We start from the raw sequence: 116,088 nt of genomic DNA, 5'->3' as shown, positions 1-116,088 counted from the left end.
CCATCTAGTGGCCAAACATAAAACCATCTGTATAATCTCCTACATATGGAATACCTGGCAAGCTGCCAAGCCACATTGCTGATGGTGCAGTGCTGCACTGGCTTCATCCACTCATCTCCAAACTAACAACAATAACCGGTTTGACTCCTGATTCATTAGAAAGGGTTTTGTATGGTGGCCCCTGAGGACAAAGCACACACAAGAGTGAATGCACAAACATCAATAAAAAAGCATGCTCCAAATCAAGAAATGCTACAAATACCATAATTCATACAAAAAGGGAAGACACATGAAACAAGAAAAATGCTACACAGCTAATTGCTACACCTGAAGTGCTCCAGGCTGCTAGGAGGATTTGGAGCGTGTTCTTCTTAATGTTTGTGCTTTCACTCTTATATATGCTTTGTCCTTAGGGGCCAACGTAGTTTGGGACTAAAGAACCAGGAAGAGAGTTCAAACAATTTTCCAGTTTGTGTTATTTTTTTTCTCACCCCCATTCTGCAAAGAGTGCTTCTGATTGGCTCTGACCCTGATATTCTAACCATCTCACTCCTCTTCTGCATTATGTCTATGACCACTTTAGAGCACACAGTTATGCTCCGTGCGCACTCTAGATTTTACAGTTTATGTCTATGACTGCTTCAAAGGGCATGTTTTCACTCCATGCAGGCTCTACATTGGATGGTTAAAGTCTCTAACCGCTTTAGAGTGCATAGTTCTGCTCCCTGAGTGCTCTAGATCAGACAGTTCACGTCTGACAGATACATTTCATACTAGTTTATTATCCATGTGGATGCCCAGGTACTTGAAAGAGTCCAACTTTTGTGTTGAGGGTGAGATGATGTTCATCACACCACTGTAAAAAAGTTCTGTATTTTAGACTTATACATCTGGTCCTGGACATCAGAGTTATTTAGCATAAGGGAAACAAAGTCTAGGGAAACACAACAAGGGAACTTTATATTAAAATTAAGATATCCACTTGATTTGATTAATTTGGATGGCTGGCACCTCTCTGTAGGTTCAGATAAACATTTGAATCCATTTTTGCACAAAACATGCAGAAATCAATGACTGTGGATTTTGTCCCCCATTACTTACATTGAAAGCACATTAGGAAGGGATCTTCTAATGGTCAGTGTGAACAGGAGGAATGATTACAGCGAGCTATTTCAATGTTCATTTTAGCACCTGATTGTTGTTTTAAGACTTGAAAAAAATGTGAAACATATACTTTAAGTAATATATGGGGTTATTAAGTGTTACATGCTGAACTAAAAATCAACAAACAATAGTCTGGCATAGGCCCTGGGATTCTCCAGGTGTTTAGTGACTATGTGCACTTTATACTAGTGATTACATCATCAGTTCCTCTGTGGTGTCTGTATGCAAATTGGTATGGGTCTAACTGTGGGCCTTCCTCAGACAGCAGGTTGCTCCCCATAATAATGCATAGACAACAACTATTTCTTGTCATATCAAAGTTAAATTCTTTTTTTTCCCTTTTTAATATTTAGCTCAACACTGATGTTAGCAGACAGGAATATCACATTCTCCATCATCTGTTGCTTCCCCCAAGGAACGGTCCCCAAGAGACTGGTCTGGTGGAGGCATAGCGTGGGCTCCCCGACGGGCAGGCATCTTAGCTGGCTGGTCAGGATGACACCGATGAAAATCAGCAATGAGGTTGGAGTCGACAATGAAACGAGCAGGAACCCAGGATCTCTCCTCTGGGCCATACCCCTCCCAGTCCACTAAGTACTGAAGGCCTCTCCCAGCGCATCAGGTGACGCACCGAGTAGACCGGACCCCCGTCAACAATGCGTGGAGGAGGTGGTGGCGGTGCTGCAGGGACCAAGGGACTGTCATGGACCGGCTTCACCTTGGAGACATGGAAGGTTGGATGGACGCGCATAGAGTGCGGGAGCTTCAACCGTACTGCAACGGGGTTGATGACCTTCTGTATAGTGAAGGGTCCAATGTGTTTGGGTGCCATCTTCCTGGATTCCACGTGGAGGGGCAGGTCTCGGGTGGAGAGCCACACTCGCTGACCCGCTTGGTAAGTAGGTGCAGGGGTGCGGCGGCGGTTGGCGGCGGCAGTGTAGCGGTCCACAGACCGAAGGAGGATGGAACGGGCCCGGAGCCAGGTTCTGCGGCAGCGGCGGATGAAGGCTTGGACAGACGGGCAGGAAACCTCCTTCTCCTGGGTGGGGAACAACGGTGGTTGATAGCCGTATGCACATTGGAAAGGAGAGAGGCCGGTGGCAGAGCAGATGAGGGAGTTGTGGGCATATTCTACCCACAACAGCTGTGAGGACCAGGAGGAGGGGTTCTGGGAGGCCATGCACCTCAGGGCCGTTTCCAACTCCTGGTTCATGTGCTCCGTTTGCCCATTGGTCTGAGGGTGGAAGCCGGAGGACAGACTGGCGGTGGCACCCAGGAGACTGCAGAACTCTCTCCAAAAAACAGAGGCAAATTGAGGCCCACGGTCTGACACCACATCGACAGGGAAGCCGTGAAGACGGAATATGTGGAGCAGGACCAACTGAGCAGTTCTCATGGCTGAAGGGAGCTTGGGCAGAGGCACGAAGTGGGCCATTTTACTGAAGCGGTCCACAATGGTCAGGATGACAGTATGGCCTTCAGAAGAGGGAAGGCCCGTCACAAAGTCCATGGAGATGTGGGACCACGGGCGGTGGGGAACAGGAAGAGGTTGCAGAAGTCCTGCTGGGGCCCGGCGGGAGGTCTTGTGTTGATTACAGACTGGGCAGGCTTTGACAAAGTCCTGGGTGTCCTCTTTCAAGCTGGGCCACCAGAAGTGCTGGAGGAGGGCATGCTGTGTCCGTCGAGCACCAGGGTGGCAGAAAGCTTGGAGGAGTGGGCCCACTGCAGCACCTCTGACCTCAAGGCTGGAGGGACGAACAAGCAGTTTGGCGGGCAGGAGCTGGGACCAGGCTGTCCCTCAGCCGCTGCTCTCACCCTCTCCTCGATGTCTCAGGTCACCGTAGCAATAAGACAAAGACCAGGGAACAGGCAGGCAGAACTCAGAATCAGGGACAGAAGGCTGGTGGGTTTACCGGGGCAGAGACGAGGATGGTCGAAGACAAGCTGATCAGGAGCCAGGAAGGCAGTCCAGGAAGGCAAGATGACTTAGCATAGTAGCATAGACAATCTGACAAAGAGGGAGTGGGCTGATGCAGCTTATATACTGGCTTGATTGGAGATGATGAGCAGGTGGGAGCGCCAGGTGAAAGTGGTTGAACTAATGAGGGGTGTGGCAGAGCAGAGAGTGAGACCAGATGATTGGATAATTCCCACAGCAACGGGTGAGGGGGAGAGCAGACTCTGACAAGTAACTACAGCTGCGTAATAAATGAAATGGAGAAAAAGGTACAATATTTTCCTTTAAAATGTAGTGAATTATAAGTACACAGTAGCATTAAAATGGAAAATCTAAAGTGAAGTACAAGTGCATTAAAACTGTACTTAAGAACGCTACAGTACTAAGTTACATTCTGCCACTGAATACCACTAATATCAAAAAACATAACAGATAGAGAACATTTAATACAAAAATAGTGAACTCGTATAATAATTATCTATTTCAATTATCTCTCTTAACTGCTGTACAGTGATTTACTCATTGACCATGTGGTGATTGTGATTACAGTTAAGTTCAGTTCACATCACAGTCTAAAGGACACCAGATATGACATATGACCTTAAAATTTCTTCTCTTCTTGAGGTAAACACTGAACTTCCAACTACTCCTTTTAATGTTATATTATACTGGAAGCTTGTAAGTGTTTAACTGGATGTAAAAGTATCATGGAAACAGGTGACCAGGGTCGAAGCAGCGTGACATCCAACATGAGTGAGTTTCATCCTGGATACCAGACTCCTCTGTGCTGTATAAATACTGACCAGGACAGTCGGCCTCAGCACACTGGCGACAGACTCCAGAAAGGTAAATCAACTCACAGACAACAACAGGGACATTTATTTATTCATCCAAAAATTTTAATGTATGAAAGTAAATAATAGTAACTGTATTGTTTAACTGTACTTTTTAAATTCCAATACCATAAATAGAAGTCAATGAATATAAATGGTGGAACAGCAGGTGACATATTGCCTGGTTGTGTGTATTTCCTCTTTACAACAAGCCATAAAGAGTTCAGATGTCTGAACTCCTCACCTGGTTCCTAAAGTTGAGAAGTAAACTAATCTTAGATGCTTGTAACCTTGAATCTAGAAACATAGATTACAGTTGTGCTTTTGTTATGGGTTTGTATTTTCTACCTTTTCATATATAGAGCTATTTCACTTATTTTGTGATCTTTGTATTTTGGCTTATTTGGTTTTATTGTTGTTTTGTTGAGCAATGTGATTTTAAATTGTAGTTTGTTTTGTTGTTGCTACTGTTGTATGGAACCCAGGAAGACTAGCAGCCACTTTGTGAAAGCTCCACTCCATTTTTTCCCTTCCCCTCATAGGTCATCCCCACTACTGAATTATAAATATAAGACCTATAATTATTGTGAAATAAATGATAACAACACCAAACTTCATACAAAGTTTGTATATAATGTACTGTATGTATATAGGGCTTTCTGCTGTATCCTACAAAAATGAGCTGCATTCAACCCCCACACCAGTGGCGGCTGGTGACTCAAAAAATTGGGGAGGACAGGAGAAAAACCAACATACCGCATCAAACTATATCATTGTCCCCCACCTGATGAAATCGGAGGGGTGGGGGGCAATTTTTTTATGCCAATCAAACAATTTGCTTTTAAAAATAAAAACCCCTGAGTGGTGTAAAGGCTGCTTCTTTAAAGACATTTAGCATATACATATTGTTTCTAAACAAAGAAGAGCTCATTTTAGCCATGGAGTGGTTCAGATGTGTAATTTTACCAACAAAGTGAAATTCAAATTCATAGTATTGTTCTATTGTGACAACAGATTTATCCTCTCATCAAAAACAGACAAGATATGACATGATTTACATGTGTTTCCTATGCATTTTTTCTTAATATACAGAAATATATAAAGTACCACAAAGCTTATAATGTGATACAGGAACAGATCAGTGCTGAATACTAGAAAAACTGAACACTAAAAACATTCAAAGATCTAAAAGTGTGGGTTCACATCAGAAAGTATTAATGCATGTATCAAATACATGACTTACACACTCCCATCTATGTGCACGACATACAAAACATAGTCTACAAAGCTGACATAATAACACTAGGGGTGCAACGGATCACAAAACTCATGTTTCGGATTGTATCACGGATTTGAGTTACGGATCGGATCATTTTTAGGATCAGCAAAAAAAAAAGGGGGAGACAAATAAAACTTGGTTTTCTATTTATTCTGTAACACACTTACAGCACGAAACACCAATGAACTTTTGCCCATGGTCTTAAATGAAAACATTCAAGACAAACAACATTTAAGATGTCCAATGTTTAAATAAAATACAATAAAATAAAATAAAATAAAATATATGAAATATTTAATGCTCAATTATTGCAATAGGAGGCATGATACCTTCCTCTTTTAAACATGGTAGTGTATGAAACAGCCTGTGTCCACATCATCAAAACTTGATGATAACTTTGATGAAAAAATGACTTGATGAAAAGCTTTGTGGTACTTTATATATTTCTGTATACTAAGAAAATACATAGGAAACACGTGTAAATCATGTCATATCTTGTCTGTTTTTCATGGGAACATAAATCTGTTGCCACAATAGAACAATGCTATATATTTGAATTTCACTTTGTTGGTAAAATCATACATCTGAACCACTCCATGGCTAAAATGAGCTCTTCTTTGTTTAGAAACAATATGTAGCTTATATGCTAAATGTCTTTAAAGAAGCAGCCTTTACACCACTCAGGGGTTTTTGTTTTTAAAAGCAAATTGTTTTATTGGCATATAAAATTGCCCCCCACCCCTCCGATTTCATCAGGTGGGGGACAATGATATAGTTTGATGCGGTTTGTTGTAAGATTCCATGTTGGTTTTCCTCCCATCCTCCTCAATTTTTTGAGTCACCAGCCCTAACTGTGGGCCTTCCTCAGACTGCAGGTTGCTCACCATAATTATTTCCATAAATTTTATCACCTCGCAGGTCAAAGCAACAGGTTTGATGCATAATAGCATCACAATAGCATATTTCTTTGTTTTTTTTAATATTCACCTCAACACTGATGTTAGCAGACAGGAATATAACTCAGCACTGAGGGAATGCTGAGTTATGCTGGTTGAAGAAAACAAACATAATGAGATGGCATATTGTTCACAAATCTAAATTAATTCAGTAATAACTTTTAAATAATAAAAAATGAATTAGTAATCGAGTCAAAACAGTTATTAGATTATATATTAAGCACAAGGATTCAAATAACAGCATACTGAATACAAGTACAACTGTATATGACACTTTCAACTCTTCAACAAACATCATTAGTGCAGTAAAGTAAAGTTACAAAGTGTTTGATGGGACAGCAGACAAAAAAACACATGCCAAAAACAACTGATACCATTTCTTATGAGTGAAGCTTCGCCTGCACTTTCCAGTCATCTGCTGTATTAGTGGGAGCTTGCAGCTTAAAACAATAAATATGTTTATTGTACATATTTATTGAAGCGATCATAGTGAACAAGAGCATTTTTACCTGAGCATAATTTCATTTTCAGCAGCCAGTACTCATAACAACATAATCAAAAACATGATTCCTCGCTGTCCAATGTGTTCAATTGCTAGAAACGTTAATAGAGCTTGATGCCTCACTTACTTTCTCTCTACTTCCTCATTACTTTTTACTTCCCTGCTTTTGCCCCTTCCCTTTTTTTCATTTTTTCTCTCCCCCTCTTGTTCTGACGACATGCTAAAACACTTTTTGCCCATCGTGCAACAACACAGGCAGGCCAGCAGATGATCTGTGGCCCCTTTCCTAGTGAAAACATATAAGACTATTTCCACAAGAGGACTTATATGAATTGAAATACAAATGCTGATGAGAAGGACAACAGTGATTTCTACTTTCAGGACCAGAATGATTGTTTGCAGGAACAACACTATATAATTAAGCAGCACCAGAACCATAGTTCCCACAATTCTTCGTTTTTCCTCAGAGGAGACCGAGATGGCAGCAGACAACGATTTGAGGGTCCCAGCCAGGAAGAAGATGAGCAGGGGGAAGGGGAGGAGGAGGAAGATGGTACATAAGATGGCTCTGATGAAAAAGGGGATTTTGGTAAAGAAAATAGGAATACCGGCAATAGAAAGAATCCAGACCACAACACAGACCACCACAGACGCCTTGATGCTCCGTCTGAAGTGGTACCACAGTGGCCAGACGATGATCAAATACCTGTAATACAATAAAGACAGAGAGATCATCCAGATATGATCAGATACAGTGTATTCAGACTTTGAGGACGTGTCTGACTCATATAAAGCCATAATGCTGGAAAGACAGATAGCTACCTTTCCATGGCGACACACACCATGAAGCCAACACTGGCTATTAGACCATAAGAATGCACCACGAGTTTGACAGTGAAGGCATTGTCATATGCCACAAAAATGATCATGCTGCATATCTGGATGAGGTCAGAGATGAGAAGGTTGATGACGAAGATGGGAGTAACATTATCATTTTGCACCTGAAATATAAAAACACTGGTAAATATTAACAAAGCAGTTGTAAACATGTTCTAAACTCCTCCTCTGGAACTATAGTTTTCCTTTCGTATTTTCATATTTATGGTGTTTCCACCCTCTTAGAAACAAATATGTCATGTTGTGGTATTACATGTGGCAAACTGGCCAATTAGTGTAAAAGTGAGAATGTATTGACATTTTGGTGAGATGCATCCCTCCCCAAATTTTTCGCAGTGTTGCCTGAGATTGCAGATTTTGACCAGGCTTCTTCAATCTACAATAAAACTAGACTGTATGAGAGACATATGAGTCACAAATACATAAACCTCAGTCATTATACACACCTGGGAATACAGAGAATAGATAGCCATTATGGTCAAAGGAAGGCTGATGATGATGACAACCACTGAGATGTAAAAGAAAAGCGTCCATAACGGCGTCCCAGCATCATTATTAGTGCTGTTAGGTGAGATGATGTTGCTAAAAAAATCTTCCATTCTTCAGGAGGATCAGACGTGTTACATGAGAGAGCAGGTCATCGAACTGCAGCAGGTTTCTAACCACTGCTGCTGCTGGGATGATGATTACTTCCTGGAAATGTAACTTTTTTTACTTTAAAACAAGATTCAAACAGTAATTGATTAATGCCCTTATTGCACTCCAACACCCAGATCAATTATCATTCATATTTTGCTTCAAATTGTCTTCTTTCTAACTTTCTTTATTCATAATAATGTATCTTTTTTGCTTCATACATCATATTTATACTCTGTTATTTGTTTTTACTTTACTTTACTTGTCAAAACTGTATTTAATGAAAGAGAGATAAAAACAAATGAAATGTAAATAGTGTCTGGTTAACTGCCGTATACCTATTGTTATCTATTGTTCTAGGCTGGCTGCATTCAGTTTGCATATTTGTTTGCATGAATGTTTGCTTTTCTTTTTTATGCACTAGATTGCACATAGATTGACACGACCAATATCTCTGTACTATTTTTTAATCATGTCAGCCTTTATATCACAGCATATTCATTTATTCGCTATCCTTGTTATAAATTCTATATGTTACAAATGTAAGAAAAGGTTTTTTATGTAATTGTTATGTGATTATATCTATCCACAGAGCAATGTTACCAATAACTCTACACTCATATGTTAATTTTAAAAAAAGAAATTTACCATAAAATTTTACCTTTGAAAGTTGCAGGACCTCAACCTGATTGAGTTCTGTATGCTGAAGTGTGATGCTGTGTTCTCTTCCTTCAAACCGACTACAGTATACACAGCGTGATGTGTGATGACTCACAGGAGCTTCCTGATTATCTACATCTCATTTAAGGGGGGTGGGGGGGGGGGGGTGGGGGTGGGGGGGGGGGGGGGGGGGGGGGTGGGGGGGGGGGGGGGGGGGGGGGGCGGCTTATGAATAGTACATCAGAACAACTGACTTAATCACAAAAAAACGTGTATTTTTTTAAGAAAACATCATCCATTATCACAAAATGACAATCTTCCAAGCTTGTATATCAGTGTGGTTTGAGGGTATTTTGTAAATTGTTTTAGATTTATGTGGCATTCAATGTCTTATAACTAATGTAATTATGAATTAATTATTTTAATGTTTAAATTGATGAATTCTCAAGATTGAATGTGCTGCTCATTTTCACTACAATTCTGCATGATACTGGTAGACATCATATGATTAAGAAGTACATTATAACATAAAACATTACACTGGAGTCATTCAGCAGCCTCTAAGAACAATGACGTGTTCAGTTGGATAAAAACCACCAATAGGGGTGGGGCCGAATACAAATCTGATATTTGGAAAAGCACAAATAGTAGGTTTTTATGAATATTTATTTTGTACAAATATTTTAAAAATGATTTGGTTTTTTTGGGGGGGAGGGGGGTAAAAAAAAACATGTCAAATAACAGCGCGCAGGTCAGTTACATCACTATCTCAGTCTCTCTCCTCTGTTCTACTGTGTTAAGTCTATTAGCAGATCTCAACAAGGGGAATCGCATCCAACTGCTGCATGACACACATTTCCTTATTTGGACATCACTCCCTTGAGTTGAAGGTGTTCCCCAGAGATAAACCTGAGCTACAGGTGCACTCAAGGGACTTTCCATAACCTGTTGTTCCCCTCACCTTTTCCCCAATGTTAGGTTGTAAAAAATAGGCAATAAATTAAAAATGTAAAGCAAGAATCACCTTTGATGTTCTTCCCTGCCTTACATGCTGTGCTGTCTCTGTATTATGGGTGTATAAATAGCTACAGGTCTGTCTAAACAGTGGCGCGGAGCTGAGCTTTAGTTCAGTAGTGAGTGCCTTAATAAATACAGATACAAATACAAATACGGGGCTCTCTACACATCCCTACAGTAGACCGTGGGGGCATGTGTGGGAACATCCACTGATCAATTATATATCTATACCTGCTTTTCCCTTGCTGGCACCTGGCAAGAGGCAGGACAGGTCACCAGTCTATCACAGCATTGATACATACAATCATTCACACGTACGGGGAATTAAGAGTCACAGTTAACCTACATGTCTGTTTGGAAACCCAGGCAGGCATAGGAAGAACATGGGTTTGAACCCTTGGTTTGAGGTGACTTAAGAGCACACAGTTTCACTCTTTATGCAGTCTAGATTGGATGGTTAATGTCTATGACAGCTTTAGAGCGTACTGTTCTGGTCCGTATTCCCTCTGCATTGGACGGTCCACAACTCTGAACGCTTTCAAGCACATGGTTTTGCTCCCTGATTACTCTAGATTGGAAAGTTTATGTCCATAACTGTTTTAGAGCACACAGTTCCGGTGCCTACTCGCTCTAGATTAGACAATTCATGTCTCTGACTGTTTTAAAAGGCAGGCATTCACTCCATGCAGGCTCTACATTGGATGGTTAAAGTTGCTAACTGCTTTAGAGTGCATAGTTCTGTTCCCTGAGTGCCCTAAATCAGACGGTTCACATCTCTGACAGAGACATTTCATACTAGTTTATTATCCACGTGGATACCCAAGTATTTGTAGGAGTCCAGCTGCACTATGGTATAGTCATGGATGACCACTGCTGAGTGATCACCAAGGGATTTTGGGTCAAACACCATCTTTTCTGTGGGGTTTTCTTGTTGAGGATGAGATGATGTTCGTCACACCACTGTAAAAGGTCATGTATTTTTGACTTGTACACCTGGTCCTGGACGTCAGAGTTATTTAGCATGAGGGAAACACTGTCTAGGGAAACACAACAAGGAAACTGTCTATTCAAATTAAGATATCAACTTGATTTGAATAATTGAAGCCAACACTGGCTATTAGACCATATAATGCAGCAAGACTTTGATAATGATGACCACAGAGTTTTTGACATACATGTATGCCACAAAAATGATCATGCTGCATGTCTGGATGAGGTCAAAGATGAAAAGGTTGATGACGAAGGTGAGAGTAACATTATCATTTTGCACTTAAAACATAAAAACATTGTTATATATAAACATAGCAGTGGTAAACATGTTCTAAAGTCCTCCTCTGGAACTATAGTTTTCCCTTTGTATTTTTAAATTTCCACTCAGGATTTTTAATTTAGACACAAATAACAAACCAATTGCTGTCAGAGTAATTCATGCTTTGCTCATTGAACTCTAATTGATGGTGTCTGACATATTAGATGTGGCAAACTGGCCAATTAATGTAAAAGTGAAAATGTATTGACATTTTGGTGAGATGCACCACTCCATAAATTTTAGACAGTGGTGCCCGAGATTGCAGATTTTGACCAGGCCATATCAAATCTACAATAACCCAGACTATACCAGAGACATATGGGTCACAAATACATAAATCTTAGTCAAGACATGCATCTGGGAATACATAGCATTGATGGCCATAACAGCTCTATAACAGCATCCCAGCATCATTATTAGTGCTGTTAGGTGAGGTGATGTTGCCAAAAAAAAACCTTTCATCCTTCAGGAGGATCAGACCTGTTACATAAAAGAGCAGGTCATTGAACTGCAGCAGGTTTCTAACCACTACTGCTGCTGGGATGATGATTACTTCCTTTTTTTTCCCTTTAACCAGGATTCAAACAGTATCAAGTCAGAAGATGTTGTATCTACAGTTTCTGCACTAACATGTAGAGCAAAATGTCAACTGTACTTACATATTGACTATGTATGACATACAATATCCTGCATGCATACAATGTATATAATTATGCATATAATATTGAATAACAAGTTAATATCTGGGAACAATATATAATAATTCAGAATAAATAATAGCCCAATATGTTTTAGAATGGAAACATTGATTCATGCCCTTATTGAAGACCCAGATCAATTATCATTCATATTTTGCCTCAAATTTTCTTCTTTTTAACTTTCTTTATTCATAATAATGGATCTTTTTTGTATCCCATCATATTTATACTCTGTTTTTTATTTTTACTCATAAACTTGTATTTATACTTGTCAAAACTGTTTTTAATGAAAGGGAGACAAAAACAAATGAAATGTAAATAGTGTCTGGTTGAACCGCTGTATATCTATTGTTAACTATTGTTCTAAGCTGGCTGCATCGTGTATCAATTTGCATATTTGTTTGCATGATTGTTTGGATTTCTATTTTTATAGACTTGTCTGCAGGAACACACATTTCACCTTTAGTATTTTCTAAATGTCAAAGGTGCCAAACCAGACGGGACCTTAAAAGTGATTAAAAGTATTTTAAAATCGATTCATCTTGCCCACTTTACTAACATGAACTTGCGCTAAATGGAAAGCTAGCTCTTAGGTAGGTGTAAATCATAAAATGTCACAGAACTCACTGATGGTAAAACAGCAGTTTTTCTGCTGCACAGCATCAATTTTTCATTAATTGCTTTAATTGTGCAACACAGTATTCCAGTAGACACCTAATTTATTGATATTTCAATATCAATCTAACATTACCTTATTACAATCTGCTACGATGCCAAGTGGCTCATGCCAGCTTACACATACCTGGTGCAACCCAGTGCAGAAATCTATGTTTTTACGGATATACCGTTAGCATTATCACTGATATCGGTCAGTGAAACTTCAGCACAATGCCTTACATTGTAGGAAGGAGCAGTTATCCAGATAGCTAGCTACTGGCTTCCATTCAGTCTCATATCCTTCAATCTGTAACATTATCTGAGTCTAGCAGCTATTGTAGCATCATTATCTAGCATTAATATTGCAACTTAACTAGCCGGCTACTACAAAGGAAATGTCTAACATTACACAAAAAATGGACGACATACCTCTAGATTGGGTTTTCTTTTCCTCTTCCTCTTTTTCTTCCTTTCACACCTGAAGGTTTGGACCTTTCTACCTACCCCCAGATAGTATCCTACCCCCCACTTTCAGTGCACCTGGTTCATGTGCAGGGCCGATGAAAAACTGAGGAACAAGGGTGCAAAGTGTATTTCTCAGGAACTCAGCAAAGAAAATGAGGAATGACACCCACTGGCAAATTTTTATTTATTTATTTATTTATTTTTCCTTTGAGAATAACCTTTAGCTGGCCCTGCCAATCTGCCTGTGATCTTGCCTGTATCATTAGGGGCAAATTCTCCTTGCTCTCTGTTGGTGAGGAAATAAAATCAATGAATCAATAAATACAAACACTGTTGATTTCTTCCTGTGTAGCCAACATTAAAACTATTTTGTTTCAGTAAATTTCTGCTGTCAGCCTGGTGAAGGCAGTTTGGCTGGCCGCTGTCCTCTTAGCTCCCCAGGAGTTGCTACTGACAGATGGCTGGTTCTGTGGACAGAGACGCTGAACACAGGTTGGAGTCGGTGCAGATAGAACGAGCTTATGTGCCACTCACTTTCTATGTGAATTCCCAGTTAAAGACTTAGGGTGAGCCACGCAGGACGCAACATAAGCAACTCATCTCACTCTGTCTGCAAGGAGCATCACTACCTGATTTGTTGACTGGGTATTAAGCACTTTAGCTAGAATGCAAGGTTAAACCAAAGATACAACCCTGTTCCATATCCCCTCCAATGTCAGAAACAGAAAGGGTACGCAACTCTCTGACTCATTTGGCAGAGCAGAGAGACAGAAGAAAAGTTGTCTTTACAGTAGAGACACAGCTTTCTGTCTCTGCATGACCAATAGGCACACATAGAGCCTGAGTGAGACACTGTAACAGAAGGAGAAAGTCCCAGCTTGGTGCCTGCAAGGTGCAGTCTGGAGTTCAGAAGTTTGAAGGAAATTATTGTATGAATATGTATAAATGCTTGTGTGAACCTCTGAAAGGTTAAAAATGTTTAGTGACAGTCATAGAAACCATGTTGTTTCATGCATCTGAACAGTATGTTCCTGTATGACAGAGAAACACAGAACATCTGTTCATGCTGAAGCATTTCCTGACGTATCTGTGCGGGTACAGCCACAGATAAAGTAGTCACAACAACTCCTAGAGGTTGGTGTGACAGAGATAAGGAAGTATTCACCACACTCTGCAGCAGCTCATATGTCTGTATTGAGTGTGAGTGTGCCATGCTCTGAGTGTTAAAGAAAGTGTGATGATACTGTATTGAGAATTTTTTTTTTCCTCATTAAAGTCAAGTCCAAGAGGTGAATTACCAAGACAGGAGCAGGACCACACTACAAACACTCCTCTTCCTGTCATATGTCTCTAAATGCCTTCCTGTCCTGCACATGTTAGCTCTTGTTTTCCTCTCTCTCCTATCATCTCAGAACCACAGAGGGAAAGCATTTGGGATTTAATGCAAAGGCTGCTCATCTACCTGCTACATAAGATGACCCCACCCCAGCTCAATCAGGTCTGAAAACCATGGCCTTACTGGCCAATGTGAGGCAACTAACAAAACTGTGTAATGACCTTCCCTGACCATCCATTGGTCAGGGAATGGATGGTCAGGGTTTGTGGAATCAGAGCAAGCGGCGTAAATGTGGCCTTGATAGTATATCCAGGCCCAAACTGCCTTAGACAGAAGTGATGCAAAGCATTCACCAAACTATCTATCCTCCATGGAGAGAAGTGTGCTGTTGGGTGTGTACGTCTTTAGAGCTTCATGTACATGCTTCCAACAGTATTATCTTGATTTTAAGGTTTAAGCTGCTCAGTATTTGACTCATGCAAAACATGTTATCAGATATTGCGGCAGAGGGTTAATACAGAGTTTGCTATATACATATATTGTATACTATATGTCTGTGTGAGCGTGCACATGCATTTTTGTGTGGATATACAGTATCATGCAAAAGTTAAAAGTAAACTAAAAGTAAAGTGAGGATGCTTTCAAAAATAATGCCATGAGTAGTTTTTATTTATCCGTTAACTTTATGCAAAGTTGAGTAATCAGAAGAAACCTAAAGTAAATCAATATCTGCTGTGAGCAGCTTTGCCTTTAAAACAGCAGCAGTTCTCCTCGGTTCACCTGCACACAGTGTTTCAGGTACTTGGCAGGTCGGTTGTTCCTGCATCTTGGAGAAGTTGCCAAAGTTGTCCTGTGGATTTAGGCGTCTCAGTTGCTTCATGTGATTCCAGACTATCTCCATGATGTTGAGATCAGGGCTCTGTGGGGGCCAAACCATCTGTTGCAGGACACCTTGTTCTTCTTGTTGCTGAACATAGTTCCGTATGACTCTGGCTTCATGTTTGGGGTAATTAGGTTTTTTGGCAACATAATTGAAAAAACTTATTTAATTAACATATCATTAAAAATGTTGATACTTAATGTATTTGCAAAAAGCTCAATTACAATGTTTTCCATATGTTTTCCCACAATATTAGCTCATAGCAACTAAAGCATGATGAACATTTTTTAATGGTTATGCAGTTGGTTTCCTTTGTTCATATATGGCAAAACAAATTAGAAATGGTTATGTAATATACAGTAATGTATGTACCCATATAACTAACACTTTACTTAAAGACTCCCTATTTAACATTTATAAGCAGTGTAACAAATATTAATAAATGGTTTATAACACACTATAATATCCTTATAAACATATGTAAGGACATTTTTAAGTGTTTATTAATGTACGATAATTGTCAGCAATTATTACTCTTCACCTAAACACAACAAATTAATTAATAAACGCTTATAGCTGTTTACAACTACATTATAGTGTGTTATAAACCATTTATTAAATGATTATGTTCTGCTTAGAAATGCTAAATAGGGACTTAAAGTATGTAATTTACAGGTCATGTCCATTATTTGACCATATCTCACTCTTTGTCTTTTTAGGGCAACATTCTGGAGATAAGCTTGGAAATGTTTTACTTTAGAAGTAAAAAGAGCAGTTAAACACTCCATTGGTTTAGATCTATCTCTCTCTTGGGATAAAGATGACTTTGCTGGAGGTTGCAGTGATCGGTGCCGGGGCTGTGTGCTGCCAAACACATCCTGACCCAGTTGAACAGCTTCACCCCTCCGGTGGTGTTCGAGCTCAATGGCACCATCGGCTGCACTTGGATTTACGATGACAGACACCTCAGATATGTTAATATGCATGAGTCTGCACATCACTTGGGAAATTTAATTCAGAGTTTTGCATATTTTTATTTTACATTTCAACAACATAGCCAATACAGTGCATTCCTGTATTCCTGTATTGTCTATGTTTGTCTACATTTCAGACTGTAACAGCATTTTGATTTCTTGACCCCTCTTCCAGGACCAATGTGCCCAAAGAGTTGTTGAAGTTTCCAGATTTCCCCTTTTACCTTCACCCACAAAGCTTCCTGTCGCATCAGGAGGTGCTCAAGTACCAGGGTCTAAAGTCTAATAAGAATTATAAATAAGGTGGATTCAAGGGAACATACCAACAGATTGTTTATCAGCTGAAGGGTTATAAAACTTAGATAAGTTATCTAGAAGTTATCTACAGTATGTAAAGATCAAGTGATGATATGATTATCACAGAATGGAATTTCCTCAATAAACTTCACACATCTGCTTCAACATGTGTATTTCAGTGTATGGATTCCATAGACTGTATAAAAATATGGACGTAGTTACCGTGACATCACTCCTTGGTTTCTGAAAAGCGGTTTTGAAGCTCAAAGTGAGCTGCTCCGGCCGTCGCCATCTTGGCAGTGCGTGACTCTGCCTAACTCCCGGCCAATCAAAAATGGGCAAAGAGGTAATATTTTGATTCTGATCAAGGATCAATTATTCAGAATTTTGAGAGAGTCAAACTCTTGACCACTGAGTTATGACCAGTTAAAATCATTTATTGCTGCAAAATGCATTTTAGTTTGGCGGTGTGGCTCTGCTCATGTGATGCTCTGGAAAAAAATCTGAGCAAGCTTAACACACACTGTCCCTCTGAGCTCACAACACACACACAACATTTAATCACCATGAACACGTATGAAAAACATTTTTATGTTTACATGGAAAAGCCTGTTGTGTGAGATACGTGGGTAAAGGGCATGATTGGAGGATGTAGGGAACATTTGACTATAAAATGACTTGTGTTCCTGCCTGAGGCTCCACTACTATATTGCCACCGCATTTAAATTTGAATAATTGGTGGCAATATATCCTCAAAAGAGTTATGGAAAACTGCCCTTACTATTAATTTCTCTCTCTCCAGGTCAGTCTGAGTCATGGTCTCCCTCGTTTTAACTGTCCTCTACTTTCCAGGATGCAACAAGGCCGCCCAATCGAGGCTGTCCAGGAGGATGGCAACATTTGTTTCCAAGTCACTAAACTCTACCAGCAGATGCACTGAAAAGCTGTGTCCCCATTTAATCCTACAAACTAACTAATCCAGTTTTGTTCATGTAGTGTGTTCACACTAAAGGTGACTAGATTCTGGTGATTGTAGCTTGTCTAATTTGACAATAATCAAAACATTGTCACAGACAGTGACATTTCATCTAGTGCATCAATCAGGTTATAGAGAAAGACACTGCTAAACAGTGACAAAAACAAATAAGCCTGCAACAAACCATAATGAAAAAGAGAATGTCATGTATGTCGTGTGTGAACTAGTTAATATATGACGTGTGTTTGTCCATTACCTCATTAATAATTCAGCTATCAATCATTATCAATTGAAACGGCGTCAATAGCTGTAGTACACGTTAATATGATCACAAATGGTCAAAAATGTCAATAAATGTTTCTGGAAAACTTCTATCTCGATTAGAAATTCCACCAAAGTCAACACCTAAATACAAAAAAGTGATGTCTGCAGCCATTCCCAACTCTCAACTGAATGCAATGCAGCCCCAATGTGTGCATGTCAAAGTCATTACAGGTGTAAGGGGATGTATTCTGTTACAGTATATGTGCTCCCGCTGTGAAGAACATTTTTGTAACATTGGTCCCCATCATTTTTCTAATTGTGTCACCATGACAACAATTAATATAGAATGAAAATTTGAAAAAACCTTCAATTAACAAACTTGAGCTTTCCTTACAACTTGCTAGTGGGAGGTTTAAATTTTAAGTCATATCTTAACTCTATGTTGAAATTAATTAATTTAATGAAGTTAATTAATTTACACATAGCTGTAAGGTCCATTAGACTGGGGAGAAGGGCATCAACTGATTCTTAATATTGACATTTTGAACAGAAATCCTCCATTATTCCTCCACCAGGTGTCATGTCATCTCCGTTTGTATTTTTTTTTTTAAGTTTTGAGCAATTGCTTATATTTAAATTAAATATAAAACCACTTTCAGGGACAGCCCTGTGGCCTAAAGGTTAAGGCGCATACCACATAACTGTATTATCCACGGTTCAACTCCTGGCTGTGGGACTCTTGTTGCATGTCATACGCCTATCTCTCTCTCCCTGTGTGTCCTGTCTCTCTCTACTGACTGTAAATAATGGCAAAATGCCAAAAAAAAAAAAATGGTTACAAACAAAAAAAACATTTTCAGATGAAAACTAACTATATTTTACCCTTTGATACAATGACCTGTTGTAGGACGGCTCAGGGGGCGAGGCTGACGTCCTGCTGTTTTGCACCGGGTACAACTTCAAGTATTCATTCCTGGATGCGGCTCAGCTGGGTCTGGAGATCATTAGCCATCTGATCACACCTCTGTACCGCTTCCTGATTCCCCCGGCCTTCCCCTCACTGTTCTTCATTGGCATCTGCAATCCCATCTGTCCCCACCCCAACTTCTATTGCCAGGTGAGCTGAAGGTGTCCACAGGTATTCAGTCTTAAAAACCTGCACTGTGTTGCAGATGTTGTCATTGCTCCTATGACTCTCTGCACCTACAAAGTTCAGCCAAGTTCTTCAAAGGTTCCTGAAAGGCAATCTGGGAGATACGAGAAGTTACTGAGGTAGAAAACTAATTGACAGAATGTTTTCAGAAAATACCTGCTGGACTGTGCACAGCAGCACCGACCGATGAGAACACACAAAGGAACCAAAGTTTAGTTATTCTTAAATCCACTCTTATCTCTGCAGAGCCGATTCACCATGACTATGTTGGACGGCTCTGTCACTTTACCATCTGAGGCCCAGATGGAGGAGGAGATCTGTGCAGAGATGCAACAGAAGGTGGAGCACGGAGTCCAGCAGAGCCACATGCTGAATTTGGACAAGGATCAGTGGTAGTACTGCCATTCCCTGGCTCGCATGGCCAGTTTCCTGGGATTTTCTGCCTCAACACCTAACTTTGAAAAAGGCCCAAGCCAATCAATTCCATTTTAACAATTCTAGTCAAAATGGGGAAAATGCAACTCTTAAAGAATTTATTGAGGAAGTTGTTCAACAGTAAGTTGATAACCTTACAGAAAAATAAATACATAATATTAGCCCTGTCACTTACAACTACATTTTTCTTAAACTCAAAGAAAATAAATCTCCATTAATCACATGTTCACCTCTTACTAGAACAATTTTTAACCATTAGAGTTTGTGCAAACACAGACTGCACATGGCTAATTTGCATAACATAACATGGGCTCATGGCTAATTTGCATATTAGGAGTAAGTAGGGGGGAGCAGGGTAAGATAAGCCAGTGAGTAAACTGACCCACCCCCTTATATCTAGGCAACTGTGCACATGTTTTGTCATGTGACCATAAATTCAGGAAGCACCCATCATGTCTAATTGTAATGGAAAGAAGCACATGAGAGAAGTGGTATGTCTTTTTTAACACAGAAAACAGTTTTTTGTTTGTTAAAGTAACTGTTTTGCATGTCAGGTATAATGACTGTTATGTCAAAGCAAATTTATCCAGGTTTAAAAATATGTATCACAGGCCTTTTTTTCCAAAAACTATGGGGTAAATCAAATAAGCAGATAATTACTGGTAACACTTTGGTTTGGTGTGAACATTAACATTAACATTAACATTAACATTAACATTAACATTAACATTAACATTGTGAAATTTTTCCACTTCAAAAAGTTGAATACATGAAGAATAATTATACAATTATTCAAATAATTAATAAAGAAAGTAGTCACAGATTGCATCCTACACCCATTTATTTCTGTAAAATATATGAAAACATAAAATACAGAGAATTTCTTGTGATCATAAGATTAATTGAAATTAAAATAAAGATTTTTTTAAAAGATTTAATTCATGTGGAATTTACGGACTGACTTAAAAGTTGATAAAAACAACCTTTTTAACCTTATGTGTCATGTACCTGTGTGTTAAATTCTGTTTTATATCATGTTCGAGAAATAATGTGAATTAATTACACTTTTAATTTGATTTCAAAACATGTTATAAAATACTGCATCATACTGCTGGACAACTAACAGAGCGAGAACTGAAGAAATCAGATTTATCCACTTTATTGTCAGTCATTGTATCCAAAGGTCAAACAATGAGACAGAAAGTAAACATACTGTAAATATCACACATCAAATATAAATACAAATGTCATTATTACAAAATAAAGATTTTTCTGTTTCCATGATGGATTGTAAAAGTGCTATTGATGCTCACTTTGATGTGTGGTCAAAATGGGGAAAATACAACTCTAAAAGGATTCTACTGCAGTGTTACAGATAGAATACACATTATAAGAGTAAAAAATAGAAAGTTTTCAATACAGATGTACAGCTTTTTTACAATCCTAGGTGCAAACAAAACAACTTCCAGGCTATGTATGAGGAATGATTTACAGTGTAAAAAGGTTAAGTTAAAAACACTGAGTCGATTCTGCACCTTCTTCAGTCATATTTATACTGTACATGCTGCAGGATGGGTCTGAAAAAGACTGTCCTATTCTTGAACAAGCCCCAAATTCTGTATCAGTCATGAATTTTCAGCTGCTTTGAACGTGTCTGTGAAAAGGATATTTTTCCCAGTGCATGTAAGGTTTGATGACAGATGATGTGTCCTGGATTTCAGTTCACCAAATGTGTCCTACAGATTTCCAAAACATCCAGTGTTTCCTTGCTTACATCCAGATATGTACACAGATCTGCAAAGAGGTGTTGCTGTTGCTGGAGAGGGATGGGTTATGGCTTTCTCTTCCTCTATCTCTTCTCTTTCTCTTCCTCTCCTCTACAGTGTATTCTCCTCCCAAGCTCGATTCAGTTTTTAATTTCTTCTTGTTCTGTAGCTTCATCTTTCAGCCTCATCCCATCCTCTCCATATCTGCTGCCAAACTCTGGTCCAGGGCTCGGCGGCAGCAGCTCCACATCCTTTGAGCTGCTTGTGCTGGCAGCTCTGGCGATCCTGGTGAGCGTCTGTTCGTATGGTGAGGGCAGGTAGACCATGAGGAACACGCCGTCCGTCACGTCCTGCTCTGAGCTGGAGCTGGGGAGCTGGTGCTGCTCCCTGCTGCGTCGGATGGATGACAGCAGCTCGCAGTTCCTCTCCGGGTCCTGCAGGTCCTCCAGGGCGATCACGTTGGCCAGTCCCAACTTGCCACTGAGGCTGAAGCCCCGCCTGCGGCGCCAGATCAGAAAACCGAGGGCGCTGAGGAAGAGGAGGAGGAAAGAGACCGTTGCTATGGTGATGTAGATGATGGATCCTGCGCTGATTATGGCCTCGCCTGAACTCTGGTGGGCCTGTTAAGTCAGATATAAAAAGAAAATATTATATTTTCCATTTCATTTCACATTTTACTCTTACAAAAGTTATTTTTGACACGTGTTTATGGGTGAACATAAAATTTGTGATTAAATGAATGAACATGGCATCATGAATAATGCCTTATTCACACAACTGCAAAAATACTTGAGATTTCCATACAAAAACAAATCTATAGATAAAACATGATCATCCTCCCAAAAGACAAACTGTAGGTCTCAGAAAAATATGGATATACTAATTGAAGTCTCAGAAATATTAATCTGCTGAATAAACCTGCAGCAGATGTTAATGTATCCAGTAGATCCAATAGAATAAAACATATGATCACATATTTTACACTTGTTCATTTAGGTAGTTTGTGTGTCGGTGTATTACAAGATTGTTTATGAAATTTCAAAATTTTATGTCTAAGTTCTTTGTCTAAAGTTTGATTGTTTCTGTTATGAATTTTCATTTTCACATCAGGCCAAAAAGACAACATGAAAATAAAAACTATTAAAATATGAAAACCATGTTTGCCTTCCTGAAACCTAAAATAATTGTTTTAATTCACATGTTAGTTTTCATGTTTGTGTAAATTAAATCAGGGCGATAAACCTGCTCGTTGTTAGAGAAAAGTATCAGAGAGTCAATGAGAAACACCGAAGCCTACAGTGAAAAAAAAATCTGAGAGCAAATCAACATTTATGAATCACATTGAGTAGAGAAGACTGGAGTCAGTTGGGTCTCAGATAACATCTGGCCAACAGAGGGTGCTCTCTGTCACAAACATCTGTTTTGCCTTTAACAAATGAATTAATCTGTTCCACCAAAACTGCAGCAGGTTAGAGCAACTACTAAATATAACCAACCATAAATATACTGTATATTTATGTTTAATTTAAATACATAATAAATATGAGCACTCAAAAAACCTCTGAAATTTTAATGAAGATTTTTTTTGTTTGTTATTTTGTTTTTTTGCATCAGGAGCCATCAGGAGGGGAAAATAAGAAGATGAAAATCTTCTTTTATACTTAAAAAGTACTTCATGTGTGGATAGTGAAAAGTCAACTGGTTACTGGTTTATTCTTGACATAGAAATTGGATTTTAATTCATTTAAAACTTCAAGTAATTTCAGACTTTTTTTTTCCACTTTACGTAATGGAGTAATTTCACATCATTGTATCAGTTAGTTAAGAAAGTGAGTTAAAAAAAACAAATCAGTGTGGAAAAAATCATCTTTACATATGAAACTTGTTCTAAAATAAATATAGATTTTGTTATGCAGTTCTGTTACAGTTTACTAAGAAATAATAGCCTTAAACATTTGAGCTTTTAAGTTGAAGAAACTTGAAGATTTCACTTTTTTACACTGCCATGATTACCCACGACATTCAACACAGTCAGATTACGACTTCATCTGGCATTCATCCTGCTTTTCACAAACCTTGTTATATCATGTCGTTGGCCAAATTCCAAAATACCATCATTTTCAGAACCAGTATATGCAGCCATGTGAACATGCAGGTCTGTATTAGTATCTTCTGGCAATTCAATTTTCACTATTTTTTAAACATTTTGATTAAATGATCAGTTGATTAATGATAAGAGAAGAACTGATTAATCGACATGAAATAAACTTACTGGTGCCAGTCTGTCAGTGGAGGGCAGAGCCGAGGGTCCAGGCGACCAGTCCAGAGAGTCCCGGCCTGCAGGTCCAAACTTCATCCAGCTGCTCTCCAGCAGGGACCGCATGATGGAGGGTACTGAAGCCCAGCCGGAGCCAGGGGCCACAGGGGCCGAGAGCGCTCAGAGGAGATACTGCGCACGTTGAGATGAGGAGGACGAGTCCGCTGACAGCTCAGAGGGACACTGACTGCAGGGCTGAAGTGATCAGACTGAAATAATGACTGTGAGGGGGAGGAGGGGGGGGAGGAATGAGGGCAGCAGACAGACAGTGTGTCCAGCGGAGACGAGAGACGTCACTGGTCCTGATGGGAGGATTTACAGCTGCTGGGAGTGGTCAGCAGCAGCACAATGAAGTGTGTGTGTGTGTAAAAGATGTGAGAATGGAGGAGTGTGTGACTCCTCTACAAAGCAAGAAAACACCAACAAATATTCCACTGTAAAAGTTATATGATTAGCTACCAAAAATCTCTTTTTACATTGTGATCTTGTAGCTCAGTTTTCAAACTGCCACTTTACTCTGATGTCCAAGTATACGAGCCTCTGTAACCCTCTGTTCTACTCCTTCCTACAAGCTTTAGAGTCATCAGGTTATTCTAGTATCTTACCTGGTTGTCACCTTCAACAACTAAAACAATCCATTTCTTTGCTTATTGGCATTTCAGTAGAGCAGATGAACCTTCTCTCTAACAGGGATTCCCTGCTGTCATCAGACTAATTACAATATAATACAGAAATGATGCTTATGGCATTTAAACATTGATTTTTAAATGTGCATATATGACTTATAGGCTCATTATAGCTCTCTTGCATAAAACAAAACCTTACATGCACATTGATGGCTATTAAAGCAGGTCTAATGCTGCATTCAAGTCATATAAAGTCATATTTTTAGCTTTTCTTTTACCAGAAAGTCTTAAACTGCAACATTGTTATCCTGTTTTTGTTTTTGTTTGACTGTTCTGTTACACTTTCTCTTGTATTTAAGCAGTTTTTACATTTTACTCTGTTTTACTGTTGTGAACTTGTTAACTCTTTATACTTTTTGTACTATACAAATAAAGACGGGATAGATGGCAGGTATGAGTTTCTTATTTAAAGATACTGTTACTTTTGGGAGCCTGGGGCAAGTAATTATTATCTACAAGAAACTTAAATCATGGTATTTACTGGATTTAAATAAGCTTCAACATATGAATATCACCAAATTTGTTGATCCAGTAGTTATTACTGCAACCTGCTGTGAATATATAGTTCCTCTGAAGTTCTCTGACGTCATTTTGAAGTGAACCATTTTTGTAGGTCGCAAAGATGACCGTCTGAGGTATTTAAACAGATTGTTGTCATAGATGTGAAGATATGAAATATAATGTACAACATGAGGACAAACATATGAGATAAACTGCTTTTATTGTACAACACACAGAGCAAACAGGCCTGCTGGAAAAAGCGTTTTGAAACATACAGCTGTTACACAAATGTAAGACAGAGCTCAGAGGAAAAGAGGGCAAAGCCAGAGCAAGTTAGAAACATCGTGAAGAAAGATTACAGGTGCTTTTCTTTCATATCAAAAGCAGGAAAAAATACACTTTTAGAAATCACAGTCACAATATTAGCTGAGCTGCTGATGTCGGTCTGGGCTGCGGTGCGTTCGTGGTCAGCGAAGGAAGCAAAACCGCCAAACTACCGACCTGACGGATGTACAGGACTTTCTGCAGGGATACTGAAGGATACGTCACACATTTTACAGTTGTGCCATTCCAAAAAACAGTCGCAGTCTCTCCTAGTTTTGAGTTTGTATCATTCAAGGGGTCTGTTTGCATTATATACATACAGTAGGAGTCTTCTTGTCTGAGCAACAAAAACATATGTACATGTAGGAAATTTAATGCATCTGGATAAAACAAAAAGGCCTTAATCCTTTTTAACATTGTCTGCTTTAAGTAGTGGAAACCACAACTCAAACAACCTAAGAGCAAAAAAAAACTAGTTCCACCTAACTGAAGAAAGATCAACAATCTTGACATTGTCAGTGGTTGGGTTCAAGTTCAGCAGGTGGAGCTCAAGATCCAGTTTTTCCAGTTAAGACAGATTAAACTAATTAAAGTGCAGTTTAATTGTTAATGGAACAGAACGTTATGAAGCCCAGAAATTTTCACAGAAGATATTTTGACATGTTGCAACTGCAAAAAAAAAAGACAAGTTATTGATATAATGAATGCTTTATTTTCAGGGTCCTGGCTCACTGTCACACTGTCATGGTTTACTGGTTTACTGGGAGTAACACCTGCTTTTATATTTTCTACTATGACAAAACATCTGCTGTGAAAATGGCCGTTCTGGGAAGATACAATTCAGTCCAATGCTATCTAAGCTAAATGCAGAAGTTACAGTTGTGCACTTAAGGTTTAAAGTAACCGAGTAGATCATAGATATGAGTACAAAACTTACAACTGTCATTGCTGAATAAACTAGTATAGATTACCATTTGTGGATCCAATTACTACCATTTCTTTTTTTTTAAATTTACTACATTGTTATACAGTTTAAAAGTAACCCTGTGGAGTTTCTGACCTCTAGTAGCTTCTACGCAGTGGTGTTTTTATAACACGGTGTGGCTGTAATGCACCAAAGCTATGCACTAGAAAAAGCAGTTAAGAATTGGACTGTAAGCTAGTAAATGTGCTCGAAAATAATGCAGCATTTAAAATACTTGTTCAAAAAAAGCGGCATTGCAAATGTTTTAAGAGGAAGGAAAAGCATTCAACATTTTTCTAGACCTAGTTTGTTTACAACAAAACCCCAAATTGTCCTTTATGTCCCACTGCTAATTAGCTAAGGTGCTATTTCAATACAATTCAGCAAAGACATCCTGAGCTGCAACAATTAGTCATTTAATTGATCACTAGACAGTTACTCAAGAATCACAGTAGTTGGGGATTAACAGATTCATTTTTTTAAGAAAGAAATGCCCAAATTATCTGCTTCCAGCTTCTCAAATGTGAATATTTTCTGATTTCAGGGCATCACCCTGGGCTGTGGGAAACAGTGTTGTGAAATTTTTTCACTGTTTTCTGACATTTTATAGATAAAACAACTAACCAATTAATCAAGAAAATAAGAAACAGATTAATTGATGATGAAAATAACTGTAACTTGCAGTCCTAAAGACATCCTGCAGTTTTGAGCGCAACATTTATCTTGATACTATAGAAGTGCACCCACACTCAAGAACAAATCAGCATTAAAAAGTAACAGGTGGAAACACCAATTACAGCGACATCCATCATGGCTGATAATAATCGGCACATCACAGACCAGGTCAGGAGCACCGGAGGACAATTAAACTAATGTACCGACCTTCTCACAGAAGGAGGACGATGAAATGAAACGGCAGAAATTTAACTAAAGGAGTAGTCTTTGTTCAGCAGAAAGCTCTCTGGCTCTCAAATGACTCAGATTTCCCAATTTGTGAAGTTTTTCTGCCTTCAGCAGCTCTACCTGACAGAGCTGTTTTGTCATAGATCCTCAGTAAGGTGCAGAAATACTCAAGAATACCAATAATTTTGAGCAAATTCTGCTTAATGTATGTGAAATACAAGTTTACATGGTCTTTTTTGTTTTGCATGAATTTCATCACCATCTTGGCTCTTGAAGCAAAATTTAAATCTTCCTCCATAAGAAAAAAAAAATCTTGGACATGGATCAAACTGAAGGATCTTGATTGTTAAGTCTAAATATGTCTGTTTGGTTGTCGTTAGTTGACTGCCTGGTTTCTCTGGTTCTATATGTTCTGATGCCGCCCTCCGACATGTGATCCTCCACTCTAGAAAACTGTGTCAGATGTCTGGGTCATGTATATATTTCTCCATCAGTGTCAACAGGACACCGCTGTGTTTTGCCTGGAGTCAAAGCTGCTTTCCTTTTACTCCCACGCTCTCAGACTGTTGTTTAGCTTTCCTGAAAACTAAACTTCACACATTTATTCATCACGACAACAAAGTGGCCAGACAAACAAACTGTCTGTCAGCTAACTGACCATGTCGCTCATTCATCAGATCTGTTCTCTGAATATTATTTAGTTTGGCATCTTAGATGTAAACCTTGTTAACCAAAGATTTTCCCCCCTTGCTAAGTAAGTTCTTTTTTTTCAAAATACATTAGCGATCTGTCTGAGCTCTGAGAAAAGCGAGTATATTAGGTCACTGCCTCTTCACTTAGTTCAGAGTCTCTATAATCCCTCAACTGCACAAAAGTGTGGATGATTTTACTGAGAATGAATAATAGAAATGCAATTACAGTTTCCCAGCACAAGGATAGAAGACAGAGCTGTCAAACTGGCAAATCAGAGCTTAAAATCTAACAAAGACTTTCTCATGAAATTGTTCTGGTGATGGAACACGTGACAGCGGACGGATTTGCTTCTCCTCTTTAGTACTGAGTTATACCCAAGTGCATCAAATCTGCTTAGAGTGCAGATGAAGTTTTGTGCCCGTGATGATCTTCAATGTGCCACAGTCACTACATTCATGAATCAATCTGGTCTTAATCTCAGCTCTCATATGTCAAATGTACATTAGTAGTAAAAACTCAGAAGTGCACACAAAAGATTTATCTCATCTTTGGAGTCAGCGTAAGAAATATCCATTATGTGAACGACGTCATGCTGTATAGACACACAAAACATCATCTGAGAGAATGAACGCATTGAAAAAAAAACAGGCGAAGTGGAAGCCGACACAAACTGTCGGTGGAGAATCGTTGCATGACACTGACACATTAGTCGACTACTTTTTTTTTTTTTTAGATGGAAACGCCATCATGGACTTAACACCAACTAAATCCTTCCCTTGCTGCTGCTGATCACACTGATGGCCGACAACATCTGTCCGCTCGCTGCTCGCCCTCAAACAGAAGGGAATAAGGACAGACAGGGACAGGTCAGGGACACTGGGAGGGGCTGAGGAGGACGGGAAAGCAGACAGGATGGGACAGAGACTAATGCTGCTTTTCACATTCTAGACAGTTGGAAATGACTACTTCCTGGGAGCAAAAGTGCAAAGGAGCGACACTATAAAATTAGGGAACTGGGATGAGAAGTTTCAGGGATACTGTTATTTGATATAACATCAATGTGGCAGCAAACATTGTAGGCTACATGTGATTTGATATATTTCTAACACAAAGAATATTAAAAACCTAAATACACTTTTTTTGAGTTAGTAATTATATGTGCAGTCTGCTTTCTTTAAGAGAAAACTGAGTAATATTGCCCTGCGGACTAAACACAATTTGGGGGAACCAGAGCACATTGTTAACCAAGGTAAGGACAATGATGTCTGTTGTACAGACATTTATTGGATGAACCCTACTGACTTTGGTGAACCCCCGACTTTCCTTTTAGTGCCACCATGAGGTTGACATTTGTGGTTTTTGATTTGTGAAATGTCTCAACAACTGTTGGATGCATCACCATGAAATGTGGCAAACACATTCATGTCGCCCTCATTTCTTTGCTTTATGACCAAATACCTGCAAGATAACATCAGCCTCAGTTGCATTTAGCAAATGTCAGCATGCTCACACAGTAAAATAAGATGGTGAATGTTAACTTTAATGTGCCAGTATACTTCATATCAGTTGTATGATGGTCAAATAACTTCCTCCCCCAACACCTTTCTCACAATTTCTGTAACTTGCGGAGGTGAGAAAGGAGCCAAGGTTGGAAGTGTGTGTCAGTGAACGAAGCAACAGAGAAAGTTGGAAAGAGAGAGCAACGAGTGCAAATGAAAGGGAAAAACCCTCGGCTGCTGACGAACCAAAGAAGAGTAAATCTTCTTTGGAGCTTCAGATGCCCCGCCCTGTCCGACCTGCCTGTCTGTCTGCCCTCAATATGGTCTGAGCTGGTGAAGTTAGCATCAGTTAAACACTCTCTTCTTTCATTCATAATCTGTCCTAAAATACACAGTGGCATGAATGGAGGTCAGTCCAGATTCAGCTCATTCTGCTGGTCGTTACAAACTAGAAACTGTAACTTTGTATGTGTTGTGATACAAAACAAAGGGTGTAATTACACTCACAGTTTATTTTCTTTGGTCTACATTGTACTTGATAACCTTACTTTCTTGTATCTTTAGTATTGTCCACGTGAGAACAGCAGCATTAGTTTAACAATTCAACCACAAAGGAAAAAGTGGAAGATTTCTGCTGATAGTTGAGATGCTTCTAAGGTCTTTGTATTGAAATATGAACAAATAAAAAGTAATTCTAGTGTTTTCCAGAGGCTACAATGTTCATTACATCCCATTAAAGTGTTGGACAAGACAAAAACATACTTATGATTTCGCCATTTTTAGAATATTATCAATAATAAAAATAAAAAATATATTATACTTTAATTGGCTCTAAGTGGTGCTTCAGGAAGGGGCTTTCATATCTAAAGGTTCATCGTCAGGGGAGCTGGAATGTGATCAGTAAATTTTATCAATCAACCCTGGTAGATTCTGATATTTCCTGTGTGCAGATGGTTTGATGGTGGTGCTAAAGGAAAAATCAGGGGGTCAAAAATATTAGAATTCATCCTCTGGACACTGAAAATATCCACAGCAAATGTCCTTAAGATATTTAGATAATTGATTTTTTGTCATAAGTCATTTACTGAGGACAGAATGCCAGATGTTCTCTTCTGAAATGTAACATTTTGCTGCTTTTCTGTTTTATAGAATTGTAAATTGAATATCTTTGCGTTCTGGACTTTTGGTGAGACAAAACAAGTTATTTGAAGATGTCTCCTTCAGCTCTGGGAAAGGTGAATGGGTATTTTCTGAGATTTTATTGACTAAAAGATCAATTAATTGATCAAAAGAGAAAACTAGTTGGAGCCTAATGTGTAACAGTTGTCTCTCAATTAAAGAAAGAAGGTGGATATTGAGTGACTTGGGATGAAGAATGGATTTAAAAAGGTGTTGTTGTGAACATGTGATGAATTTGAAACTGTTTAAACCCAGAGGCATAATTAACACCAACAGCCCCAGTGGGAATCACACCCCAAACACTGACAGTGTCAGTAGTGCCTTGCTTGTGTCAGTGTCAATGCTCAAAAAAAAGGCACTGTATCAGATACTGTATTACAAGCACATACTGCATCAAGTGAGAAGATAACAAGTGAAAAACAACTCTAAGAAAAATAGAATATGCTCAATAGCCTACAACACATTAAATATTTTAAATCATAAATAATTTACATAAATACATGTACATACATAAACTGCGAAATAGTAACATGTATAGTATATTATAGGCATTAAATGTTAAAATACACGCACTGTATGTGGCATTTGGTTAAAATAAATACTTGATTGCTCCATTTTGGTAAAACAGTCATTCCAGAAGGTTTAAAGAGTAAATAATAAACAAAGACATTCGGGTGTAAGTGAATAAAACGGCCACAGTATTTAAAGCTGGATATAGAAAACATTCACATACAATCAGAACAAATGCAAACACAGATTCTCATCAAAGTTCTCTTTTCCCTTTCAAAATAGCATCAACTATCCATCAGATGTAACATGGCATCACTCTGATTCTAAAGAAACACACACACACAAAAAATAACCCAAAAACAAATAAAACAGCAGGTGTTGTGATTAAAAACACAGAGACTGTATTTTTTTGATGCAAGTGATCTCCAAGATTCTTGTGGTTTGCTTTTGGCATCATCTTTGGTGTTCATCACTGGTTTATACACAACATTTCTCATAAATTACCTGTCAGTTCAAGATTGTGGCATACTAGAGTTCTCCTCCTTGCATTTCTTCCAACTTCCCCATGAAACAAGCCTCCAGAGAGTGTACAACGATAAAATCTCTTTAGTATCACATCGATTGATGATGAGATTGAATTAGTGATGTGAGAGGCAAAACAGAAAAATGTGCTATACAACAAGTTTACCCCAATTAAAAAAGGTTTCATTCTGATTGTAATTTATGTGAACCGACAGCTGAAAAATAGTGTTTCACTCCCCTCTTTGGATGAAAGTTTAAGGCCTTTACCATCACTGTTGGGTGTGGTCAGAAGTGTGTTTTGTTCCACCATAACCACACCCACCAGTGATGTCACAAGGTCCTGGAGTACACTCCTACATCATTGCAGCAAGATGAGACATTAAACCACTAAATAAAAGGTTCTTAGTGGGTGCTGAATTACTAATAAAGGTGAACAGATGGCATGATGGGTAGTTAAGTGCAACAGTTCCAGAGGAATTGCCTCAACAGTGCTCATCATATGGAGATATCACAGTGGTGAAAAAAACTTTATTTAAATTCATGGTTTCACTTTGTCATCTGTTGCCTGTCTATCACACCAAATCTGTTTGCATCATCATTGCATAATCAGTGATGATGACTTTAGTTTAAATCTGGTCTTGACATAATGATTTGGCCAGTAAACACTGTATAGTGAGGTGTTTGTGCTCTACCTTCCTGTCTTTGGTGGCTCAGAAACACTTCTTTGACAGATAAAATGTCTTCTGTTTTATTCCTGCTGACAACTTTAAATCTACTGTGTTTAATGTGTTGAAAGGAGACGACTTAATAACCAGAGTGGAATCTTCATGTCCGGCTGTCCAACTTCCTCTAACAACAAAACTGGTTTTAAATCCATATGCCAGACCATATAATATCTGATCCAGCGCAATGATAAATGTTGATTGTCACATGCTCATCAAGGACCACAGTAGTCCACATTTATCAAACTGTCAAGATAAATATTAGTTTAGAATTGGTTTTAGTGCCGGCATTAGGGCTGAGCAATATATCGATATTATATCAATATCGTGATATGAGACTAGATATCGTCTTAGATTGTGGATATCTTAATATCATGATATGGCATATGTGTTGTCTTTTCCTGGTTTTAAAGGCATTACAGGCTGTTCTAGTTGTTCTATTATTTGTCTTTACCCATTTAGTCATTATATTCACATTACTGATGATCATTTATCAAAAATCTCATTGTGTAAATACTGTGTGAAAGCATCAATAGTCATCCCTTCAATATTGTCACAATACTGATATCGAGATATTTGGTCAAAAATAATATGATATTTGATTTTGTCCATATCGCCCAGCACTTGCAAGGAATTGTTTTAATTTTACGGAGATCTGGGGAGGCAACTTCGTCCCTATTACATTAAATATTACAAATATTACAATTTTTACCTAACCCATTTGTTGTAAACCAAACTCTTGTTTCAGCTTTGACCTAACAAAGGGATTATAACTGACATTTTGTTTACGTGTACTCTCAGTATCACCACCAAATTGTTTTTTGGCAATATTGAAACATAATATAAGCAAGGAACTTAATTAATAAAAGGGATAATGGCCAAATAATAATAACGAACAATGAACTGACATGTGCACATTTATGTCTGCAGCCCAGTTAGAGCTGCGATAATTCAACATCATTTATCATTTACGTGGGAGCATGTTGTGGCAAATGACAATACTGTGATGATAATGATGAACAAAATCAGTTTAGTCTAAATCATATTTAAAAGCTCTGACACAATCAATGTGTGTGTGTGTTCTTTTGTGCACTTCCATGTAATTTTGTGTATGTGGAGATAAATGTAGGAACAAGAGGCAGAAAAGACTCATTCGCTATCAAATAACTTCCATCACACAAAGAATCCTTGACAAACCAGTGAAATCCTCCATTCTTCCCCCTACATCATTCATCAGCCAATTATATCTTCAAACCTGATGTCATGTGATGTCCACCAATCATAGTCCAGTCAGTATCCTACCTGCCACCAATCAATACGATAACATCAAAGGCTGCCAATCAGTCAAACCCTCCATCATTCCACCAATCTGTTCTATTGTGACATTATGATGTCACAGTGTGGCACACATCTCATCCTTCGCATCGCGCCATCCACCAACCAATCAACTCTTCGTCAATCAACTGCATACTGACATGATCGCACAATGGCGCCAAACAAGTCTACCCCACCAATCTAATCCCTCTTTCATCAGTTTACGTCCTTCACTGACCGACGTCCAACCGCACCTGTCGTCGATACTTCCGTGTTCTCTCGCAGCGATGTCACACGATGATGTCATAGAGTCTGCCGACACGGCCCAGCCACTCGCGCAGCGCCTGGCGGACTCGTGCGTCGGTCACGTGGCAGGAGAGCTGGCTGAGGCAGGGGTAGAGCGCCGGCTGGAGCGCCAGGAAGGAGGAATCTGACAGGAGGAGGACCTGATTGAGGAGAGTCAAGACCATGTTGGTCCACGCCTGCGGAGGGACAGGAAGACGATTTTAATAAGAGCGCTGAACACTGTTATTTTCTTACACGCACAAAGTTGCTTGACCATTTACATGCAAGCTCCTTTACAGTCATACCAGTCATTAATTTGGCGTTTTTAGACCAAAACCAATAAAGCTTTTGATCTTGATTGCACAGGTTTTGCACTGTCACCTGCAACTGGTTGTGATTTATTCAGTGGTTTCATGTGTTTTTAGGAGTATTTTTGGCTCATTTCTCGTTTTCTTGAGAGTAAATATGAACCACCTTGTATCTTGCTGCCACTGGACATTTAACAGGTCTCAGTCAGCAGTGTTGTATTTGACTTAGCTTCTGCGGTCATCAAATTTGCTTTAGTAACCATAACTTAAAACTAATTTACAACCAATTTGAATATTAAACCAAAACAAAAGGTTTGTTCAACCCAAACAAAGTCCTAAACCGACTTTAATGTTAATCCCTGCTTTAACATATAACCCAATTCCAATCTTAATCCTAAACAATATAACTTCTCTTTAGCCTAAATGTGTCATTTTAATCTAAAACACACCCCCTGAGGGAACATATAGTTAAAAACATGGAGATAGCAGAGATCACATGTGCACATCAGAGTTTGGGTCATTCAATGTCATTTTATCATATATGCCATGAAGATATACCTTATCAGACTCACACCTATGTTAGTATATATATTTGCAAACCTAAAATCTTAAACATTTAGCTGAGCTTTGATCAGATAAGCTGATTTAAAGTGACAAAAGTTGTAATAAATTGATTTTTATTCTATATGATTTCCCTATAATTTGAGTAAAATGTCTGTTTTTTATGTCAACATTCTTATCTGTAGGATTTGTTTGCTATTAATAGTAAAATTCAGTTCTAGTGTGTTCTACTCTAATCATCCACATGCTGCACCTGTATCTGAGCCTCCGAGTCCCTCAGCGAGATGCTGTGGGAGCTGATGGTGGATCCTGACCGTGGCCGTTTCTCCTGCCTGAGGACCTCTGGCCCTGCGCTGACTGAGTGCCTCAAGGGGGGGCCCTGCTGATCCACCAGCTGCTGGGGCCTCTGCGGGGGCCTCTGTTGATCCACTGGGCCCCTCCTCTCCCCGACGCCTCCTCCTGCTGCTGCTGCCCGGCCCTGCTCTTTCATGAACAGGTTGACGTGGCTCTGCTGCGGCTGCTGCTGCTGCTGTTTCCTACGTTTGTACTCCATCATCAGTTTGCTGATGGTTTTATCTGTCGCAATGGTGTACAGTTTGTTCCCGGCGCTTTCCCACCATTCCTTTCTCCTTCCTGGTCCAGTGCTGCTGGGAACTGAGCTTCCTGTGATGCCAGAGTCTCTCCTCTCTCCTGTGCGGAAGTGGTGGGGCAGACTGCCAGTGCAGCTGTGAAGAGAGAGAAAATGATTGACTTGATTTGACAGGTGACTTTACAGACTGAGTATTTGAGCTGTGGGCCTATGAGCTGATTTTACATCAGTTCACTTGGTCCTAAACAAAAACAAAATAAATTCTCATATACTCTATTTTTGGTTCACACCGACTTATCACAATGAAACCAAGAGTTGTAAACATGTGTTTCTTTCCTAAACAGGAGGAACACTTGGCGCAAGATTGTTTTCATTAAAGAGCAGAGGTGCTCCTTGCTGATTTTGTGTCAGATTCCTGTCAAATACAGCAACCTCCATAGCACATAACCAAAAGGATTTTAGCACTGATGGAAGGTTGGAAAGTTTACTGTAGAGCAGGATGATGAAAAAGTTAATGTTGTTCATCATAAATTCCAGGAGTTATGTGATTCTACTCTCCGATCCAACCGGACCTTAGTTAAGAGGATGGATATAAGGTCAGAATATTTATATTGTGATTGTTAACATTCAACATAGTCTGTAGCATCCTAGCTAGCTGCTCTGCAGGATTATGCGTTCAAATGAGTCACTCTTGTGTGTTTGGCCTTAGTGTCACACTGGATCTGTTCAGCCACAGTGCTGCTGTGGATTCAGAAACGTTTTGAAATCACTTTTTGGCGGCACCTGGAAGTCGCTCAGTGTCCTCTTGATCACATTCTTCATATATGTCATGAATCGATTATAATTTTGTCATGCTGTTTTCCATGCTGTATTTCTGTAATCCCTCCTCTACTGCCCTCTCTGAGGGTTTCTTCCATTTTTTTCCCCTGCTAAAGGTTTTTTAGGGAGTTTTTCCTTATTCAAAATCAATGGTCTAACTATAGAGGATGTTGTATTGCTGTACAGATTGTAAAGCCCCCTGAGGCGAATCTGTGATTTGTGATATTGGGCGATACAAATAACAATGACTTGACTTGAGTTCAATACACAAACTCTGTGTTTCATGCACACAGATGAGAAAATAGACTAAAATCCTGCAGTTACCCATGTAAAGCGTGAGTCAAGCTGTGTGGATAAAAACTGAGACCTGTGTGTTTTGTCAGATACACGAGATGGAATGAACAACCAAAACAAAATTGATATTTACTTATATTCATAGTGAACAATTGCACAAGCACTAGCTTGTTACATGGCAGGTGTAGGCAGCTGTATTTATCAAAATTAAAGAGCCTCAGTTCCAATCAAATGGTTAACTGATGCGTCTTGTGTAGACGGGGTGTTACATTTCAGTCATGTATTCAGTTTGGAGACCGCTTGTGGATAAACACAATACATTTTCCTCATCTAACGTGTGTGATGAATAAAGCCGGACCTGTATCCTGGGCTGGGTGTGGGTGTGTCTCCTGGTGACGCTGTGCTGATATCCGCTGTCTGACACCTGGACCCGCCTTCCTCTGAAGGCGTTCCCCTCGCCGAAAGCCCGCCTGCTGACGTCGGGGTGGAAGTCTCGGACTGGAAGAGAGGCAGGAAGAAGACATGATCTCCTCCTCCTCCTCCTGCTGCTCCTGCTCTCAGCAGATGCGTCTCCTCCAGCGTGCTCTCCAGATCCCGGTGCATCTGGATGTAGCTGTTGCACAGATCCATGCACAGCTTGTAGAGGCGTTTCACCAGCCAGGCCCAGTCAGCGCTGCCCAGAGGCTGCACGCTGAGCGACGGGTTCGGGGCTCGCCACTGATGACGCTTTTCACGGCCGCGAGGGGGGCTGACCTGCCGTAGAGGACATGGAGTAAAGTGGGTGATACATGAGGAATCCATCCTCCTTGTTATATTAGGAGGGGGAAAAGTTCAGGAATCCCTCTGAGGACTGTCCTCATTAAAATGGAATGAACTAAAGAGGAAATGAATAACAGAAGAGGGGAAAAGCCAGGAGGACTAATCCACACAAATCTTTTATAGTTGTTTTTAAGCTGTCTCCTGTGGTGTTTCTGCGATGCATTTTGAGGTCACAAGTCAATCAAAGAATGAATTTCTTGTTCTGCACCGTTTTCTTTGTGTGTTTAGCTATCACTGCTCATCATTACTACACGGTTCTTCTTCTTCATCCTCTTTTTATTTCGAATAAAAAGGGAAACAATGTTCAAACAAATTTGTGTCAAAGCTTTCTTTAACTGAGAATAAGTTGAATTTTGTTATTTAATCACATCTCATCAGCAACATATAAAAATATAATTTTTTATTTATGCGCTTGTTTTTACTGTAGAACAGAAGCTGTTTGTGTGTAAGTGTATCACCTGTGCTGTTTCTTCAAATATGTCTTCGTCCTCTGAGGAAGCAGAGCCGGGGTGAGAGGAGTCAGAGCTCCCCTCCTCTTCCTCGTACAAGATCCGCTTCACCTGAATTGAATGAAAGGTAACAATAGGAAAGAGTTTTTTTTTGATTGTGAATGAGCTGATGCATCCTCAGTGGTAGCTAAGATGTTGCTACATGGTTATCGCGACGTTGCTAGGTGGTTGCCAAGATGGTGCTATGTGATCGATTTATTAGGTGAATGCCAAGTGGTTGCTAAGATGTGCGGAATGATTGGGTAGAATGAGGAGAGAGTATTAGATAAAAATCTCAATAAATGACATTAGTTAATTTTAATGTATTATTATTGCGATACATTTGTTGCAAACATATAAAAATACCTTCTCTTAACTTCTTTCATTAAACCTACCGAAAACACAAAAGCAGAAGTAAAAAAAAACACAAGAACTAAACATTTATCAAATAAGAAACAGAAATAAAACTAGCAACTAAAAGCTGAAGATCACACATGTTTGAAGTCTTTTAGCCTTATTAAGTTGTTATGGCTAATGTGTTAACATTAGAATCATAAGTCCAATATGCACTTTTCTGTTAGCTCTGCTTTGGTCTTCAAATTCTGAGAAACATCTCTGTCTCTTTAGGTTTTTCACTAAAAACAGCAGCCTGCTGGAAACAAGGTTGATGAGAGCACTGAAACGCAACTAAGTTGTGAGCTGTAAAAGTAAAACAATACAGAAAAGACACTGTGGAGTGAACAGAGTGAAAGGCTTTGCAGAGCTGATAGGAACTGTAGAGTCAGGTGATAATTCTGTGTGGATTTGTCATTACAAGTGATCCCTTATACCCCCCCCAATTAAAGTAAAAGTGGAACTTATAACACAAAATGTCATTAAATGAAAAACTACTGAGAAGTTTTGCTGACTACCTGCTGTGCAGTCATGCTGTCGGCTTGGCTCAGTGTTGCACACAGCAGCGCCTGGAAGTACAAGTTGAAGCTCATGGCAGACTGACGGTAAAGGTTAGCTGCTCCGCAAACACCTGACACCTTCATCAGCAGGTACTTCAGGCCCGGCCGAGTGTCAAACTCCCGCGCTGTCCTGCAGAAGAAGAAGAAGAAGACACCAAAGAGCTGCGTGTGAAGAAGCCATCATCATTAGCAGGATCACAAAACCACACATCACTGCGTATATCATATATGACACACTGGTGCAGTAACCTGTAAGAGTCCAGCAGCAGATCCAGGATTATGGCTAAGTTAGTCATAGAGATGTAGCGTAGGAAGCCTGCAGATGGCCGGCTGGGGTCAGAGGTCACAGGCGTGACCTTCTCATGACCTTCAGGCTGCTTGACAAACTCCTCCAGCAGAATGTCGTAGAGGTTTTGGAGCAGGACCTGGTGGGACAGCAGGCTCACCACGATGGTCCGAAACGGGATCCTGCAGGATTTAGAAACCGGGATGACAGTCAAATCACAACCAGGTCATTCAGATTTTTATGATTATTCATATTTTAATAACTAAATGAATGAAAATATGAACAGAATGAATGACTGAGGCAGGGAAGGAGGGAAGCATAGGGAGAAAGGAGGAGAGCAGGATCACACATGCCAGACATAAAGTTTAGAATACCTGTTTCTGAGAAAGTGAACTCACAAAAGCAGATCTGTTAGTAATAAATGGGTCTTTTATAACCCTTTAATTATAATTTTCTAACTCTTTTAAGAAAACATCATTGGATCGACATGTGGAATTACTTTTCTTTGTAAAGTGCTGTCTCATTGGGCTGTTTGTCACATGTCTGACTGTGTGTGTACTGTATGCATGAATAAACACACAACCTGCTTTTCTAAAGAGGCATTTTGACGTGCTGACTTTTTTTTCTGGTTTAATCCCGAACCATTTGTTTGTCACAAAGCTCAGAGGATAATCTTTACAAAGGGAGCTCAAAAATGTTTAACAGAGTGAAAATTAAGTCTTTATTTTGTAGAACTATTGGTAAAATTTGCAGTATGTAGAACAGTACTGGAAGAACTCTTAGGGTCTCTTCCATTAAACTGATAAAGAAAGTTCACTTTCAAACAGACTAAAATATAGTTTTTTGGGTAAAAAGATAATTGATCCGCTACTATTCATACTATTATTAACTGTTGATCTCTGTCACCTACTTGAACAGAACTACACAGTTGGTTTAACATTAAACCCAGACTCCATACAGCGAACAACAGCGATCCAGAAGGAACATTTAAGCAGGACAAACATGTCAAAGCTACATTTCACTTGTCACATACACACACTCCACATTGTACACTGAGCAGTGTGTCGCACCGTCTCACCAAACAACACTCTGATTTTGCAGGAATGTGTATAGAGCTGCAAGATGTTTCATATTTTTATGGTTACTCTGACATGATTTTCCCACAGTAAACACATCACAAAAGGCTGCGATGTCTGAACATCGTAATCCTTTGATCTCCCTCTGGCACACTTTGTTACAGTCGTGAGTAAGTCCAATCACTAGTGCAGTGTCTCAAAATAGCCCTTTAACAAAACTGTTATGAAACATGTCCAAAGATATTAAGATCAAATCAAATCGTATCATTGTTGAAAAAGGCAGAAATACATGCAACAAGTTAGCATTTGAGCTAACTCAACTCTTCAATGTAGCTGTTGCGTCTGCAGCTGCTCACTAAAGGGTTTTACTATGAAAGAGCTGTGTTGAGTTAGCCTGGAATGCTAACTTATTGCTTATCATCACAACACATATCAAAGTCATAAAATACAATACTTTTATATATTCACTTTGTAACATATTTTCTCTGCATCTTGCAGCTCTACAGGTGAATGTTGTTAAATATGATGTCATTGAAATCAGCCTTACCCTATTTTCCTGTAAGCACAGCAGCAGAAAGACAAACAATAAAATGAGTTAATTTACTTGCATTTTTGCTTGCGATCATATTTTTTAATGTCTTGACATGAGATTGAATGTTGTCTTATTTCTTCTTCAGTTACTGAAAGAGGAAATATTTCTATGCCCCTTCTATACTTTTATTTTATTTCCATTTTAAAATAAGTCTTTAAAACTGTGGTAAACTGCCTCAATGTCACTGTTAGGAAAACACATGACAGACAACAGAAGCATCACATGTTGTCAGCAAATCTTGGCATGGAAGTAGGAAATAAGTTAGTGGCATAAGAAAGAAAAACATACCAGTATTTGAAATGTTTCACAGTCAGTTTTTCAAACACATTGTATTAAAAATAAATTTACCTTGTGAAAAATAAAACACATGAACTCTTCTTCTCTTCCTGAAACTAATCTTATCGATCGATTAATCTAAAACTTGAATCTAAAAGTACATTTATTAAATCTTAAATAAATATTTCTTCTTCACATTTATAATAACGGTCAGAGTTTATAGTAAAATATTTGGCTATTTTTTTTAATGACTCTGCAATTGATTCCCTATAAAATGCACTTAATAAGTCATATACAGTAATAAATAGCAGTCAGAGTCAAATGGCCTTTAAACACACAACACTCACAAGCACTGACAAACAACATTCACTGTTTGTGTTTATCTTGAAATCATCAGCAGAAGGAAAAAGGCCAGTAAGGAAATACCCACATGACTCTTGTTGGTTAGAGGTTTTGGTCAAGAGGGGGGGATGGAGTTTTAGTTTAGGTGTGAAGTTGAATGAAACCATGAATCACATGTGGACCAAACCATGCTTATGTGTGTGTGTATTTCTGTGTGTTCACCTTTTCTGAGTGTGTCCGTTTGACTGCTGGTCAGATGGCAGCTCGATAATGAGAACACAGGACTGAGCGTGCTCAAAGCCATCTTTGTTGTTGGGCGTCTTTGGAGAGCACTGGGTGTCCAACATGAAGACCTGGACCACAAAGAGGACACATCAACAGGCTCCAAGGGGCCAACAGCAGTAGTAAGAATAAGATGACCTTTTAAGTCTAATCTAAAAGTTAATTTAGTAAATCTAAACTTAATTCTAAAATCTTGACATTATATTCATAAGAAAGTTTGAGTTTATAGTAAATTATTTGGTTGTTTTTTTCAGCCTTGAATTTTTTGGGTTAGATTATATTATCTCTTTTAATTTGTCTTTTTATGTCCCTATAAAATGTCTGACTACTTCTAGTAGTAATATTATTCTTCATACTGCTGGGTGGGTAGTTTTTTGCATATTGAAGTTTTAGTTATACATTTAGGATATCTTTATTTTTTTTATTCTTCTCAATTAATATCTAAATTTATGATCTAGATCTTAAGTTGACCAGGATGTTCTCTTGAACAAAATCTCAACCTTTTTCAAGATGGCATTGATCAAAACTGCATCATAATTATGTTACATGGACGACAGCAGAGCAATAAAAACACAAAATCGTACTATCATTTTACTTACTATCAAACTGATTGATTTCATTTGCACAGCATTTTCTTTTTTAAAAAGAAGGGGAAAAAAGCTTCTTATTTTGCTTTATGGATACTGGACTTGACTATATAACCTGCTCTGCAACACATACAGTACACATACAGTAATACTGACCTGCTGAGCCATAGCTTTGATCCTCCAGTACTCTGCCTCAGCAGAGGGCGAATGGGACGGAGCAGCCACCTTCACCTCACAGGCATCACCAGAAAAACTGTCTGAACCACTATGAAAACATGCTAGAAGATTCTACAGAGAGAAAGAGAAAGAACGCTTTGAATCATTTTAACTTTTAGTAGTGTCATTAATGTGTTTTACCAAAGTAAGAGAGCAATCAAAGCTGGAACCCACATTAGAACTGCTAGTTTTAGAAGAATATTGCTGCCATCAAGGTTAAGAGTGACGATAAACTAGTAAAATTAGATGGAGGATATTATCACACAGCAAAGATCTAATGGAAATTTAACAATTAAACGAGAGATAAGGTTCCTCTAAAATGTAACTACACATCAGGGAGATACCATGTGGAGACTGCACCAACTGTGATTTTTTTCAGCTTGAGCTGCTTGTTTCTCTGTCTCTGTTACACATTGTCCTTCTCACTCTTTATTCTTATTCCGTCTTCCATATGTTTTTTGCCGCGTTTCAACTGCTGCATACTTTGTGCTATAAAAACCATTCAACTGTCAATCTGTGCAGCTCATTCAGCAGATGTGTGCTTGTATTTTTCTGAAATGTAACATATTTCAGCGATTTTATATAATTTTTTAAAACATTAAAATTTATAATGGCAGTCTATGGGACGAACCGTCCAACTGAGTTGGAACCTTGGTCACATTGACACTCAACTGCTCGGAAGTCCCTTATCCTACAGACACCATTCAAACTGTAAAATGTTCACAAAACTTTGAACTTTCAAAGTTATCAGATTGTTTAGTGATATCTTCTGTAGTTTTTCAGCAATTTAAGCCCAAAGTCAGGGGTTTGGCAGACTTTTTCAGGTCTCACCAGTGTGTCATGTGATCAGGCACAGTGGAGAGCACAGATATTTTTAGACCAGAATTTTTTTTCCGAACAGCTGTCACTTCCACAGTTTTAACTCCTCAAGCACATATCTTGCCTCGGTATGTTGCCACAAGCCTCCTCTCTCTCACAATGTAAATACGTTTCACATAGGACTTATAGTTTTTGAGATCTGAACCTTAACTGATAGAGAGTCCCTGCCATATTCTCATTGACTGCAATACAGTCTGCAGGATGTGTGTCTCCTCTCACTCCGGTTTCTTAAACTTACAGATTCTCTCTTCCTTCAAACACTTTTTACACATATTATTCATTCTCATGTTAAACTAGTCTTGCTTTCACTAATGATGTACAAATCTCTGGGCTTCAAGCTCTAGTTTGAGACAAATACATTTTCATCATCAAAATGGAGATTTTTGCCTTTCATTACTGGGAACGTCTGTTGGCTCAGTGGTTTAGAACACTGTTCTCATGATCAGCTACCCCTTAGATGACAAGGTTGTGTGTTCAATACCTGCTCACTGCAGTGCACTTCATAATATTGCTCTCATGTACAAAGTTGCTTCACATCCTCTATCATGTACCATAAGTCAATTCCTCTAAAATGTGGATTGATATGCTTGTTGAATACATCTTTTCGTGAGTTATAGAGTATGTCTGCATAGTCCAGTGGTTTAAGCTCATATCATATCTGAACTCCATTTAGATCCAAAGGTTGTGAGTTCAAGCCCTGCTTAGGGCAGAACTATGTAGAGTTGAAGGAGTCCAGGTGCTGTCAATCTGCTTAATGAGCTGAACTCCTTTTTTTGTCAAATTGATGCAATGGACAGACTAAACAGCAGAGTCTGGCCTGGCATTGCTGTCTGATTTGTTAGCTCAGTGCATAGCATGTCTGTCTCATAAACATGAGGGTGTAGGTTCAATTCCACCCATTGCTGATTTTAATCTTGGTAGATTTTTCAATAGTGTTCAGCCTCCAGTTATGCAATCTAAATTCACTTTCAGCAATCACACGCAATTTCTACAGAAATTGCATTTTCTAGTTTAATTTTCACCTCTTTAAACCTGCATTAACTGATTTTTTTGGCCGCTTGTTGTGGCAGCGGTAACAAGTAGTGAACACAAATCATAAGCTTTTAAGTTGATATGCTGAACTTGTTAGTAAACAGTTGCTTATTTCCACATCCAGCAGTTACGGAGCAACATTATCATTCATTTGGAGTCGTGTTTCCGTCCACTTGGTGGATGTAAGTCCAATATTCACTCTCTTTTAGCTCTGTTTTTACTCTCTACCAACTCCTGAGGGAAATATCTGGCTCTTTAGCTGCTAAATGCTCCACTATGTTCACCAGCTAGTCTACAGCACATTACACACTGTCATTTGATAAATTGTTATTATTAAAAGTATAGATTATAGCCACTTTAAAAAGGTACACATGCTGTGTGTTTGCAAAAATAGTGAAAGCTGCTGAATCCAGCAACTACATGAAACAAATGTATCTTTCCACCCAAATGTACGCTACATATGATATACTGTGCTTTAATACAGTCTACTGTATATACAGATGTATATATCGGATGTGACCTGATTGCATTGCCTATAAAAAAAATCAGCTTTTCTATAAATCCAGTCAAAGGTCGAGTGTTAATGTGTTTGAAAGCATAAGCTACATGTTTAAGGATTGGCGTCTGTATATTGCTGGCTCAAGTACTGCTTGTGTCCTACAAACACTGAGTTGTTTTTACTTTAGCGAAGAATTCTCAACATATTGGCTTTTTTAATATTATTACCATCAATTTACTTACAACCTGACTGAAAGAAGAGGAGATGAGTTCAACTGTAAAGCAGGACATCTCTGAAGAAGAGCACACATGATCAACCAAAAAAAAAAATATATATATATCTGGGCTTAACCTTCTCTGTCCCATGACTGCATTTTCACATCCAGAAATTAGAGAGTAGTCATATTGTCACGTGACTTTAAGGAACTACTATTATATTCTATTTTCAAGAACGTGGAGGGCAACTGCAAATGTATTTTAAAAGTAATGACACGATTTTTACTCAAAATGTATCAAAGAAAGATAAACAGTTTAATAAATCTCCAATGACCCCATATGCATATAAAACAACCCTGCTTCAAAACGTGAAAAACTCATAAATACAGGTAATTTTTAACAAACTGTAGAGAAAATAAATAATTGCAAAATGCTACCCAATCCCATTTTACTTTTAGAATAATGCAATATCATTTACGTATCTATGTAAATGTAAATTATGGAAAAACTGCCTCTCATACAGATCAACATGTAATTGCAGCTGTAACTTTCTGTAACATGCCAAAGGCTAACAGAGCTCTTATATAAAACACCCATGAGACCTAAATAAATACAATGTGCCACAAAAAACAATAACTTTACCCCAGACATGCAACACAGTCACAAAAGCTGTTACATAAACAAAATTACAGCTTGTCAGTCGACGTGGATAAGAGCATGTTAAGCTATACGTTGAGATGTTATATATTAAACTGAGAACAGAGTTTTAAGCCTTAAAAACTCCCAGATGCACCATAGAGATGAACACAAGAGTGTTTATGTGCACTGCTGTCTTGTAATCGCCTTTTTCTTATATGCAAGTTTACCATAAACTGCTTCATCGAGAACAAAAGAGAAGAGAAAGGCTTAAAAGAAGAGAGTGCAACATATTTGATCATTTTCACTTGATGCATTAATGCAAAACATTTAACTTTCACAAGCAATTGTAACTTTATGAGCTGAAATATCTCTATAACTATCGGATGGATCGTCATGTACAGACATTCATGTTCTCCAGAGGATGAATCCTAATGACTTTAGTGACTCCCTGACTTTTCCTCTAGCGCCACCGTGAGGTTGACATTTGTCGATTTAATCAGTAAGAATCTTGCACACATAAAGAAAATAAAAGTGCAAATGAGCAAAAGTCATTTGGTGCCTGTTAAACTCCTGAAATCATATTTTCTGGAAACAAAGAAAATCTGTCAGTGGCAGTAAGCTCCTCCTCCTCCTCCTCCTCATCATCATCTCTATCAAAAAACACACACACACACACACACACACACACACACACACACACACAGATGTGGCTCTAAGCTGTAAAGCTGCTTAGCTGCAGTCAGTCAGGCAGCTGCCACAGAATCGCAGGAACAGACAACGTCCACTGATAAAATGGCCTGGCGATGTCACCTCTACTGAACACACACACACACACACATGCACGCACGCATGCATGCACACACAGCAATGGTTAGCAGTTGCCGACTTGTGTAGCTGAAATGGAACAGCAGGGGTTGGATTCCCGCTGAGGCTGTACCTGCTAAATCTGTGATCACAGCCCTGAAACATCACATTCACACAGCGGGAACCATCATTAACAAATTAACACAAGCTTGTTCATTTCTCACATATCTGAGGAGGCTGGAAAACTGTCTCATATAAGCACAAATATCCAACTTCTGAAGATCACCCACCAGCAACAATTGTTTCCTTTCTTTAATGATTTTGCTTCATTCAGCTTTTTTTGGACATTTTTTAAAAATAATGTCAATCAACAAAACCCGACTACTTTCTGAACTCCCTACCTTATACAGTCAGTTACAAACTTTATTCAAACTTGAAACAAGTCACCACACTTTGAAGTTTAGCACTTTAGTTCAGATTTTAAACTTTTTGAGAGATCACAGCAAGTTTTCTGACTTTAGAGTTCAAACAGGTGACACTGCCTGTCAAAAGGACTCTCATCGATTTATTTTCTGCACACTTTGTGCTATTACTTTGATGTTGTACAGCAACAAAATATGAAAAAAAACATTCAAATAGTTTTTGCAAGGGAAAAGTACTGCATACAGAGACATTTTTATACAACTGTTTGTTGTCAGTAAGGCTGAGAATTGAACCTCAGTACTTTTTGGTGCTGACTGAAATCAGTCCGTAGCACAGGACATTGAAATCTTAATCATACTGACATACAAACTTAGGTATCATATCAGATGTAGTATTTTTAAAATTAAAAAAAAAGACCAAGCTTTAGTCACCTGACTTGGGTTTACAAAAGACATTAAAGCTTTAAAGCAGCATTTATGTCTTTCTCCTCCCAATTCAATCAGTTTAATCAACAGATGAGAGATGGAACAGAATAAAACCCGACACAGTGAGGAGACAAACTGGTGTTGCTCAGAGCAGCAGGACTCTGTTGGTGTGTGTGTGTGTGTGTGTGTGTGTGTGTGTGTGTGAGGTTACCTGGGGTTATCGAGCTTAATGTGTGAGTGTCAGCATGTTGACAGTATTAACAGCAAAGGCTTTTAGATTACTTCTGTCCTCACCAGAAGCTTCAGATTGGGGGATGGATTATGTGGTTTACTACAGTGGACTGGAGTGTGTGTGTGAGAGAGTTTCTATATGTGTATATTTGTTCATTTTGCTATCTATATTTTTCCACTGTCTGTTTACATGTTAGCTGCTGACATGTGACATGAGCTTGTAGAATATGCCATTTTATGTTTAAATACGAATCTGAGGCTGCACGCAACTGCTTGTGTGTGTGAGTGTGTGTGTGTGTGTGTGTGAGTGTGTGTGTACCTTGACAGGCTCTAATGTAGCAGAGAAAGCGTCCTGCAGAGCGCAACAGGCCAACCTCCACATTTCTTCTGTAAACACCGGACCAACCGTCACCAACACATACCTGCAGAGTGACATAGAGAACAGTAGAAAAAAGTAGAAAACAGCGGTTGTCAGACAAAAACCTTTGTAACCTTTTTAATGGGTGGTCACAGGAGGAAATAGAGTATTTGCGAGGACTATTTTTAGCGTTGGATAAATCCACATATGGTATTTTTGGCAGCAGGATGGTGTACATGGGATTGAGTCAAAATAAAATCCGTGTGTCATGTCACATGTCACCCGGTGCAGTGATGCGGCTCATTGACGTGTTTTTAATAGTTTTTGGACAACGGAGGTCAACGACACAGAGGAATAAAAATATCAGGCTTCGGATACACAGATAATACTTGTTAGTAGAATCAAATCATTATTGTTAAAATTTGGAAACCATAACAGAATTTTATTCTTCTCAGAATTTGCCCCCAGAATCCCAGACTTCTCGTACCTTTTCAAAAGAAAGAAACATCTCAAATATGAGCTGAATGATTTGTTGGATATTGAGAGAAAGATTCCTCAATTCACTATGTCTCCACATGGCTTTCACACTGATGAATAACTGCCAACTCCCAAAGAGAGAGAGTGTGTGTGTGTGTGTGTGTGTACGTGTGTCACCTGATGCAGGAGCAACCCACTCTGGAGATGGTCTCAGCAGGTTCAGACACACAGGCCACCAGTAGCTTGAACAGATCCTTCAACATCAGGTTGATCAAAGACTCGTAACCGATATCTGCAAGGAGGGGGAAGGCGGGAACACACAAACACACACACACACACACACACACACACACACACACACAGAGCAACAAGCACATGCAACAGAGATGGAGCGGCCACAATTTAATTTGAGTAGAGAGGACAGTGGAACAACAATAAGCCATCAGTCATGCTCTACTTCACCCTGATGCATGATTAAACATTGTACACGAGACAAACTATAACCTCAATAATCATCATCTTTACACAACTAGCGTTGCAACCTCTGGAAACCACAGCGTCCTTAATCAGGACGTCGACCCACTGACACCTGTTCCAGGTATGAAAGCCAACAAATGTGTGGAAAATGATGACTAAGATGATGTGAAATTATTCCTTCATCTGTCTTTTTACACCTGTATGAGACACGCTATTGTTAAAATATCTATATATTAGTTGTACACTACCGTCTCTCACCTGAATGTATGAAACTGTTGACGTGCTCCACCACCAGCTCGCAGCACAGACCAATGGCGTGTTTGAAGTTGGCTGCCGCCACATCCCAGTAGGAGTGGTCGCCATGGCTACGCTGCAGCCACAGTGACATCACAGGAAGCAGCAGCTGGATGACAGAGAAGATGGCGAACCCTGGACCTGGATGAAGAGACACAGTTAGACTGTATGTGTGTGTGTGTGCTCATTTAGACAAAGCGTAGTTATTTTTATAGAAAGTTTCCCCGCTGCACTGTTATAAAAATGGGGAACTGTGTAAAAAAAACAGATTTTGAGTCCTATTCAAGTATGAATATAGTAGTGTGTGTGTTACCTGGTACGGTGGTGACCTCTCTGAGCAGAGTGAAAAGCAGATCCAGAGTTGGAGGTTGATGTTGGCGAGGACAGTTTGAAACCGCTGCTGTCAGCTGCTCCAGCAACAAAATCCACACCTGGATCAGACCTGCAGGACAGAATTTAAATCAGGGTTAAAGAGAGACTAGAGAGGAGATCAGAGAAGATAAAAAGGAAACAGACAGCAAATAATTGATGTGGATTAAAGAGGAGAGAAAGAAAAGGGAAGGAAAAGAGACAAAGTCAGTCATTTGTCTTCACCGGTGTCATCATCAAACTCCTGCAGGACACAGTCCATCCCGTCCTCGCTGCTGATTGAGCGTTCCTGCGATCTCATTGGTAAGCTGGCGAGCCGTGCCCCGAGGAACACCGGCTTGGATGGCATCTTGTAGATCTTAGCCAGCAGCTGTCATTCAGTCAAGAAGACAAAAGAAATACTTTAGTGTGGGGGAAAATCTTCTGATAAACAGGATGTACTGTGATTTATGTTTCTAGCAGAAGCAACAGCCACCCTGGCTGAACAGACACAGGAAAGAGCAGTTAAATATCACTGACATTGTGTGATCGATTAAGAGTTTTAGTCTGTACTTTGGTTATTATGTTACTGAAGAGATTTCAGAGTAACACACACCTGCGAACATTTGCGGAGGTAGTCGAGTGCAGGCAGGCAGAGGTCAGTGGAGCTGTAACCCGACACATGGACACAGTCTCCAATCTCCTTATAGTCCACCTCTCCTGCAGGCAGACGAATAGACAGGCAGAAAAAAAAGTAATGAGGTAAAACAGCACTTACGCTAAACACTGAGCCTCTGCAGCGATAAATTCATGAATGGAAATGTATTTTTAAAAGTGTTGACTCTGCCGTAGGGGGGGTTTAAGGCTGTATTCAGACCAAATCAGGCGTTCCTGCAGGGTTGCGTGGAGGTGCTGTGTGGGGCTGTTTATTTGTAACCGCCGTGAAATAACCAGAAAATAACATTTTATTCCTCTCATTCACCGGCTTTCTCACCACCACTGCTCGCTCTCTTCATTCACTCTGCTCGACCGCCACTCTCTCTCTCTCCCTGAGCTCGCTTGAGCTCTCTCTCTCTCGTCTTTTTTTTTTTTTAAATGAGTCGGGAAGCCGTCATCAAAAGCCTAACTTCACTTTTTAATATTATCAAATGAAGAGAAATGTCCTCCCTTCTTCCTAGTAGCGTCTTTGCACTTCCTCTGATTAGATCACCACAGCGTGACGTCGGGTCGCGTTTCTCCAAAAGTTGATTCTGGTTCAACTTTCTTGCCGCAAACCGCTGCAGCGTCCCTACCGCCCCCGTCCCCCGCAGCCTAAACTCACTACCCCTAACTACCACTACTACTCACCACAACGCCTGATTTAATGTGAATTCAGCCTAAAACACCGACCACTAATGACATCTTCCCCCTCATTTCCTGTCACCTCTCAACTGTCAACTAATAAAAGCAAAAAATACTTATTACCAATAATAGCAAAATGGAGACAGAAACATTTTATATGTATCAAAAGCTAAGAAGTGATAACAATGTTTATAACAATACTGTATATGAATAGAAGGGGTTGATATTCTTTTTAAGGTGGTTCAAGCTTGTATTCCAGTTTTCTCAGTCTGCACTAAAATTTAAAAAAATTATCCACTAAAAGCCTCTTAGTTTGATGCAAATAAAAGTTCACAGATCTATCAAGTGTTAAACTGTAGAATCTATAACTGTTATGTAACAGAAAAAAATGATTCTGCAGAAATATTCTGACAGCTTGCAAGAAGAAAATAAGTGATTGTGTTTACACACACACATAAACCCCCTCCGCTCCTCTCTCGTATTAAAAAAGTGATGTAAACACAAACCGATCATTCATGCCATGAGCGTCTTAAATCAAACACCCAGTTTACCGCCTGATACCAGGAAAAATGAAATCCCTAAATGCTTGTAAACGTAATATCTCAAACCGAAAACAGAGCAAAACAAACCTAAGCCTTTGACGAACTTCATGAGGCACATGATGTAGTCGGTGGCAGCGTTGGCAAAAACCTGGATGTTGTCAGTGTTGATGAAAGCCTCAAAGACGTCAAAGACCGGAGCCTGGGACTTCCCTAGAGGAGAGGCGGGAAAGATGTAAGGAATGGAGGAAAGATGGAGGGCAGGAAAAAAAGAGATGAGGAAGAAGAGATAAAGGAGGAATGAATTTTCCTTCATTCAGTGAGAACTTTATGTATTTTTTTTTTTACTATCATGTGTTGGTAAATGTCAGACGTACCCATGGAGTATTCTCCCAGCAGGTAGTCTTTGGTGTCGCTCTTGCTGCTGTGGACGGTCCTCAGAGCGCTGAACAGAGGCCTCCATCCTGACAGGATCTGAGGAGAACACATCTCCACCAGTTCACCTATCGATGTTATCACCTGCGGGGAGGCGGCAGAGAACCCTTTAAAGGCTGTGTGGCAGAATAAAGGTGCTACATATAAAACTAGATTGATCTTAAATGATGATTTATTGACTTTAGAATAGATTTTTGGAACTATACCTGGTCCTGTACGTCCTCGTCACAGAGCTCCAGCTGCATGATGTGCTCAAAGGGCCTGAACAACGCCTCGTTAAAGTGGAAGTGTGGAAGCTCCGCCCAGCTCGTCAGCACCTCTGTCAGAACGTCGTGGATGAAGGAAACGGCCTTCTGGGATACATGGCGCTCTTTATGACACGCCGCCTAGGAGGAAAAGACTGAGCTTTAGCTACATTTTTTATATTTTTTTCATCTATTTATATAAACCTGTACATTCAAGGTATTTTGAGCTTATACTTTACAACTTCATATTTATTTTATCGCACCTTTCAAACATGAAATGCAGTTCAAGGTAATAAACAAGTCGCAGGTTGCAAACAAGCAATAAAATACAATAAAACTGAGTAAAAATGTGAAATAAAATATTTTGGTGAGATTCAATAAAATGAGCACAGCAATAAAAAAAATGTATCTTGAAAAATAACCTTCACACACAATACTTCATTAAATACAACTGCTGCTGTTTGAGCAGAAAGCAGAAGAAGACAAACTGCTGCTGGACTGTGCAGAAGAGAAACTTCATTTGCATAAAAGCCTGAGGTTCACAAACTGATTTGTTTGCAAGCACAAAATTTCATTTGCATGCAAGCAAATAGACAAACTGTTCAACTTGCAGTAGGTGGCTGCAATTTAAAAATAATAGTTTGTCGGACTATGTGATTCTTGGTAAGTGTTACACACTATTACAGCTGTATTATTCTTTCACAGATGTGTAGAGTTTTTTTGCATTTATTCTACTTCAGCTGGGATAATTGTGCCACTTCTCTGTGTGTTTTAATAACAGAAGCTATTTATTCATGAACTAAACATGAACAAGACATTTATAAGAGATTTTGAATCATCTGCACACAGTTTGTAGTAATACGATCAACGATAAATCCTTTAAGGTGGCGCCATGAGTGGCAGCCTTTTGCAGCGGGTCTCCTGATGTTTTTAAAGGAGGCTGAAGTTCCCTACCTCCACCAGGTGTGGCGCCACCACGCTCCAGGCCCTCATCATGTGGAGCAGAGGTCGGTTCTTGTTCCTGACGATCCGCAGCATGGCCTCGCCCAGACGGAAGAGATGGAGAGCGCTGCGCCGGTCCAGCGTCGACTTGGCTTCTCCTGCAGACACACAGATTTAATTCAAGTATTTATTTAATCTAATTTCATAAATGTGTAGTAATGTTCTCAGAACAAAAGAAAGACTGCACCTTTTTCTTCACTTCTTGAAGATACAAGGTGAAGATTAGAATTTGTGTTTATGTAAATTTAATCTTAGAATTATGATCACTTTAAGGAAAGTGTGATGACTTTGGTCACTTCACATCATCCCCTCTTTTGTTGTATCCCGCCATAACATCCTGTTTCAACAGTAAACATCAAGTTTTGAATAAAGTAATTAAGGTTTGTGCGCGTGTGTACCTGGCATTGCCAGTGAATAGTCTCCAGTCTCAGTAATGGAGTCAAACAGCTGACTCTGAGAAGCTTTCCTCAGCTGCTGCAGGAAACCAACCAGACCCACGAGATTCAGCTTGGTGGCTGCTTCTTCAAACAGCCTGGAACACACACACATACACACACACACACACACACACACACACACACACACACACACACACACACACGAGGAAGTGCTTTATTTCCATCATGTAACATCTGTAAAATCACCGATTGCAAGGCAGGTTTTCCTTGATGGGGAAAATGAAGTGAGGTGGAGTGAAATCCTTCCCTGGTTAACTTAACATTAAAAAAACCCACAGAGAGACAAAGTTTGGAGGTTAAAACGCAGCTACGTTGCAGTTTAAGCCAAGTTTTTTTTTTTTGTGGGACAGCCCTGTGCAGTTTGCAGAGGAGTATTTACTATGTTTTGGCACCACTTTCAGCTTGTAAATGTGTTCAGTCCATCTGTTCCAAAAGATCAGAGGGAACTTTTTTTTTTTTTTTTTTCTAATTCGCTCCCTAAAAGCAGCCCAGATATCTGGTTACATAAGAGATGATCCTTGGAATAAACACACACACACACACACACACATACACACTCCATATTTACTGCAGCAGTGTGTGTGTGTGTGTGTGTGTGTGTGTGTGTGTTGAGGCAGGGAATAAACTTTAATAAGTGTGGTACTGTTGGCACGCACACATACACACACACATATTTGTATTCTTATACTTCTATGCTTGTGAGGACCCTAAACCCCAACCTACAAAGATTAAAGATCACACACACACACACACACACACACACACACACTCACTCTGGTAGCTTTAGACTGCTGTTGCCATCTCGTGGCTGTTATAAAAAACCCTGGTGATATAAAGCTCAAGTATCAGTGAAATATGCTATCAAAACATAGATAAGATATTCATTTTACAATCATATAAAACACAGTAAAACAACAAATTCCCACAATTGAGAACCAGAGAATACTTTTCAGTCTTGATTTAATGATTATTATTATCAATTTTGAGTCAATCCATTATTCAGCTAATAATTTCAACATTTAATGTGTCTGTAAGGCAACAGTTTACAATACCAAACATTACATTTTTTTGCCAAACTAAATATTTGTTTCCATATATTAAAAATGTCATTTTAGTCAATAATGCAATAAAGAGTTTGATGTCAGGAATTTGTAAAGGGGTTAAAATAATGATGATCATTAATCTGTGATACTATTATGATATGTATGACGGTGATATCTCGCTATGTCCTACCTGTCAGCCTGTGTTGACAGCGTACACACGGCCTTTGCAGCGCTGGTTCCGGTCATCAGGCTGCCGCTCCTCAGGTCCAGGCCTCGGCCTCCTCTTCCGTTCTCCCTCAGCAGCTCCTGGATGGACAGAGGCTGGATGACAGGCTGACTCAGGCCCATCTCCGAGGCCTCCGGGCTGGGCTCGCAGCTCAGCTCCAGCCCCAGGTCTACGCCGGCCAACTGCTGGCTCTGCTGGGTGATGGTGGTCAGTGAGGATGGCTGAGAGGAGCCGTCGCTGAAGTGGGTGTGCTCCAGTGAACTGATGTACTCCGTTACCCTGAAACAGATTTTCACTTTTAAAGCAGTGGAAACAAGTAATGAACACAACGCTGACAATTCATCGCTGGTTTTGGTCTTTTCATGGGATTTGTTAACAGTAAGAAAAATATAGAAGATCATCAATCCTATGAGCAACACATAAGCTGATAATTAATCTAGCATTATAATGCAGTATATCTATACGTGTGTGTGTGTATGTACCTAAAGACATGCGGCCAGCACTCGTGGTTGTGGCTGCCCATCTCCAGCCCCACATTCAGGATGGCGTCCATACACAACACGTGAGCCGTGTGCAGACGAACTCCCTGAGGACGACTGATCTGCTCCAGACGCTGCTCGACACGCTGCTTCACTGAACACACACAAACAGAAACAAACCCAGACATGAACATGAACGAAAAATTGACAGAAGTCTGAAAATTATTAAAAAAAACTAACAGAAAGACATGAAACACTTTTCAGATATGTTATACAACTACACAATTGGTCAGTAATCACAAAAACTGGCTCATAATGGGCAAAATTACATCTAACTGAGCTTGAAATCAGTCATATCTCAATACAGAATATGCTTTCAAAAATGGGGGCGGAAAAAGACTCAAGCTTCCTAAAGTTGCCATTAGATGTCACTAAAGAGCCATAAACCTTACAGATTCTGATTCATACTTAAGAAGCGTAATAAACAGATAAACAAATCTGTGTGACAAGACGTGGGCTGCATTAAAGACTTACAGAGACTGATAAAACCTTAAAGGATATGATAAATATGGTGCAATCATTTCAACTTTTCTTTTTATTGTGTGTTCTTTGTTATCTTTGCTCTTTATTCTTTAGTCGATTTTTGGCGTCTTTCTACTTCTGTACTGATGAACATACAAACTTCATTTAAACGTCAAAACATACATCTTCAAGAAATGTATGCTATTACTGTTTATTACTCTTTATTCTAACATGTATTAAAGTATTAAAATTTATAATGGCAGTCGTTGGGAGGAATTGTCGAACCGAGTTGGAACCTTTGTCTGCTCGGACATCCTTTATTCTACAGACTCCATTCAAACTTTAAACTGCTCACAAAACTTTGAATTTTCGGTTATCATATTGTGTTGTGATACCTTTTGTACTTTTGGAGCAATTTAAGTCTAAAATGAGAGCTTTTACAGCAGTTTTCAGATCTCATCAGTGTGTCATGTGATCAGGCATTGTCTGATCAGCCACAAGCCTCCTGTCTTTCAAAATGGAAATATATTTCCCATAGCAGTTACAGGTTTTGAGATCTAAGCCTTAAAGTTATACTATGCAGAATCTGTCAGTTGGTCTTTGTAAACACAGCATTCAAAGTTGGACTCTCCTCCCTGGAGGAGAGGAGAGGGAGCAGCAGAGGCGAGAACGAAGCCATGAATCAGAAAACTAAAACGGTATTTTCTGATTGTTTCATGGAGGTTACAGTCTGAAGCACAAATAAACACGCCCACAGCACTGACGGATTTTGTGTGAATGCAGAGCTTCATCCTGTCCGCTGTGGTCTTTCTGCTCTGTGTGTGTGTGTGTAGCTCAGCCACGCCCTCGTTCAAACAGACACACACACCTGCAGCTCTTTATACATACATGACATTTAACCTGGTCGATACACTACAAGTCCTGACCTCTGTGCGCTATTATTGGCTGAGGGCTACACACCGAAGGTTGACGCCCAGAAGCTTCCCGGACACAGCAAAATAATGAGAAAACACAGGCAGAGGGCAGAGTCTCTGTAGATAAATACACCGCCACACATTTCTGAGTCAAGTGATGATTGAGAGGGATTAGTTCTGTATGTACATTGTTTTTTAGGAAAAAAAGCATCTTCACGCTCTCACTGACTGCAGTACAATCCGCAGGCTGTCAGTCTCCTTTAACTCCCGTTTCTTAAACTTACAAATTCTCTCTTCCTTCAAATACTTTGCACACGTTATACATCCTCACGTTCTGCACGTCCTCCTGCCACTAATGCCACACAAATTTCTGACCTAGAAGATTTGTTTTAGGCAAATCAATTATTACTTAACAAAATGTGAATTTGCTATTTGTGTTTTTCCCTGCTGGTTCTGTGGTTAAGCCCTGGCAACGGTCAGCTTTCCCTGTTAGATTACAAGGTTCTGGGTGTGATACCGGCTCATGGCAGTGCTCCTCATAACATCGCTCTTATGAATAAAGTTGCTTTGGATGTACCATGTACCATCATTAACCGCTCTTTAATATTACTATTTAATATTTAGATTGATATGCATGTTAAAAAACAGTCATGTTTTGTCATCAGGTGACAGTAAATCTGAATAGTCCAGTGGTTTATGATCTTGCCACTTCTGTGTCCCGTTTAGATCCAAAAGTTGTGAGTTGGAACCTGTTTAAGGGCAGCACGCAGTAGAGTTGAAGGTGAAAAAAATGCAGATGTACACAGGTGCTGCCAATCTGCTGATTGAGACCAGCAGCAGCTGGCAGCAGCTGGCAGCAGCTAACAGCAGCTGGCAGCAGCAGCTAACAGCTTCTAGCTCTCTCAAGCATTTTCTGAAGAAAATGCACCTTCTGTTCAGCTATAAAATTTGGGGAAATTATTTGTACCTCAGCTCAAAGGCTGTATTGAAGTTCTTTTTTTTTTTCTTTTTCCTTTAAAAAGATCTTTCGATGTTTATCACTCAGGTGCCAAAAACTAATAATCTCCAATGGACAATTAAAGAAACAGTGCATGCTCTCAGTACCTTGTGTGATGGTGTCTCCCATCTCTGCCGCCTCCCTCTCTTCCTTCTCCTCCTGTACACAGGAGGCTGCAGCCATCTGGGCTAAAGCTGATGCACAGTTGGCAGCCACACCTGACGGTACACACATCAAAATTAAACACAGTGTGAGGAAGTGCTATTGACTTCATATTCTAAAAACATCATCACTGCCTGATGAAACATAAGATTTTAACCTCATCTTAACTCTGCGGATAAGAATATTACAGATTTTTAAGATTTCTGGGTTTTCTGTTCCTGCGGGTAAAACCTTATATAGTTGAGGTTGTACACCATGTGTTTCATATTCATTGGTGCTTCTGTGCTGATAATTTCAATCAAGTTTTATCCCCAACTGAACAACAGCTGTATTGGGGCTTTAACATTATCCAAAGGTGACTCCAAATTAAAAATGTATTCAGGTTCAACTGAAAATATCATTCATAACTTTTCATTCATTGCAATTCCATATACCAGAAGCTCCTTTCAAACAAAGTGTAAGTTTGAGGAGTCATATCAGGGCAGGTTGACTCATATGGAAGTTTCAAGTGACTGTTTAGCTGCTGAAAATAAGCAGCGACGCTTCCAGTTGTGTGTCGGAGGGTAAGAGAACAGAAGATTCCCTGAAGGACCGAGTGATGTATCTCATTTTTCTTATTAATGCAGACACAAGAGGCACAAGTTCCACCCACCCAGGGCACAGCTGAGCGCAGCAGCTTTGCGTAGGCCGTCTAAACTCAGACAGATGGTGTCTCTCTCCCTCTGGCTCTGCTCTTTGATCCCCTCCGCTCCCAAGATGAAGGCCAGGCCCTTGGAGCTGCCCGCCATGCGGCCCGTCAGCGGCATGGACAGCACGTCGATCAGGTTCTTCCACACACCGGTGAGGATGAAGCGGGAGAACACAGCTCCTAAAAAAAAAAAACACACATGCAGTGCTCTTTTTTTTCTTTTTTTTTTTAATTGGCAGAAGCGCCGCCAGCTGGTAGGAGAGTCATAGAAGAAGGTGAGAAAAACCGTAGCTGATGCCAGCGAACGACAGGATACACCGACTATCAATAAGATCTAAACAGAGTACACAGTTAGAGTCTGTAATGAGTGTTTACACAGTCAGCGGTTCCAGTAACTGATGATGCTGAAGTCAAACAGGAGCATTAGGCCTGTACACACACAAAGAGCATAACTGCCATCATGGGTGACTCAGCGGCGGTTACCATGACGATTCTGAACTATCCTTTGCCCTTCAGGGGATGCAGAAGGAACGCAGGTGGTCCGTGACTCATTTTCTCCATCTCTGTCTGCAGGTCTGTCTTCTCCTGCTCTTTTCCTGCTCTCCCTTTTTTTTTTTCTTCTTTCACCTCATTTTAGTTTCTTTCTGGTTATCCTCTATTCTTTCTCAGTGAACAAGTAACTACCAGTTATTATTTCCAACATGATGAGATGTTTAGTTAGTTTATCAGCCAGGTGGGAAGCCGATGATTTGATTTCCACAAAAATGAGATATCCTTATAGCTAACAAGCAGAAAAACTGATATGACCGGAATAATAAACCCTGCTTCATGTCGGGTTTTAATTATTTTAGCAAACAACGAGCAAGTTAATCATTGACTTAGCAAAGCAGACACTGGAATTACACTAAAAACGTGTTGACGCTTTATTTCAACCAGATTTTCACCAGGGAGTTCTGAAAATGAGTCAAAAGAGTCCAAAAAAGGATCACACAACCAAATTAATCAGATTGCTCCATCAGTTCTTACACACAAAACTTTAACAATGCAAACTAAATTAAATTGAGAGATGTCACTGATCGGGTTGTGCAAACCTTTTTTAACTTTCTGGATCAGAGATTCTGCACTAGACCAGTCAGGCAGGTTTCACTAACCAATGTGAATTTAGCTCAGACTGTGTATTGTTATCTTGGAATAAAACATTCACCCTGCTTGCTCCTGTACACTCCCTGGATATATTTAAGTTGAAATACTGTATATTAAAATATATCCATCACCTACTGCGCCTTGCAAGGTAACACACAAACACACACTGCAATAAATAAATTAAATAATCAAAAGGTCCGAGCACTTGATCATGCAGCACTGTTCTGGGATGCTTCACCTTTCAAGTGTGCTGCCAGCTAAATAACACAGCAGCAGAGCTTGGCGGATCCGGAGGCTCTGAGGAAAAGCTCTAGAGCTCAGAAAACACACCCATCATGAAAACTCTCCACTTCTATCCATCTCAATATATACTGTAGGTCTTTAGGGAGAACAAAGTCAAGCAAACGACCCGTCATGAGAGTTTGCATAAGTGATGTTTGATGATTATAGTGATATGACACTAATGAATAATTTGTCGAGTTAATGCATGAGCCGGTCGGTCGATTACCTGCCATTACAGTGTCGCTGCTAGCCTTGTCACAGGTGAGAGGTAATTGACTGGATGCCCTCCTGATCAGCTGACCTCCAATTGCACTGCTGCCCAGACCATCAATATCTAAGAGAGAAGAAGACATGGAGGGAGAAGAATGAGAAAACTGTAGAGGAAAAAAAGAGAGAAGGAGGATGTTGCTGCTCATACAGAGACACACGATAACAGTTTATCAGATCATTCTAGTCCAGTGAGACTTACATTAGGTTTATATGATGTGTTTTGTGTGTGTTTGTACCTGTTAGCATGGTAACAAGCGGCAGCGTATGACCCTCCGGGGAGCCCCAGTACCCGGCTTCAGCCAGCAGGTTGCGTTCTAACACCTGATGGTAGAGCTCCTCGATCCAGGCCTGAGACAGAACCACGAGGACCCCGCTGCTCTGGATCAGAAGCACAAACTCCTTCTGCACAACAGGAAAACACACACAAAATCATAAAATCAGGCTTTCGACCACGACCAGCACCTCATCCGTAAATGTTCGTCTGCTCACCAGGCTGAGGACGGGTGAGAGCGTCCGCCGTCTGTAGTAGTCGCAGCAGCAGAGTTTGAGGTTGAGCAGCAGCGCGTAGTACGACACCAGGTAGAGGCCGTCTGCGTTCATCAGAGACTGGCAGCTGAGGGTGTCACCTGCCTCGAAACCCGGAGAGTGGATTCCACCTGGAGAGAGAGAGAGAGAGAGCCATAAAAAACAGGTCACAAGCGAGTGAAAGAAAATAAAGCAGAGCTGCCAACACAGGATACATCCCAATTCCCTTATTGCATCCATGTTTCCCTCACTTGCATCTTAGTCGATGTGAGAAACATGATTTTAGAGACATGTGATGTCCTCTGAACCGTCATCTGAAGCGAGATCCGTCTCTAATGACAGCAGCACGTCTGGATCAGCTGTCAGTCCGCTTTAACAGCTCTGTAGAGACTTTTGGAGGTTTGTAGTATTTAGATATTTAATATTTATTTGGACAGTGTCATGCAATATTATTCTTAACAATCTCATCAAGGAGAACAGATTAATTGTTAATATTATGTGACAACCATCTATGGAGGTTTGGTGTTTGGATATTATTAATATTCAACAACCGCCAACAACTGGACTGGTGTTATGTAATATACTATGGTGAATTTAGGGATACACTTGGCTCTGAATATTACCTCAAAGTGGTATTAGGAGAAGTGTGCATCCAGTGTGGGTTAGGTAACGGGACAGATCCGCAGATAAAGAGAGAGTAGACAGATAGATGTCAAGACGAGGAGGGAGAGAGGGGGAAAGAAACGTTAGGAGGAAGTGAGAAGGTGAAACATAGAGAGAGAGAGAGAGAGAGAGACAGGTGGAGAGAGGTCAGAGGAAATACGTGTAAAAGGTGAGAGAAGAGCGTGAGATATCATCTATTAGCTGATGATCGGTCAAGTGTTTTAATCAGAAACTCACTCTGGGGATTTACAGCCTGGACCAAATTCATTAAGTCAGTTAACCATAGAGTATAATTTGTAATTTTTTTGCTCTCCTGATGTCAAAACTCCCAGTAAAGACACTATTTTCACTGATGGATTATGAGCCGTGCCTTGAAGGCAAAATATTTTATCAAATAGTTGCTGCTGCACAGTGATCAACTGAATATAGAGCACAGTATATACATCCATGTGTATACTATTCGTATTTAAATATACAATATGATAAGTTAATCTCCTATTAGACATTACAATCAACCTGTGACACAAATGGAATACCTGTTTATTAAATATAGAGGCCCATTTTTACTGATATCCTCCTCAACACAGAAACACAAGAGGCTCCTGGAGAATTCAGTAGTACTGTAAGTTTATGTCGCGTTTGTATTTTTTGTTTCTGAGGAATCTATTTTTTTTTTTTTTCCCCAGCACGCATGATGGATGCTGTTGCTGTGCAGGAGAAGCCGATCAGAGGTGTGAGTCGGAGCTGTTGTGAACTCTCAAGTGTTGCAGTTGTGAACAAAACATGTTGCCATAGATACTGAATGAATCCGACATCTGAAAGTGAACTGATTTAAACTGCTGAAAGTTTTAATCAAGTTTCTATAAAGTGTAATCTTTAGCTTCAGGTAGCTGTTAGCAGCACAACAAGACAGAATTTTAAGCTCTTTGATTGGACGTTTCTTACCGAAACACAGCTTGGGAGTCGTAGTTCTTCTCTCAGTTTTTATGTCCACATGTTTGTGCCTTTGACTTTATCAAAGAACCAGATATTAACATATTATCACATTTGTTAATCTTTTGATTCAACCAGGAGAGTGACATGCTCTAATATATTGTATTCATGTTTTAAAATGTTTTATTCCCTCTCATCTTTTTTTTAATTTTTTTGTCTTTTATCCATTTAATTATCTTTTAAAATCTGTAGTCTCTCACTATTTAGTTTCAAAGGTGTACAAAAAAAAGTGTGACTGATTAATTGATTGAGGATTGTCAAGGCAAAAAAGAATTATAAAAAATAAATCTGGAGCCCCCTATGCCTAAAATAATTCATCCCACTTATCCCACTTAAACTCTATATTTGGAGGCAAAAGTAACAACTACTTGATCAATGTTGTTGTTGTTGTTGCTTATTGCAATTTTGTAAAAACAGTAATCCATGGTGAGTTTAAGTTATAATCCACTGTGCAGATAATAAATTAATTTATCTGTCAGTTGGTTTAATTTACAGTATCTGCATGTTCTACTTCTTGTGGTTTTAATTAAGAATGTATAATTTTGCTTATTATTTGTTTTAGTTTTCAATTCAGTGGTGATTTCCTGCAGTGATTTTTGTAAGAGGTTCCTCACAGTATGATGTATTTACTTAAGTTGGAAAAAAAACACATTATTTGACATCCAATCTCGTTCAGTGAATGTCCCCTTTTGGGACTCGACCAACAGCAGAGACCTGTCTGGAGTCAAAGCTGATTAATAAAGAAAGAGGCTGCTTTACAGATCACTCCACCCTCAACAAATATCCTGCATTTGTTTAACACACACAGACACTCACACAAATACAAATAAAGAGCCTATGCACTTCCCAAACACACAAAAAAACAAGAAACCAAGTCAACACATTAAATCAGCCCTCCCTCCTGATCTCACCAGCCTGCAGTCCAGAGCAGAACGTGTAGGAGAAGTTCTGCAGCGACAGGTCCACCTCTGTAGCGGTGGCCAATCCCAGCAGTCGGGGGAGCAGCGCCGCCAGCGATTGGACGAAGAGCCTGGCGCTCTGCTGGTCGGCTTCCTGGTTGCGGAGCAGTTTGAGCGACAGGGCGGCGGTGCGCAAGGAGCGGTGACCCGGGCAGTCACGAGGCGTCTGCTGCTCCTCGTCGGCCAGAGAGACGTTGTCAGAGCCGATGTCGGACACGTCAGAGCGGCCGGAGTCTTTCTCCGCAGCCATGGAGTACTGGTCACATGAGTCAAACTCTGTCCGCGACAAGTCCTGCTCCTCCATACTGGTGGAACAACAGATACAGCAATAAATGAATGTGCATTTATATTATTGCTGACATTTTTTCAAAGCATACATTAGTTTTTGAATTAATTATTAGACAGACACTGACACACACATCACAGTGAAATGTCTGTAAAGATTCTCATCCAGCCGTTAGAGTCGTTAGAGTCACATGAGGCCAAATGTCTGCTGGGAAGGGATGAAAGGACAGCGTTGTAGGTGGGGGATAAGTGGTGTCGTAGACCTCCTCGCCTGTTGAGGGATGGTTTCTCTACTTTGACGTAGATAGCCTCCTTCCTCTTTCAAACCATCTGACCTCCCTATCTGCACATGCGTCTCAAGTGACCACTTGTGATCGGATCTCACTTCCCTGCTCTATATGCAAATAAACATGTACATCATTCCCGTTTGCTTGGTAGAGACTCACACTGAGCTGAAATGAAACGAGTGCACACAAATAAGGTACACAACATAAATAAACATAGTCTCTACTGTGTTTTGTTGTGGTTGTGGTTATGGTTGCGCTGGGTTTCTCTCCTCTCCTCTGCTCTCTGTGTTTCACTCCGGCTCCACACATACACAGAGCAGAGCAGAAGACAGCGACAACTACACTTGTTATGTTACTGTAAGAGCAATAAAAGCTTTGTGAGTAAAAAGAAGAGTAATTTATCAATGTAATCCGCGCAAAAGATGGACAGACGATTGAGGGGAGGGGCTTTTAAATCACAATGTTACAATGGTAAAGGACTCAGTGGTCGATGACTGTTAGCCATCGGTGATGCAACCCTATTTCACACTTTAATATGACACCGTTGGCGCACGAATGAGTGCGTACTTCTGCTTACACAGAGGATGTCACTGCTAAAAGAATGAAGCCATATGCGGCCCAGACCACCTCCGAATGTGGTCTGAGCGATCAGGTCTCAACACGTCCTCAATGCATCTTGGGTGCATTCACACCTGTACTTAGAGCTGTCCACTTGTGATCAGATCACCCAGGATACATTTTAATGCCAGGTGTGAACAGGGCCAAAGCCAAAAGTACAAGTACAAAACATCAAAGACTAGTCAAATACTTTAATAATTTAAGTTGAGTCTTTTGTTGTATACACACACGCACACACTTTTACCTGAAGTTGCTCTCGCTGTATCGTGACCCTCCTCCGTGGTGCGTCCTGGTCCTGGACTCCACAGACAGGAAGTTGGTGATGTCAGGGTAGACAAGGGCGTGGCTCCGCTGGACCACATCTGGAGGAACCACAGCTCCTCTCTCTCCAACTCTTCCTCCTCTTCCTCCACCTCCTCCTCCCTCTCCAGCTCCTCCTCTTTCTTTCTCTCCTCCTCCTCCTTCGACTTCCCTCGTGCCTCCTCTCTCCTCCCGCTGGCCTCCCTGGTCCAGCTCATGGCTCAGCTCACGTTTCGTCCCCTCCTGACCGCCGCAAGAGGAGGGCGAGGGGAGGCGCGTGTCCTCCCCGCACTCCTCGGGAGTGGTGTGACCCAGACCTAGGCCGAGCTCCCCTACCTCCAGATCCAGGGTGGTTTGGCCCGTTTCTGTGGTGATGCTGATGCTGATGTCAGGGCTGCGCTCAGAGGTCCCGGTGGTGGCCATGTTGGAGGAAGAGGAGCTGGGGTCCCAGGGAGGCTGCTCGGAGGACAGGATGTGTCTCTGCCACCGGAAGTCGGCCTCGTTTATCTCCATAGACTCTCGTGTCGACTCCGTCCCGTCTTTCAGATCGTCCAGTCGCCGGAGGAGAAGCCGTGCCTGAAAAACAAATCTGCTACATTATTTCTCCAACATCACCTCCCACCTCTCTGAAATGCTTTTGTTGGTCAAATGTTAGTGTGACCTCCTGTTGCAGCAGTATACCTGCTCGGGCTGGATGCCTCGTCCGTGTGACAGTTCGTCCAGCGCTCCCAGGAGAGCGCAGGCACAGGAGACAGAGGAGTAACACGCCTCAATGCCTCCCTTCATACAGGCCTCTGTCATCCCATCCATCACTCTGCAGGACAACGTGGACACACATACAAGTATATAAAGTCAGGATATTGTTTTATTGAAGGACACAGGAAACACCATCGTTTTAAAACTGACCTGCTGTTATTTTAGAGACTGAACTGGATTTTACTGTAGTTTTATTTTTGGATTGGATGACAATCTGCTCCGACAACAGCTACAGTTAAAATAATTAACTAGTGACATATTTTTACATCTAGTGATTTACATCTTTAGAATTTTAACTTGTGCCATGCTAGTATTCAAATTATGGGAACTAATACTGCCATGTATGAATCTTCAAATCTCTCAAATATGATACAAGTTCTCATATATAGAAAAGGCTTCAAATACAAAAAAAAAAGAATCTCTGACAGGTTTCTACACTCTTTACTAACAAATTAGAAATGTTAATAACAAATTAATTATAAGGCAACATGTATTGTTTAACATTTAGGAAAAGCAGTTATAAATGTTAGCGGATTTATTGACATTTGGTAACTTATTCTAACTCTATTGTCCATCTGAATTCAGAAATTCAAATTCAAATTAAACTCTTAATTATGATATTTCTAGAACTGAACGTGAGCCAATTCGTTAAATTGATCCAGTTTGTGACAACCTTGACATCCTAAACAAGGAGTTTCCAACAACTCTAGAGCTTAAATAAAGAATGAAGACGGACGAGTCACTGACAGTTTGAGCAGGTCCAGGTGGGACTTCCTCTTGGAAAAGGAGCGCTTCCTGGTTTCAGGTTCGGCCACGCACGGACCAGCCAGGTCGTACAGCCGCTGGGGACTGCCCAGAATCTACAAAAATTCACAAAATCAATGTCTCTTCATCAGATCGTGTAATAGACTGAACTATCACATGAAGTAACTCTTTGTACTTGTCTAAGTATGCATATTTATATTATCTTAATCATATGATTAATATCTTAATCACGTTTCAGGTGTCTGCAAGAAGATGTTATAACATGCATTGGAAAATGGTGAGCAATAACGTCTCCTCTTCCCACCTCCTTCATGATGCGGATGGCCTCTGTGCGGTGCTGAGGAGGCGGATACAGAAGGATCCTGTGGTAGAGTGACTGCAGCACCGGTTTCATCGATTCCACACAGCTCACCAGACGCACCAGCTCTGCAGCGATGTAACACACCGTCCGCACTACCGGAGCGATCCTGGCGGGGGCGCTGGAGGAGCAGCCCGACCCTCTGCCTTGATCAGACACACCTCCACCAGTACAATCCATTTCCAGGCTGAATCCTTGCAGAGGAAAACACGAAACTACATCCCAAAATCATGTTCACAGAAAAACGTTCTGTCCACAGATTGAACTAAAAACACCTAAGCCTGAAAATCTACAATTAATATTTAATTGATTGTTATCTGTGATGACAGTCTAATGTGAAAGTTTCCCTCTAAATGCTATTTCCACTCTTTTGAAAAAGATAGCATCAAGCTAAGTGCTGGCAGGAAAATCATTAGCTGGGTTTTGTTTCCAAGTTCTGGAAGAAAAAACAGACACTTCCTGATTTAAGAATTCCAGGCAGCACTTTTGTCCAAAATGGACAAAGACTGTGAACCCATTTAATTATTTAACTGCTACTTAGCTAAATGAGCTCATTCCAAAGCAATTACAATAATGTTGACGTGAGACTTTATTAACTACAACTGCACTGAAATGATTAAGTAAATATGGGAAGTGTGGAAGAGTTTCATACTGTATTTTTTGGCAGGAAGGTTTTTACACCGAACAGCATTAAACAAGATGCAAACCAAGTGTCTTCACTTTTCAGTCAATTAAGTTGATTACTGATGTTTGTAGTTGTTTAAACTTTACATTTAAACATTAAACACTGACATTTAAACCAAAAAAATGTCTGGTTTAAGGACTCCTCAACTGTACTTCAACTGGATAAATGCAAAAATTATCACAACCACTGACGGAGGTTTCTTAAGGATGTTCAGTTACCTAGACTGAGTCTATCTGAGAGTCGTTCGCGGTCAAACGCCCCCATGTGGCCGTGGTGGGAGGTGATGGTTTTGTCATTGACAGGATTTCCCATGATCGCCACCAGGGACGGACACAGCTGCTTCCTGTGTGGGGGGGGGATATTATTGGGTTTTTTTTAAGGTTTGTTGATAGGTCGGAATACAGTAAATTATAAAATATAAAAGAGAGGTTCAAGCACACAACAAACAAAATAAAAGCATAACATTTAAGTCACCATTGTCCAAGATAACTCTTATCCAAAAAAGTCAAATTAGGTGAGTGACAGACCCACATACTTTGCTGTGTCAGAGATCTTATATCGGTCATTTTTGCTTTGAGTTTTTGTGCAGTATGGATGCACTTATAAAGTAATAAGTAATAAATTGTTATTTCAGTTTTTTTAAACTCCTCTTTTTTTTCTTTAATATCCCTTAAGGACATGCAGGAGCTTCAGGAGGTACCATTTTTAATCCTTGATCTGAAAACAAATAAATACAACAGCTTATTCACATATTTTGGTGCACGATTAGAGAAGCGGTTGACAATCTTACCATACAAGGTCAGTGAAACCTCTGGACAGGTGCATTGTGGGAGGACAGCTGCTGAACATGGAGAGGATGCACTCCAGGTAAAGGAGCTGCAGGAGCTGGTTATCACTGGAGGGTGAAAAGAAACAGAACAGTCAGACAGCTTCTACTAATATCCAGCATCCAGAATTATCAGGATTCTCTGTCAATAATACTTAATCATTGCTCTGTTCTAATACCCCAAGAAGCAGTTTAAAGTGGAAAACTTTTGTTGCGGTTATTAAATTTCTTTCCACGGTTCTTCGACCATCGACTGTTGTTGTTGCATCATTTATCTTCTGACTAAATCAGCTAAACTGGAATTTTGCAGGGTTTTAAAATGCAGCCAAGTCCACCTTAAACAGGTAATTCAAAGGAACATATTACACATTAGACTTTTGCTTTCTTTCTCATATAAACCTTTCAACTAGAACTAACCAGCACAAATAGTGACAAGCGATGGAAACACGGGCTAATCAGAGCAGATTGATTAGCAATAATGTCAGCTGTTACATCAAAGATCTTTTCTCAGATACATTTAAGTGTTTTTTTAGAGATACAGCTCTTAGATATATCTTTAGATATAGCTCTTTCAACTAGCCAAATAAAATCAATGTCCTGTGTGGTAACTGAGATTTCTTGGAGATTTGTCATGCTGATGATTCACAGATAAGAATATTAAACCAAGTCATGAAAAACTGCACTGTTACCTGTCCACTGACTCCAGCTTTTCACAGAAAACTGTCAAAACTGTCACCACATCTTCACACAGAGCCTGGCTGGTGGGAGAAATATCTGCATGCAAACACACATCATAACAAGGTTAATTAATCTCTTTTCAATATGTACATGAAGTGATAAAAAAAAACTCATTACTTTCCCCCGTCTTTCACTTTTTCTCTCTCCTCACCTCCCTATTTGTCTTGTAATAAATCATCTGAATCAATACCTTCTCTGTGAACCTGCTTGGCTCTCTGCCAGCAGAGGCATTCACCTGAACTCTTCATGTGTGTGAGTGATTGTTTATAGCATCATAAAGAAGCTCTGCCAGTCTCTCTGCGAAGGTGTTTCTCACTACCTGCAGACTGGTGATTACAGTGACTTTGCAACACCCATAAAACAGTTTGTACTGCACACCTTCACATGTCTACACCCCTGCTAGCAGCGGAAAACAAAAATCACTGGATGGATGAAAGCTGCACACAAAACTTCCTGTTCTTATATACTAAGTTAAGATTTTAGGACATGTTAGACTCAGTTTGTTGGGCTCAAAATTTCCAGACTTCCTCTTGCATGTGCCCACTCATACATAACAGGCATATTCCCAGGAAGTGCAAGAGTGCTTGGCACTGTCCAAATGAACAATTGATCACATACACAAGGAGGTGCAATTGCACTTTTTGCAGACTTCCAGAGAGTCTGTTTCAGGGGTGCAGATTTTACCAACCTGCACCCCAACAAAGAGAAAAAAAAGAGTTAAATACCTTCAACTGTCCATCTATAGTATGTTATATGATACGCTATTACAATATGATAAAGATATGTTATATAATCATGCATTATTGTATGATCTAGGTGAGGTAATGAGGAGAGAGGCATACCTCTTCTCTGCAGCGGCAAAGCAGTCAGCTCATCTCCATCTGCACCCTGTGGAGGATGCAACACACAGCAGGAGGCATGTTTACTGTCAGGGTGTCTCTTTTGGGTTTTGTATCAACAGAACTGTCAGTTTGTTTGTATGTAACAACGAGGAACAACTGCGGTAGAGAGCTGAAGTGTTATAAGGTATTAGTTTTTGAGCTCTTGTATCTACTGATGAGTTTGTGCGTGTGTGTTGTTTGTCTGATTGTTTCTAAATGCTCCTTAGAAATAGATCCTTAGAGATAGATCCATTAAACCTGTGCTGCTATCTGAAGACTCATCATGATGACAGTAGGATGAATGGAAAGTAAAGGTGCAGTCAGTAATATTTCACTGTCTCTTCGCTAAAAACGCTAATAACTTTTAAGCAGAGGAGTTGCTAATCAACAGCAGTAACCACATTGTTACCTCAATGGCTGCTGAGAGGGGTTGCATCAAAAGTATGATTAATGTATCCCCAAAATGATGTCTTCAATTTATTAGTTCGTCAACAGTCCAAAACCCAACGACATTCAATTTACAATTATATTAAATAGAGGAAAGCAGCAAATCCTCACATTTGAGGATCTAGAAAAGAGAATGTTTGGCATTTTTTGCTTTTTATTTAGAAATTAAGTGATCAGATTTGTTTGTTTCAAGCTTTATAAAGAGACAGACCAGCTCAGTTTTTGTTATGAACGTTCCAATCTCCCAGGCACCCTGAACTAAATCACAGTGAGCTCTGCACTTTGACATAGTGTGATGGCACTATATTATAGTTTCTCTGTGATTCCATTTCCTACTTTAAACATGTGTGCGTATCTGTATATGTTTATACGTGTGCATGTGTATGTTGTGTGTGTTTTGTGTGAGTGTGTGACCTCTTGTCTGTGTCGAAGCTGTAGCGTCAGGTCTCCCAGTATCTGGCTCAGTGTAGCTCTGACCGCCGTGTTGATGCTGCGCTGGTGACAGCTGGACACGTAGGTCTCGATACACACCTGAACACACACACACACACACACACACACACAATTACATCTATCAGTGTGTGATCCTTCTTATGTGTGAGTCACAAAAATGGAAAAGTCATGACGCACAGGCTCATGAAAGCATCGCAGATGGATGCTGAACTATCAGGGAGATTTATGGGAGGTTTCCATGGCGTCACAGGTTACCACGGTGACCAGACTAAAGACAGTTAAGGGGGCAAGGGGGTTGTATTGTCAGTGTGTCCAACATCTTCCTACAAGATTAGAAGGTCACAGAGTAAACACTGTGCATCACTGACAGGTAAGACAGCAGTTAGTCAGCCGCTGAGCACACACACACACACACACACACACACACACACACACACACACACACACACACACACACACACACACACACACACAGCTGTATGTAACATACTTTTCAATGGATGCTTTTATCAAAAGAGCCTGGCTGTATCATGAGAGTACAGTTTTAGGACATATGGTCCCAGTGGGAATAGAAACAGAGTGTTACAGCGGAACCTCACTCTGATAACGGTTCAGATAGTAAAAGACCATAAAGAGCCATAAACACACTTACACACAGACAGACAGACAGGATGCTTTATTCAGTCCCATCAGGTTGTTGCAGATTTAGTTGAGATCATACATCCCAACATATGTAAGGCAACTTTTTACCCTTTTTATTTTCTTTAAAATGAGAAGGAATTTAAAGAGCCACAATCAAAATATGCAATTAGTTACATTAAGAAGTAAAATTCAAAAAGAAAGGTTTATTTATGTAGGTAATGTGAGCGGTTGATTGGCCTTCTTGTAATAGTCAGTGGTAGGTATTCTGAGCAAAAACATTAGAACCGTGTGGAGGGACTTTTTCATCTTGAACTGAGTTTATCAGATTGTTATCTCCGAGGCCGCACGCCACTCCGCAGCTACCAACAAGCTCCACAAATAAAATGGCTTGAGGTATTAGCTTCAAATGGTTGTGTTTATGTTGCAACAGTGTTCTTTCAGTGATCTTCAGTAAAAAGAGATACCGCTGGCGCCAACACTGGTTTTGTTTGAAATCTTTCTTGACCTGGACTCATGACAATGACTCAGTGATGATATAATTTGCTAGCATTATTTTGATTTGATCACATTTTGCAAAAATATTGCAATGATTTGACAAAACTGCAATCTCTTATGTTAATGATGGGATTGGTTAAATTTGTGATCAATCTTCTGACTGCAGCACCGCAAATTCCGAGAAGAACTGTTCAATCATCATTAATCCTTACAGAGGTAAACAACAACAGGGTTTATGACAAGAGGGACAAAACATGTCAACAATGAAAGGTCAGGACTTTTTTCACAAATTAACCGAGGTCTTTTCCTTATCCTCTGAGCTCCCAGGAGCTGAGATCAAACAGGCGCATCCTCGTGTAAAACCCCAAATAAACACCACCTCTGCTAATCGTATTCGAGTTTTAAGTCTTAGCAGCCCGAGGGACGTTTTACACCACCTGTGCCTAATCAATGTGTGATCAATAAATTCTGCATCATTACGCCTTACAGCCATAAAGAGTGTGTGTGCGTGTGTGTGTGTGTGTGCCGACTCCCAGAATGCAATTTCAACACCTGCACCGCCATCAGATTTAGCAAGCAGATAGGCCAATAAACAAATGAAAGAGTCTCAGTTTCCCCCTAAAACCTATGAACTGGCAGACATAGAAACCTCTTTCTGAAACCTCAGGGTGTGTTTGAAGAGTCAGTTAGACTCTATTTTAGGTGACAGGAATCTCCAGGATCAATCTAGACAGGATCTCCAAGGGTATAAATTACAGAATTGCTGGGCAAATGACTATGTTTGTGCTCCTCAAGTTTGTAGAACTGTTGTCAAGTGTTACATGTTTCCACGTAACAGATATGATGGTATCAGAGGTAAAGTACAAACCTCCAGCTTCCAGTGATTGAAACTGAATAAATCCCTCAGCGTTGCCAATACCTGCATTAAGAACCTGTACTGAGCTGCACTGTTTGTATGGGATGTTACTGATAATGGAGTGGTGCTGACAGCCTCTCCAGCCACCCTGAGTCATGACCCAACACAAACAGCAACAAACAGACACACCAGATGGCCGGCCCTGTCGGCACAGAGCCCATTAACACAACATGTTGACCAGGTTTTTATGAGCTGTTAATGGACGTCAAACATCACCTGGGTACAGAAGCTGCTAGAGGGAGGTGGTGTTAGAGAAAAACAATCAATGTGGAAGTGAGTTTTGGCATTTCGGTTTATGCTTGGAGATAACAGGGTGGCTGCTCCTCGGTGAGGTTGCAGGTCTGCACATTAATGACTAAGATGACATTTTTAACTGATTATATTTCTGCTAAGCTGAAGCACCTGCAGGAACCAGGGTTTTTGTTTGGTTTAGTTTTCCTGATTTTGACATAATGCTTTTTGCATGCATGTGACCTTTTCAGGGATTTACTGTTCAAGAAATCAAATACTTACCCCATGTAGGCTTGATGGCTCTGAAAAGTGTGTCTTGCTAATTTGCGAAAGATGGTCGCTGTAGGGAGCTTGGATTCCAAGACAATCCAGTTTCATGGTGAAAAAAATCATTAAAACGACCACAGAAACTTCTTAACTCACTTCTACACGCATATGTTCTGCATGTTCCGAAAACGCTGAGCTTGATTTTTGTTTCATCAGTTCATAAAACTTTGTTCCAGAACTTGACTGCTTTCTTTTTGTATGTCTTTGTGAACAGCAACCTGGCCTTTCTGTCTTTGAGGCTTGGTTTACATCTTGTGGTGACTGTGGTGATCTCCTGATTGTTTACAAGGAAACATGTCCACCTACATCCTGGAAAGCATTCCTGACTTGCTGTGCAGTCACAAAGGGCTTTTTGTTCACCATGCAAATGATTTTCTGCTGAAAAACAAGACTTCAGTTTGCCTATCAGGCTAATAGATCTGTTGAGGATGCTAAAAACCTGGCTCTTCACTTCACTCTGCAACACCTGGAATCAACTAACACCTACGCATGCATCCTGTTCATAGATTTTAGCTCGGCTTTCGACACCATTAATCCTCTCGCACTCTTCACCAGGCTTTAAGATATGAAAATCAACACAGTGCTGTGTTATTGGATACTGGACTTTCTTAGAAACAGAATTCAATCTGTCAAGGTTAACAATGCTACATCACGCCTGGCTGTGTGTTATCTCCTCTGCTTTTCTCCATCTGCACTCATGAGTTTACATCTCACCACAGCTCATTCAAAATATTCAAATATGCAGACGACACCACTATCACTGGACTTATCAATAACAATGATGAGATTCAATACCGCCAAGAGGTGAATCAGGCTGTACATTGGCGCAACTTCGTACTCAATACCTCAAAAACAATGGAAATAGCTGTAGACTTCAGGAGGAGGTCAAACATCAAAGCCCCAGTTCATATCTATGACCAACCCATTACCCTGACAGACTCCTTCAAATTCCTCGACACGTACATCAGTAACAACAGTAATCAACACCAACCACATCATCAAAAAGTCCCAACAAAGACTGTACTACCTCAGACAACTGAAGAAGTATCATGTCAAAAAACACCTGTTGGTCCATCTCTATAAAGCCATCATAGAGAGCATCCTCACATCATCTGTCACCGTCTGGTATCGGAGCTCAGACAGTCACACCAAGAGGAAACTGGAGTGGATTCAACATAATTGGTCGTTACCTTCCTCCAATCAACTCACTGTAGTGTACCTTCAACCGGGCAGCTAAAATAACCAGCGACCCCACCCGCCCATCCCACCACCTCTTCTTCTATCTTCTGGAAGGCGCTATAGGTCCATATTAACCAGTACCACTTGATTCAAAAACACCTTCTTTCCTACAGCAGCCCCTTGCCATGAGATCCCATATACTGACCTTGATGCTCTGGACTGAACTCAGACTGGACTTGGTGCACTGGTACATTAATCATTGTACTTTCTGTCTGTTGGGCTACTTGATATGCTGGGGAACTCACCTGTACATATCATATATATTCACTGTACATACTCTCACATTCATGAATTTCCTTTGTGTGTGTGTTGTTGTAATGATTTATGGTGCCTGTTTGTTTGTTTTGTTCTTTCTTTTGCACTGGAACTGAGCTACCATGCAAACCATTACCACCAACACTGTTGCGTGGTAATAATAAAGTATCTATCTAGTTTCTACCTTTCTTGTGCTCCTCTGCCTACCAACTCATTTGACATTTTCTAGTTTTCTTGTGCACATTTGCTTTTTTAGAATGTACCCAGTTGTTGATTTTGGCAAACCAATTACCTTTGATATCTCTCTGATAGATTTTTGCTTTTTTTCAGCCTCATGATTAGCTTTTTTACTTGCATGGTCATCTCTTTACTCCTCATATTGACACACAACTCCACCTCAATCTAAATGTCAATTCTCCATCGACTCTGAGCTACGTGTGAGCTCTTTTGTGCTGAACTAAAGTTGAAATGACACACAGCCAAGTGTCCAATTACATTTGAACCCCTAAACTTTGGGCACTATGTGTTAAAAGGGCTATTATCTCCCACATAGTTCTTTCTATATTGATGTAAACCTCCTCAAGTTCAAGCTGAGACTTGGCACTTAATGTAGTATCCAATTAATTGAATGTGCTGAGGCACAGAGCCTGAAGAAGAATAAATGTGTAATTGCCCAAATACTTCCTGTCTGGACTGTATAGCCAGTTTCTGAATGAAGTAATGACATACACATCAGCTGCAGAGAAGTAGATTATGTTGCAGAAGTGGTTTCAGGAGTTTCTGTGGACATTTTGATATTATTTTCTGCTGTGATTTTGAGTCTGCATTCCCAGCTGATTACAGCTGCCATCATGTGTTGGAGCAAGTCAAAACCTTCCAGATCCACCTTTTCAAGCCCTCAGAGAGCAAGTGTTTGATGCACAAAATGTGGAGCATTCCTTGTGAGTGTTGCAGAAAATCCACAAATCCAGAGAGCACCTCTACAAAAGAGGTATAGAGGAATATCACCCTCCACTCAAAGTCAACACTTTACTTTAATCTTTAGTCTGCACTTCATTATTAGTCTTGAACATGTAGTTTGGTGGATTATATTTATCAGTTTTTTCATTACCACTGGAGACATTATAAAGATTAAGTAATATTGCAAATCTACAACTGGGATATGCGGTTACACATCATTGATTGTGCAACCTGAAAGACAGAATGACTTGATTAATAATGCTTTTACAATGATGGTGGTTACATTATATATACCTCTGGAATAGAGGTTAATTTACAGTTCACTGTTAAATTCAACCTGTTGATGGCCGTAGCACTGCAACAACTCTAAATGGATGTCTTGTGCATTAATTATAATCCCAGCAGATCATATTTACATTATCTCAGTCACTTTGTAATATTAAAAACAACAAGGCTTCACACTGAAAATGATTTTCTAGATCACAACATGCAAATTGTCAAGAGATACTGAAATGATGATCATTATTAAGCCTTTTTTCAACCTGCTCCATGCTGTGTTTACTCTCAATAACCAGTACAGATAACAGAAATGTAATTTTTAAACTATAATTCTGTATAATAAACATATTTCATCCTCTATCTACCATCTTCAGTCCTGTCGGTGAATTATGACTCTTCTTTGTTTTATGGCAAATCTCCTAATCTTATTGTACTTTACAAAATCCTCTGATTTCATGCTTGCGTGTGTGTTTTTGTGTGTGGAGAACCACTCATCTCAACCATCTGAATAATAAATGAGATTACAGCATGAGACAAGGCCATCGGGTGAGCAGGGACAGAGCTAAGCTTCACCTTTAAAAACAGACTGAGCTCATGTACTGCTTGCTATGCTAGCCACTCGCTTTCAGGTTTAAAAAAGGAAGTGCACTATCTATCATTTGTACAGTCTGGGACAGTGGAATCAATACTGTGACCACGAGACACTGCATCCAAAAGCCAGACAGCACAGAATCCTGTCTGAAGGTTGTTTTATCATCACGTAAAGTTTGGTAATGCTCCAAAAGGGAGAAGCAAAGAAAAATGGTGAGGATATTCCTTTCAGAGCTCATTAAAGCTCATTTTGTTTTAAGTCTCCAATTCAAGGTCTGTAACACAACTGAAGTCTGAAATGTGGTTATTTCATTCTAATATCAGGTACATGAAGCAAAAATTAGGGGGAATACAAACAGTTATATCCAGTGGTGGACAAAGTGTGCAATAAGATCTTTACTTAAGCAGAAGTAACTACTACTCTGTTACAAGTATAAGTCATCTATTTTAAGTTTTACTGGTATTAGCATCAAAATATACTTTAAGTACCAAAATTAAAAGTACTCATCATGCAAGATGGCCACTGTGAGACTAATATATTATTACATTATATATCACTGCATTATGGAAATTGATGCATTAATTAACAAACATCACTTTAATGTTGCTGCAGGGATCATTTTAACAAACTATATACTGCTGGGTAGCTTAGCTATTATATCATAATTTATTTGTTGATTATATTTTGTATTAGTAATCTGGATCTGCAAAGTACCATAAAATGGAATTACACAAATAAAGTGCAAGTACCTAAAAATTGTACTTAAGTAAATGTACTTAGTTCCTTTCCACCACTGGTCATCAATCATGTAAATCAACGAAACCTTTAATGGCTAAAACGCTGGTCATAACTCAGATGCATTTTCAAATACAGCTATCACTCTCAACATCAGCAAACTAAAATAACCATATCTGCATTTTGTTGATTATTACTGCAAAAGTTGTTGCTGGATGTCTGATATCTAATATCTGAAAAACAAACTCAGGCTGTCCTACCTCAGCGATCCGGAGGATTGAGTCTCCGTTAATGTCAAAGTTTGGTGAGTAAGTGATGCACAGAAGGACCTACACACAGGAGACAGAAAAGAGAGGTTAAAGTTTATTTTTTTAAAGAGTTATAAGTTAAGGATGAATGTTTCTTGTACTCTTTATAACACAAGTGGAGACAAATTCAACAGCTCAAGGAAAACAACTTGAATTGATGAAACCTCATCACAATCATAAACAGTTGCTCACAAAGTTGCTCCATATTAGGTTGAACACCAGTTGGCAAGAAACGTCAGCTACAAAAGAGACAAACCAACATGAAACAACTAACAGAGCTCTACAAAGGGCTAAATTACAGGAAATCATCCAAGAAAAACCTGCAATGCAGGTTATATTGTCTCGATGCAGAGCTAATTAGCACATCAAGCACATTTAAATCATTTAAATGTAGACCTACTGTATGCTAGCGATGTGCAGCTGGAATATGTAAAAAGTAATCCAGATATTATAACAAATGAGTCCAGATATTACAAGACTTGGACTGGGATTAGGGGCAAAACAGCTTGTTCGCTCATGTCCTGGTTTTTACCTTCATGACTTCCACCTGCAGGTCCTCATGGAGAGACGGGGTGACTCTGACAGCCTCCAACATCTGGCTGAGCAGCTGTTTCTCCAGGACCTCCACCTCCACGCCAATCCCGCCCACAAACCTGTCCTCACACAGGAGCTTCTGATGGAAACAAGGCGGATGGAAGGAAGAGAATTTCAAAGAGCATATCACTACTGCTGTGGTTAAAATCATCACGCTAATTAAACATGGAATTCTTCACATGTATGTCTGCACAAATCAATACTTTATACATGATTTTCTGTAGTATGGGTTACATCATGTGAGACAAAAAATACTTCTTGCACGTGCTTGCAGAATATTGCATTGTTGGTGCAACAGATTTTTACCATTTCACTATTTTTCAGTGTTTGCAAAGAAACTGCTTAAATGGGACAAATTTTGATGTTCATGAGATTAAAAGTCAGATTATGTAACTTTTGCCACTGAGGCGATAAGTGACAATTCTTTACCTCTAATATGATCATATCTGTTACATTGCATACGAGAACTATACTGTATATGTATATTATAGTACCTGCATGCCACTTAGAGCTGTCTGTCCCAGTTTGGTATTTTTAGACTCCAGAGCCATCTGTAGGGGCAGCAGACATCGCTCTCTGGAAGCACAAGCAGAAAAACACAAACTGGTTATAACAACTGTTACAATTAATGCTTTCAGTGCAACATACAGTGCCGCACAGTGTAGTAAAGAAGTAAATAATATTCCATATCACCCAATACGCTGCTAAAAGTCAGATTCACGTTTTAGTTGACGTTTCAAACATCAGACAAGGATGCTCTGAAGGGAGAAAAAAATATTTGATTGGTTGAGTTAAAATCATATCGCAGACAAAGAACAGCTGTTCTTTGATGTTTTTTTAAATTTGCCAATTAGCTGACTTGTAGTCTGAAACATTGGTGTTCTCATCATTCTGGATAAAATTCAGCCACAATCAAACTAAAAGTAAACAGATTAGATAAAAAGCGGAAATTACTTCCATGTAAATTTGCATAAAAAACAACCAGGAGACAATACTAACAGGTGTTTTAAAGCAAAGTGAAAAACATGGAAAATTTGAGGGTAGATTTGAAAAATGACTGTAATAAACACAAGTGTAACAAGACTGTTGCAAGAATCACATCTATGATGAGAAAGTGAAAAATTCAACTGGTTTTTCTCCTTGTTGCATCTGAAATATGTCTTAAAATTCTTCCATGTTACTACCCAGTGGTGTCTTATGTATGTTAAACCCCAGTCAGCTCTACAGAGCAAACTGTAGCCAGCAGGAAAGGTTTACATGAAGCTGTATAAATCTGTGAGAATTGCTATTGTTCCATGACTTCAATATTTAATACCAAGTAAGATTTTGAGGGGCTGAGGGGGAAAACGGATCAGCAGAATACGAGAAAGTCTCAGAATTTGACCTTCATCGTGAACTCCAGATCCTCCTCCCTCTCTCCTGCTCTTAGCGATGATACACTGTACACTTCATCTTCAGGATATCAAATCACAGCTGAGGGGGAAACGATTTGTGTGAGCTTCTCTCCTCTGACTTGACATTTCATAAACCACAGACACACACAGAGCTTCTCTAATCGGGGTGAGACGTGAGCATCGGAGATGGAAATCTGTTTGTATCTGTGTCTCCTTCCTGTGTTTCCCTCGCCTCGTCTCTCCTCACTCTGATGCTGAAAAGGTCACCGTCTCCACCGGTGCTAGAAGTTACTCATCACTCTGTCATACTCAAATATATATGTTTTAACAGGAGAAAACCCATGTTTAAGTAATATTGTAACAGCAGCGGTCAGCAATTAGCAATAAGCAGCAGCTCGTTCATGGTTGACAAATCTGTTCTGGTCAGACAAATCAAATTATGTACATTTGTTATTCATATTGTACGTTTATAAGAGATCAACTGGTCATATTTATTGGGATTAACATGAGCCTCGTGTTTATATTGTTATCTACTGTAGATTAATGAAGAGTAAAAGATTTGATGTAATCTATAAAAGGGAAAACTTCAGCTTTTGTTCTGGGGCCAAATGTTTTTGTTGGAGGGCCAGATTTGGCCCTCAGGCTGCTATCTGCTTGCCAATGTTGTACAGGCTCTGGTGATTATATAACCAAAACCTGATATCTAGTAATAATCAGCTATATAGCCCAAAATACAATCTGTACAGCCTACAACACCCCCTATCTTTAAATCTTCAGTTTAGGTGAGGAAAGATTCCACAAAAATCCTTAATTGGGAATAAAATTTAAGAAACTTCTAGAGGAGCAACTGAGGAGGGATCCCTCTTCCTGGAAAGACAGATAAAGTAGCAATAACTACAAAGTAGCAACATCATCTACTGTAGCACCACAAATACCTTTCTCTGTTCATACAGAAGTTACCAGTTTCCTGAACAGATAATGGCACCTTTTGTGTACACTCGCTCAGTAAGTTCTATTAGATCCTCCAGAATATCCTCTATACAAGATTGTACCATACCATTTCGTCGCACTGCATTTGGGCAGTCAGCTTTCTGTGTGAAAGCCACCACTCAATACCTGATTATATGATAGTGATTATATGATATTGATAGTAGTTCTATCAATGCATTCAAGGCCAAATTAAAAAATCAATTAAAGACGAATCAGCTGTGTGACCACAGAGCCTACATTATTACTACTACTTTACATTATTAATTTTTAATTGACATTGTGGGTGTATGTGATGTGCTGTTGTGTGTAGCTTTGTATTTTGTATGGTTTGATCTTTGTATTCTGTTTTTTTTTTTTGCTTTGTACTGTTTGTTGTTGTGCTGTTGTATGTTTTGATTATAATGGACTACAGATGCAAATTAGCTTCAAACTAACTCCGGTGCAGTGTATCATTTATGCTTAATACTGCACACACTGTCCTGTTCAATAAATCAAATCAAATGGCGCTTATGTATTTTGTTATCAGTTTAAAATGTTGCCTGTCACCAATGCTTGGTGCTGTCTGAAGGTTCGGATTTTGATTAAGTACTGATCAAAATCTGAACTTTACGTTCCTGCCTCTGCCTTGCAATTTCCACTTCTGGCATCATTATCAAGCAGGTTGCACAAAAATGAACCTCTCATACACCTGACTGGATGATCCACTCAGTACTAGTACTGCTAGGTTTTCATCAGACTTTGCTTCCAGATTGCAAATGGTAATGTTTATTAGTTTAGCATGTGTTAAGTAGCACAAAACACAAAGTACAGATGAAGCTGATGGGGATGTCACCAGTTTTGCAAGTTATTTGCTCATAAAATCAAGTTATGGGACAAAGTAAAGTTTTGACCTGATGATAGTAATGGGTGAAAAGTTAAAGGAGGAGAACATGAAGGTCTGTACAACATTTCATGGCAATCCATCCAATAGCTGTTGAGATATTTTAGTCTGGACAAAAGTGGTGGACTTTCAGAGAAGATCAACATTTCCATCCGTGTCCCATGCCTCTAATATCAGCAGCTTTGACTACTTTGTCTTTATTAACCAAAACTTTTCTTTTTGTCTCCTTTTCTTCTCGCAGCATGTGTGTTTGATTCTAGAAAGGCAATACGGATACAAACATTTTAGTCAACTCTGGCGCATTGCACAGAAATGTTTATTGAGAGATTCAATGAATAAAATATATAAAAATAACTTCAATCAGTTAAAAATAAAATTTCTTACTTACGAAATCCTTTTTTCCTCAAACTAACCACTATAGTGTTGGACAGAGTCAGTTACGTAACTGTGCAACTGTGTTTGAACCACAAAGTTGAAGTTTTTTGGGTTTTTTTTTTTCCATTTCTTCACTCTTTCTTTGTTTTGTCCTGTGCTGTTACACTTGCTCGCTCCTTATCTCCCTCTTATTATTTGTAGCTGAGTGAGTCACCGTGCTCTGCTGCTGATAACAAGCTACCATGCTTCATCTCTGAGTTCTCAGGCTGCTCCGAGCTGTCACAACTACACTGGTTCAAAATGGACTGCGAGGAGTCTTTCTTGGCACGCTTACCAACAGTTCTCAAACAGTTTCAATGAGTTCAGATTCTACATATGAGCATTTAGAGAGCAACAAATAATAAACCACAAAGAAAACCACACACAGGTGAAGCATCTAGTCCCAAAAGACACGAAGAAATTTGAAAAAAGAAAAAAAAAAGAAGTACAAGAATATCAAACTACTTAAAAAGACACATAACCCATTTAACATCTGCTAAAAATATTCAAAAAAAAAACCCAAATTCAATTATTCATAAAAGAACATAAATAAAAACATCCTTCATTAAGGTAATTATTCAAAGTTGTCATTATTACGTCAATCAAGAACATCCCATAGCAACTATCCTTCAGAGAGAACCATCGTTTCATCCTGTTTTCTCCTGTCAGTCAGTTTGTAAGAGTACAAATCATCTTTGTTCTAGTGGCTGAGAGCCAATTTTGTCATAAGAGTCTTGAAATCTTTTTTGTACAGACAGGGGAGCACACTGGCTGAAAACCATTGCACTACATTACAAAGACATTATCATCAATATTTAATCTTAATAAAACAATAAGGGTTGTTGAATGAATAATTCACGTTGCGTTGAGCTGCTGTAGCCTCCAGAATTTATGGCACCTTCATCACAGTCCGACAGCCACCAGCAGCAGCTCTCCGTTCACTTTACATTTGACATTTAATACATTCAAACACTCTTAGCCAAACACGGGAAGAACCAGCGTCAGATTCAACCTGCAAGCAAGCTGCAGGAAACAGAAAATCTATGATATGGGAAGACACAGTACTTAAGTTTGAACACAGGGTTTGTCTACAGTCACTGTGAACAGCTGTCTGCTTTTTTAAATGTCAAGATTGATTTTCTCAACATAATTTAATAAACATGAATGGGCTAAAGTCAATGACAGGAACACTTGTAAAATCTAATATAATAATGCTGCAATAAATTCTACCTTTATGAAGTTTGTAATGTTCAGTTTTTGACTTAAGTCTATGGTCATTTTTGAGGCCTTGCACAGTATTCTAAGGTTCAATATTATGCTTTTTATTTTAGGAATCCAGTCATTTATCTGTGTTTCTTTTAATGTTGCAGGATGAGTGAAAATCAGATCTATTTACAAAAATCTGGGTGAAAATCAGCTGATAAAGTTTGCAGTGCAAACACTGCAGATTAACTGCTGATTGTGTCTTTGGATTTACTTTGAGGAACTCTGGCACACGATCAACAGCTCATTTCTGTTCTTTTCTATTAGTACAAGGTTACCTCATTTACAATAAACCACTGTAATCAGTGTATTGTTGACACAGGAAGTTCACTTTTCGGTGTGCGGGGAGATAAAATCATAATGAAAATCAGTTATAGACAATCTGCTCCTTTTTTTAAACTCAGTGAAAGTCGTTAAAAATGCAAACAACGACCTTTATGGAATCTTGTATTATACCAATTATACTGTTGTTTAGTCCAATTAGAGCTGCAACAATTAATCGATTAATCTTTTAGATGATTGACAGAAAATGATTGGCAACTATTTTGATAATTGATTCATTATTTAAGTCATTTCTTTAAGCAAAAGTGTCCAAAATTTTCTAATTGCAAAGTCTCCAATGTGAGGATTTGCTGTTTTTTTCTGTTTTATATCCATGTTAACTGAATATCCTTTTGACTGTTAGTTGGACAGAACAAGACGCTCAATGACATCAACAAGGACTCTGGGATAATGTGATGGGCATTTTTTTTCTCACAATTTTCAGACATTTTATAGACCAAACGATTAATGGATTAATTGAGAAAATGCTCTGCGGATTAAACGATAACAAAAATGTGCTAATCTCCAAAAATCAGTAATTGTTACAGGACTGTTGTATTGGACTCCTGTAGTCTAAGTTCATACTGTGTGTTCTCTACTGTAGTGATGTTCCAGCTGTGTTTTCACTGAATGTTGCTCGAAGCCACACTTCCCAATTTCAGTCTTTAAGTTCAATATTTGCATTATCATCCCAGGTTTTATTTCATCATTCAAATTCATTCAAATCATACATTCTGTGTAAAACAGAGGTGCGTAAGCCACGGGGCCCAGGCAGTTTGAATTTCAATATTGAGTTATCTTTTCCCTGCAGTAAACACACAGACTGTGCAGTACGTGTAGCTGGAAGGCAAAGCTAACAGTCTCACCACTTTAATCAAGAACTTCAGCTGGTCTAACAAACCTTCAGGCAGCCAATGTTTAACAAATTACATGTCAAATGTGGTTTTATGATCATTTTTTTCAATTACTATACTTTGTTGTTTCTTATTTAGGTTTTGTCAGGTTTGTTGTTTTCTGCTACAGCGATTAAAACAAGTCTTGACTTCATGCCTTCACAGTTTTCAGTTGAAGTGATGTGAACTGACTTGAAATGAAATTTACTGCGTGTCATTTAACTTACCGAAGTTGTGAAGGGGAAATCTTGGCTGATCCGCTCTGAGACTCAAGTGTTTCTGTAATTTAATGGAACAAAGAAAGAGAAACATTGTGATTAATAACACCTGACAGATGTGCTGGAAAGTATTCTGTTTGTTGAGCTCATAAAGTGAGAAACAAGAGATTTTCTTTACCCAAAAGACAAATCTGGTTCCCCACACAACAGCTAATGTCAACAGTTTTTGGTTTGGCTTGTTAGTTAGCTAGTTAGCATAGAATTAGCTATGAATGAAAAGCTGCATTTCAAATGGATATGTTTAACTCCATATGAACACCTCTGTGCTAAAATTGTTAAAGGATAAGACTGATGATGTTATATATTTTTCTCGTCAAAGAAAAAACTCGTCTGTGCATCCAAAGCCTCATATATCTTATATCTCTGTGTCGTAGAGCTCCATGTTGTCCAAAAACTATTTAAAAAATGAGTTACAGTGTTGCACTGGGTGACATGTTCCTTCATTACCATGAACACACACACTGTAGTTTATTTTGACTCCACCCTACACACACCTTCCTGCTGCCATACAGTAACTACTCACTGGAGCACCAAATGTGTATTAAATCACCACTGAAAATAGTCCCCAAGAAACGGACTTATTTCCTCCTGTTTGTGTAACATTGTGTAAAACTACAGTGCCCAGCTGTTTAGGGAAATTATTGACCCTTTTTAAAAACTACATATTTATTACCCGTTTTTAAAGAATTACGGCTTCAGTAACAATGAATGATATTCAGAAAATGCAGAATAACTCCAGCTTTGTCCTTTAGGAAACTACATATCAAACGTCTGTTATTACAGCTTGTTAAAAATAACGCAGGAAGCGTCTTCACGCTGAGATGACTGTATCTCGGAAACCTTGAGATATTTAACCTTAGTTTCCAAGCAGGGACATACTACTGCATTTTTTACCAGTAGAAACATGAAATATGAGACTTGCTGACATCTCTAAAAGACAGCATAAATCTCCTGTTACTCTGCACATGCTGTCCTGAGTGTGTGTGTGTTTCAAAGTTTAGTGTGCATCAGCCTTGCCCTTGCACTGTTTATTGCCATGCATGTGCTCTATGTGCGTGCGTGCATGTCAAAGGTGGCGTTCACTTGGGGCATTCAGAGACAACTACAAGCTGCACATTGACTAGTGTTACGGACGTGTCTCCAAACGTTTTGAAGCAGCCTTTAAAGTCAAACTAATGGAGTCCACTTCACACACCGTCAGTCTGAAAAGCATGTGATACTGTTTTGACGTGTCACAATCAAGACCTGAATTCATACATCCATCTTTCATTTTTGTTTCCATGTATCTGCAGGCACTTTGGTCATGCCCTATTAGGTTTAAATATGCCCTTCTGTTCCTGCACTAAAACAGTCTGTGTGTGTGTGTGTAAGATTACATGATTCTCCCTTCATCAGCACAATCTGTGCCAATTCATTACTGCTGTCTCACCTGCCACCAAAAAGGTCAGGCTTCATTAGTATTAATAATATCACCAGTAACGTCAGTAGAAACGATTTAAATTTTATATCGTAGATTTTTTTTTGTGAAGACGTCACATGTTCTGAGAGCAGCTTCAGAGGCCTTTCTGCCTCACAGAGGAAGAAGCACTGAACTATGCAGACAGACCGAAATAAGTCTGACAGCCTTTTCTTGTTAAAAATGTTCTTCATGGTTTCCTACCTTAAGTCTAAGTACTGAGAATATTTCTAAATTGAACAATCCTTTCATTGGGGTGAGAAAAGGCTAGTGAGTCAGCAAAAGCTCCATTTTTAATGATTATTTATTCTGTTGTTTTGCGGTTGTGCTTTTCTCCAATTGCAGTTCAGAAACACAGATGGTCTCAGGTCCTCTCTTGTACAATAAAACAACTAAAGCAATCATTTAATAGGACTAAAACCTAAGAGCACAAACTATATTAGTCTACTAAGTGTGATAAAATCACCACGTTTTCTCATTAAGGATCATTAACACTAGAAGCCTTTATATTTATTTTTATACGCATCTCCAAACACACACACACACACACAAGCAGACTAAAATATCACAGACTGTACTGTGCCATATGTTCTGCTGTGCACTCAGTTATGCATTATGTCATCATATGAAATCAGCCTGAGAAACCGATATAATTAATCATTAATCATCTAATATTATACAAGAAGCTCCCTACATACAACTTCTTCTAGTTAAATAATATTCCTATACAGACTTTACAGCATGTCTGTAATACTCAGTAGTAAGTTTATAGTGTAGCCTACTTATTGTACTTTATATCACTGTTTACATTCTGTGACATCACTGTTCCTATAGTTCACTGTTTTAACATAGTAGACTCCTGCTATTGAGCTGCAAATCCTCAAAACCCATTCATGTTTACACAGGATAACTATAAAAGGCAGGGTTGTGGTTATAGAAGTGAAGGGAGGATCATCTCACCGTTGTCCACGGTGACACAAGCAGTGTAGCAGGGTGAAGTTGACTTTACTAACCTTCCTATATCTTATTTATACTCCTCAATCTGCCCTTACATCCATTATTAAGACCCTTAACAACTTTATTTAACGCACATTTAAGCAACCTAACCCCTATGCCTCCAATTTAAGATAATAGTAATCAGTGAAATTAGGGAAGCGTGACACTGTAAAGCTGTTTTTAAATAGGAAGGTACTTTTTAGGTGTTTATTGGACGTTAATCCACTCACATTACATGTCCCTATAGGGATATATTCGATTTCCCTAAAACAATAAGTGTTTTCCATGTGTATAATTTTTTCGATGGCCCTACTAAACACATATGCACCCAAGCAGAACTGTACTGTGCCTCTCACAAACAATCTGAGCAGCTATATAGGCAGAAAAAGTGCCTATATAGTGCATTCATGTGCAACCATACACACAAGAATAACATGACTTAGCTTATTGGATGTTATCTTAAATTAAGAACTAGATGCTGCAGAAGATGTATAGTCAGAATTCATTAAAAATTAAAGTTCTTATGCTTCGTTGATCCCATGAACCTAAAGACACAGGGTGCACCTTTGTTTTTTTTTTTCATTTATTTATTTATTTATTTGGATGTTGGAGCTTCCCTCAGCACATGGACAGCCCCCTTCACCTCACAATCAGTCCCCTGGGGCTGACTAATATTCTCAATTAGTGGAAATATTCCTCTGTAACTCGTGTTTTCTTGCATTATTTCAGCACCATCTAAGACAGAGGCCTGTGGGACTATTGTACCTATGTAAAGCTAGCAGGTGTACAGGCTACAGTCGCATATTTCTCCCATCCTTTCCTTCCCCCCCTACTCCTGCAGCCGGGCAGCCGGGAGTCTGCTGTGCACTCACCGCAGGCGTGGACGCAGGCATCGCGGATGGCTTTGTGCTTGTGGCCGGACGCGTCTTTCTGCAGCTTTCGCAGGATTTCCTCCATGCTGGCTCCCAAAGACTTTAAACGGCTTTATAATCTTAAAAGGACAGAGACGCGGCCGGGTCTGGAGGGTTTGTATACCTACGTGGTGGTTTGTCTGTGGTATTTTAAGGGTGCAGTGACAGTGACAGCATCCCTGAACCCCCCCTGATGAAGGCGATGATTCATTCCCAACGACCAGCCAATGATGTCAGGCCAGCCGTCAGTCCTGTGGAGGTGGAAGGAGGAAGCGCCTGTGTTTCTTTACATTAATCCAACGCTATGGCTTCCCGGCAGAGCAGCGACACTCTGACATATGAGCAATAATCAGCATAGACTGGATCATCCATCCAGCGCTATATAATTTCAGTGAATACGCCCTTTTATCGTCCTCGCCAGTCATTTATATTCCTCAGCACTACCGTGTTTCTGGAATCCGTTCCAGCTGATACTTGTGTTCTTCACGGTGTCCAGATCCGGTTCCTTCAATCCTCCAAATCAAGCTTCCTGCACGCCAGGAAATCACTACCGCTCAACGGGATGAGAGACTTCCGCTAAAAGTGGATTTCTCTCCAACCTGGCAACACAGTATTTACACCGTTTCCCTGTGGGGAAGGTTGAAAGTGTGGCAAGCGGGATGGAGTCACTGGAATGGGATTTCCTGTCTCTGCAGGGTGACAGGTGGAGGAAGCTGCGCTCAGGCGATTCCGCCTGTCACCGACAGGGACAAGAGAGTGAAATACTTCATTTATTTTATTTTATTTTAATTTAAATCATATTGTGCTTGGAGCCCATATTCTCTTTGGATGCAACTCAGTGTGTTTATGTGTTTGAACACTTGAATAGGACAACTGTACAAACATACAGGCAACAAAGAGCATTAAACAATTAAAGTATCACATTCAGAGGTTCAAACATTTAAGCCAAATGACTAAATGAGGCTTAATTATACACGAGCCGAGTCCAACAGTTTTATGCATTTGTAGTTTTTAAGCAAATAAACATAGTTGAGTAAGAAATCTATTTATACACAGTATTTGCTTGGTTAAAGGACAGGTTCACAATTTTTCAACAACAGTCAGGTGTCCATATGAGCAGTGAAAGAGGTTTTCCTCTCTGTAATCATTCCTCCTGTTCATACTGGATATTAAAAGATCCTTCAAATGTGCTTTCAGTGTAAGTGATGGATAAAAGTTGATGTGAAGCTTATATGAGGCTTCAGCAGACTGAGTTAGTCATGTCAAGCGGATATCTGACACATTTACAGTCTTTTTATAGCATCAAATTCCCTCTTTGTGTTTCCTCGGACAGTGTTTCCCTGTTGATCTGCGGTGGAAGTATAGTAACAAAAAGAGGGAATTTGGCAATAAAAAGACTGTAACATTGAAAGATATCTTCCTGATTTGACTCAAGCTTCATATTAGCTTCAGATAAATGTTTAAATACATGTTTGCACAGAAGAAGGACTGTGGATTTTGTCCCCCATCACTTATATTGTAAGTACATTATGAAGGGATCTTCTAATGGTCAGTATGAACAGGAGGAATGATTACAGCAAGATTAACATGTTTCATTGTTCATTTGGGCTCCTGACTGTTGTTGTAAGACAGACCTTTAATGAACCTTTAATGATTTCAACAGTCAAACAGGAAGCTGCTCATTTATTCTAACAGACGAAAGCTTTGAGGGGCCAAACCCGAAATAAATATCTAAGACTTTTACTGTTCCAGAGTACAAAATGGTCATAATATAAGTCTGTGAAGGCAGAATATATTGAGGACATTCTCATATCCAAGTTAAAGGAGGTTTGAGTGAACCAGAGAGTCATTCATTCCTTTTGTGTTATAATACAGGCTGGTAATGTCCTGTCTGCTCTTATCATGATAATGCTCTTATCAGATGTTTTTTGTTGTAGCCTACTTGGTGATTTGTGCTTTTATGTAACATTGGTGCTTATGTGGCTGCTATTTTTTGTGAACCCCATCTGCAAGCCAGATTTTTCTCATAGTATATTCAGACTAGGGATGTGCAGATGGCCCAGTATTTGTATTTATATCTGTATTTGTTGAGGCAGCAAAATTATTTGTATTTGTATTCGAATAAAAGTGGAAAGAGGTTTAAAAATCCTGTTTTTGTTTTTATTATGTTTTTAATTTTAGAAAATTAAAGTGTTACAATAAGTGTTCATGAAGTGTTGCCTTGGGAGCACTTCATTTGTGTCAGTAGCTCAGTTTTATCTCTGGGGAACACCCCCAACTCCAGGACTGATGTCCAAATTTGGAAATGTGCGTCATGTAGCAGGTGGATGTGACTCCCCTCGTTAATCCCTGCTGAAAGACGCAACAGTGGAGCAGAGGAGAGAGACTGAGATAGTGATGTAGCCGACCTGTGCGTTGGTATTTAACATGTTTTTTTCTTTCTTCCCGAAAACAAATAATTTTTAAAATATTTGTATGAAACAAATATTCATAAAAAAACCCACTATTTGTGCTTTGCTGAATAACGTATTTGTATTCCGACACACTCCTAATTCAGACTGAACTCATTTTTGAGAAATTAGATTAACAACATGGCCAAAAGAAGGTGGACACATATACATTGCATGAGCATTAATCTGCTGCTGTAACAGCCACGACTCTTTTTGGGAGGCTTTTCAGAAGATGTTGTAACCTGGCGGCAGGGATTTGTTCTCATTCAGCTGCAAGAGCATCAGTGAAGTCCAAGTCTGATGTTGGGTGATGAGGCTCACAGTCGATCCTGTTCATCTCCAAGGGGTTGGTGCGAACAAAAGCTTCGGAGAAACAAGTCATAGAGATAGTTTGGCCACTTTGTTTGGTCGTTTCAGTGTCTGCAGGCACATATATCTTATAGTTAAGAATTAAATGTTTAAAAACAGCCTCACAAAAAGTTCCTATACAAAGGAGATTCTATTTTTTACTTCCCAGCTTCCAAAACCGAGCAAAGACCGTCAGCAACCTATTTTAAAGTTGCTGACAATATTAAAAATGTTAACACGAGGGAGGCAATCAGAGTCTGGACCAAAGTTTCCTCTAAGCTGGTGGTTTGTTGCTCTGCCTGTAATACACTAGTTCATCATGTTGCTCAAATACTAATATATTTCTTGTCATGTTGTTCTTTAAATTTAGCTGATGTAGGCATTTTTTGAAGCTTTGACAGCAACTTGTATTAAATGTAGAGGCTTTTCCATAAAGCTTATGATTCATAGAGTATAGATTCCCCTGTTGAAAATGTGTTCACAACCTTTAAAAAAAAAAAAAGCTTGCAATTATCGCCAGAGCTAAACAGCAGGAGGTGTCAAATCAGCAAGAACATTGACCTCAGGTGCTGCAGGTGTCAATCTGTAGCCTTTTGTGATTTACCAACACATAACTGTGCTGCTGCTGTTGTGGTAAAACAGACTATTGAAGGTCTTTTCAAGCAGTCTGACCTGTTTAATGATCGAGTCCCGTTTGTGTAGCAGGCTATTTTTTGCAACCCTCTTGTGAATGCAGCCTGATTAAATGTGACTCTGAAGGGTAAAAGCAGCAATTTCACCTATAAGTCTCATTGAATATATATTGTTTTCTACTATAAGAAAGGATGTTTTCATGTCAGAGACTTCAAGCCACATAAATTTAGCTCAACAGGGAAACACTGTCCGAGGAAACACAAAGAGGGAATTTGATGCTAAAAGGACTGTAAATGTGGCAGATATCCACTTGATATGACTAACTCGGACTGCTGAAGCTGAATATAAGCGTCATAACAACTTTTAAATGACTGTGTTAGAAAAAGGGATCCCAACCTAGAAATGTAAAGATATGTAAATCTGAGGGGTCCCAAAATGATTAAGGGGATATAAGAAAAAAATAATTTCTGTTACACAAAATTATGCTTATTTCTCCTAACTTTTCCCTCTTTTTTTTTTTTTTTTTTTTTTTTTTTTTAACAAAATTCCTATATTCGTTTTTCTTGTAAAATACTGGATGTTTTCACCTTTTCAGGCCTCAAAAATTTGTCAAATGCAAAAATCTGAAATGGACAAATCAGTCTGGTTGAACTGTCAACAATTTATGTCCACACAAAATGAATAACCTGTAATTAAGGAGTCATAAGTGCACATTGCCTCTTTTTTACAGTATCACAAGTCTGAAATATTGGAAAGCTCTGATGTATAGTTAAACTGATGAGAGATTTTTTAAATGTTGTGAGCTTTATAATTTGTCCCTTCTAAGTGTCAACACTGACATTTATAGGCCTAATATGAGAGATACAGCTGAAAATAAAGACTAGATTATTAAACACATGATCTCAGAGAATTCCTGCAATCACCAGCTTTAACATGCAGTAAAGACTTATGTCCGCTTGGTGGCGCAGCTATCCAAGGTTACATACCGCATTAGTATCATACCCATTTACAGGGTTATTATACAATAATTGGTCTCAGTCAGATTAGAAAATGATGAAAAGGCTTCGGGAGCAGTTTGGGTTCCTGCTCTCGCCTCCAGCAACATAAATCTCATAAGTTTTAGAATCGAGATAAAGCAGCCTGGTTTACGTCTCTGCAAACCACAGAAACGTTGAATATCTACGTTTCAACACGTGAAATACGTAGCATATTAACATTTCAACAAAACGTAGCATATTAACATTTCCAAAATACGTATCATCTCAATAGTTCTAAAGTTTCGTAGTTCACATGCGATCTGTATGACTTTATCTTTCCTAGTAGGAGGAGTGAGGGCAGGTGGATGGCAGCAGAGAACACGGTTCGAGACCATCTCGAAACCGAAACCAATGTCCGCTTCCCGTTTCAACCGACAAAAGTGGGTGTTTTTAGCGAGACGTCAGGACATTTGCAGCCGTTTTGCTGGCGAGAAAACCGGCTTTTTTAAGTGAGACATCGGCCGTTTTTATTTTATTTTTAATCTTTAATTTAACCCAAACCATGATCGTTCCCTAACCCTAACCAAGTGGTCTTTGTGCCTAAATCTAACCAGACCTTAACCACAGCGTTGTCACACCATAAAACGTCATTATTCAACGGGTAGAAATGTTAATATGCTACGTTTGTAGATATGTTGATATCATACGTATTTTACGTGTATTTTTATTAAAAAAAATTAAACCATATATTTTAGGGGGTTTGTGGTCGGCATGTAGTATTGAAGTATTGATAAAAATAAAATATAAACAATCTTATATGTCAGTACATATACATATAAGAAATTGTAAATTTCCTGCAAATTCAATACAAATATATGTTCCTGGACAAAAATGAGAAAAAATCTGTGTGGTATATATGATCATATAGCCCAACTCTACTGTTGTGTAATACCATGGAGGCATTTTGCTTTTATTTTCAAATCACCAAATTATGTTTATTCATGTTATATTCTCTTACTTTTTTAGATCATATTTTGGGGAATAAATTATATCATATTTTTCACTATAAGTTACCATAGTGAGGCCTACTGTACACCTCCCTTTTCTTAAACTTTTTGATCACCAACTGTTGCACGAATCAGCTGACACTGCAACAGCAGAGATCCAAGAAAAAGACACTTTTATCCAAAGTGACGTACAAATGAGGTACATGGAAAAGTTCAATCTTACATGCTTTTCATAGTCTATACAGTGAGAAGGTGAAAAACAGGAAACTGCTGCAGTGACTGAGTGACAAAACTTTGTAATTTCCTTCATATAATCAACTGTCTTTTACTGAGAAAATTACTGCTGAAACCAGCTTTTTAATATTATATGATGAGATTCAGCACCTGCAGAAAATGCTGGATTGTTCATTTTGCGTTGGGAAAGAGTTGCATAAGTAATAATGTGAACACTGGACTGTATGAAGGAAACATTTTTGATTTACTAATCAATCTCTTATTTATTCTTTATTTGGATCCTCGTTAACTTTCACAAAGTAGCCGCTAGTCTTCCTGGGATCCATACAACAGTAACAACAACAAAACAAACGACAATTTAAAATCACATTGTTCAACAAAACAACAATAAAACCAAATAAGCCAAAATATAAAGATCACAAAATAAGTGAAATAGTTCTACGTCTGAAAAGGTAGAAAATACAAACCACAATGAAAATAATACTGTGATGTATGATTCTAGATTCAAGGTTACATCTAAGATTAGTTTACTTCTCAGGGTGTCTGAGCTCAACTTTAGAGACCAGGTGAGGAGTTCAGACATCTGAACTGTTTTTCCTTTTTACTGAAGGAGCCAGTTAAGGTGGTTTGTGCTTCCAAGTCAGAATCAGAGTCTGTTTTTATTAACCAAGTATGAGGCATACAAAGAATGGGTCTTGGTGTTTGCTTCCATAAACGTAACAAGAATAAAAAATATAGAATATAAATAAAGCATGAAGAAGTAAAGGAGAGAAGTGTCAGACTTTGCTTAGCCTGCTGCCACCACAACACAGACTCAGAAACTGGATAATTGATACATTTCCTTTAATCATGTTTTCATTCTAACTGTTCTAACTGTTGTGACTTACTTCTATGACAAGAATATAAAACAACAAACAGTTTCAAAACTTACAATTCTTCTGTATATAATATTGCAATATAACCTCACAACAAGTGGTGATTAGAGACTGCTTTCTCAAGGATCTTAGAGAGAAATGGAAAATATAGAGCGGTCTCACTCTGACCAATGGAAGATTTCTACATCAACAGCACCTCTCAAAATAGCTGATTATGATCAATTGTCTCATATGTGACAGTGTAGATTGTCATCTGCATCAGTCTTCCTTTGACCATACTGGCCATCTATCCTCTTTATTCTCTGGTGTGTAGATTGTTACTGATATTGAAGCATTTATGTGTCTCTAATAAATATTTTAACTTGATTATTAACTTTTGCACAACTAAAAAAACTACTTTTCTGCCTGTTTTCACATAGTTTAAATTATATTTTTACTCTGCTCTTTTGACAGAGTGGTTAAAACATATTACATTACATTACATTACATTTTTCATTTAGCAGACGCTTTTATCCAAAGTGACGGACATATGAGACTGATACAACACAAGCAAGGATCTAATCATTGATTTATGTGGGAGTTAAAGGACATATCCTGATCAAAGACCAGGGTAATGCCATCCAGAGTAGCTATATCATTAGATAATGTGTTTCTAAGGTGTTTAGGGCCAAGCACAATAGTTTCAGTTTTATCTGAGTTTAGTAGTAGAAAATTGCAGGTCATCCAGGTCTTTATGTCCTTAAGGCATGCTTGGACTTTGTTTAACTGATTGGTTTCATCAGGCTTCATTGATAAATATAATTGGGTATCATCTTCATAACAATGAAAATTTATGGAGTGTTTCCTAATAATATTACCTAAAGGAAGCATATACAAGGTGAATAGAATTGGTCAGAGTACAGAACCTTGTGGAACTCCGTGTCTAACTTTTGCCTTCACAGAGGATTCATCATTAACATGTACAAACTGAAATCGGTCTGATAAATAGGACTTATACCAGCTTAATGCAGTTCCTTTAATGCCAATTAAATGTTCCAGTCTCTGCAAAAGGATTTGATGGTCAATTGTGTCGAATGCGGCACTAAGTTCTAACAGGACAAGTATAGAGACAAATCCTTTGTCCGATGCAGTAAGGAGGTCATTTGTGACTTTCACCAGTGCTGTCTCTGTGCTATGATGCGCTCTAAATCCTGACTGAAAATCCTCAAATAAACTATTGTTATGTAGAAAGTCACATAACTGATTAGAGACTGCTTTCTCAAGGATCTTAGAGAGAAATGGAAGGTTACATATAGGTCTATAATTGGCTAAAATGCCTGAATCAAGAGTAGGCTTCTTAAGAAGAGGTTTAATTACAGCTACTTTAAAGAACTGTGGTACATAGCCTGTTACTAAAGACAGATCGATCATATCTAGTAAAGAAGTGCTAACTAAGGGTAAGGCTTCCTTAAGCAACCTAGTTGGGATGGGGTCTAAGAGACAAATGAAGACAGAAGTGACAGGAAATCGGCTGCTTGGGTTTTGTCAGTGTGGATGTTCATGTCTCCCATGACAATTAGTGGTGTGTTATCATCAGGTATGGCTGAGAGTAACATGTCAAGTTAAACAACAAAGTTCCCAAGTTGACACCCTGGTGGGCGGTATATGACAACTACAACCAGCTTAACAGGAGCAGTAACCCTGATTGCGTGGTATTCAAAGGAAGAGTTGTTGGAGTTAGTGGAGCGAGCTTAGTGAATTTTCAATGTTCGGAAATGAGGACCCCCGTCACTCCTCCGCGCCCAACAAGATGGGGTGTGTGTGAGAAAGTAGAGTCAACGGAGTGCAGCCGGAGTGACAGTATTTTCTGGACAGATCCAGGTTTCGGTCAGGGCTAGTACCTGAATGTCTGTCATATTAGCAAGTGCTTGGATAAATTCTGTTTTGTTTGTAGCTGATTGGCAATTCCATAGGCACACAAACAAGCAACAGTGACTGAATTGTGCTGCAGTGCTGCAGAATGGTTGCAGAAGTTTTAATGAATATTTTTCTGTATCATAACCTTTGTAAATAATCCTTTGAACAGGACTGATGGATAAGCTTGGGAGTAAGTTTCTAAGCTATTGCTGGAAGATGTTTAGTCAAAAAAACATACATTTCTGGATGGTTATGTCTGTCTTTCTGATGAACAATGCATACACACCGTTAATGCCTGTTTATATCTATTGAGGACATTATTTAGAAAAAAAAAATGCTTTTATTTTACCCTGGTGATATTAATGCATGTACATTCCAGTACAAATATCAGAGGAAGTAAAGTCAATTTTATTTATATAGTGTCAAATGACAACTGAAGTTATCTCAGGGCACTTTTCACATAGATCAGATCATACTCTTTGATTTATAGATATGGACATGATGAAACCAAATATCAGCTATCAAAATTGATATGATGAAAATGAACCTATAGAGTAGCTGATGGTGTTTTTTGTTGTTGTTTTTTTTTAAATTATGTTGATGTTTACATTTATAGATATTAGCTGTAGCTCACATTTTTAACAACTGATATCATAAGAAATATAAATTATAATAAATTACATTACAAAAAGTCATTTGTCAAATTAAAGAACGTAAAACCTATATTGTTTACAACCTAAACAGATTAAAGCTGCAAGCAGAGTTGGTCGGGACCTCGCACTCTGGCCCGTCGGGATCAGATTATTTTGCTTTTTAAAAATGAGCGATATTTCTTACAAGTGTGGTGTGCTTTAATTTTGAATGTTTGATTGACAGGATGAGCATTTTCTGCAGGGTGAGACATGTCTGTCTTGCTCACACCTGTGTCATTAAAATCATGAAAATTTTGGGCCCATTCACTTGAATTTCAATTAGTAAATTGAAAACTCTTGATGAGTTTGTGTGTAAAACAAATTATTTTCCTAATTTTCATCAAGTCTATTTTTAGAAAAGGAAAGACTTTTAACCCACATGACCTGGTCAAAGTTTGATTGACATGTGTACTGTCAGGTGTGGAGAGACAATAAATAACTGCAGCTGGACACAAAAAAATACTCATATATTTGAATGGAGAGTGTGAGTGAACCCACACCTTTTTGAACATTTACTACTTCCACATAGTTTAAGATACAAACTTCATTTGAACTTTAAATGAGTCACAAGACTTTGACCTACAAATCTTGAATTTACATGTTTTTTCTATGTTTTATTGTTTTTTAGATATTAGAGTGTGAGTTTTAAAGTCTTTTCCTCCTGTGATTTTATAATGAGTCTGTATTGCAGAATGTTTCACAGCACTGAGGGAGTGACATCACCAGGAGCAGTTGGAGAGGAGGATTTTAGAGCAAACTTTTTGTGAAATCTCCTCATAAATCTCATGAGTTTGGCCAAATCTTACATTAAAAATCATATTTTTTAGTAGGAAATTTTGTTGAGAATCCATTAATACAGGTTTGAAAGTGGTCAGACTTATAGTTTAGACATCAGAAGCCTCTGTTTGACACAAAGTTCATGCCTCCCCATTGGTTTACATTGTAAGGGTGATGTGGCACTGCAACTTTCAGGGCTAATAAAATCCAAACCGTTCAAGTTATTACAAAGTTTTTAACAACTTTTTTTCAGCATGGTGTCATAAATTACCTATTAAAGCTTGAAGCCTATGCCATTAATGCCCTCGGAAGGAGATAGCGTTTGTTCGGGGGCCAAAAGTGGGGCAAAGTCTTATTTTGAAAGGCTAATTGCGGACTTCCTGTTGGATTTAGGTCAGGGGTGTCAGTGTATGATTTGTAGGTCTTGATGAGACGAATAATTGAGTTTTAGTTTGATCTCTCTACGACATTCCTATGGGCCGTGGTGGCCATTTTAGTTACATAAGTGGCGCTAGAGAGCACATTTGGGGATTTTATGGGTTAATTTTTCGATTTTCTCAAATTTTTCACCAGACCTGATGTGCGTGCCAAATTTGGTGAGTTTATGAGCATGTTTAGGGGGTCAAATTTAGGGTTTAATTGGCGTAATAATAATAAGAAAGAAAGAAACAAACAAACAAACACACATAAAACAATAGGGTCCTTGCCCTTAGGCAAGGACTACTGTGTTATAGTCGTAGTCTGCCTTTTGGGCTCAGTCCCTAAATATAAAAATGACAACATAAGACATATCAAGTGTCACTTCTTCCTACCATCACCCAGTAGGTTTTCACTTCTGTAATATGTTGTGAAACACTTCATTTTTGTAACAGGAAAGGTGAGTCATATCTTACAAGTACAACTTGTCATCTGTGACTGAATTTCATCAACTCTAAACACTTTATGTGCATTGCAATGACAGAACTGAAAAGGTTTCGGCTAACTTGAAGGATAAAAACTCATTTACAGCAACAAACAGTCCTGATTGTCTGCTTGTACGAAGAAAAAAATCTAAAAAGCCACGAGCAGAACAGACTAATATGAGCCACATGACATATTTCCATCCAGCCTGAAGGATACCTTCATATAACTGATTAGATGTATAGGTTAAAAGGCTATGGAGTGAGTTATCCTATGACCAGATTCTGTAATATTACACTGTATAAAATATTGCTCAGTAGGTCCAAGTGGACGAGATAAGACTTGTATCTGTACCAGTTTTGTTTGAGTATCTCTTGTAGTTTACGTTCAGATTTGCATTTATTCATGTGGGAAACACTTTTATCCAAAGTGAGGTACAAATGAGGTACATGGAGAAGTTCAACCCTACATGCTTTTCACAGTCTGGACAGTGAGAAGGTGAAAAACAGGAAACTGCTGCAGTGACTGAGTGTCAGCTTAACAAGATCTGCAAAACTTTGAGGGTGTTAACCTACAGCTTTTACAGATATGGACATGATGAAACCAAATATCAACTTCATATTAATAATAGGAAAGGTGGGTCATATCTTACAAGTACAAGTTGTTATGTGTTCAGAGTGAGATTTAGATCAACAGGCAGCTAATGTGCATCATTAAGAGAAAAATAAGTTAACAGCAATGTCCCGACATGTCAGTGACATGAGTCCATATATCTAGAAAATACTGTCTGAGGTTTTTATTAAAAGTTGTTCTTTCTGTTATGTCTTCAACAGCCCCTTTGGTAACAGCTAAGGCTATTAAAAAGAGTTGGTTGTGATGTGATAATATGTTTATTGATGAAAGGTTTCCTACTAGCAACAGTATAGAGATGCTATGTCACCCATAAGTTATGATGAACAGCATCTGTGTTTATCAGTCCTTTATGAAACTTATAACATTTATTCTAAATAGTAATATATGGATAGTGTTAGTAAGACATGGTGAATGTGTCAGTACACATTCTACTCTACTCTTAAACTTACATGTCAGGGTTTGTTAATTATTGTTAATAACCTGTGTATCTTGAATGTCATTTTGTATCAGAACCAAAACATTTGTAACAGTTTTTAGCAGTTTCAGCTTGTTGTGTGTGACACTATTGCTACTGAGTAAAGTTAACATAATGTTGTATTGGTGCTATATTGAACCAAACTGGGTAAGATATTGCCACAGTGATGTTTAGTGTGTAAAATCTGTCTTATAAAAGTTGTTAAGCAACATAACTTAAGACAGGAGAAGGTGATATGATGAAAATGAACCTATAGAGTAGCTGATGGTGTTTTTTGTTGTTGTTTTTTTAAATTATGTTGATGTTTACATTTATACGTATTAGCCATAGCTTACATTTTTAACAACTGATATCATAAGAAATATAAATTACAATAAATTACATTACAAAAAGTAATTTGTCAAATGAAAGAACTTAAAACTAAAACATTTCATACTGTTTACAACCTAAACAGAATATAAAAACAACAACATAAGAAATATCAAGTGTCACTTCTTCCTACCATCACCCAGCAGGTTTTCACTCCTGTAATACGTTGTGAAACACTTCATGGTCCTTTTTTCTCTTTCTTATCACACAAGAAACTATTATTGACTTAATTATTTATCATTGACCTCATTGGAAAGAATTATTCTCTGTATTACCCAAATATGTTCTTTGGAGCCACGTTTCATATAGACGGTTACAAACTTTCTAAGATAAAACTGTTTTCTTTTTTTTTTTTCAAGGAATTTGAACATTATATTTGGAATTATTGAATAATGTAGTAACCAGACACAAAATTGTCTGACAGTAACACTTCTAATTTCATTATTTTGTTTTATTAACTATCATTATTTGTATTACCCCCACATGTTCTGCATTTTTTTCAAATTAAGCAAAAAAAAAAAAAAAAAAAACAGGGAAGAGATGAAATTGTGCAATAACTTCTCCTGAAACTGATATAGTCGCTGATATATTTAACACATCATAGTGGTGGAACAGCAGCACGTAACCAGGAAGCTTTGTGGTATTTTACTGTTTAGCAAATATACAATTTTAAGCAGGAACTTCTTGAACATGTTTATATTTTCCTGTTAGGCCTTCTGTGTTTCCCTACTTTAATTATCATTATTAGTTGTAGCAGTAGTAGTAATGATAGCAGTAGTAGTACTCCTGCTGCTTTTCATTATGTGTTCACAGCACTTTTATTTGTGAGTTGAGTTTTCATGATCAGGTTTTGCCTTCCTCTCCATGCCTCCATGTTTTCTCCAGTTCAATTTTGTGCATTGTCGGCATGTTTGTGCAAAACTTTTGGGAACATTGTAATCATGGAAATAATGGTTTTGGTTTTTTCCAGTAAAACAATCTTGAAATAGTACAACTTCTCTATTCTTTAGAAGTCTAAGTAGAGGAACTTCCTGTGTCTCATACTCACCACTCAATCAGGTTGGGATCCTGCAGCTTTCAAAAGTAAATTTTGTGTGTGTCCTTTGTACTTTTTTTGTTTTACTGTCATCCAGTGTAGAAGCAATAATGGTGTCACTCTATGTATAATGTAGCACATAAAAACTGTGAATTTAGTGATGCAAAACAAGAAAACAAAGATGCAAACAGTCATGAAAATGAACATGCAAACAGTGACAGTTTACTGCTGTCCAACCAGTAAGTTTCTCCCTCTCTTCCTCTCTATACAAATTTGACATGTGAGAAAAACAAGTATTTGTGTGTCATAAAATATACAGTAAAATATACAGTATTTTCAATAATAAAACTGTGGGAAAGTAAGACGAGTAGAAATAGAGAAGAAGTGATGAAAGCTGAGTTTTGTAATATTTTCATTGGAAATGTTGAAATTTTTCTGAGTTACTTTCACAACAAAGTTCCAACTCTCAAAGGAAGATAAAACCACAACCCTGTATGTGACATCTTTCAGGATGTTACATATCCTGTGTGGTTCTGGCCAATCGGCCACATTCAAGGTGAACTCCTTTTATGAGACTACCTTGTTTGGTTATTGGTCCCGGTTTCCCGATTAATAATACTATTAATTGTCATAATTAGTTAATTATCCTTGATAATTGATAATTATTGCAAATAATCAACTGTGTTCCTCACAGATCCAACAGTTGGTGCCCGAATTATTGATTAAGGTTAACAATATCTTATTTTCATAATTCATAATTATCTATGATAATTGTGAATTATTGCTAATAACCAAACGCACTACTGCCCGTCCATGACATATGGACGTTACATATTTATCATTACTTATATATAGCTAAAAACATACTCCTGCTGCTTTTCATTATATGTTCACAGTACTTTTATTTGTGAGTTGAGTTTTCATGATCAGGTTTTGCGTTCCTCTCCATGCCTCCATGTTTTCTCCAGTTCCATTTTGTGCATTGTCGGCATGTTTGTGTGAAACTTTGGGGAACATTGTAATAGTGGAAATAATGGTTTTGGTAGGAACAGAGATTAGTAGATGCTAACAAACCTGCTGCCTTTTGTTATTACAAACAACAGGTTGCACTGTGAAGAACGGCACCGTTCTACAGTGACTACATCTTTGACTACAATGACACCCTGTATGACTACGTGTTTGAAGAGTTTGTCTTTCTATAAAATGATTTTCCAACATTCTTACACGTGATTACATGGACTGTGATCTCGATAGGTTTTCCACTGACCTTACTGGCTATCTACGCACTGTATTCACTGGTACATAAAGAATTATCAAGTTTTCCTGTATGTAGAGATACAATAGCCCTGAGAGGAATTTAACTAATTAAACTAATACATTTATAATAAATCAAATGATACACCAATTTTGGACCCCCAAGAAACGCTATCTCCTCCTAGGGCATTAATGATATCGGCTTGAAACTTGAATACATGACTTATCACACTGTGCTGAACAAAAGTTGTTTGTAAGAACTCAAACAGTTTAGATATTGTTAGCCCTGAAAGTTGTAGTGCCACATCACACCTTACAATGTAAACCTATGGGGAGGCCATCTCTAGGCATGGACTTTGTGTCAAACAAATGGTTCTGATGTCTAAAGTATAAGTCTGACCACTTCGAAACCTGTATCAATGGATTCCTGATGAAATTTCCTACAAAAAATGTGATTTTTAATGTAGGATTTGGCCAAAGTCATGGGATTTATGAGGATATTTCATAAGAAGAGTGACATTCTCCTCTCCAACTGAGAAGGAGAGAGAGAGAATAGGGGGGGGGGGGGGGGGTTGAATGGAGCTCATTGAGTGAGAGTGACAGTTTAGTGATAAAGTGCTGCAGAAAAATAAAATCAAAACTAAAATTTGTAGCTCTGTACAGCAGTTTTTCCTTTATCAGGGCCCAAATACCTAGTGGTTCGCTCACACTCTCCATTCAAATATATGAGTATTTTTCTGTGTCCAGCTGCAGTTACTTCTTGTCTCTACACACCTGACAGTACACATTTCAATCAAACTTTGACCAGGTCATGTGGGTTAAAAGTCTTTACTTTTCTAAAAATAAACTTGATGAAAATTAGGAAATTAATTTGTTTTACACACAAACTCATCAAAAGTTTTGTTTACTAATTGAAATTCAAGTGAATGGGCCCAAAACTTGCATAATTTTGATGCCACCGGTGTGAGCAAGACAGACATGTCTCACCCTGCAGAAAATTCTCATCCTCGTACCATTGAGATTTGATGCTTCGCCATGACAGAGGAAGTTGCTATAACTTTATTGTACATGCTCCAGTCTGCACCAAACTTTACATGTTTGATAAGAGTCCCGGCCTGAACACGTTTACATGACAATATTCCATCAGTGATGCAAACTGGCTGAATAGCGCCCCCTGCGAAATTTCAGCGAAGCAGCCCCAGCAGCAGGCAAAACAGTGGACAAAGGAAGTGATGTTTATCTCCTTCTTGCATTTTCTGAAAACAGCCCGGGTCTGAAGACATCTACATGCCCATGACAGAAGACCTTCGATTGCATCATGGCCCGACGTGCATGGAGGCGCGAGGGCCCGTTCAACACTGCTTGCAGCTTTAATTTATTATTGACCTCATTGGAAAGAATTATTCTCTGTATTACCCAAATATGTTCTTTGGAGCCACGATTCATATAGACGGTTACAAACTTTCTAAGAAAAACCTGTTTTCTTTTTCTTTTTCAAGGAATTTGAACATTATATTAGAAATACTGAATAATGTAGTAACCAGACACAAAATTGTCTATAAGTATTTGAAGTAAGCAAAAAAAGGAGAAGAGGTTAGATGTGCAATAAGTTTCCTTGAAACTGCTGTACAGGGGCTTTTAAGAAGCAGATAATCTGTGGTCGCTGATACATTTAACACATCATAGTGGTGGAACAGCAGCACATAACCAGGAAGCTTTGAAGTATTTTACTATTTAGCATGAATACAATTTTAAGCAGGAACTTCTTGAACATGTTTATATTTTCCTGTTAGTCCTGCTGTATTTCCCTACTTTAATTATCATTATTATTTGTAGTAGTAGTAGTAATGATAGCAGTAGTAGTTCTCCTGCAGCTTTTCATTCTGTGTTCACAGTACTTTTATTTGTGAGCTGAGTTTTCATGATCAGGTTTTGCGTTCCTCTCCATGCCTCCATGTTTTCTCCAGTTCCATTTTGCGCATTGTCGGCATGTTTGTGTGAAACTTTGGGGAACATTGTAATAGTGGAAATAATGGTTTTGGTAGGAACAGAGATTAGTAGATGCTAACAAACCTGCTGCCTTTTGTTATTACAAACAACAGGTTGCACTGTGAAGAACGGCACCGTTCTACAGCGAGTACATCTTTGACTACAATGACACCCTGTATGACTACGTGTTTGAAGAGTTTGTCTTTCTATAAAATGATTTTCCAACATTCTTACACGTGATTACATCGACTGTGATCTTGATACGTTTTCCACTGACCTTACTGGCTATCTACACACTGTATTCACTGGTACTTAAAGAATTATCAAGTTTTCCTGTATGTAGAGATACAATAGCCTTGAGAGGCATTCAACTAATTTAACTAATACATTTATAACAGATCAAATGATACATCTGAAGCTGAAAAAAATGACACTCCTGACATTAACATTCAATAATAAGCTGTTTATTCTGACTGAATTAACATCATTACATTAAGTCTTTAACCTTCCTAATTTAGTGTCCGCAGGTCAAATTTGACCCGTGTTTGAATTCATTAACAAGCCCTGAAAAAAACACTAATTATCATCCAGTAAAATGTTGTATCTGCTGAGTGACTTATTATTCATCAATAACCATAATATATATATATACTTACTTTGATATTTTATGTACCTTAGACCACCTTTTACCTTACAATGTACAAATCATTTTTAATCTAAAATAGGCACAATTTATCTATTTTATTGCTTATGATGAACAGAACAGGCAAATAAGACCATGAGATGATCTGATAAACAAAATAATTCCCAAAATAACTTGTTTATATTTTCTTACATGTTAAAAATGTGCATGCTGTGCCAGGTGTGCAGTGAAATGTGAGAAATAAAGCATGAGATATATACTGCTATACAGCTGGGGAACAGGAGATGTGTATCTGTGTGTGTGTGTGTGTGTGTGTGTGTCTGTCAAAGGCTACTTTTGGGGACAAATTTCAGATTAATTTTATTTTGAAGTCTGATTAACCAGACTGAACGGCACAAAATGCTAACTACTCATTCATTACTTATCAGCTACTCTGCAGCTCTCCTCAGCTTTACGGAGCTTTATAGAGAGTTTCAGCTCATTGTTTATCTGTCACCCTCTTGGTTCACTCTCTGCGCTCTTATAACTTCATTTTCAGCCACAGCAGGCAGCTGTTTTCAGAGAAAAAGCCCTAAAAACCCACTTGTACACTACCTGCTCAGCACCAAGAGACAGTTAGCTGTAGACTAGCTGGTGAATATAGTGGAGCATTTAGCAGCTAAAGGGCCAGATATTTCCCTCAAGAGTTGGTAGAGAGCAAAACAGAGCTAAAAGAGAGTGAATATTGGACTTACATTCACCAGGTGAATGAGACTAACCTTTGTCCTAATGTTCATGCCTTTTTTAATCCTCCTGCATGCTTTATAGCAAGAATGCCAATAAAACAATCTTGAAATAGTACAACTTCTCTATTCTTTAGAAGTCTAAGTAGAGGAACCTCCTGTGTCTCATACTCACCACTCAATCAGGTTGAGATCCTGCAGCTTTCAAAAGTAAATCTTGTGTGTTTCCTTTGTACTTTTTTGTTTTACTGTCATACAGTGTAGAAGCAATAATGCTGTCACTCTATATATAATGTAGCACATAAAAACTGTGAATTTAGTGATGCAAAACAAGGAAAAAAGAGATGCAAACAGTCATGAAAATGAACATGCAAACAGTGACAGTTTACTGCTGTCCAACCAGTAATTTTCTCCCTCTCTTCCCTTCTATACAAATTTCACATGTCATGTCATTTTACTCTCCCCAGCCCAAAATACCTGTTTGGTTAGTCCACAGATACCTTTGGAACTGAAATCTTGTATTTTAAGGTTTTCTCGCTGACTTTTTAGGCATTACTGTGACTGAATTTCATCAACTCTAAACACTTTATGTGCATTGCAATGACAGAACTGAAAAGGTTTCGGCTAACTTGAAGGATAAAAACTCATTTACAGCAACAAACAGTCCTGATTGTCTGCTCATACGAAGAAAAAAATCTAAAAAGCCACAAGCAGAACAGACTAATATGAGCTACATGACATATTTCCATCCAGCCTGAATGATACCTTCATATAACTGATTAGATGTATAGGTTAAAAGGTTATGGAGTGAGTTATCCTATGACCAGTTTCTGTAATATTACACTGTACAAAATATTGCTCAGTAGGCCCAAGTGGACGAGATAAGACTTGTATCTGTACCAGTTTTGTTTGAGTATCTCTTGTAGTTTACGCTCAGATTTCCATTTATTCATGTGGGAGACACTTTTATCCAAAGTGAGGTACAAATGAGGTACATGGAAAAGTTCAACCCTACATGCTTTTCACAGTCTGTACAGTGAAAAACAGGAAACTGCTGCAGTGACTGAGTGACAGCTTAACAAGATCTGCAAAACTTTGAGGGTGTTAACCAACAGCTTTTACAGATATGGACATGATGAAACCAAATATCAACTTCATATTAACAGGAAAGGTGAGTCATATCTTACAAGTACAAGTTCTTATCTGTTCAGAATAAGATTTAGATCAACAGGCAGCTAATGTGCATCATTAAAAGAAAAATAAGGTAACAGCAATGTCCCGAGATGTCAGTGACATGAGTCCATATATCTAGAAAATACTGTCTGAGGTTTTTATTAAAAGTTGTTCTTTCTGTTATGTCTTCAACAGCCTCTTTGGTAACAGCTAAGGCTATTAAAAAGAGTTGGTTGTGATGTGATAATATGTTTATTGATGAAAGGTTTCCTACTAGCAACAGTATAGAGATGCTATGTCACCCATAAGTTATGATGAACAGCATCTGTGTTTATCAGTCCTTTATGAAACTTATAACATTTATTCTAAATAGTAATATATGGATAGTGTTAGTAAGACATGGTGAATGTGTCAGTACACATTCTACTCTACTCTTTTTAAACTTACATGTCAGGGTTTATTAATGATTGTTAATAACCTGTGTATCTTGAATGTCATTTTGTATCAGAACCAAAACATTTATAACAGTTTTTGGTTTCAGCTTGTTGTGTGTGACACTATTGCTACTGAGTAAAGTTAACATAATGTTGTATTGGTGCTATATTGAACCAAACTGGGTAAAATTTTGCCACAGTGATGTTTAGTGTGTAAAATCTGTCTTATAAAAGTTCTTAAGCAACATAACTTAAGACAGGAGAAGATGATATGATGAAAATGAACCTATAGAGTAGCTGATGATGTTTTTTGTTGTTGTTTTTTTAAATTATGTTGATGTTTATGTATATGCATATTAGCCATAGCTTATATTTTTAACAACTGATATCATAAGAAATATAAATGATAATAAATTACATTACAAAAAGTCATTTGTCAAATTAAAGAATTTAAAACTAAAACATTTCATACTGTTTACAACCTAAACAGGATATAAAAACAACAACATAAGAAATATCAAGTGTCACTTCTTCCTACCATCACCCAGCAGGTTTTCACTCCTGTAATATGTTGTGAAACACTTCATGGTCCTTTTTTCTCTTTCTCGTCACACAAGAAACTATTATTGACTTAATTATTTATTATTGACCTCATTGGAAAGAATTATTCTCTGTATTACCCAAATATGTTCTTTGGAGCCACGTTTCATATAGACGGTTACAAACTTTCTAAGAAAAACCTGTTTTCTTTTTTTTTTTCAAGGAATTTGAACGTTATATTAGAAATACTGAATAATGTAGTAACCAGACACAAAATTGTCTGACAGTAACACTTCTAATTTCATTATTTTGTTTTATTAACTATCATTATTTGTATTACCCCCACATGTTCTGCATTTTTTTCAAATTAACCAAAAAATAAAAAAGGGGGGAAGAGGCTAAATTGTGCAATAACTTCTCCTGAAACTGATATAGTCACTGATATATTTAACACATCATAGTGATGGAACAGCAGCACGTAACCAGGAAGCTTTGTGGTATTTTACTGTTTAGCAAATATACAATCTTAAACAGGAACTTCTTGACCATGTTTATATTTTCCTGTTAGGCCTTCTGTGTTTCCCTACTTTAATTATCATTATTATTTGTAGTAGTAGTAGTAATGATAGTAGTAGTAGTACTCCTGCTGCTTTTCATTATGTGTTCACAGTACTTTTATTTGTGAGTTGAGTTTTCATGATCAGGTTTTGCGTTCCTCTCCATGCCTCCATGTTTTCTCCAGTTCCATTTTGCGCATTGTCGGCATGTTTGTGTGAAACTTTGGGGAACATTGTAATAGTGGAAATAATGGTTTTGGTAGGAACAGAGATTATTAGATGCTAAAAAAACGTGTGAAATGTGAGAAATAAAGCATGAGACATATACTGCTATACAGCTGGGGAACAGGAGATGTGTATCTGTGTCTGTGTGTGCGTGCGTGCGTGTGTATCTGTCAAAGGCTACTTTTGGGGACAAATTTCAGATTAATTTTATTTTGAAGTCTGATTAACCAGACTGAACGGCATAAAATACTAACAAGTCATTCATTACTTATCAGCTACTCTGCAGCTCTCCTCAGCTTTACGGAGCTTTATAGAGAGTTTCAGCTCATTGTTTATCTGTCACCCTCTTGGTTCACTCTCTGCACTCTTATAGCTTCATTTTCAGCCACAGCAGGCAGCTGTTATCAGAGAAAAAGCCCTAAAAACCCACTGTACACTACCTGCTCAGCACCAACAGACAGTTGCTGTAGACTAGCTGGTGAACATAGTGGAGCATTTAGCAGCTAAAGATCCAGATATTTCCCTCAGGAGTTGGTAGAGAACAAAAACAGAGCTAAAAGAGAGTGAATATTGGACTAACATTCACCAGGTGAATGAGACTAATCTTTGTCCTAATATTCATATCTTTTTAATTGCTCCTGCATGCTTTATAGCAAGAATGCCAATAAAACAATCTTGAAATAGTACAACTTCTCTCTTCTTTAGAAGTCTAAGTAGAGGAACCTCCTGTGTCTCATACTCACCACTCAATCAGGTTGGGATCCTGCAGCTTTCAAAAGTAAATTTTGTGCGTTTCCTTTGTACTTTTTTTGTTTTACTGTCATACAGCGTATAGGCAATAATGGTGTCACTCTATGTATAATGTAGCACATAAAAACTGTGAATTTAGTGATGCAAAACAAGGAAAACAGAGATGCAAACAGTCATGAAAATGAACATGCAAACAGTGACAGTTTACTGCTGTCCAACCAGTAAGTTTCTCCCTCTCTTCCCTTCTATACAAATTTGACATGTGAGAAAAACAAGTATTTTTGTGTCAGAAAATATACAGTAAAATAAATAAATAATAAAACTGTGGGAAAGTAAGACGAGTAGAAATAGAGAAGAAGTGATGAAGGCTGAGTTTTGTAATATTTTCATTTGAAATGTTGAAATTTTTCTGAGTTACTTTCACAACAAAGTTCCAACTCTCAAAGGAAGATAAAACCACAACCCTGTATGTGACATCTTTGAGGATGTTACATATTCTGTGTGGTTTTAGCCAATCAGAGAGTGATATGATCTGAGATCAGTTGATTACAAATGTGTTTCAGTGCTTTCACTCACCATATTTACTGTAGACTGTTTGGATGCAGAGGACCAAACATCAACCTCTGTGTAGGGAACTCATCCAGGTGTGGTCTTGCAGCTTTCGAGGTAAGTTTTGTGACATTTTTCACTTGTGTATGTAGAGATTGTAAAAATGACATTAGAACTGCAAACAGTCATGATAATGAGTATGCAAACTGTGACAAGCAGACAGCTTTGGACTGTAGGTGTACAGAATACTGAGGTTAAACCAACTGTGTTTTATTTCATTTGCATCTTTTCCCGTAAATACCATTTTGATGTGTAAAAGTTGTGTAACGAAGACAAAAAAAGGTGAGAAAATGACTAAAAAGATAATAACATTCAGAACTTTTCACTATTTTGAATGAAATAAAATGAGCTAAATAAAGAAGAATGAAGAAACAAATATTCATTATTATATTTCTGTATTTCTTGTATTTACTGTATGTTCTGAGCCAACATTGATCCACATAGAGGTATTTATAGTGATATTTGCAGTTTTGATGACAGCTGAGATATAAAAGAGTTTCCTCTGCTGTAACGATATGAAAAGAAATAAAATAAGATAAAAAATAAAAGTCTAACAGAGGGATAGAGTTACACAAACCAAGATCAATTACAGTCACTTTATGATTCCATCCCATAAGTGTTTCTTTTGTTTGTTTGTTTCATTTGTTGGTTATTTTTGGTGTTTGGTACATTTTATCCTTTATTGAGAGGAGACAGTAGAGTCAGACAGGAAATGTGGAGAGAGAGAGAGATGGGGATGACATGCAACTAAGATCTGCTGGAATCAAACTGGACATAAATGTTGTAGTTTTGTGGTATGAGTCTTAACCAGTACGCTACAGGGATGACCAGTATGTTAGTGTTATTAAACATGGTGAATGTACCAACCTGCAGTTGTTTCCTCTAATTTATTTTCATGCTTACTCCAAAACATAGTCAGAGTGCACAATCTATAAAATAAAATATAAAATATGCAGATGATTCATAAAATGGTTTGGTCAGACATGCAAACCTCCTTGTCCAAAATCAGAGAGCACAGAGTTATTCAACTGGTGGGATGTCAAGTGCAGAAGACAAACCATCCTAGACCAATGTCTCTGTACCTTAAATTACTGAAATAACTGTATGAAATTCTGTAGTAATGACCTCACATCATCATGGAAAATTATTTATATATAGTACATCACAAGGTCTTGTATTATATGAAAAATTATTTTTTGATGAAATATAGAACTTCAATGATTAGTCGATTATTCTCATTGCTACTTTATTGCTTTATTGTTTTTTCAAATTATTGTTTCAATCATTCTTCAAGCAGAAAGACCAAATATTATCTGGTTTCAGCTTTTTAAACATTATGATTTGCTCCTTTTCTTTGTCATATGCAACAGTACATTAAAAAATCTTCAGGCTTTGGATTGTTGGTCAGAAAAATACCGTAAGCTGAAGACATCCCCGCAGGCTCAAAGAAATCATGAGTGCCATTTTTACAGTTTATAAAACACTACATTTTATAAACTCAAAGGTTAATCATTTAATCGGGAAAATAATCGTCAGCTTAATCAATGATGAAAATAATTTTTAGTTGCAGCCTTGAAGAAATATTATTAGGAGAAAATGTAACAAAGACACCTTTTTATGGCTATAATATACACTGTATTTGTGTGAACTTGCACCTCAAGACTTTAGTGATGTCACTTAACAATGTTATGTAGATATTAAAAAACCTCCATAACCTGATCTCTCATACAACAGGTTTCACTCTGAAGAAGAAGAAGATTTCTTCTCACAGATGGAAAACAATAACTACAGCAATGTCACATCCATCTATGGTTCTAGCAATGCAACCTTCCCCAGTTTTGCTGGACCACATATTGAGTATGTGATAACATGCGTAATCATTAGTATCGGCCTTCCTTTGACTCTACTGGCCATCTACTCTCTTTATTCTCAGGTGAGTACTTTATGACTAAGATTTATTAATTTTAGGTCATGTGTCTGTCATATAATCTGTCTGTAAAGAATCTTCATCCTGTTACAAACCTGGCTCAGGGCTTGCAACAAAGGAGAGAGTCCACACACTGATGAACGGTGCAAAACGATATTTATTTAACTAAACATAACAATTCATACTTAAATATGGGAATGTTAGGCATCAGTGGTGTAAAGTGGGTGTGTGGATGCATGAAATGTTGGCTGTAAAAGTAAAGAAACAGAAGTTCAACACAAACTAATCTAAAGTGAAAGCCATGTGAACGGGGTGCTGCTGTTCAGCCGAAAAGAAAGAGAGAGACTCCTGGGCCAGCAGTCCTTTTATATCCTTTGGGCCACTCCCTCCTCAGGTGCAGCCGATCAGCTATGACAGACCTCTTAGCCTACCACTCCTGGAAGAAAATAACAAGAGTGTAACTGGAGAGAACTAGAGGCAGATAAATAAAGAGAGAAAGAGAGAAAGAAAGCAAGAGGGAAAGAGAGAAAAAGAGAGGGCTGTCACAATCCTGCTTGGGGGCTGGAAGGAAGTCTTGTAATGACCTATAAATTTAAGCTACTTGGACCTTAAACACATGCAGTTAACATGTGTAGCTCCATTCCAGCTTCTCTTAAGGTGAAGTTAACAGCATCATTAACTTGTAGAGAAGAAATTGTCATCAGGTTTATCAGAATTTTTCACTCCGCTCCCATCTGGTTGCATATAAAGGACAACAAAGCGGTTTTAAATTCCATTGCCCACTAATCACCAGATTACGATATATATATATAAGTATTTTCCTCTGCTTGAAATTTTTGTATGTATGTGTATGTATGCATCTATATGTCTATGTTTTAGAGGCACATATAATGCACAGTTTAACCAAATTTCCTCATGAGGACAATCAATATCTATCACTCTGTCTTTAGCATGCTAACACGCTAAACTAAGATGGTCATTGTCATTGTGAGCATATTAGCATTTAGCTCAATGGACCCCTGTGCCTAAGTACAGCCTCACAGAGCAGTTAGCATAGCTGTAGACTCTTGAGCTTGTAACATTGATTGGTCAATGTGTCATATTTGATGACACATTGACCAATGCATGAATGTTTCTGACTGCAATTGCTGTGCAGAGCAAAATGACATATATGTCACTACGCAGAATTCAATCCACTTGTATTTTTGCACATTTTGTGCAAAGGTTCTAAATGAAAATTTAAAAAAAAGAACATGTTTTCAGCTGCTTTTTTTATTACTGCCAATGTTTTCTTGCAGGTGCAAAATAACAATGTTGCTCCAATCTTCATCATCAACCTCCTCATCTCTGACATCTTTCAATTCTGCTACATGATCTACGAAGTGGGAAAAACTGAGGACTTGACGATCTTTATATTCTTCTTCATTATTTACTGCTTTGGTTTGATGGTCAGTGTTGGCTTCATGGTCTGTATCGCCCTGGAAAGGTAGCTATCTGTCTATCCTGTATGTTTTTAGCTACTTCCATGTGTATGACCATTATATTACCATATAAATCTGAAGCTCCTTAAAGTCAAGAATATTCTGTATCTGATGGTAGACTATGTATCTTGTGTTTCAGGTATTTGCTCATCGCATGGCCACTGTGGTACCGCGTCAGAAGAACCATCAAGAGCTCTCTTGTGGTCTGTGTCGTGGTCTGGATCTATCCTATTGTTCATGTCCTTATTCTCTATGCCTTTTTTGGAACTTCATTCATCATTTTAGCTGTCTTCTTCCTCGTTCCTTTCCCACTGCTCATATTCTTCTTGGGTGGGACCGTCAAATCACTGTCTGCTGCCATCTCGGTCTCCTCTGATGAAAAACGACGAATTGTGGGAATGTTGGTCCTGGTGGTGCTCATCTACACACTGCTGTTTCTACCCACCATCATCACTTTCATCTTGGCAGAAGAAGCCAGAGATAATGATACCTTCAACAGGTTGATTATCATTCTTCTCAGATTCAGTCCTCTTGCAGACTTGATTCTGTATGTTTTCATGAGGAAAGGGGTCATAGACAAGCTTTTGGCCTTTCTGTGTTGTTGCAGAATGGACAGTGATGATAACAGCAGACCATCAGTATGAAAGATAACAACATGTACACAGTCAGCTCCATGCAGGCAGAGAAAGAGGGAGAAAGAAAAGAGAGAAAACAGATGTTAACTGTAATGTGTCTGAATGTTAACTAAAATACACTTAAACTAGCAAAAAAGAGATAAATAAAGTGTTTGCTGTATGACAACAAAAGACTTTGTGCCACATCATAAGTTGAAATGTTTGTGTCAGTTATGCTCAAAGAAAACTACTAAGACTGGTTGTTGTCAGCCAGTGGTGTGACCATCACAAGTAGATGAAAAGGAAACATTGTTTTGATTATGTTGTGAGAGAAGTGGTTGGTGGGAAATGTTTGTCCATGCAGGTTAACTTTTTCTGGTTCATTGTTAGGGCTTCAACAAATGTGCATGTGCAAGTTGTTGTCTATCATTATTATCCTCTGAAGGGGACATAGCATGCTTTTTGTGATTTTCTGTCATTTATATTCATAATTTAAGTCTGCCAAGGGGCAGCTTCCTGGAGCTGGCCAATCAGAACAGAGTGGGCTCATCAAGGGGGGGCTTTAAAGAGACAGAAGCTAAAACGACCTGTTTCAGACAGAGGCTGAAGTGAGGGGCTGCATAAAGGGGCAGTATTAGATAAATAAGGAGTTTTTTGAACTGTAAGTCATGCAGAAATATTCCAGTAGAGCCCCAGAATAAAAAATAGACCTGGAAATGTGCATGTTATGTCCCCTTTAATCAAAGAAGCAAACCAGATATTATTAGTTGATCAACTGAGCTGTTCAACACCATGATCACCATGTTATTATAGCTGCCACTCCGTCTTATTTCTACAGGGAGATCATCATATCAAGTCTATAGACTTTCTTCTTCTTTAGCCTCTCATACACATTATAATATGTTACTTTTTTCCTACTTATAACCATATATGTCTATTATTGTGTGTGGGGGGTATTTTATGCATAAAAGTTAAACAACATATGATTTATTTCTTTTTCATTTAATATAAGTTACATTTTAGGGGGTTTTGTGGTTGGCATGCTATGGCTTGGCAATACTGTTAACATCTTATATTATTATACGCAGTACTTTTATAAGACATTGTAAATTTTCTGGAAATTCTATAAAAATATGTTTCTAGAAAAAGATGAGAATGTTTCCTTTTTACTAATTATGTGAATTAAACCCTACAAATCAACAAAATATCTGCTGATTGTTTCTTGTATATATCATCATATAGCACAACTCTACTGTTGTGTAATACCATGGAGACATTTTGCTTTTTTTTTTTCAAATTACCAACGTATGTTTATTCATGTTAAGTTCTCATACTTTTTTAAATAATAATGTGGAGCAGAAATTATATCATATTTTTCAATATAAGTTACAGTAGTGAGGCCTACTGTACATTTCCCCTGTCTTAAACTTGTTGATTACCAACTGTTGCACTAATCAGCTGACACTGCAACAGCAGAGATCCAACAAAAACATATTTCCCAGAATGTCTTTAAATACTTTGGCTTTCTGCAGGGTGATACTTTATAAAGAAAAACATGCATATTAAGATGGTAATGTGCGATTGCTAAGAGCTTAAGGTTCCTATTTGATGAGTTGTATAGTGTACACAAAAGATGATAAATTATAGTAGTTGTGATGTATTTAATCATATGTGATTAAAGAACAGTTTAAAAAACAAGTACTGAGTCATTTCAACTCCATTCAGAGCACACATCTGTCATTTTACTCTCTCCAGCCCAAAATACCTGTTTGGTTAGTCCACAGATACCTTTGGAACTGAAATCTTGTATTTTAAAGTTTTCTCTCTGACTTTTTAGGCATTACTGTGACTGAATTTCATCAACTCTGCACACTTTATGTGCATTGCAATGGCAGAACTGAAAAAGTTTTGGCTAACCTGAAGGATAAAAACTCATTTAGAGCAACAAACAGTCCTGATTGTCTGCTCATATGAAAAAAAAACAACTAAAAAGCCACAAGCACAACAGGCTAATGTGAGCTACATGACATATTTCCATCCAGCCTGAATGATACCTTCATATAACTGATTAGATGTATAGGTTAAATGGCCATGG

General features: G+C 38.7%; 4 protein-coding genes across 5 annotated transcripts; 2 read left to right on the top strand and 2 right to left on the bottom strand.

Annotated features, from left to right (window-relative positions):
• Positions 1-6,676: 6,676 nt before the first annotated feature.
• Positions 6,677-8,213, bottom strand: LOC121912202 (ovarian cancer G-protein coupled receptor 1-like). The gene is made up of 3 exons (XM_042434335.1): positions 8,035-8,213; positions 7,514-7,692; positions 6,677-7,397 (listed from the first exon to the last, which is right to left on the bottom strand). Exons 1-3 carry the CDS (start codon positions 8,185-8,187, stop codon positions 6,815-6,817), a joined length of 915 nt encoding a protein of 304 aa, XP_042290269.1. The 5' UTR covers positions 8,188-8,213; the 3' UTR covers positions 6,677-6,814.
• An 8,638-nt stretch (positions 8,214-16,851) lies between these two features.
• LOC121912117 (flavin-containing monooxygenase FMO GS-OX-like 7) lies at positions 16,852-21,452 on the top strand. Its single transcript, XM_042434201.1, has 5 exons — positions 16,852-16,863; positions 17,320-17,427; positions 18,665-18,874; positions 19,157-19,302; positions 21,281-21,452. Exons 1-5 carry the CDS (start codon positions 16,852-16,854, stop codon positions 21,366-21,368), a joined length of 564 nt encoding a protein of 187 aa, XP_042290135.1. The 3' UTR covers positions 21,369-21,452.
• Positions 21,453-28,022: 6,570 nt separating this feature from the next.
• Positions 28,023-88,385, bottom strand: arfgef3 (ARFGEF family member 3). Of its 2 annotated transcripts, XM_042433374.1 has the most exons (42): positions 87,735-88,385; positions 84,360-84,411; positions 78,472-78,553; positions 77,916-78,056; positions 77,336-77,404; positions 70,366-70,482; positions 69,466-69,511; positions 68,575-68,659; positions 67,850-67,954; positions 67,278-67,402; positions 66,321-66,568; positions 65,999-66,111; positions 65,177-65,309; positions 64,440-65,071; positions 62,958-63,310; positions 60,355-60,521; positions 60,102-60,267; positions 59,822-59,929; positions 58,135-58,350; positions 57,428-57,538; positions 54,891-55,041; positions 54,373-54,687; positions 53,080-53,213; positions 52,634-52,779; positions 51,641-51,820; positions 51,377-51,518; positions 51,090-51,212; positions 49,736-49,839; positions 49,366-49,510; positions 49,085-49,213; positions 48,736-48,912; positions 48,178-48,292; positions 47,485-47,587; positions 41,959-42,090; positions 41,156-41,286; positions 40,271-40,279; positions 38,611-38,829; positions 38,320-38,491; positions 37,379-37,480; positions 36,460-36,854; positions 34,653-35,124; positions 28,023-33,727 (listed from the first exon to the last, which is right to left on the bottom strand). In XM_042433374.1, the coding sequence occupies exons 1-42, from the start codon at positions 87,817-87,819 to the stop codon at positions 33,536-33,538; spliced, it is 6,942 nt and encodes a 2,313-aa protein (XP_042289308.1). In that variant the 5' UTR covers positions 87,820-88,385; the 3' UTR covers positions 28,023-33,535. The 2 variants fall into 2 exon arrangements, with proteins under 2 accessions (XP_042289308.1, XP_042289309.1); XM_042433375.1 differs by lacking the exon at positions 40,271-40,279.
• Positions 88,386-109,896: 21,511 nt separating this feature from the next.
• LOC121911368 (ovarian cancer G-protein coupled receptor 1-like) lies at positions 109,897-114,521 on the top strand. Its single transcript, XM_042432756.1, has 4 exons — positions 109,897-110,028; positions 111,706-111,904; positions 113,197-113,384; positions 113,519-114,521. Exons 2-4 carry the CDS (start codon positions 111,743-111,745, stop codon positions 114,021-114,023), a joined length of 855 nt encoding a protein of 284 aa, XP_042288690.1. The 5' UTR covers positions 109,897-110,028; positions 111,706-111,742; the 3' UTR covers positions 114,024-114,521.
• Positions 114,522-116,088: the final 1,567 nt, after the last annotated feature.

Source organism: Thunnus maccoyii, chromosome 14 (genome assembly GCF_910596095.1).
Source record: "Thunnus maccoyii chromosome 14, fThuMac1.1, whole genome shotgun sequence".
Classification (NCBI taxonomy): Eukaryota; Metazoa; Chordata; class Actinopteri; order Scombriformes; family Scombridae; genus Thunnus; species Thunnus maccoyii.
This window is presented reverse-complemented; position numbering and strand designations above follow the sequence as displayed.

What these genes read in the sequence shown, in the direction of transcription:
- LOC121912202 (XM_042434335.1), bottom strand. Translation starts at nt 8,187, where the DNA reads ATGGAAGATTTTTTTAGCAACATCATCTCACCTAACAGCACTAATAAT. An exon ending in TCTATTCTCTGTATTCCCAG is followed by an intron (nt 7,693 to 8,034) that starts GTGTGTATAATG and finishes TTTATATTTCAG; the next exon opens with GTGCAAAATGATAATGTTAC. An exon ending in GTGTGTGTCGCCATGGAAAG is followed by an intron (nt 7,398 to 7,513) that starts GTAGCTATCTGT and finishes ATTGTATTACAG; the next exon opens with GTATTTGATCATCGTCTGGC.
- LOC121912117 (XM_042434201.1), top strand. An exon ending in ATGGCAACATTTGTTTCCAA is followed by an intron (nt 17,428 to 18,664) that starts GTCACTAAACTC and finishes GACCTGTTGTAG; the next exon opens with GACGGCTCAGGGGGCGAGGC. An exon ending in AATTTGGACAAGGATCAGTG is followed by an intron (nt 19,303 to 21,280) that starts GTAGTACTGCCA and finishes CTTGTTCTGTAG; the next exon opens with CTTCATCTTTCAGCCTCATC.
- arfgef3 (XM_042433374.1), bottom strand. Translation starts at nt 87,819, where the DNA reads ATGGAGGAAATCCTGCGAAAGCTGCAGAAAGACGCGTCCGGCCACAAG. An exon ending in CAGCTCTAAGTGGCATGCAG is followed by an intron (nt 78,057 to 78,471) that starts GTACTATAATAT and finishes TGTTTCCATCAG; the next exon opens with AAGCTCCTGTGTGAGGACAG. An exon ending in CAATCCTCCGGATCGCTGAG is followed by an intron (nt 70,483 to 77,335) that starts GTAGGACAGCCT and finishes GTGTGTGTTCAG; the next exon opens with GTGTGTATCGAGACCTACGT.
- LOC121911368 (XM_042432756.1), top strand. Translation starts at nt 111,743, where the DNA reads ATGGAAAACAATAACTACAGCAATGTCACATCCATCTATGGTTCTAGC. An exon ending in TCTACTCTCTTTATTCTCAG is followed by an intron (nt 111,905 to 113,196) that starts GTGAGTACTTTA and finishes GTTTTCTTGCAG; the next exon opens with GTGCAAAATAACAATGTTGC. An exon ending in GTCTGTATCGCCCTGGAAAG is followed by an intron (nt 113,385 to 113,518) that starts GTAGCTATCTGT and finishes CTTGTGTTTCAG; the next exon opens with GTATTTGCTCATCGCATGGC.